This window comes from Homarus americanus, unplaced genomic scaffold (assembly GCF_018991925.1).
Source record: "Homarus americanus isolate GMGI-L3 unplaced genomic scaffold, GMGI_Hamer_2.0 scaffold25013, whole genome shotgun sequence".
NCBI lineage: Eukaryota > Metazoa > Arthropoda > Malacostraca > Decapoda > Nephropidae > Homarus > Homarus americanus.
Genome location: NW_024722158.1, coordinates 3450905 through 3560904, shown reverse-complemented (window position 1 = coordinate 3560904; position 110000 = coordinate 3450905). Strand labels below are relative to the sequence as shown.

Genomic DNA, 110000 nt, shown 5'->3' with positions numbered 1-110000 from the left:
GGTTTGTTGGGTCAAGATTCTCAGAGGTCCTCAACGTCAAATTCCCCTTAAACTGGTAATGTGAGAGCTAGTTCGGTGTGGCTCACTCAGAAATGCCTGGAATATTGGACAAAATTGCACTGAAGCTCCACAGTCGCTGTCATTACGGGGGGGGGGGGTTTATAGTAGTGTAGTGTATAGTGTATTGTAGTGTAGTGTATAGTGTAGTGTGTAGTGTATAGTGTATTGTAGTGTAGTGTATAGTATATTGTAGTGTAGTGTATAGTGTATTGTAGTGTAGTGTGTAGTGTATAGTGTAGTGAATAGTGTAGTGTAGGTTCATCCTGTGGTGGTGGTCACTCTTCCTCTCTCTCACCTGTCCTCACTAACTGATGATGAATGAATAATAATTGACTGGGTGATGGTGTATCCTTCCGCCTTAGAGAGAGAGAGAGAGAGTGTGTGTGTGTGTGTGTGTGTGTGTGTGTGTGTGTGTGTGTCTCTCATCAGCTCACTCACAATTAAAGAGAGGAGAGACGTCATCACCGGCCATCAAGGGAAGGCAGACGTTTCACTTAAGGTATAACCGGGACGATACTTGAGGCAGACGTAAACGAGTCGGACATCAGTTTTCATGGGTAACCGGCAGTTGTGTCGTGTCGTGGCTTAATGACAGGTACCAGACTTGACACAGCCATTTGCTCCGCCTCCTGCGGTCATGTTTACCACCAATGTTATTTTCTCATTGTTTGGTTGAGTGTGTGTTAGGTCTCTACCGTACTGGGTGGGGGATGGTTGACGCTGTTTCGGGTGTACTGAACGTAATTATGGGTGTAACCTAACCTAACCTAACCTAACCCTTGTGCAGGAGATGACGACTGCTTACTAACATCAGATTGACGCCCGTGCCATAAAAAGAACTCCACTGCAGGCGTAAAGGCGGGCGAACATTCGTCTGGAGTAATTTCCATGTGCTTGTTTTTGCCAGTGACAAGGGGACGACAAGCGATACTGATTGCTCGTGCTGGCGCTGCTGGTATGGTAGGAACCAGACTGTTTGTTGAAGTATACTGAAGAAAGGTGGAGATGAGAGCAGGTACAGGGGGTGACGGAGGGAGGTTATTTTACGTTAGTTTACCTGAGTTCTTTGTTTCTCACTCCAGCTGTTCTTTACACACACACACACACACACACACACACACACACACACACACACACACACACACACACACAGGTGGATTTGAATATATTAATGTAGTAATTGTGATTGACTGGTACAATAGTGAGGTTCATGGGTTTGTGTTTACTGTCAAAAAGTTTAGTGTAAATGTCGCATTTTTTCTTATTAAACAAATGTTTGTTTTCGCGAGACAGAGAATGCATTAGCGTGTGTGGGGGAGGGCGGCTTACAGTATTTACACCAGCCTCTTGATTTATAGTGTCTAAGAAAAGTGTTTAAAATCCATCACAGTTAACACAGTGAATTGCAGGTGTGACAGACTACAGCAACAACCTGTTTATTGGAAGTTTATAAAATGTTAAGATAAGTTTGTTTTTATTATAAGAGTAAGACAGTCGCCGCCGCCGCCGCCGCCGCCGCCGTAAAACATAAGTGAATGTGGTCCAGTATACTCGTGTTGTAAGAATTGGACTGAAGACAAATATAGCTCTCCTCGGTAAGATAACCACAGTCTAAAAGTTTCCCATAATATAAGTTTGGATGTTGAGAACAGATATAGCACGACGAGTAGACTTAAACAGTTTCCCAGAGAACAGGGTGAGATGTGGGGTAGGTGGAGGAGAGCCGGAGATAAGTGATGGACTCTTAGCTTGGTGTAGCCAGGCATCAGCGGTGGGCCACCTCGGGGCGCTAACCCTGGTTGATGAGTTGTAGTAGCAGAGCGCTACCGGTTTACCATGGCATTACTCAGATCTTTTTTATCTTGATATTACACTGTCGGGACACGTAAACCACCCTAAAAATACACGGACGTGGTGGTGCCCAGACAACCAGCCACACAAGGGCATGGCGTGTGGAAACTAGGAAAGTGCGGATAACTGAGGTGTGAGTGTGGGGGTACACGTAAACATTGTAGAGTACAGTAAGTCTCTGTTACTTACCCCACAACGCCTTAGGGAGTAAACACCTCACTACTACACTGGCTCAACTAATTGGAAATTACTGTACCTGTATCTGTTATCACCTGAGTGTGTAGCTGTACCGATACTACTGGCAGGATACTGTAGGACCCTGCTCCAGCATGAGAGGACTCAGACAGTGTCAACTCCCCCAGCTGATGGCTAAGCTCTTACACAGGAAAGCTCTTGATGCTGTCTCGTCCTTGGCGTCTGATCCACCGCAAGCAGGTAATGGCCCTCCAGTCCGTCGTGTGTAGTAATTGTCCTGCAAGGCGGCAGTGTACAGTACAGGAGGTGGGAGACAAGGATAGGGGCGAGATGCACCTTCTCATGTGTCCCTCACCTCACCTCACCTCACCGAGTTTATAGTGAACTTCATCCTGTAGAGAGAGAGAGAGCTTTTCTCTTTATATTTTACGTAGTTATTAGTGAACGGCAGATAACAAGAGGTGCTTATCATGACTCTTATATAGTTATTGATATCATCCAGTCATTATCATTGCAAGATGTTCAGTCATCGTAGTATCGTAGAGAATTTAGTATTAATATTTTTTGCCGGGTTTACCTTTAAGAAGAAGAAGATGACGTGCCTGTAAATGGAAGTGCTCTGGGACACACCAGACACGATTTACTCGCTGGAAGTTACTCATTATCTTGTTAACTTTCACTGTGGAATGTTGAGTGTGTTCCTGTACAAGAGAAGGTAATTTGTGAGTTAGTGGTGGTGGAGGAGGTGTTGGTCGGGCAGTGGCTGGCGGGCGAGGTTCCAGGAAAACGGTGGAGACGGCAGCGGTGTGGCATGTGTGGAATTACAGTGTGTAGAGCAAACTACCCCGCGGCCACGCCTGCAATTTGCATGGAGGATCACATGCCATTATGTTCCATTGTTTCCAGCCGCCTAGCGCGCCCCCGTTCATGGTGCAGCTCAGGCCCTACATGCCTCCACTGGTTCCTGGCCCATGTGCTGTGGTTCCTGGCCCATGTGCTGTGGTTCCTGGCCCGTGTGCTGTGGTTCCTGGCCCGTGTGCTGTGGTTCCTGGCCCGTGTGCTGGCCCCAGGTCCTTGTGGTGTGTAGAAGTCCACTTGCTAAAAACTACACCAAGAGTCAAACATACGGACTCTGAGTCTGCCATAATACTCACAAAATGTTTTCAGACTTTTTTCACCTTTGCCAGGAATTTACTTCCTGTGATTAAAGAAAACCCTGAGAAAACAATAGTATATGCGAGGTGTGAGGAGGTAGTTATATGAACCAGGTCGTGTGAAGGACTTGGAGAAAATTACTAAAATAATGGTTCTCGGTTTTGTTTATTAAAGGTAGCTTAAGATCCTTGGGTAGATGAGCACAATCGCTCCCGTGACTACTACACTAAGGATGCCGACACATTATGGTACAGTCGAAGGGAATTAACACTTTTGAGGTAGTTGGCATTAGTATCCATTATCACCTTGTACATTGAAAGACGCCATATACCCAGGAACAGTTTTTTCTCTCTCTTCACTAGATGGAAAAGATAACTTTAGTGTTGTTAAGGACATCAAAATCAAATAGGGAAGTGTTAAGACGACGCCCCATTGGACCCGTCACCGTTTAGTTGACTTTCATGTTGTGAGTATCGGGTTTTAGCAAGTTAATGAGAGAGTCACCCACCCAGCTTTAATTTTTATACTACTTGCCATCGTTTGCTGCTATTCTTTAGTCTAATTTTAATTAAGAGGCTTCGCAGGACGTGTGTGTGTGTGTGTGACATTTATATTTATTCTTTCTGTGCTTCTGAAAGCCCGGGGAGTCATGGCACAGGTTAAAAGTTGGCATGGTGTGTGTGTGTGTCAGTCAGTCAGTCAGTCATACATATCCTCACTTTTTAACATAAATGTATATCTCTTTAACTCGGGTTCAGTAAGTTGCAAGCGTAGCCAGCCGTGATATGGATCTGCCCAGCCCTGCAGTTTTTATTACCTACATAATTTGAGTTTCCTGTCACATAAGCTATTCACATACACACCAAGATAGACATTTTTCCCTCTTGTCTAATACGTATGTAGGGGAGCTTGTTGATGACCCTCTGTCCGTCTGGCTGTTTGTACTGACTACTGACTTCCGTGTGTTAAGCATCCTCGGGTTACCCGGTCAGATGTTAATGGTATAAGATTGACTTCTGGATTTGGGGGTGAAGTATGTGTTTTTTTTTTAAGGCAACAGTTGTTATATCAATAAATATCTCTGGTTTAAGATGTCTCCTTTTGTTGGAGTACTTCACCAAAGGGAACTTAAAAAAAATACTACTTAACTTGATTTCATTGGCAACTTAAACAAACTAGCAGCGCAAAATTCCAACCTGTCAATTAATTTTTTTCTTCTAATTAAAGTAGCATCGTGAGGAGAAGTTTACGTAAACTACCAATGAACCAGATACCAGTCGTGTGTTGGTAATTACCCCCCACCCTTGATGACGTGACATGGGGGAGGGGAGGAGGCAGTGATTGGATGAGGTAAGTGGACTTGACCCCCACCTTCGTCTCCTGTACACCCACGAGAATGTCACTGGAGGACTGGAGAGATAGTAGAGAGATACAGAAGGTGGGTGTCTAGTGAGAGAGAGAGAAGAGAGAGAGAGAGAGATACAGTTGAGAGTAAAGTCGAGAGTTGCCAGAGGAGGAACAAGTATGGAGTGGGATGAAGCTCAGACGACTAGACAGAGGGCATACCAGCCAGACACGGTGACCCCATGCGCGCATACCCACACACACACACACTCACACGCGCGCGTACACACACACACACATACACACGCACACACAGACGTAAAATAAACACGCACACCATGGCCGGGGCCAGTACATGCATTCAAACGAACTTGTGCGATTTGAGACCCGGAGATGTGTGTGACCTGTTGTAGTGCGACTCTTGTTTCCAGGTGGCTTCTAGATAACTTGCTGGAATTTATGTAAAGCTAGCAAGCAAACTTTAGCTACCGGCTGTGTTGGAAGAGTTCCAAGTATTATCTTGGAATGCAGTTATTTTATTGCAGTCGGCCGAGGGGGCTATGTTGGGTTTGTATTGCACTCATGTTTTGACTTTGAAATCATGGTGATCCTTCCTCCTTCATAATGATAACTTATAATTATGTAAGAGTTTTGAAGGGTTGTGATGGTGGTGAGGCGGGGAGTTTGTCGTGCCTGAACACTGGCAGGCCACCACCGCAGATTACAGGATTATACAACACCACAAGGAGCATTAACCTTCACTAGAAGCGGTGGTCGGTGGTTTACTCTAGCTGTCTCAAGAGCTGTGCACACTATTACTGATAGCCTCAACGTTGCGGCTTATGGGAGCTATCAGTCGACGCCTGGAGTGTGATGTTACCCCTCAAATCTTTTATCACTTTCTGCAAGTCTAGTTGATAGTTTCCCAGGTTTCAACTAGTGCTGCCAGTATACAGTACAGGACCTACCATCACTTTTCTCGGAAATCTGGACGTGTGTGTTGACGCAACCAGTCTCTGCCTTACTAGACCTGCAAGGAGACTGAAATTACCTGCTTCAGCAACCACTCTGGATATGACTGCTGATAAAGTAATCCTAACCGTCTAGACTCTTCCCCTCCTACTGCAGGTGTTGGTCATGGAGAATACTGCAGGTGTTGGTCATGGAGACTACTGCAGGTGTTGGTCATGGAGACTACTGCAGGTGTTGGTCATGGAGATTACTGCAGGTGTTGGTCATGGAGAATACTGCAGGTGTTAGTCATGGAGAATACTGCAGGTGTTAGTCATGGAGAATACTGCAGGTGTTAGTCATGGAGAATACTGCAGGTGTTGGTCATGGAGAATACTGCAGGTGTTAGTCATGGAGACTACTGCAGGTGTTAGTCATGGAGAATACTGCAGGTGTTGGTCATGGAGAATACTGCAGGTGTTGGTCATGGAGAATACTGCAGGTGTTGGTCATGGAGAATACTGCAGGTGTTGGTCATGGAGACTACTGCAGGTGTTGGTCCTGGAGAATACTGCAGGTGTTGGTCATGGAGAATACTGCAGGTGTTGGTCATGGAGAATACTGCAGGTGTTGGTCATGGAGAATACTGCAGGTGTTGGTCATGGAGAATACTGCAGGTGTTGGTCATGGAGAATACTGCAGGTGTTGGTCCTGGAGAATACTGCAGGTGTTGGTCATGGAGAATACTACAGGTGTTGGTCATGGAGAATACTGCAGGTGTTGGTCATGGAGAATACTGCAGGTGGTGTTGTTAAATACTGGTGGTGAAAGTGATGTTGGTTTGTTGACACCATCACCGCCCATGAACCATCACCGCCCATGAACCATCACCGCCGCTTGCAACACGACCCTTATAAACTATTGGAGGAATGACAGGAGGCAGCGAACATCTAAGCTGGAGCGGAGCGGAGCGGCGTGTCCTAACTAATTCCCAGATATTCATAAGGCTAAAAGAGTCAAGTTTTTGTGGCTTGAGATGTGTGCTATATATAACAGCCGTGTGGTTGTTGCTGGTATTGGCTGTTACCTGTCCCAGCCCCGTGAAGATACTCAATGATGATAAACTCCTGGCTCACCCATGGGGCCCCCGAGTCTCCAGGTCCACCCATCATGGCCCACACATCCTCCTCGTCTGTCTGTATGTCCGTCCGTCTGTCTCTATATATAAAACATACAACCATACTTTGTTTTTATGGTTATTTGTGTGAGACTCTAGAGGTGCGTCTTAGTAGTTGGGTCATCGTAATAAAATAAAATACAAGTACATTATCATCATTATCATCCTCCGCATCTCCGTCTATTTCGTTTCGTTCACTCGAGTGTGGATTTTCCTCCCAACATTTACTCTTCTTTCCTCTTTCTTTCTCTCTCTCAATAATTCCTCAGAGGGCTCTGCTGATAACTTAAAATTCAACATATTTCTCAGGTACCAGTTGAAAGCGTCTGGGTGTAACTTATGTTCTACTTAACTCTCTTCTCATTCTTTCTCTAGTGCGAGTTTGAGCTCATCTTAACTCACCGCCGCTTGTTGTGTTGGATAACCTAACCTAACCTAACCTAACCTAACCTAACCTAACCTAACCTAACCTAACCTTCCTATGGCTGCCATCATCACTTGTGCTCAACCCAACGTCTTTCTCGTATACCGTGTTGTTATTTATTTATTTATTTATTTTATGACTAATCAGTGTTGGTAATGTTTTTCCATTTATTTTTCTGAACTTTACAAGCATAATAATCTTCTTGTACCTGTGTGTGTGTGTGTGTGTGTGTGTGTGTGTGTGTGTGTGTGTGTGTGTGTGTGTGTGTGTGTGTGTGTGTGTGTGTGTTGAGAATTCCTACATGTGGTGACCAAGCAAAACCCGGGAAATTTTGTGTTGCCTGTGTGGTGGGTGTTTGTGTTGCTTGTGATCAGGTTTTTCCTGTATGTGTTCCACCATTCGCCATTGTTGTTAAATTCGATAACTTATTTACGTGGTTAATAGAATCTGGTAATAGTGATCATTCTGTCATGGTATTTCAGTAAAGTCAGATATTACTGTAAAGTTGTGTAAAAGTGATAAACTGAGAAACAACTGAGAAAGAAGTGTGGCTACAGGGTTATTTTTTTTTGGGGGGGGGGTGGGGTTACTGAGAAATGTATATGGTTTCATCTATCATGTTATCTGCAATGTCATAGAATGGTCAGGTCAGGTCAGGTCAGGTCAGGTCAGGTCAGGTCAGGTTAGGTTAGGTTAGGTTATGATGAATATAGATTAGTTCACATAATTACAGGATAATATTAACCTGTTGTTTTATTGTTACAGGTAAGCCAGCTGGCGGGAGGACCTGCAGGGTGAGTTTTCACGCTTTGATGTATCTAAGTTACTGTCGGTGTTACTCAGTATTTAATTAATGATAAAATGTTTAGAGTACCCGGTGTGTCCCAGTACCCGGTGTGTCCCAGTACCCGGTGTGTCCCAATACCTGTTGTGTCCCAGTACCCGGTGTGTCCCAGTACCCGGTGTGTCCCAATACCTGTTGTGTCCCAGTACCCGGTGTGTCCCAGTGCCCAGGTGTGTCCCAGTACCCGGTGTGTCCCACCTGTTGTGTCCCAGTACCCGGTGTGTCCCAGTGCCCGGTGTGTCCCAGTGGTGTGTCCCACCCCGGTGTGTCCCAGTACCCGGTGTGTCCCAATACCTGTTGTGTCCCAGTACCCGGTGTGTCCCAGGGCAAGAGACTGTGTTAAGAGTCAGTACACCTAAATACCGCGATCATGGGGGTTTTTATGGCCTCAAGATTGCAGAAAACACGAAGTTGAAAGTGAATGAATCCCTGGGATGATTCTTAACTCTGTGAAATAAAGATTTACATGGTGTTCAATGTAGTCATAAAGCTGTCAATTTTAAGACGTTGTTCCTGGAAGAGTCGGCACATTTTACGCCGCCTTTGAGAATACTGCCAATGTTCTCGTGAGGTTGTTTCCATCCGTCATAAACTTTAGGTTAGGTTAGTTGTCTGGAGCATAACTGAGGTAGGTTAGGTTAGTTGTCTGGAGCATAACTGAGGTAGGTTAAGTTAGGTTAGGTTAGTTGTCTGGAGCATAACTGAGATAGGTGTGGGTATTGTAGGTGATTTTATAATTAATTCGTATTATCACCATATAAAGGGGTAAGGAAAGAGAGAGGGATGGAGGGGGAGGAAAAAGAGAGAGAGAGAGGGATGGAGGGGGTAGGAAAAAGAGAGAGAGAGAGAGGGATGGAGGGGGTGGAGGAGAGAGAGAGAGGGATGGAGGGGGAGGAAAAGAGAGATGGAGGGGAGGAAAAGAGAGAGAGAGAGATGGAGGGGTAGGAAAAAGAGAGAGAGAGAGGGGATGGAGGGGGTAGGAAAAGAGAGAGAGAGAGGGATGGAGGGGTAGAAAAAGAGAGAGAGAGGATGGAGGGGGGAAAAAGAGAGAGAGAGAGGGGATGGAGGAGGAAAAGAGAGAGAGAGAGAGGATGGAGGGGGAGGAAAAGAGAGAGTAAGGAGGGAGGGGGTAGGGAAAAAGAGAGAGAGAGAGGGATGGAGGGTAGAAAAAAGAGAGAGAGAGGGGTGGAGGGGAGGAAAAAGAGAGAGAGAGAGGATGGAGGAGGAAGAAAAGAGAGAGAGAGGAGGATGGAGGAGGAAAAGAGAGAGAGAGAGGGATGGAGGGGAGGTAAAGATAGAGGTAAGGATGGAGGGGAGGAAAAGAGAGAGAGGGATGGAGGGGAAGAAAAGAGAGAGAGAGGGAGGGGAGGAAAAAGAGAGAGAGAGAGGGATGGAGGGGAGGAAAAGAGAGGGATGGAGGGGGAGGGAGCACAAGACCTCTATATCTTAGGTTGACGGTCGAGGCTGAGGGACACTTGTGTAGGTCGTGTGTTTGTTGTCAGGTGTCATAATTATCTGGTTGAGTTGAATGGTTATTGTGGTTGTTTTGTTGTTGTTGTGGTTGTTTTGTTATTGTTGTAGTTGTTGTCCTGGTCATTAGTGGAGTGTGTAGTGGTAATGGTTGTTGTTGTCTGGTATAGTTCAGGGTCTTGTCGACTGTCCGGGTCATGGAGTACAGCTGAGAAGGAGCTCCTGTGAGAGGGGTGTAGTATGGGGTGAGAGGGGGTGTCGTGGGGTGAGAGGGGTGTCGTGTGGGGTGAGAGGGGTGTCGTGGGCTGAGAGGGGTAGTGGGGTGAGAGGGGTGTAGTGTGGGGAGAGGGGGGTGAGTGGGTGGGGTGAGAGGGTGGGTGAGAGGGGTGTAGGTGAGAGGGGGTGTAGTGTGGGGTGAGAGGGGGGTGGGGTGAGAGGGGTGTAGTGTGGGGTGAGTGGGGGCGCAGTGTGGGGTGAGAGGGCAGGTTCTTACAGCAGCAGTAACAGCAGATATTGATGGGATTCGAAGTGGAGGGTGGCCCAGGCTCCTCCCTCAAGAATGGGGGACGTGGATGACTCCAGCAGGTGGGTAGCGGTAACAACCCCCCACACGGACCCTCGTAATTGGCTGACTCGGTAACAGTGGCTGGCTGTTATGTCACTAGTATATTGTTACCATTTATTGTGTGCGTGGGATGAAAACTTATCAGTAGTAGTAGTAGTAGTAATAGTTGCTGTTGTTGTTAGTACATACCCCAGTACCTGCAATGCACGTCAAGTACACTGGTAACTATTTTTCAACAAGAGGAGTGAGTATGGGTAGTGTACTGTACTTGACTTGTCATGATATATTTTGCTGTAAGTGTCTTAATAAATCACGCCAGACTTATCGTATCATGGGACAGAACCGCGGGGTATTATTGAATCACTCGCGCGCCGCCATATTTGTCCCTGACCTGACCTGATGTGACCTTTGAGAGGAAACGATAACTTGATCTGGAAGGAGTGGATGGATTGTGTTGAGTCTTGGCTGTGCCTGAGTCATCCCCAGAGCTCGGAGGAGGAGGATGATACCAGTGAATTAGAGGCGTTCGGGAATACATGGCGTGTTCGACTTCTTGGAACGAACACAAGGGGGAGCTTCGTTGTTTTTGTTTACGGATAAACTTGGCCATTGTAGAGACACGTGTGAAGCTGTAGGTAAATGAATGACGCTGTACCGTGCTGGTGGCCAGTAAGACCATGGCTCGTGTTAATAAAAATGTACATATTAAGGGGGAGTGGCACACCTGCCGCCTCAGTCTATTTACATATACACATATACATTTACAGTGGCCTCCACCCAGTAGACAAATACACATACATATACAGACTGTGCTTGTACGAGACTCACTGGCGACTATTCTCATCTTTTAAATGGCACTTAACATCGGCTGAGTGATCATTTTCACTGAATGTGTATGGCCACTCCTTTGAGTTTGGTGTAGGAATTATCATATTAGTGTGGGTCCTCAACCTGGGGATGTCCTGCCGTGCCCATATTAGCCATTGAAGAGGTAGCAAATCTTTCTCGCCCATACCGGCACCTGGCTTGGCTTCACCTGCGTATGACGCCGCCCACCACCGCTTATCTCACCAGTGTTAGGTCATACCTCATCCTACACTCTTCATCTCTCACCCAGCTGAGCGAGAGGAGAGAGAGAGTGTGTGTGTGTGTGTGTGTGTGTGTGTGTGTGTGTGTGTGTGTGTGTGTGCGCGCGCGCGCGTGCGGAACACATTCTAACACTCTTGTCATATGTTGCATAATTGCTTCTCCTGCACCAGCACTCTGTTATCTGCTTGTCCATAACGCAGTTTGTCTCAGCACATATAGATAACCACAGCCCCTGACTTGCATCTCGTAATAGATAAGACTGCACGCACATACATCGTGGCCGTGAGGTGACGCCGCCTCCCGCCCGTATTGTGTGTGTTTGCGTCAGCTCATGTGACATTACTGAAGAATTACTCCTTTAACTTGAGGTACAGGTAAATTAACATATGTCTTAACAACTAGTCTTATACAGTTCCTCCATTGTTCCGTTCGTGTGCTTTTCCGATAGCTTTACTAGCTATCATTACTAACTGGTGTATAAGGGGGAGGTGGGGAAACACTTGCCGCCTGCCTCGTATTTTTCACTCAAACAGAACGTGTGTGAGGAAGACCGTAGCCGCCGATGATTTTTATGCTGCGTTTACGAGAGATACGACTCGGTGATTGCAAATAACAGAGAGAGAGAGAAACTAACTCTCTCTCTCTCTCTCTCGTTGACGTCTTCATTAACATCATTGACTGTGTAGAGAAAGATAGATGAAGCACTTTATAATCCTTGTTTAAAGATAATAAAAAAAATCCTCTGGTTATGGGTGGTGAGGGATGCTTGAGGACGTGTAAACACCGGGTACGATGGAGTAGGAATAAAAGAACGTGCAGTTTAATGATGCTCAGATGCAGAAGCAACTGGCGGACAGCTCATGTTTCGACTTCCAGCGAAACATGTCGAGGCGTGTCTGTCAGTGTTCCGGGAGAGTGCTGAGGCAGAAACAGAACCCTGGGTCAACATGAGATTGTGAGTTGAACAAGGAATTCACCAGCCACCCACCCAACTCCCCTCCCCACCCCACCTTGGTTACCATTCAAACATCTTTTATTGGGTATTATATAAAATTTCCTCTTTACGTATAATATTAATTTTCTTCATACAACATTTGCCTCCTGTCTGGCTATAGATTAAGAGGTTACTGGTATAGGACACTTGAGGTACTGAGGGAGTGATGAACCTTGGCCCTCTCCCTCCCTCCACGCACACACACAGTACTGTACAGTATAATTGGGTACCGGTTCGTCGGGGAAGGTAAACCGCAGACCCTGAGACGCATTTTTACCGTTTGTTTGTGGTTTACAGATCTTCCTCCCGGGTAATGAAAAACACACACACACACACACACCTTCCCTCCCTAAAAACGCAGTGCAGTCTAGCCGCACTGCCTCCACCACAAAGAAAGTAGCAACTCGTGTAGCCCATATATTGTGATTGTAGCCCATATGTTGTGATTGTAGCCCATATGTTGTGATTGAAGGTCATTTCCCTCCCGCTCGAGAAAGTATAATTTTTTACCACCAGTTTAGCCGAGTGGGGCCGGGAGTCACGCGTAATGGCCGAGCGGGGTGATAATGAGGGATTCCTTCTTTGTAAGAATCTCCAGTGGACCGTTTTGTGATATTTTTTTACGAGGAGCCCCGAGGTCCCTGTGGTCATTACTGTGACGGCGGTTCATTATAAGTTAACCTGTTGAGCCGAGGAAACTGTTGCTGCCCCCCGCCTGCCCCTACACATCTGAACTCCTTCCTATTCAATCCTTCACCCACATGTACTGACCTCCTACTCCTCATCCTCATACCCCCACCTGTCCTTATACCCCTTCCTTACCCCAACACACCTGACCCTTTCTTACTAACCCTTCACACACACACACACACACACATATGTACTGCCCTGCCCCTTCGTACATCAACCCCTGACACACACACACTACCGTGATGGAGGGATGTGTACAGTACACCTTTGGATCACTAATGTACAAAGTTATATACTCAGTAGCCCGTTTGTGTCTTGTTTCTAGGAAGTAAATACCCCGAGACTTTCATGATTCAGAGAGGTAAACGCCTTGTAAATATATACCACTTTAGTTTAATTTACAATCGTCCACAGCTGGGGTTTATATCCTCTTTGTGACAATTAACAGATATACACCTGGAAAATATTGACATTTACTACCTGCGAAATAATTACTACGTTATTTAATTGATTTACAAAAGGTAACACTGATTTATGTACCGGTTAATGGAAGGTCGCTGTCGTAGTAGATATTGGGTAATGTATTTTGGCCGTGTTGGGTGTTGTCTTGGCCCTGAGTGTGTGTGTGTGTGTGTGTGTGTGTGTGTGTGTGTGTGTGTGTGTGTGTGTGTGTGTGTGTGTGTGTGTGTGTGTGTGTGTGTGTGTGTGTGTGTGCCCCATTTGGCGTTTCATTTTTCACCGATACTCTTGAGGTCCACTTCAGGGTTGATATATACACTGCACTGTATCATAGTGTACTGTGTGGCGGCCTAATGGATCTACCCTCCTCCTCCTCCCTTATGTCTGTAAGTTGGGGGATTGAAGTGTGTCAGGTTCAGTGCCGGCCAGAGAGAGACACTACACTGTACATACTCTGCACCACCTTGTATGTATAAACCTTGAAGCTGAACCTTTAAAATATCGGTGACATATGAGACGGTATTGGGTGCTGGTGACTGGTATTAGCGGTGACGTGAGGGGCTTGGTATAAGGGTTATCTCTTAATCGAGACAAGGGTACAGTGATAGCGGGGGGTGGGGGTGACAGTGCATTAGCTGACAGCCACCTTGTGATAACCTCTGTTACCATTATGATGTATTTAAGACGGGTGTTAATCCTTGTACAGTAACACCCAGTGTTTGTACAATAACCCTGTACTGTACGTTACTCTGGGTGTACAAGTCTGCGGTTATTGGCTACTCGGGAAGAATGGTCACGTTCCAGAAAGAATAATTGGTCCGATGTGAATTATCTGTGCAGGGACAGCCAGTGCTGGAGCGACATTCCTGTCATTGCTCCCTTACCTAGATGCTCATACGAGAAGGGTAGGAAGGGCCAGGCGTAGGGCCGTGGAGAAACTCACTAACACACGCTAGGTAGGAACAGGGAGAAGAAGAGTGTGACCCTGTGGTTGCCTGCTGCTCCTTTATAAACCTACAGTTGGGACCTGTACTATGGGGTATAATGTCTCCCATCGTTTATATGGGTACAGTCTATCTGTCTATGGAGGTTGTCCAGTAATGTAACACTTGTAACATAAATACTGGTCAAGGAAAGATATAAATAATTACATTAGGTTATCATTGATCTCTCTCTCTCTCTCTGTCCCTGTAAAAAAAGTTTAAGTGGTGGTGATGAGAACATCTCCCCGTGCTTATGATGATGACTGGTGGGTGGCTGCCCTAGGTTAGTCTACACCACACTGCACTACACCCAGCCCACCCAGACAGTGTGTATGAGAGAGCCGTGTGTGGCCGCGGGGGTCAGGTAACACACGCTGGCTCAGGCTGAGATGGGGAAGGTATATCGATGCCTCCGCCTTATCTGTATATTAATGTGAATTTATTGGGCTTTAACGACATTCCGGTGGTTGTGTATTTTTTAAAGTTACTATTACTAATCCCGAGGTTGTAATCCTATACAAATATCACGTGAGGTAAAGCGGAGTCTGGCGGTGTTAAGTGAGTCCTTGTTGTCTCGGGTCTGAAGGATATTATTGTTTCCTTCTATTATATGTGTTTATGTATCCAGAACTCATATATATACCTCTGTTATTATTATTAACACGCTATTAATGTGATGGAGGGTGGTGAAGGGGGGGGTTGGAGGGGTGGGTGAGGGGTTGGAGGGGTGGGTGGAGGGGGGGTGGGTGAAGGGGGTTGGAGGGGTGGTGAAGGGGGGGTTGGAGGTGGTGAGGGGGGTTGGAGGGGTGGGTTGGGGGGTGAGGGGGGGTTGGAGGGGTGGTGAGGGGGTGGTGAAGGGGGGTTGGAGGGTGGTGAGGGGGTTGGAGGGGGTGAAGGGGGGTTGGAGGGGTGGTGAGGGTGGAGGGGGAGGGGGGTTGGAGGGGTGGGTGAAGGGGTGGTGAGGGGGGGAGGATGGAGGGTGGTGAAGGAGGATAGGGGTTGGTGAGGGGCGGTGGAGGGTTGGTGAGGGGGAGGATAGAGGGTTGGTGGTGAGGGAGGGGATGGAAGGTTGGTGAGGGAGGGGATGGAGGGTTGGTGAGAGAGGGGGGTCATCACAGGAAGGTATGTGCTGACTACACGTGTACAACTCTCACTGTACACTACACTGTCTGCCTCGCCTCCTGTATAACGTCACCTCGCACCCTTACTGTTAACTATCTTCTTACACACGTGGACTCTGGTGTGTCATGTGTAAGAACAAATTGCGTACACGCGCGCACGTGCCCATGTGTGCTAAGAAACATAATAGCTTCTCATTCGCATATTGTTCACACACACACATATATATTTATTTTTACAAACACGTAATCTGGTACATAAACATATACACAGCAACATTCATAAACACACACACACACACACACACACACACACACACACAGACAGAGCCTGACACACTGACAGTGGGCACGGGTGGGCCATAAAGCTGAGGGCATGGCGTGGCTGGTGTTAGTCGGGCTGAGGCGGTCGCCTTGACCAGCACAACATCGCCACTAGCAGGACGAGCCGCAGCCGCAGCAAGAGCGGCGGCACTAAGACCCGCAGTTGTAGTGGTGGGGCGCCCTAACACCACGCCCACACCACCCGGGCTCACAGGCCAACGCCAACGGTAACCAACACCCGCTGGCACGTCCAGGTGTGGGCCCACCCATTCATTGGTCGCCGCCCGCATCCCCGCCCCTTACACTTGCCCCTCGCCGCCCACATCCACGCCCGCGACTCATTCACTGCGCCTCCTTCCAGTAGGTGGTGGGTGCCCAGTTCCTCGTGGCCCCTCACCTGTCCACCTGCCGGTAATCAGTGCTCACTCACCTGCATTGTGTTGGCAGGCGACATTCCTGTCGGGACAGCGTGCTGCTGCTGCCCTTCATAACCACCAGCAGGAGGCCATCAGGCATGTCCCTCCTCCTGACCATCACGTTACTGGGCCTAGACGTCTCTAGGTGTGGGCCAAGAGGGGGGAGGTGGTGAAGTGTGAGTAGTGATGTAATAATTAGCGTTACGCCACTCACGTTTATCGCCGTGGCCACGACAGTGTTGGTTCCTTGCTGGCCAGCCAGGCCCAGCAGTGCTCACAAGGGCAGCAGTGGTAATGCACCAGTGCCTGAGGTGCCAGGGCGTAAAGTGTCATCACATTACCTGGTAATGGTGGAAGAAGTTCTATACTGAACTGGACTGGAAGTCTGTGGCGGCGATTGTGGCCGAGGAGGAGGATGAAGCTGGCAATAAAGTGCACCCAACTATGTTGTTTTTACATGGACCAAAACCGCGGCAACACATATGAATGAGTTATGATGCCGGCCGCCTCCACGTGCCCGCCCGCCGCACCACTCACAAGTGATGAGCCTACGATTTGAACGTTTGTTTATACGGGACTGCAGGTGTTGTTACCGCGGGCTGTTGGTGCTTAACACTTACTGGCTGACTGTGTCAGAAACTTGCTCACAGTGTCATGCACGTGTACGACACACAGTAGCCGTTCATGTGTGTAAGAATTAATATCTTGAGTGAACTTGTACAATTAGTGTCACCATTTTTTTTAGAAAGACGTAAAGTAAGAGGGACACTAACAGAGAAAAGGGATAGTTGATTTTTTAGTTGCCTTTTTAAAAAGAACTGGTGTATGTGAAAAACACATTTCTGTCCACGTGAATGTATGTTATTTACATGAGTGGGGGAGCAGGTAGGGTGGCTGGGGGGAGGGGGGTGTGTGGAGAGGGAGGCGTGGGACAGGCGGCGCTCTTGCTGTTGATGCACCAGTCTGCCAGTTGATGAGGCTAACGCTGGAATGCTGCCGCTCCTGGTGCTGCCCTGCCTTCATGTCGCCGCCGCCACAATACACTCCTCTCCTCTCACCAACACCACTTCACCACTTCCATCATCTACACACAGTCTTGATCAATGTTAATTTACTGGTGACATAAACAAGCATCCACCCCTTCCACTACATCACCTTAGGTCGTTCATACATCCTTGATTAACACTTACCTGCCTTATTTATTAACACAATCACAACCATACAAGTCCTTCGGTGGTTCCCATAGTAGTTGTTGGGATCACATCACTTTACCCTTGAACATGTCTCTGGTCTGTGTATGTTCAGTATGAAATTAATTCCTTCAGTTTGGAATGAATGTCGTTTTGAGGTTCGTGTGTATGTGTGTCTTTTGGGTTATGGTTAGGTTAGGTTGTGTAATATAACCCATCAAGAAAACTCAAGATAATCGAATCACATTTCTTGTTTATATTTTTCAGGAAACTGTTATAGAGATACTATAAGTGATAAGTAGATACTGTAGATTTGAAGTCAGTCGATGTATTTTTCAAGAGCATATTAACCCTGTGTAAGTGACACACACACACCCTGGAAGGTTTATGTTCCATGACGTGAGAGTCAGAGGTCCCGTTGGAGACTTCACTAAGAGTAGAAAGTGAGAGTAGAGGTCCAGTGTGGGTTTCCGGAGGACCTGCCACTCAGTGTGTGTGTGTGGTACTGTAGTTTAGCGGCCTCTACTAGTGTTGGTTCTACTGGTGTGAGCTGAAGGTGTGTGGGTGTGTAGTTAGTGTGAGGAAAGTGTGTGTTGTGCCGTACTGAAGCCAGGAGTGTGTGGCGGCAGCGGTCATCAGATGTGTTGAGGCGTGGGTGTGGGACTGTGCCTCTCTAGGTGCATTCTCCTGTCTCTCCTCCCTCCTGGGTAGAGGTGACCTGACCTCCGAGACAAGCCGGGTGACCCGCCACCGGCCCCGACACACGCTGGGGGTCGAGGGGCAGAGGACCCCCGCCTAGCAACTAGTGTGCGGCCTCTGCTGGAGCTGGTACTGTTGTGGCGCTTACTGCTGCTCCGTCCAGGGACACTGGTAGTAGGCAACCTCCGCCACTCCGGCCACTACCTGCTGCTTCTGCCTGCACCTGCCCGGCCAGCCAGCCACACTACCCACCTACCTGCTTGTCCGCCTGCCTGCCTGCCTGCCTGGCAGCTAGGTAACGAGGTAGCGAGCGAGGCAGGGAGCCAGCTTGCCGCCGGGCGCAACACGTGGTGGATGGGGTAGGGAGGGTGTGCACGTGTTGTGGACACAGAGAGGCAGCCCGGGAAGTGGTGGCGGCGGTGGGCTGGGTATATAGCAGGTGGCCGCCTCCTCTCCCACCATCACACGCCCTCAACATGGACAGCGCTTCCTCACCCCCACCCAATTATTCAGGTAACACCTCTACACCTGTTTCTCACCTTCCAATACCATATTAATTACAGGTACCCGAGGTTACCATCTGCATACCTCTTTAAGTTTATTATACACATAATTTATGGCCAAGACCATAAGTATATGTTGAACCACATACTTTGCATTATTTTTTGAACATTTAACCTGTGAGAGACTGAGAGCTTACACAGTAGGTGGTTGTACACATTCCTGGTGTTGGTGTGGCTGCAGTAAGAAGCCATTAACGGGACACATGATGAGGTGTGGTCCTGTGGGTCTGTATAGCTTCCTCGCGTGCAGTACAGTACCATACCCTCAGCCCAGCCTCTTACCTCAAGTCTGCTGGAGATACTTAGTGGGAATGTCTCTCTCTCTCTGTCTTCGTGTCCTGACGTAATGCTGGTACTACTACGACTACTACTACGACTACTACTACTACTACTATCTTGTTACGCTGCCGCTACTCCTAACAATTCTTTCCTCCTACACGTTTTTCCCTCAACACCGGGTACTGTTACTTTACGCTACTACTGCTAGTGTAACGTGTGTCCTCCTCTTCCTGTTCAGCCTCCTACTTTTCCCCCTTTCTCCACCTCTTCCTCCTACTCCTCCAACCTCCTCCTACCCCTTCCTTCCCCTCCCCATTTTCCGTCTTCTTTTCCTTATCCTCCACCTCTTCTTATACGCCCTTCAACAAAAAGGGGACTGACTGCCTGACTCTCTCTGGCGTGCGCGGTGTTGGTATCTGAAGGATTTATTGCCCCTCAGTAGAGAAGGTAGCTATGTGACTCAACTAATGTGTACCTGTATTCTAATTAATGTTCTTGGATGTTTGGTCAAGTTTCTTCCCCCAACCCATCCCCATTCTACCCCATCCCCACCCTACCCCATCCCCACCCTACCCCATCCCCACCCTACCCCATCCCCACCCTACCCCATCCCCACGTCCGTCCGTCCTCCCAGAGTAACTGTTTAGGGCGATATAGCCGTGTCGCCTGTCGTCTTGTATGGATTTCAAGTGTGTGTGTGTGTGTGTGTGTGTGTGTGTGTGTGTGTGTGTGTTGAGTCTATAGTCTTGAGTGCTTCTCTGTCTGGTGATGGAAGTGTGTCCAGTGAGTGTGGGAGAGGCTAAGTACTAGTTGTACTTGGCTATTGTCTGGCTATTTATTTCCTCCATAAATACTAGTAATGATCGGTTGTCCTGCTATTAATTGAACCACGAGGAACATCACAAATTGTACAGCGTCATGTACCACACAGTGTATTACAAACTGTGTATAGTGAACTCTTCATATAACGAATTTCTCCGTATAATCCGTTAAATGGAGGTTTCATATTTAACGGATCCTCGATATAACACTTTCATTTTAGTATAGTTCTTTAAATAGAGGTTTCACTGTATTGTATTGTACCATACAGTGTGTCATACCTGTATAGCTCCTTACAGAACCATAAATTATACCACCATAGTACACCATAGATTGTCCCAGATAACGCCATCAATTGTACCACATATGCACCATAGATTATACCACATAATACACATAATTCCGGTTGGTTAATCTTGAGGTGAAATAAACTGGGGTGTAACTATTCCTTGTTCAGGTGTAAACAGCAGTCTCGTTTGTAGTGTTAACGGAGACATGTAAACAATAATGGATTGGGTTAGGTTAGGTTTTTATTCTCTCTCTCTCTCTCTCTCATTATCTCAATCTGTCTCATTATCTCTCTCGGGCCGCTGGCATGGACCTAATTCATGCCACCATCCAATACCACGACCAGAAATTTGCATAAAAAACTGCATAACCTTTGTGTGTGTGTGTGTGTGTGTGTGTGTGTGTGTGTGTGTGTGTGTGTTTAAAGGTAGGTGGGGGTTGGGTTTGGGATGTGTGGTTTTTAATAGGGCAAAGTTCTCATGGAATAATTTTCAGGGGAATGGGGTTTTGGCCTAATGTTCTCAGGGGTTTTAATGGGTGTAAGTTCTCGTCTAAGGGTTGTAATGGGTGTGGGGCTCTTATCTAATAGTGTAAGGGGTTATATAAGGGGTCTGAGGTTCGTGTCTAATGGTGTAAGGGGTTATATAAGGGGTCTGAGGTTCGTGTCTAATGGTGTAAGGGGTTATATAAGGGGTCTGAGGTTCGTGTCTAATGGTGTAAGGGGTTATATAAGGGGTCTGAGGTTCGTGTCTAATGGTGTAAGGGGTTATATAAGGGGTCTGAGGTTCGTGTCTAATGGTGTAAGGGGTTATATAAGGGGTCTGAGGTTCGTGTCTAATGGTGTAAGGGGTTATATAAGGGGTCTGAGGTTCGTTTCTAATGGTGTAAGGGGTTATATAAAGGGGTTGTGGGGTTCTGGTGGGGGGTTGTCGGGTGTGAGGTTGTTGACTCGCGTCCTGGGGTTTTCTACTACAAGTCCTGCAGTGATTTGCATGTTTGTGAAGGTCATCTTCCCCTTTGCTCTTCGGTCTGACCTCCCCGGCCTTACCAAAAACATCGACTGACCTTCCATGCTAACCAGGATTTCACTCCCTAACTCCCCCCTCACTACCTCCCTCAACCCCATCCCCCACACCTGACCTGAGCTACCAACTATTTAACCATGACCTGAGCCCCTAACTCTGATCATGACCTGAGCTCCAGACTTTAACCCCATGACCTGAGCTCCAGACTTTAACCCCATGACCTGAGACCACCTAACTTAACCATGACCTGACCCCCTAAGTTAACCATGACCTGAGCACCTAACTTTAACCCCGTGACCTGAGCCCTAAACTTTAACCCCATGACCTGAGTCCCTAACATTAACCCGAAGTTGAAGATCTTGACATTAACCAAGACTTGACCCCTTAACCCAAACCAGAACCTGAGCTCGACCTTAACCCAAGACCTCAGCCCTTGACCTTAACCAGGACCTGAACTCGACCTTAACCAGGACTTGGCCCCATGACCCTACACCAGGACCTGAGCCAAGACGGCGCGAGGGTCAAGGGTTGACTCTGGGAGTGACGTAGCACATCTCGCCGCCTCCACTACCTCCTCCACTACCTCCTCCATCACCACCACCTCCTTCACCACCACCACCACCATCTCCTTCACTATCTCCACTACCTCCTCCACCAACACCACCTCCATCACCACCACCTCCACCATCTCCTTCACTATCTCCACTACCTCCTCCATCACCACCACCTCCTTCACCACCACCACCACCATCTCCTCCACCAACACCACTACCTCCTCCACCAACACCACTACCTCTTCCATCACCACCACCTCCTCCATCTCCACCACCACCACCTCCTCTCCTCCATCACCACCACCTCCTCCATCACCACCACCTCCACCACCACCTCCATCACCTCCTCCACCATCACCTCCTCCACCATCTCCACCACCACCACCTCCTCCACTACCTCTTCCACCACATCCTCCACCACCATCACCACCACTACCTCCTCCACCTCTTCCACTACCTCCTCCATCACCACCACCACCTCCTCCTCCACCTCCTCCTCCACCACCTCCTCCTCCACCACTACCTCCTCCATCACCACCACACCATGACTACCACCATCACCACTACCACCATCACCACGACCATAACTACCACCATCACCACGACCATGACCACCCCTTCCTCCTCACCACCACCAGCTCTAGCTCTGCTCGGCCGGCGGCGGCTGGTGGTGGTGGGATATTGCTCAAGAATTCGTCATGAGAAGAAGGTGTTTGGTGGGGCTGTAGGGCGTCGCGTCGGTGCTGTTGGTGTGGGCTGAGGGAGGAGGAGCATCCCTCCTTCAGTCCTGAGAGTCCTAGAGTCCTACTTTAATGTGTTCTCCTCTTGACTGGGATTTAAGACTTTTAAGTTAGAGATGAGTTAATTACTTGAAGATCCTCCCCTCCCCCCCTCACCCCCCTCACCCCCCTCACTCCAAGGTATAGATGAATTAAAGTACTTGAATATCCTCCCCCACCTCACCCGTCACCCCCTTCCCCCACCTCACCCCGTCACCTCCTTCCCCCACCTCACCTGTCACCTCCTTCCCTCCCCCCCCACCTCACCCACCCCCTTCCCTCCCCCCACCTCACCGTCACCCCTTCCCCCACCTCACCCGGTCACCTCCTTCCCCCCCCACCTCACCCCTCACCTTCTTCCCCCCACCCCCTCTGTAGATAAAAGGTCGTATCTATTTACAATTAAGTAATGAAAGAACAACACTATTGAATACGACAGAATTTGAGAGCAATTTCGAAGGATTTTTCTCGCAACTTAAGACAGAAAAACGCGGCCAGATAAGGTAGCAGTTGGTGCGAATTCAGTGTCGTGTCTGCCTTGTACCGCAGCTTAAGCGATTCTGTTGGTGATAAACAACTTAACAAAATAAAAAAAAGCTATTCAAGGTTTTTTTATGGATTAAGAAACAAAAAGTAATCAAGGACATGTTTTTGTACTGAGAATCATAAGTCTAATCAGGGGATTAATTTGTGTACTAAACAAAAACAAATTGGTAAGCCAACCCAGGAAGTGTTTTTTAGTTTTACATGTACTGTAAACAGTGAACGCGTTGGAACATGTTACACAATACTGTGTGTTTGTTGTGGGTTTATACGTGATGCTCTTAGTCCCATCAGCACCTTATTACGTCTACCAGCTGTATATGTGAACGTCTTTCCTGATTGACCCACAGAGAATTCTCCCTCGCTCCTCCCGTCCCTCCACGCCCCCCCACAACCACCACAACCACACACCTTTCCTGGCCACCGCTTATGCTCGCTCGTGCGGCGCTGAGCCGCCGAGCGTATGGACATCTAGTCTAGCTCTGCACTCAAGTAATAACCAGTTTTACACACACACACACACACACACACACACACACACACACACACACACACACACACACACACACCCTAGCCGTATGTCGTATCGTTAATTCGTATGTACTATGAGCACTTTGTTAATGTGTTTTCTTTGGTGGTCTTATCTTCGTTAAATGTAAAGTGAAATTGTGTGTGTGTGTGCGTGTGTGTGTGTGTGTGTGTACTATTATGTAAGTGTTGCTGTAATGGCTGTTATTGTCTTGCTTTGTTGTTGTTATCCCCCCCCCATTATGGTAGTGCTGTGGTGCTGGGTCATAATGGTATTGTTGGTAGTGGACCATGTTAGTACTCTGGAGATGGACCCATACTGATGTTGTGGTTAAAGCATTAGACAGGAGGGCAACAGGACCAAGAGGGGCAGTGGTATCGGGGCAGGAGGGGCAGCAGAGGGTTGCCGCCACAGTCTACGGTCACCACACACCCACCACCAGCCTCAGGAATGCTGCTTAACCGGGAATTTTTTGAGTAATCAGCAGCAAGGTTTTCAATTTGCCTAAGCCATCGTTTTTACGCCTAGGTAGCAAGCGGAGGGCGAGGGGATAGGAGTGGGTAGTTTGTGTGTGGGTGGTGGGTGGGGAGTGTTGGAGACGGATAGGAGTGTTGGAGGAGGTAATGGTGGAGGGAGGAAGGGTGGAGAGACTGGACGGTGGTTGTAGAGTGAGGGGTGGGTGTAGCAGGTGGAGTTTGGCACCTTACGCCGCCTTTGCCTGTAGGGATGCTTGCTTGCTTGCTCTCTCTCTCTCTCGCCAGCCAGCTCCTTTACGCGCACCTCACCCAACTACTGTTTAAAGCCTGCTCCTCCCCGACTACTGCTTCTGTTGCTACTCTTCCTGCTCTTGCTACTACTTGTATTCCTCTCACTACTCCACCTCTGCTTGTGTTCCTCCCACTGCACATATAACAACGGTCAGTTAGGTTAGGCTCGTTAAGTTAGGTTAGGTTAGGAGCGCCATATTATTATCGTTTGCGTGCCTCCGTCCATTATAAGCTTGAGTACACAATACCTCCTGGCGGGCGGCTGAACCAACTTGTAGGCTACCTCATTTACTTCATGCAAAGTTCTACACCTGATTAATGTTCTGGAGGTCGGGGTCAGAGGTCAAGGCTGTAAGATCATCTTTACTGTAGTGGTTGATACTGGTGGTGGTTTGCACTGTACGCGATACTTGAAGGTTGGGCGAGTGGCTGTGAAGCAGAATGTACAGTTGGGGTCATAACCAAGCGAGGGGGGGGGGTTATGTTTTACACACACACACACACACATTTTATTTTCTGATTAAATATTGTTATCGCTAGAACATTTGTGTCCACCAGGATTCATTCCCCTTTACCGGTGCCTGTGTGCTCCAGCTTTGTGCACTGACAGAAGTTGATGCTCCACCCTCAGGAACACCAGTTTTATGCACCTCCTTCGTGTACAGTGGGAAAATTGTGGCTTAACCAAAATTTATGTCGACCACAATTCGTGCACACCAAGAGTGTTCTGTGCCACCTCGCGCACGACTAGTGTCGTTTTGAAATTGTGTACACGAGTTTCAGTACACCAGCCTCCTATGCTCAAGGATTTGGAGGAAGAAGTAGAGGTGTCGTGTATACGTTGACGTACAACATTCACTCACACAGATCAAGGGTGGTGTCTTTCAAGTGCTCAGGTGGGTGCTGACTGGGCCAGCCAGCCAGCCGGGCATGATGGAAGATATCGCAGAGGCAGAAATTGTTGGTTGGGAATGTGCCAGGTCAGGCAGTATGCAACCAGCGTGGAATGTGTCACGCTGTGAGCGATGGGTTATGATGCGCTCGAGACATCACACTATCACCACACCAGACTCACCCCGGGTTTGTTGTCATCAATACAGTACATCTGGTAACTACTATTAGTGGTGGCAGCTTCACCACGAACTGTACTACCAAAGAGCCAGCCATCTCAATAATACCCGTGTCTCTCCCCTATCGTGTGACACCGTCCTTGTCAACAATAGGTACCAGGAGGAGTGTACTAGTACCAGTAGGGCAGTGTAGTAGTACCAGGAGGTGTGTGTGGTGGCTGCAGCAAGAGGCACCTCGGCAGGAATGTTGTGAGTGGTCATGATAGAGACGATAACGTCCTGGTGAGGCGCGTGGCCACCTCCTCCGTCACTCCTCTGCTGCTGTTACTGCTGCTCTCCCCGTTACTGTTACTCTCACTGTTACTGTTACTCTCACTGTTACTCTTGTCTGTTACTGCTACTCTTGTCTATTATTGCTTTTCTTATCTCTTACTGCTCCTGTTGCCTCTGTTACTGCTGCTGCTGTGTCTGTTACTGTTGTCACATTTACTGTTGTCACTGTTACTGCTGCTGTTTGTGTTGCCACCTGCTCTCCTGCTGTTATTGTCCTCCCTGCTGCAGCTGCACATGTTTTCCTAGTCCTGGTTGCTGCCCCTCCCCCTACTTGCTGCTGTACTTGGCTGCCATTGCTGTCTCTTCCCTTCCATCCTCCCGTCTCTTCCGTCCATCCTTTCTTCTGTCTCATCCTTCCACCCTTCCTTCTCTACCGTCCATCCTTGCCACGAATGGTTCTGAATTTTGACCGTAATCATTTTGGTTGGGGTGAAACAGCCAGACAGACAGACATACTTGACCATGAATCAGTTTAGTAATATAGTTAACCTCGCAGACTTTAGACTTTATTCATACACTCGTTTAAAAAATTAATACAAATTATAGTTTTCAAGTTTTCGGTTCTTTCTGGGGGAATCCTTATGGTAATTACTCGTCTGTCTGTCTGTCTGTCTGTCTGTCTGTCTGTCTGTCTGTCTGTCCATCCACTCTTTCTTGCAACACTAATCTGACTAAATTCGGTGTTTATTGACGTTCTGGAGGTGATACCGTTTCGTTGTGTTTTTGTTGGCCACCGTGAAGTGAGATAAGAACTTGGCCTTGACTCACGTTCCTCTGTAAACAACGACAGTGTATTAAAGCTTTTAGTTGCGCTGGATGTTGGTGGAGTTGGGTTTTAATTTTATATGTATATATTTATATTTTAATCAGTAATAACGATTTAGGACGATTTTTTTCCCTTGATGTCCAATTACAGAGACTTAATGATATGATGTTCGGAAATCCGTCATTTTTAGAGCAAAGCCAACATATGCCTGACATAAGAGCTGTAATGCACCGAGGTCGGCCAGTGTCAGGGTGTCTGGCCTCAAGGTCACTGATGCCAAGTTCGAGGAGAAACAAGCGGGTGTAAAGCTAAAGCACAGGAGGGTGGGTGTTGTTGTGGGGTGAGTTAGGGTGAGACTATAGGCATCACGAACCCTTCATATAAACTAACAGTGGCTGAGGGAGATGGCTTGCTGGCCGCTGATGACTCCCTTTTAGGAAGCTATTTCATGTCAATGAGGAGGGCAGTGACAAACGTGATTTTTTTACCCAGAAATATTTATCTTGTTTTTGGTGTTCAATAATTTTTTTTCTTCTGAACCCATCTTTTATTTTGTTATTTAGAAAGATCAGTTATTAAGTTCAATAGCCGTGGGTCGGTTTAAAATAGAAACATCATTCCTACTATTAGTGTGACAGGTGGATTGGTGACTGGCCAAGGATGATACTATTGGGGGAGGGGGAAGACAAGGGGAGGGGAGAGAAGTAGGTCAGAGATTTAAGCTCATACCCAGCACCGAGTTAGGGGGAAGTGTGATATGATGATGACAATAATAATGATGATTATGGTGATGATGATGGTGATGATGATGATGATGACAATGAAAATGGCGATGATTGCCACGGGATTTTTTACTTAATGTTTTACCAACTTTTTGCAAACTTTATCTGAGTCTCTCTACCACATACCTAAATGTATTGATAAGCGATATTTACTTGTAACGCCAACCAAACCTGACCTAACCTAAACCAAACCTGACCTAACCTAAACCAAACCTGACCTAACCTAAACCAAACCTGACCTAACCTAATCTATCCATTGCTGACCTAAACTATCCAATGCTGACCTAACCTATCCATTGCTGACCTATCCTAAACCTATCCTGACCTAACCTAACCTATCCATTGCTGACCTAACCTATCCATTGCTGACCTGAGAGAGAGAGGGAGATAGGAAACAATATTATACACCCATTATTGTCATACATCAAGTACCATGAATTTGTATCGTGTAACATCCACTCCAGATCCGACATTGGGTGGTGTGGGTGTGTAGGTGTGGGTTGGGTGGTGTAGGTTGGTTGGTGTGGGTGTGTAGGTGTGGGTTGGGTGGTGTAGGTTGGTTGGTGTGGGTGGGTGGCCTCAGGGAACTGCTTGCATGCCTTTGTTTAAGTATGCAGAAACTCAGCCCACTACAGCTCATTCATACCCTCTCCCGAACATCTGTTTCCTCAACACACACACACACACACACACATCTCTCGGATATAGTTCCATCAGCATTGAACCTAAATGCTATTTTTAACACTCATACCCCACGCTCTTCTACTCTCCTTTCTACCCCACCCCACTCCCCACTCAACCTCTCCTCACCCCCACTCAACCTCCCCACACCCTCTCCCACCCCCACCTCCTCTCCCACCCCCCACCAACCTCAACCTCTCCCCACTCAACCTCACCCTCAAACCTCTTCCCACCTCCCCCACCACCAACCTCCCCACCCCCACTCAACCTCTCCCCACCCTCACTCAACCTCTCCCACCCCCACTCAACCTCTCCCCACCCTCAACCTCTCCCCCTCACTCAACCTTCTCTGTGTGTTGAGGTGGTGTATGATTAATGTACTGGTGTTTGGGGAGAATAATACCAGTTTACGGCAGTAGGGGAAGGAAGGGGTGGAGAGCTGGGCCGCACGTGGTGGTGCCTGGTTTATATCCTGCCTGTGTGTCTGTCTGTGTCTGTGTGTCTCAATGTCTGTCTGTCTGTGGATGTAGCTGTCTGTCTGCCGTTACGTGTACAATCAACGTATTTCTCTATTTACAAACTGGCATCCTCAAGACATCACCACCATCATCACCATCACCACCATCACCACCACCATCACCATCATCATCACCACCACCATCACCACCATCACCATCATCACCATCACCACCATCATCACCATCACCACCATCATCACCACCATCATCATCACACTATTAATACACCACCATGACTTTATCCACCTGGTCACTCTGTACTTAATTAAATGTAGTGGTGTGGTGTAAGCTGGTGATAATTATGGTGCGGTGAACGAGGTGAGTGATAACGGGAGGACACACACACACACACACACACACACACACACACACACACATTGAGACGATACAACCACTTGGAGCAGATGACATTTATTCAGTTTATAGTGAACATAATAGCAGGGAGAGGGTGAGAATCTGTGTGTGTGTGTGTGTGTGTGTGTGTGTGTGTGTGTGTGTGTGTGTGTGTGTGTGTCATAGAGAGGGATTGTCATATATGTTTGCCTTGTAGAGAGAGGGAGTGAGAGGGAGGATATTGTTTACATGTGTGAGTTGTTTGCTTTCATGCATTTGTGTGTGTATGTGTGTGTGTGTGTAAGAGATCCTTTGTGTACACGTTTTTATGTGGGGGAGAGAGCGTTTATGTGTGTACTTGTGTCTGTGTTTGCCTCGGGTGTATGTGTGCGCGTTTGTGTATGTGTGTTTGTTTGTGTATATGTGAGAGAGAGAGAAGGGAGAGTATGTGTCATTTTGCTTGTGTTTACCTCGTGTGTATGTGTGTGGAGAGAGAGAGAGAGAGAGAGAGAGAGAGAGAGAGAGAGAGAGAGAGAGAGAGAGAGAGACACCGACCCTGGTGACCACATGTGCTCGTCTCCACCACCAGCTGCGGGCACCCACTCACACTTACTCCCTTGACACTCCTCCATTCACGAGTAGTGCCACCATTCACGAGTAGTGCCACCATTCACGAGTAGTGCCACCATTCACGAGTAGTGCCGCTCCTACCACTCATGTCTGTCTTGTTTGGTTCTATGAATAGTTGCCATCATTCATACGTGGTCTGCCCGTGTCATGAGTCGCACACCCTTTCACTCTGGAGTAGCTACGTGGTGTACCCTGCGGTTGTTCCTCTACTGTAGGTGTTGTTCACAGGGGGCATGTATCTAACGGAGGTGTAATTTATCTACGGGCGCCTTATAGTGCTGACCCACCTGTTAATAATCATCAACAGGGGAGAGGATTCACCTACTGTGTGTTCAGTACAGTGATCGTGTCAGCTGCTGTAGGGCCCGATATACTAGTGTCCACCTAAGTGTTTATTGATCTTACACGGACTTATGGTATTAACTACACTGTGGTCGGGGGGGAGACAATTGCACCGAGTAGTTTGAAGTCTTTAACGTGCCCCTGATGGTTCACCCAGTGTGCGGGGCATGACTGAAATGATCCACCAGTTATTATTATTATTATTATTATTATTATTATTATTATTATTATTATTATTATTATTTTTATTTTTATTATTATTATTATTTTTATTATTATTATATGATTCCATTATCTTATGCTGTTTTGGTTTCAGTGTCATATACATATTAAGTAAAAATATATTGTTACCTTAAACAGCTGACCACACACACACACACACACACACACACAGACACATATCAGGTAAGAGGAATTAGCTGACCAGGTCCTTGAGGCGGGTAGGGCCAGCCAGTCAGCTCAGCGCACACATCACCACATTAACTGACCAGTGTTTAGGTCATCACTCACTCACTGTGAATCCGTACTTGATTCTCCAGTCTGGGTATTTGTGGGTAGGTGTGGATATTCATAATCGGGTACTCTGTGTGATGAAGAGGGTCCTAGGATTGGCACTGACCTCTGATGTTGTTCCACCGTAGAGAAGCCGCTCCAGGTTAACTCAGCCGCTCGTTCACCTTTAACTGTACACTCTGACGACTTGTACATCTCTCATCGCCAGTTCCTTCTCTGGTCTTGTTAAGAGAATAGATTTTAACCGTTGATTATATTATCAGTGTGATGGTATTAAGCTTTGACGTCAATAATAGAGTTATATTCTTTCCTCTTCCATATACTAGCTGGCTTTCCTTACTAGTGATGCTATTATTCCTAGTCGCGATATTCTCACCCATGGTAGGTTCCTTTCATGCCCTCCCCCCCATTCCCATCCCATAGCTGCCATTCACGCCTGCTGCTCCCATATACAACCTCCCCAACCCACCTTCCCCCTCCTCTGTTGACTTTATGGTTCACCTTCATTCATAAGTGGCTCTTCCCTGCACGAGCTGCCTCTCCATTCATGGTTTGGCAGCCATTCATGGGTCTTGTGTGGGTGGAGCTGGGTGGAGTCGTGTCTGGTGGTGGTGGTGGCGAGACACACACACACACACTCTCTCTCTCACAGAGGCGGCCAGACGTGTCACCCACGCTAACACTTGGCCTCAACTTTGTCCTTTTGTTGGTCAGCCGCCCGTCTAGGATGTGGCAGCCTCGTCCCCCTGGCTCATGTTGACACCCAGAGGAGAGCGTGTGTGTGGGGGGTGGGTGAAAGAGAGAGAGAGAGAGAGAGAGAGAGAGATAGATCACGTTACAGAGAGGCCTTCCACCCCGTGTAGTGTATAGTTGTATTGTCGTCAAGGCTGAGATAAAGTTGCTCACACGAGAGTTTGTTTACGTGTTGCTCGCCTTTGTTATTTCCGGCTCCGTTATCCCATACTAAAAGTGCCGGTTGGGTTAGGTTAGGTTAAGGTCAGGGTTAAGTTATTTAGGGCTAGGATTAGGTTAGTATTGGTTAGGTTAATGGTAAGTTTGGGTTAATTTGGGTTAGGGGTACGTTTGGTTAACTTTTAGTATGTTAAGTTCCCAATCTCTTTACTGGTGTGTCTAAACTATGAAAAATACAATAACTTTAAAGCACACACACACACACACACACACACACACACACACACACACACACACACACACACACACACAGAGTCATCATAAGTGGAGCATCTTCTGCTGGTCAACTTTATAAGGTGATAATCATTAGCATATGTGGTGGGGTGTGTGTCTGGTCACGTCTGGCACTAAGAGGCACCTCGTGTGTTGTCACTCTCACGTAGTTTGTTGAGGAGTAAAAGTGCTAGGGAGGACAGGTGTAGGTGTAAAGCACAGGTACAGGTGTGTTACTTTGGTAATAGTTGTAAAGAAGGTGTTACTTTGAATCTTGATTAATATCCTTCTGTTATCATTCCATAATTTTTGTTCCTCTTCACTACACACAATGCTTATCACCACTACAGATGGTGAAGGATAGTGACACAATACGTTATATCCACGTATACTAAACTGTATCTACAAACTGTACAGTATGTCTACAGTCTACACATCACGTCAACACTATGCTTATGGTTCAATGTTTTAAGTCCGCATAGGCCACCGTGGGCAGGTAACACCTCCCCCCTTCCCTTATCCTTGTGGACACGTTCCTTCCGTATATCGTGGGCACTGGGCAGATAACACCCCCCTCCGTACCACAACCCATCGTGGGCAGGTTGGTTCACTACATCATAGACAGGTTACCCCCGTATCTGATGGTCAAGTATTGGAGAGTAGACTGTCAGGGCTTCCTCCTCTGTACCCGGAAATCTTAACACATTATTCATTCTGTGTGAAATACTGATGTACCACTCCTCTGCCCCCCCCCCTCCCCCTCACGCAGTTCTTAATCAGGGGGGGAGGGGGAGGTCAGCGTGAAGCTTCATGGGTGTGGGTGGAGGGTGGCAGGGAGAGGCTTCATGGGTGCGGGTGGACGGGAGGTTTCAGGGCCTTGGGCGTAGGCGGAAGCAACGGGAGGGTTTTGTGGGTGGTCGGGGATTGGGTGACTGGGTGGACGCAAGTGTCAAGTTACGGGTGTCCTTCTGGGGTATGAATGCGTCTAGTGCCATATGGTGTGGGTGGCAGGGTGGCGTTATGTGATGTGGCAGGGTGGTGCAGTGTAGTGTGAGTGGCAGGGTGGCTCTATGTAGTGTGGGTGGCGCTATGTGGTGTGGGTGGCTGTGGTATTAGCAACAGGGTGGCTCTATGTGGTGTAAGTGGTGTATTGTGGTGTTAAAAAAAACCCTTCATTTTGTGGTGTTGAAACGTGACGTGGTGATACCTTGGACTTCCCCCTTAACTCCTCCCGTGAGCTATTAACAGTACTGGTGTGTCTCTCCTGCTGACTCAGTAACTCCAATACCAAAATAGGAAAGACTTGCCCAGTCACGATCAGAAGTGTGTTGACAACCTCCCCAGAGCTCATATACTTATTAGAACGAATCACACACACACACACACAGGATAATGGAGTGTTGCAAGCATTTGATTATGACGGAAGCGAATATTTTAAGGTATGATTATTGATATTTACGGGAATACCTGACTGCGTCTCTCTCTCAAGGTGGAGATTATGTCAACAAACACCTGGACCGATTTGTGCCATCCCACACAGCCCCTGCTACAACTGGGGGGACGGAGCATCGGACAAGCACTGGGCAGAGACTGGGAGGTGGAGATGACTAGACAAGCACTGGGCAGACTGGGAGGTGGGAGATGACTAGACAAGCACTGGGCAGACTGGGAGGGGATGACTGGACAAGTACTGGGCAGCAGACTTGGGAGGGGGAGATGACTGGACAAGCACCAAAGAATGGGAGGGAGATGACTGAAGGGCACGGGCAGACTGGGAGGTGGGGAGATGACTAGACAAGCACTGGGCAGACTGGGAGGTGGGAGAGATGACTAGACGGGGCACTGGGCAGACTGGGAGGGGAGATGACTGGACAAGTACTGGGCAGACTGAGGGGAGATGACTAGCTACAACGGGCAGACTGGGAGGTGGGGATGACTAGGACAAGCACTGCAAACTGGGAGGCAGGAGATGACTAGACAAGCACTGGGCAGACTGGGAGGTGGGAGATGATCAGACAAGTACTGGGCAGACTGGGAGGTGGGGAGATGACTAGACAAGTACTGGGCAGATCAGAGGTGGGAGATGACTAGACAAGCACCTGGCAGACTGGGAGGTGGGAGATGACTAGACAAGCACTGGGCAGACTGGGAGGTGGGGAGATGACTAGACAAGCACTGGGTGACTGGGAGGTGGGGGAGATGACTAGACAAGGCTGCAGACTGGGAGGTGGGGAGATGACTAGACAAGCACTGGGCAGACTGGGAGGTGGGAGATGACTAGACAAGTACTGGGCAGATTGGGAGGGGAGAGGACTTTACCAAGTACTGGGCAGACTGGGAGGTTAAACAATTTGGCTCATTAATTACGATGTTATTTACCTGTCCATTTTTTTTTGTATTATTTATTTTTATTTTAATATGTAGTTAACATTTTACTATTTATTTTCCGCTGTAGATTTTTCTCCTCTGTTAATTGTTTTGGCTGGACATTAGAAGCGAGTAAAGTAGACAGGTGTACAGGAGCGAGTAAAGTGGACAGGTGTACAGGGGCGAGTAAAGTGGACAGGTGTACAGGGGCGAGTAAAGTGGACAGGTGTACAGGGGCGAGTAAAGTGGACAGGTGTAACAGGGGCGAGTAAAGGACAGGTACAGGGGCGAGTAGGCGGACAGGGTGTACAGGGGCGAGAAGTGGACAGGTGTACAGGAGCGAGTAAAGTGGACAGGTGTACAGGGGCGAGAAGTGGACAAGTGTACAGGGGCGAGTAAAGTAGGACAGGTGTACAGGGCGAGTAAAGCGGACAGGTGTACAGGGGCGAGTAGCGGACAGGTGTACAGGGGCGAGTAAAGTGGACAGGTGTACAGGGGCGAGTAAAGTGGACAGGTGTACAGGGGCGAGAAGTGGACAGGTGTACAGGGCGAGAAGTGGACAGGTGCAGGGCGAGAAGGACAGGTGTACAGGGGCGAGTAAAGTGGATAGGTACAGGGGCGAGAAGTGGACAGGTGTACAGGAGCGAGTAAAGGGACAGGTGTACAGGGGGCGAGTAAAGTGGACAAGGTACAGGGGCGAGTAAAGACAGGTGTACAGGGAAGTGAGTAAAGTGGGACAGGTGTAAGAGGGGGCGAGTAAAGTGGACAGGTGTACAGGGCGAGTAAAGTGGACAGGTGTACAGGGGCGAGTAAAGTGTGGACAGGTGTACAGGGGCGAGTAAAGTGGGATGGTTTACAGGGCGAGTAAAATGGACAAGTGTACAGGGTGCGAGTAAAGTGGACAGGTGTACAGGGCGGAGAAGTGGGATTGTGTGTACAGGGCGAGTAAAGTGGACAGGTGTACAGGGCGAGTAAGTGGACAGGTGTACAGGGCGAGTAAATGGACAAGTGTACAGGTGCGAGTAGCGGACAGGTGCGAGAAGTGGACAGGTGTACAGGGCGAGTAAAGCGGACAGGTGTACAGGGGCGAGTAAAGTGGACAGGTGTACAGGTGCGAGTAAAGCGGACAGATGTACAGGGACGAGTAAAGTGGACATGTGCGAGTAAAATGGACAGGTGTACAGGTGATGTCCATTAAGTGATTTACTCATTCGTCACCTTAGCTGGCTGATACAGGAACTTGCTGCTGCTCGTAGTGTGTGGGGGGGGGGGAGTGATTCTCGTACGGTTGTATCTTTAATATCTGTGTTAATTAATTAGAGCCGAAAGAATGCACCTTAAGGGCACCCTGGAGCTGGGGTACGTGGAGGCAAATGTCACCGAGAGAACTGTACCTTGACCATTGTACCCCTTTTTATCTTAGTTACACCACACTACACCACACCGCGTCACACCATAGCACACCACACTACGTCGCATCTCACCACAACACACTGCAACACATCACACTTCACTGCAACACACCACACTTCACTGCAACACACCACACTTCACTGCAACACACCGCATCACCACACCATACCACACCACACACCACCATAATACAGATAATCCTCCCCCTAGCTATTCGTAATTTACAATAAACGATAATGATGGTGTACAATTCATTCCATAATTCGGGGGTGAGATATGCAAATGTGTAGCTGTAGGAATGATACATCGCGTCCTAATTATTCCGTACCCAGACACGGGGCTTCCATACATAAGTAGGTAGACGGCTGGCGGGCCCTTCTATAGGCGGTCACTGTAGCCCATAGAAGCGCCCCGGGCCCCACTACTCCTGCCGCCCCTCTCTACACCGTAAAAACTGACCCGCAACCCCCCCATACTACCCCACCTCCCCCCATCAACCCCCAACTTTCTACCCCACCCCGGCATGACTCCAGTCGGGTATAGTCGTATCCCACTCTCGGTATGATCATTTTTCCGCCCAGTATGTGGTATATCCCGGGGTATAATGGTCTCGTTTTAATTACGTAGTCATGGTTGTATTCTTGTCACGTGTGTGTGTCATATGGCAGTCGGTGTGGTGGTGTTTTATGCAGTTGAGAGTGGCTTATCCCGGTGGAAGGGTAAGTCGCATCCCGGTCGATTATGGTCTTGTACCGGTAGGCCAGTGGTCAGAGATGGACTGTGTGTGTGGGGTGGGGGGGAGGAGTACTCGACAGGTGTAGTGAGTAAGAGTTGAGTACATAATGTTTCAGTTCACCTCAGGTAACATGGTGTAAACACTGTCTTGCAGGTGCTTCCAGGTCATTTTTGTTTTCCTCAATTTCCTGAAGGAGGTTAATGATCTGACCTTAAGGGTCGTGTAGCGCTGACGAGGCCATATGCAATGCTGTAGTTAGTATCCGGTAATGCAGATGTCAAGTGCACCCACCCAGGCCGCCGCTGCTGTCTCTTGTGAACCTGTGATACGTTGCCGTACAGTCCAGCCATTGATGTTTACTCAGTGGCCTGTGACGTTTACCTTCACCCCTACTTCTTCTTCCCTCACCCTCCCTCCTCCTCCCTCCTCACACCAACTCACGCTGTAGTACGCATTCGGATCTTCTTTTGATTTTTTTTATATATAATGGTTAGGTTAGGTTAGCGAGGAGGTGTTGCAACCAGTGGAATTATTGTGATGATAGGGAATTGTACGTCTCTGGGTGGTGAGAATTGGCGGGGGGGGTGGTAGAGGTGGTGGTATTTGGGGGGGGGTAAGTGAGTATTTGGGGGTTGAGAGAATTGCTCGTTCCTGGGTGTTACATAACGTATGGAGTTGGAGTGGTAGGCGGGGGTCAGAACTCAACCCTGCCTTCTTCTTTCCTCCTGTTTGTCCCCCTCCTTCTCCCTTTTACTTCTCCACTCCTGCATAGTCTCAGAAGCATTTCCTATCCATTCCTCCTCGCCCTCCTCTCCACTCATCCTTCCTCTCCATTCCACATCCTCCTCCTATCCACTCCTCCTCCTTTCCACCTTCTCCTTCTTCCTCCTCTCCTCCTCCTTCACTCCTTATCTTCCTTCTGGTATTGCTGGTGTCTTGACAGTGGGTATAGGAAGCAGCCCTGAACGACGGAGAGGTCAACAGAGAACGCTTGACAACTACTCCACCTCCCCCATCTTGATCAACTCGGTAACAATGGTGTAATGAAGTGTGTGTGTGTGTGTGTGTGTGTGTGTGTGTGTGTGTGTGTGTGTGTGTGTGTGTGTGTGTGTGTGTGTGTGTGTGTGTGTGTGTGTGTGTTACTCAATTCACACGTTACTGGTTTGAGTGCAGCATTAAGACCCTATGATGTTGCTCCTCTCCTGTGCTGAGTGGGGGTACCTGTGACGTGGGCTAAGTGGCGAAATGCATGGAGTGTATTTAGATATGTCATCATCGTATCACTCTGGTATGAGGATCAGTACAGGAGTCTAATGAGGTGAACATACTGGCCACGCTGCGTTACTATAATGACTTATGACTTACGTTTGTTAACTCAGGTGGGAGAATCAGACACGGCTAAACATGTGGGACTCTTCTCTTGAGAGTTATAGATACACAAACGTTAGGTTAGGTTTGGTTTGGTTAGGTTAATCTCTGTGTGTCATAATAGTGTCCATGATAAGTGTTTGTTTACGTGAAGTTCTAAGCACCAGATTTTCCCCAATAAATTCTTGAGATATTTCGGTCGGGATCTGTTGGATGAGAGAACACATTTTCAAGTTATACTCACTGGAGGAATAACTCAAAGTTAGCGATCATTATGGCGTCGCTATTGCGTAGAGACTCGACTATCCATTTACACGTTTTGTTTTGTTATCCAATTACGGGGAGGCTCGTGACCCACACATAAACAAGTAGAGTGTGTCGACGTCTTTAGCTGGGGTGTAAGTGGTCGTAAGTCGGCATAGCGTCCACCCGTAGTGCCTCGCCGTCCTTTGGTGGAGGTATGATAATGGTGGAGCTGTAGAGGTCTTGGCATGACGTACTGATGTGTGTGTGTGTGTGTGTGTGTGTGTGTGTGTGTGTGTGTAAAAGATTTCACCAGAAGTAAATTATAGATACGAATTTTTTCCCAAAATATTTTCGAAAATAATTATTGTATGTTGTTTGCTGTTGGTAAGTTCAGCATTATTTTGTATGTGTTCTTCCATCTTAAATTACAAGGAAAATTTTGGATCACATGAAGATTAACCCTCCCTGACCTATTTTCCTATCTGAAGCTGTTAGGTTGGTTTGTGTGGTTAAGCTGAACGTGTAGTTGTGGTTAAGTTGGGGTAATAATCTTCATGTGATGCGAGAATTCACGAAACAAACCTTTGAAAATCATGGCGGAGAGGTGGAGGTGTGGAGCGTGGGCAGCCGGTGAGGGCGCCACTGGGGAGACTACATAACACTACCACCACCTCGCGGGGAGAGAAAGGTAATTGGGAGGTCTGCTGGCGTATAGCGTATGGCTGGTAACGCTGTGTGTATGTGTGTGTGTGTGTGTGTGTGTGTGTGTGTGTGTGTGTGTGTTCTACTTTTGAATAACTCCCACATATGAGTTACGTAAAACATGTTGAGGACTTTGGCTTTCTGTGCGTATATTGAAGAAGTATTGGTGTGCGTACTGTTGCCTGAAGAGACTCATTATCACACCTGGCTTTCATTCGTCAAGTGTTACCTGCCAGCTTCATGCAAAGTACGCATAGAGATACTTGGAGTACTGTTAAGAAAGGTGCATGTATTACCAGATGTGTCATATTGGAGAGAGGGAGAGAAGAGTGCTCGAGTTTGTTGATACCCGGCGGGTGACCTGACCTACTGGACCTTGCTGTTGTGTGAGCCTGGTGGTGATGGTGAGGGAGGCGGGGAGCGTAAGTCACCGCGAGACGTGCACCAGTGACACCAGGCGTAGCTCACACGCCTCGGGGCTCTCTACTCGGCTGATTAGCGAGTTTTTTTTTTTTAGTTTTACGTAATGTGTACACACTGGTGAGCCACGCCGTGCTTTGTTGCTTTTCATTGGGTGGACAAGAAGGTGGTGGTGCTGTTAGGTTCACTCACACCAGCCACCCTCACCTCTACTAGGTAGTACTGCGGTGCTCACCTGTGTGTGGGACGGTGGGCGTGGGGCAGGTAGTTGGTGGCCACCGACCGGTAGATAAAGCAGCGTGTGTGTGGTGTGCGGTAAGGAATGATCACTACATTGTGGGAGCATATAACTAGGATATAGGAGAGCGTCTTACGCCGCGCTCTCCCCCGACAAACACTTACCATATTTTACTGGGTCTCCCGCGTGTATACTCTGCCTCCTCTCTCCTGCCCATCTCACCACACACTCACCGTAATCTGTTCCACCATAACATGACAATCTCTCAAGCTTCGTTGATGAATGTAGGAAAATGTAGGGATGTATTGTGTTGGCAGTGGCCCATTACCACCCAGAAGGGCGTGTTCGTACCCATAGTTGGGGTAAGGGGGGTCCAGACAAGTGTAGGGGTTGGGCTGGGGGGGGGGGGTATGGGGCCACTCGTCTGTGTGCGAGCATTTTGATGTTGCTCAGTCGACTCCGTGTTAGTCCAGTGCTCCTGTTGTGAGGCTGCAACTGCTGCCCGCCTGCCTCCTGCCCCAACCAACCCTTACGCCCGTCTGCTTGGGACAAGTGCTGGACGCTTTTGGGTGTCGTCCCTTTGCACACACACACACACACCACACGAACCTCCTGCCCACCGAGAACATGATGCTCCTCTGCACCCACTAGACCACCGCGCTTACTCCCTCTCTTACTAAGTTTCTGTCATATCAACAAGTTGGCGAACCTCGGATATGCAGGGTAGGTCAAGACTGTGTGCTCTCTATACCCCTCCCTCACTTAACTCCACCTGTGATAACTTACTCAATTGTTTATCATTACCTGGTATATTTATTTTTTATCAATTCTCATTTTAATCTTCATCTTTTTATCTTTGGGTGTAACGAAATTATGTAAGTTTAGTGGAATTTATAAGTTCTTCTCTGATCATTGGTGAAGGTGGACGCTGTGAAGTGTGTTAGTGATTGGTGAAGTGTGTTAGTGAATGGTGAAGTGTGTTAGTGATTGGTGAAGTGTGTTAGTGAATGGTGAAGTGTGTTTGTGATTGGTGAAGTGTGTTAGTGATTGGTGAAGTGTGTTAGTGATTGGTGAAGTGTGTTTGTGATTGGTGAAGTGTGTTTGTGAATGGTGAAGTGTGTTAGTGAATGGAGGAAGTGTGTTAGTGAATGGTGAAGTGTGTTGTGAATGGTGAAGTGTGTTAGTGAATGGAGAGAAAGTGTGTTATTGATTGGTGAAGTGTGTTGTGAATGGTGAAGTGTGTTAGTGAATGGTGAAGTGTGTTGGTGAATGGAGAGTGTGTTAGTGAATGGAGGTGTGTTAGTGATTGGTAAGTGTGTTAGTGATTGGTGAAGTGTGTTAAGTGAATGGAGGAAGTGTGTTAGTGAATGGTGAAGTGTGTTGAAGTGAATGGAGAAGTGTGTTAGTGAATGGAGAGTGTGTTATGTGGTGAAGTGTGTTAAGTGAATGGTGAAGTGTGTTAGTGAATGGTGAAGTGTGTTAGTGAATGGGAGGTGTGTTAGTGAATGGAGGAAGTGTGTTAGTGATTGGTGAAGTGTGTTAGTGATTGGTGAAGTGTGTTAGTGAATGGAGGAAGTGTGTTAGTGAATGGAGGAAGTGTGTTAGTGATTGGTGAAGTGTGTTAGTGATTGGTGAAGTGTGTTAGTGAATGGAGGAAGCGTGTTAGTGAATGGAGGAAGTGTGTTAGTGATTGGTGAAGTGTGTTAGTGATTGGTGAAGTGTGTTAGTGAATGGAGGAAGCGTGTTAGTGAATGGAGGAAGTGTGTTAGTGATTGGTGAAGTGTGTTAGTGATTTGTTGATTTATCGTTGTGCTGAACTGAAGTGTTATATTACTAGTAGTGGGTGATATTACTAGCAAGGAGTGTGTAATAATAATAATAGTAGAAAATTGTTGTGTATTATTGCTAACAGTCAGGTTGTATTGGTTAGTGTGCAATATTGCTTGTAGTGCTGGTGCAGTGTGCAATATTGCTTGTAGTGTTGGTGCAGTGGCTATTGTGTAATATTGTATAACATCTCTATCATAACTATGTACTGTAATCCTTTATTAATCGTCTTTTATCTTCACCAAAATATAAATTTATTTCATGTAATAATTTTCATAGTTTTTTCTTGTTGTACGTTCTTGAAAGCCACAATCACTATGGTTAGGATTTGTGCTGTGCCTGTTGGGGGAGGGTGTTGGAGAGGGAGGATGGTGTTGGTGGAGGAGAGGTGTTGGGAGGAGGAAGGGAGGTGTTGGGAGGATAGGAAGGTGTTGGTGTGAATGAGGGAGGGAAGGAGGTGTTGGTGGGAGGGAGGAAGGGAGGTGTTGCTGGGAGGAAGGGAGATGTTGGAGGAGGGGTGTAGGTTACTAAGGTAGAGTGTCACTGGGGTGTATTCTTATCTGGGTGTCAATCACGGTGGAGGTGGCCACTTGGCTCCCCACCAGATCCTCTCTGTCATATTGCTACCCTTCTCCGTCCCTACTACTCCCCCGCCCCTCCTCTCCCCCTCTATCTCCCTCTCCCGCTAGGTAGGAGGAGGAGAGAGGGTTGGTGTGGGAGGAAGAGAAGGAAGGCAATGCATCAGGAGGTGTGTGTGTGTGTGGTATTGCAGTTTCTAGGGTTGGGCCAACTCGTGGGTGGGTGGTCAGGAGGAGGGTATGCAGGGAGGTGGATACATTGGTCGTTAGGGTGTGGGGTAAGTAGATGGATTGGTGTCAGGGTAGTTAGATGAAAGAATAGGCCGTGGTGGCGTCAGGGAGAACTATTGTAGGCGTGGAGTAGTCTGGGAGGGGGGGCTGGTGAGTCGTGATGAGGACTGTGATGCGTCGATGCGTCGAGACTGGTTGCGATCACTGAAAGAGGAGCGCAACGAGACATTTCCTTGCAGCGTCGGGGTGAATGTATTTCCCGGATGGGGGACGAGGTGAGGGCTGTCTCTCGTCACCAGGGTGGGTGTAGAGGGATGGAATAGCTTAACTGGGGGAGTATTTTACCAACACCAGGTCCTTTTATGGTGTTATAGCCGACAATTTGAGCTCGTAATCCAGCAGGTTAACAGGATAGGTATTCTGCAGCCAGGTCAGGCGTCTTGCACTACTGCACCCCAGGTCAAGAGGTACACACGAGCAAGTCTGCACGCTGCTGCCTGCAACACTGTTTGTTGGTGGTGCCCGCTCACTGGCAGAGAGTTGGTGTAAGTGGACAGAGGGGAGAGGGGAGGCAAGAGGGGGCGAAGAAGGGCTTGCAGGTGGGTGGGTGGGGGGTGAAGTCGTGCGTTTAGGACCACTTGGGAGAACAGTATAGTGGGGAGGTCGCCAGCGTGGTGTATTGTGGTGCCGTAATTGAAGAGGATCAAGTGGTGGCTGTTGAGGGAGGAGGGAAGGTGAGGGTGTAGGTAGATTACGTATTAAGGTTCTATATTATTCATCTAGTATATTTAAAAGTATATCCCAAGACTATTTTAAACCAAGCGAGTGAGGTATATGAGCTTTACACACACACACACACACACACACACACACACACACACACACACACACACACACACACACACACACACACACACACACACACACAACCTTCCTGAAAACATTATCAAGGTGTTCAGCGGTTAATTGACCTTTAGTGAAACAGATTATGACTTAATTTGGGTGTTTTAAGGACTCGGAACTACTTAGGAATCATGGACTGGGGCACTTAACCTTGCCCTCCTGCAAGCAGACGAAGGTGTTAGCTGGTACAGGAGGTGGTCAGGTTGAGGTACTGTAGGCTGTGTGATCCACTCTTAAACACACTGAGAGTCCTCCATTTGTAACTCACGATGACTAAGATAACACGTCGCCTTAGTTGATGTGAGTGAGAGAAGGTTTGAAGCGTGGCGTATGTTAGTGTGTGTGTGTGTAGCGTATATGGCGTATTGGAGAATGCGTAGACTAAATTGAGGTAGAGACAAGGTAAGACAGACACGCCATCACGATAATGTCTCCGTTCAAGACATTCACTCACTCGGGAGCGTTGAGAGACGAGCACCCACTTACCCCTTATCCCCCTGGAGATGTAAGGCATTCCTGGTGGTGCAGCCTCCTCCTCCTCCCTCATTCTACCACAAACATGCAGCTTCATTGGGAAGATAGTGAGATAAAGGGGGGGGAGGCGTGAATAGGAGAAGGAGGAGAGGAGCAGGGGAGGGAGGTGAGGAGGGAGAAAAGGGCGTGGATCACAGATGGGGTGGCTGCAGGCTGCCTCACTGAACATCGAGGTTAACTGTGCGCGCCCCACGGAGAATGGGCGGCTTTAGTGGAGTGAGACAGGCGGTAAAATGTGTGTATTAAGCCCAGGGAGAACGTGCTCTCAACATCCCAAATTGTAGGCGTTTCCAACCTCTTTCTGGCCAGTTTGAGAGGAGGCGACCTCTCTCTCTCTCTCTCTCTCACACACACACACACACACACACACAACACACAACAACACAACACACACCATAAATCGCTAACAATAATAATAGTTACCCCATTAGCATAATGTACAAGTGTCTCTGTCGTTTTTGTCGCCGCGGTAATGGTGTCTGAGGCGGCGGTGCAACAGGTGGAACACGATGGTGATTGTGCCCTGCTGACACACGTGGAGGCTGCCTGGCTACAGTGTTTGGTCTATGCAGGATGCCCTTCTCTACCCCACTGAAGAGCTGACAGTAATCATCTGTTTGTAGAATGAGGAGGAGGAGGAGGAAATGTTTGTGGTAGAATGAGGAGGAGAAGGAAATGTTTGTGGTAGAATGAGGAGGAGAAGGAAATGTTTGTGGTAGAATGAGGAGGAGGAGGAAATGTTTGTGGTAGAATGTGGAGGAGAAGAAAATGTTTGTGGTAGAATGAGGAGAAGGAAATGTTTGTGGTAGAATGAGGAGGAGGAGGAAATGTTTGTGGTAGAATGAGGAGGAGGAGGAGGAAATGGAAGACCGAAAGGGAGCAGAGATGGAGAAAGTTGTGCCTGGGAGATAAGACCACCACAGTACTTCATTAATGGGGGGGGGGGTGTTAGAGGAGATGAGTTTGATAATATTGAAGCAGGAAATAAGAGTAGAGATATACTGGTTAATTAATAGTGACTCAACACAACAACACACTGTAACAGCAACAATATCACAACAACACCCAACAACAACACAACAGCAACAATACCTACATACTAACACAACAACAACAATACCTACATAACAAGACAACAACAACAATATACATAGCAACACAACAGCAATACCTACATAGAAACACAACAACAACCCTCACAGACCAACACAACAGCAACAATACTTACATAACAACAATACCTACATAGCAACACAACAACAACCCTCACAGACCAGCACAACAGCAACAATACTTACATAACAACAATACCTACATAGCAACGCAACAACAGTACCTACATAGCAACACAACAACACTCACAGAGCAACACGACAACAACAGGTTATAATAACACAGCAACACCAGCACATAATTGGACACTAAGTAGCCAGGAGGGCGGTCGTATATGTGTGTATTACTGTGTTTATCGGTGTAGCTTGTGGCGTGGCGCTCTCTCTCACTGAAGGACAACACGGTAACTAAGTGATTCGTATGCAGTGTCTGCCTCTCCTGCTTTTTACTGTATTAAAATTTCCTCATATAAGTTGTCTCTCTCTCTCTCTCTCTCTCTCTCTCTCTCTCTCTCTCTCTCTCTCTCTCTCTCTCTCTCTCACCTTGGGATATTTATTACGTCTGTTTGGGTTAAATGTGATGATGAGAGAGAAAGAGAGATATAGAACGAGAGAGAAAGAGAGAGAGAGAGAGAGCGAGTGAGAGAGAGAGAGAGAGAGAGAGCGAGAGAGAGAGAGATTGGTGAAAGTAAAGTGAGTGTTTTATTCTTAGCTTGTGTTGATTATATTGAAACGCAAATATTAACTTCCATATACCGAGGTCCTCATAAGGTAGATGACCATATAAAGAGGTTTGTTTATCTGAGCATTATTTTACACTATCGTCATATTTTAGTAGATTTTAATTATTATTATTTATTTATTTTTTTATTTATTTATTTATTTAATTTAAGATCACTCTGAGACTAGACCAACTGCAGGAAGATCATCTACAGGTATCTCTTGCGTTCCACTAAATAAACTACAGTATGTCTTCGTTGATGGATATTTGGCTTCCCAGAGAGCTCACGTCTTGGGTGTTATCTCTGTTGTGGTTACAGACTGGTGGGGATTTTTTGTCCTGGAGAAATAGCTTTGATGAAACACGGTAGGTGGGTTGGATGCTGAAGAGGAAGGAACTGATTTAATTTTTTCGAGATAAAACGTCTTTAAGGTCAAGGTCACGGAGATGTGTTGGCTGGCTGGGTGTTGTGTTGTGTTGTGTTGTGCTGGGCTGTGTTGTGTTGTGTTGTGTTGTGTTGTGTTGTGTTGTGTTGTGTTGTGCTGGGCTGTGTTGTGGTGGGTGTCTCAAGTTAACACAGTGTGGATGTTTGTCTTGATAAGCTTTGGTACGTTTCTCTTTAGGCTTGTCTCTTATTAACACTCCACTACCTACATCCTTATCTACCGGGTGTGAAAAGCTGTTGAGATCTACATAAGAACTACATGTGGCTGAACTCATAGTCATTGTGGACCTCGAGTGTGTTGGGATCTGTTTCTCCAGTTTGTTGCGTCGATTTGTTAAGTTAATGTTTGTATCCATTAATTTATCATAAGGAGAATGCCTGTCCTCTCTGTTAACTGGCTAATAAGTATAGGGAAGTTTTGTGTGTGTTAGCAGCCAACCATGATGACTTCATTTATTAAAGGGAAGGGTAGTTTGTGGGCCCTCCCCCTCCCCGACCGACCGCACCTGCACCCACGTATAAATATGTAAATGTAATCATGTGCCTTGTCTGATTATAATTGTGAGTTTAATTGTGGTTGGTAGTTATACCCTAAGACGGCCCTGCACCACGATAATTACCCCGGCAGTGGTAACTAGATAAACGGTAAGAGGTGCTGGGCTCTGTTTGTTGGAGCGTCTCTTAACAATTTACTCCCCTTTGATGATAATTAGGAGCATACTGTTTCTGGGAGGGGGAAGGAGGAGCGTGATCCAGGAGTATATTAATACCTAAGGAGGGACGTGACGCTTTTGGAGGATGAGTAGGATGTGTACCTCTGGGGGAGCATTAATCCCCCTGGAGCATAACCTCTTGGGGGATTAGAATGATCTCTGGAGCATAACCTCTGAGGGGGGGGGGGGGTAGAATGACACCTGGGGAAGGGCGCGACCCCGGGTGGTAATTAAGGTGGGGTAGTAGTGATGGGGGTCAGTTAGACGCAGACAACTGTGAGGTGGCTACGTGCTCCGCCTTGTGTGTATAGTGACCTCTTCTTCCTCCTACCCTTCTCCCTTTCCTCTTGCCCTCTTGCTCTTCTGGCTATCCTCTTTCGCTCCTCCTTTTATTCGTTTCTTTATCTGCATCACTTTCTCCTGTTTGCCTTTTACACACTTTCTCTTTGTCCTCCTTCCTCTTTACTCTCTCCATCTTACTCTTTCCTTCCTCATCTTTATTTTTCCCTCCTTACCTCATACTCTTGTCTCTTTCTCCTTCTCCTCTTTACCTCCTACTCCATCTTTTCCTCCTTCTGTTATCCTCCTCCTTACCGTCATCTCAAGTTACTCCTTGGACCCTCCCTCACACCCACCTTATCTCCTGCACCACCACCTCGTCTCTCACTCGCTATTTCCACCTCTCCCCATCTTTATTACATCTCCCTCATGCACCATTCACCCCGTATTGAATCCAGTGTTTATCTCTACAAGGCAAAGCGGATACTAAAGCACTCTTCTGAAAGGTTCTTGACAATGAGAATCGCTGATGGCTGCAAATCATTGTCTTCACCGCCTCGTAATGATTGCAGAGTTGGCAAGTGTTGTACTATAGTAATTAATTATCGGTGAGTAATTGTATTGGCTTTTTGCGCGCGCCCTCTGATTGTTATTGTGTGTTTGTTTTTGTGTTTGGTTTGCGCTTCTGTTCTTGTGTTTGTTTTATTGGTAATAGTTGTTGTACCTTGGTCAGTGTTGTTGTTTTGGTTAATTAACTTGTGTGAGTTTTGTTGTAAGTTGTAGGTTGTGATGATGTAGTGAACTGATTGTATTGTGTTAGTTGTAGGTTGGTGTATTATATAACGAATTGTCTTTTCTTTTGTTGTAGGTTGGTGTAGAGAGTCGATTCCCTCAGGTAGGTCAACAGGTGTTGGGGAGTGGTGTTGTTCTCTCGTGTCTCCACCTGTTATATCACCTGTTGAGTGTTTCGTCTTGTACCTGTTGTGGTGTTTGATGAGGCCAACGGCTTATTATTATTATTATTATTATTGTTATTATTATTATTATTATTATTATTATTATTATTATTATTATTGCTTTTATCTTTTGGTCTGGAGACTGCGACAGGTGTGGGGGTGTGTGGTGTGTTTTGGGCAGGTGTTATCTCTCTCTCTCTCTCTCTCTCATCATTATCATCATCTCTTTTTTCTCCGCTATCCTGTTTCTCTCCATCTTCTTCCCTTCTTTCTAACCATCCTTCCCCTTTCCTCCCTCCCCTGTAGCCACCTCTGCACCTATTTGGCCTCACCTTGGCTTTTGGTGGCTCGGGTCTGCATAATGAATAACATTTTACAGCTGCTGGAGTGTGTGCTGTTGGCTGTGTCCGTCTGGCATAAAAAGTTATCGCTTTATGGATGTATACGGTCGTGTGTGTGGAGAGAGAGAGAGAGAGAGAGAGAGAGAGAGAGAGAGAGAGAGAGAGCAGAGTAGGCTGGTAGGCGGGAGACGAGAGGAAGATGAGGAGGATGTGTCGTGTGTTGTGGTGGGCGTGTCAGCGACTGTACACGGGGAGACACAAATGCCCACTATGAATAATTTCTGTTGAACACTACCACAGGATCTTGTTAGGGCCATTAGCATACAAAACACCGTATGACGTCATAGGGGGCCCTTAGCAGGTCAAGGGACCTTTTGGGAATGACGTCACACAAGCCACAATACTCAATCACAGTCGAGATGCCATTGTCTGAGGCTGCCTACACGCTGGCCACTATTTCTCTCTGTTAATACCTGTACCCGTACCTGATTGGCTCTTACACTCTCATGTCGTGCTTTATGATTGGTTGGTATGATACGCTGGGTGCCCCCACTGTGCTTTATCGCTGGTTGGGTGTACTCACTGCTGCCCCCCCCTTCCCCCCACACAGGTTATGGTCACGTCCACCACAACTGCCACCCGCTGTTGCCCCTCCCCCCTTCTCCTCCCCCCCCCTGGTGACCAGTCTACACTTCTGACACGCCCACTCACACACCGATGACCACGCCCCTTCGTACGCCTCTGACACGTCCACTCATACCACTAGCCACGCCCATTCATACCACTGACCACGCCCCTTTTCGTACCACTAACCACGTCACTACATACCACCACGCCCTTACACCCCACTAACCACACATACCAACCACGCCCCACTCGTCACCCCCCCCACATGCCCGTACATACAAATAGAGCCACACCCCTCTCATACCAGGGGCAACAACCACCCCACTACCGTCATGCCATACCTCTGCCCCCACCAGGAAGATGTGTTCCCCACCCACACCTTCCGTCGAAATCTTACGTACACATTAACGAAGGTAACTTGGTATGCCTTACCTTACCTTACCTTACCTTACCTTACCTCACCTCACCTCACCTTACCAATAAGTAAATTAGTGGTCCCAAACCTTCTTAGTGGTCACAGAACCTTATTATGGTCTTGGAAACTGTTATTGATTCAAGAACCTTTGTGATTTAGAACTTTTGTGATGGTTCTGGAATTTCGTGATGGTCTGGGGAACTTCTTAGTTGGTCGTTGAACTTTTTAACAATGATCGTGGTTGATCTTTGAAGTAAAGTTTAAAACAGACAGACAGTATGTGGGTTGATGGTGATAGTGAGCACCATTAAGACAGTGTTAGTATGAGGGTTACACTTCTTCCTTGACGTGTTAATGATGAGGCGGTGAGTGCGGGGTGAGCATTATGTATGCAGATAGTGGAGCCAGTGGTTATGGTGCCGACGTAGGTAAATTATGTAGCAGGGGAGAGAGTAGTTCACTCCATAGTGTACTCGAGTCACTCGCCTCTTGTTTACAACTTGCGAGAGAATAATTATTTCTAAGATTTAATGTGAGCTGTTAATAATTCCTTTTGGGCACGAGTGGGTTAAGCCATCGTCTTCAAAGGGTTAATCTGTCGTCTCTCAAAGGGTTAAATTATGTTCCTCAAGCAGTTAAGCCATCGTCCTCAAAGGGTTAAATCATGTTCCTTAAAGGGTTCAAACCTACTCCTCAAAAGGGTTACTTACTATACCTGGTGGCCTACAGTCCCACCTGTGTGTGTTTGTTTACCCATCAGGCGTCGAGTATTGTGACGTTAAGTATCTATCTTAGGAGACTGGGGCCACATACACAAGATAACGTGGAGTCTGTTGCCAAAAGGATCTCTGTCTGGCCTTGATTATAAGTCACCTTTTGACCTATACACACTTGTTATTATCTCGCCAGCCTCTTCTAGTTACTGCTTACTCCACTATTTTCTGCTTATCCCAAGTTAATGTTGGCTAATGGATTTATTTGAGGGGGATTTCTTTTATTTATTATTGTCTTTCTCCAGAGCCTTTGTCCATACCTCGGGGAAGACAGATTGGTCCATTGGTTTTAACGTGCACCTGCAGCTTGTGGATATATATCATCTATACTGTACAGTCATCTTGATTTGGTGTGTGTGTGTGTGTGTGTGTGTGTGTGTGTGTGTGTGTGTGTGTGTCTCCTGTGGTTCAGTGAAAGATCTCCCTGTTGTCACCCTTGACCCGGGGGTTGCTTCAAACCGCCACATTCTGTACACGTAGTTATGACCATGCATGAACTCACTCACGGGACAACATAAAGACATCGTAATATTGGTGACACAATTTTCAGTGTAGTCTTTATTTAAGGGACTATGTGAGAGAGGTTAGTCCGCTATATATTAAACTTCCTTTTAACGGACTACCTGTATATGAGAGGTAATCTGTTATATATGAAACCTCTATTTAACGGGCTATGAGAGGTTAGTCCGTTATATGGAGGTTTTACCGTACTGTTAATTATCTCTGTAGATCATCTCGCTCCACAGAGGACTAGTGAGAAGCGTTGCATGATGTCAGTTTTCAAGGAAGCTGAGAGAGACCTGATTGACATCTATAACCTTGGCGGCACCAGTTAGGGGGAGTAAAGGTTAACTAAGTTTGTTTTTGTTTGGCAGAATCAGCTGTTTTGATCAGAGATGTGAAATAAGACCAGTTGTGTTGGACCGAGCTTGCTAACGCTTCTTGATTGTTTAGCAGAAATCTTGCTTCATGACTGTCTTGATTTTTTTTTTTTTTAATGGAAACTTGTATAAAATGTTAACCAGCACGAGATGTCTTAAGTATGGTGATATGCTGGTGGGATTCTCAGCTCTGGACTGTATATATTGATTTTTATTTTCCCTTGTGTGTTAACCCTTTATTATCATATGAAAACAGAGAAATTTTGATGAGCGGCCCAAAGTGGACTAAATTTGGCAGTTATGCTCGTAAATTGTGGCTCGGTCTCGCATTTACATATTTTCATATAATCATCTTTTTGAAAACTGTTCCAGGATGTTTGTTTTATTTTTTTTTCTACATCCATGGCGACGACCAGTAAATTCTTGGTGGTATATTACTCGAGAATTATTATTAGTTTTTGTGTTAGAACCAGTGTTAAGGTTTGGTTTATATTTAGTATTTACTGGGAAAGATTGTGTGTTGCTTATACCTCCTGAGGGGCACACTGTCTTAGTTGTTTATACCCTGCTGGTGGCTATGTCGCTGCTACTGCTGGTGGCTATGTCGCTACTACTGCTGGTGGCTATGTCGCTACTACGCTGCTGGTGGCTATGTCGCTACTACTGCTGGTGGCTATGTCGCTACTACTGCTGGTGGCTATGTCGCTTACCACTGCTGGTGGCTATGTCAGCGCCATCACTGCTGGTGGCTATGTCGCTACTACTGCTGGTGGCGAAGTCGTTACTACTGCTGGTGGCTATGTTACCACTGTTGGTGGCGTCGTTACTACCGTTGGTGGCTATGTCGCCACCACTGCCGGTATTATGTCGCTACCACTGCTGGTATTATGTCGCTACCATCATGGGTATTATGTTTACTACTGTTGGTGTATTATGTCACACTTCACTGCTGGTATTATGTCACACACCGTTGGTGGCTATGTCACCACTTAGGTATTATGTCGCTACTACTGCTGGTGGCTATGTCGCTACTACTGCTGGTGGCTATGTCGCTGCTACTGCTGGTGGCTATGTCGCTGCTACTGCTGGTGGCTATGTCGCTACTACTGCTGGTGCTACACTGGTGACTGTGTGGGGCAGTGGTGATGGATTACTGGCTCCTGTTGCCGGTACAGTTATTCTTGTGTACTGTGCGGGTAGTGGTGGTGGATTAGGGTGTTCTTATGTACGTTAGTGAATATTGTGTGGATAATAATGGTGGATTAGTGGGTAGCAACGACCAGTCAGTCGGCCAGGGAGCCAAATATGACCTTTGGAGGGCGTATTGAAGGCCTTGGCACGGACGTTGTGTGTTGTTGAACTTAATGAAGGACACCTCGACAAAGGAGTCAAACCCTCCACTATGTTTTTTATGTACGTAAGATGTGTAGTTGTTGAACTTGTTTATCGCTTGAGAAAGAAGCGTTGGGTGGCTGATGGCTTGATGAGCGTGTGTACCAGGACACGGGCAGCACCTGGTGACATACCTGGCTGCGTGGAGGAGGTGTCTGCCTAGTGGTCATCGATCCTCACTTCGATTATATCTATTTAATGTTGTAGGATATCTTGTAGGGAGTAAACGCGGATGATTACAGTAGGAAACTTATAATACGGATGAATGAACGAAGGATACCCATGGATAAGTGTCATTACAGAAAGTACCTGTATCTTGTGGGTGGATGAGTGAGTGAATGGATGAAGGAGACCAGCCAAGCCTTATGGGTTTATGTCGACCTACTGTAGATGAGCGGATGTTCAAACTATCACCTCAACTCACAACGCGTCTCAACTATAAATAAATATTCCCGCCCTCTAGATTAAGCCGAGACACAATATCCCCCCCATTGACGATAATAAAGGCCAAATTAACGAAACATTAAGGGTAAGATCCATATGCCACCTCCCTCCCTGAACCGAAGGTGTGGGATATTGCATCACTCCCAACTTGAGAAGACCCGTCAGGTAGCAGCAGCAGCTCTTAAAGGACCGAACAGATAACCTGCCGGGCTATGGACATTTTAATGCCTTCGGTCGTCTCTCATAATAGGTACGAGGCTCTTATTTAACCCAGGGATTGAAGGCTGTCTGGGGGTGTATCCAGCGTTTGACTCTTTGTTTATTAGAGAGGATGGCGGGATATGTGTCGCTGAGATTACCGTCAGCTGTGTGTTGGTTAGGTCATTAATGTGTGCTCTCTCTCTCTCTCTCTCTCTCTCTCTCTCTCTCTCAGTGATGGAGTTGGTTATCCAGTTGTATTAGTTGTGTGTTTTTCTCCCCATCGTGACACAGTAATGAGGCAAGGTGAGTCTATCTTTAACTTTACCTTGAATATAGTGAAGTGAGTTTATCAAGGAAAAAAAGCGAGTTGTGGCGATAAGGATCAAGAGAAGCAAGGCAGGAGTTGGCTGTGTCGGCGCTGGGCTGGTCATAAACTTCCTGGGAAATATATTAACGTCGTCAAGGTCACCGTCTTGAGGTCTCCAAAATGATAATCGTTAAGACGTTGGGTGGGCGGTAGGGGGGGGGGGCTGGGTGTGTAGAGAACAGTACAATACAGTAGTGTCGTCCACATTATTCTGTTGCCTCCGTTAGTGGCATCGAGCGTGACCAATTGGACTAGCAACTTGTGCACCGAGTTTAAGGTTTTTTAGTTGTGTTCTTGTGAGGCTTAATATTAGTGTGGTTTATCTTGATGAGTAAAAACTGGACAGTTTGCATTAAACCATTGGTTAAAGTTGATATGTTTATGGAGTCTTCACTCACCTCACAGCAGCCTGTTTGAAGGACGACTGTACACAAGACAACATTGGTGTGTGTGTGTGTGTATGTGTGTGCACACACACACACACACACACTTGCCACTAATACTTTGATCACGAGAGTTGGATCCCCCCCCAGGAGTCTTGTGTTTAGGATACAGGTTCCGTTGTGTGTACTGCTGTCTGTCCGCTCCTCCCTGAACAAGTTTATTACTGACTCCCAGACGTGGTGTAATGGATCGCTTTATAACTTGGCCTCCACCACATCAGCTAAATCGTTCAGAAATTCGAAAATAAATCAAAAGGGCCAGAGGGGAGAGGGGGCGCCATTGTTGATTATGCCTTAAGGTGGCCAAGTGTTAAATAATTCAGAAATAGGTAATATAAACCTCAATTAAGTCTACCTGTTGTATTGTTACACCTGAGTGAATAATCCAGTATCCACATTTTGTATAGATAACTTGTGCTCTTACCTGTCAGTGAGGCTTAAGTCCTTGGCCTTTTGTTTACTTGTAGTATTTTGTTTTTACGATCCCTTCCACATGATTGACGCGGGGTGCACAATAAACTAGTCGTGTGGCTGTAAGAACTTGAAAACTACAAAGAAAAAAGTCAAGAGCAGTGTACACTTATTTTGTGACTGCTGGGATCTGTTAAGCACACACACACACACACACACACACACACACACACACACACACACACACACACACACACACACACACACACACACACACACACACACACACACACACACACACACACACACACACTAACGGTCTCATAATGTGAGGTTAATTTATAATAATGGACCAGTTCAGGTGTTCACAGTTGGCACGATGCTGTTTCTGGATCACCTGTCCTGTCTGTGAGTCCAAACATTAGTGCTCGTGGCAGGGGTTCCTACAGTTCAGTGATAAAGTTACCATCAAAATCAAAATGAACTTTTTTAAATCAAATTATTTTCCTGAAACAACAATAAAGACACAATCAATTATTATTTATGAACAAATCGATGATTGGTGACTTAACCGAAATAGGGATTTAAATTCCAGTGAAAAGTTGATTATTTCCATCTTGTAACCTAATCTATATAGAATGTAAACAAAAACAGAAGCAGTTTAAGAATTCGCTGTTTTATTACAAAACCGGAAAACATCTCAATCACTGTACCCAGTCATTCAGCCGTATGTTTGTTTGTACTCCAGTCCGCGCGGATGTGACCTTTGGTTCCTTCGTGTGTCAGGTGGCCAAACACGGTAAGGCAACTCAGTACAGTGTTTGGTACAGTGTCTCAGTGGTGTGAGAGAGAGACCCACACGTACAGGATACACTCCTCCATACGTGTATATCTCTCTTAAATTTGTAAATGTCAATAAGTGGTGTATTTACTGACCTAGACTATACACGTTTAGTACACTATTATCTCCACTAACGAGTTCATTCTTCTGGGAGGCGGCCCCGGACACAAGGGGCTAAAGACCTTAGTTGTTAGAGCGCGGCAATACAGAACTATGATACGAGCATCGAGGTGTTGGCAGAGAGGGTGTGTGTGCGTGCATGTGTGTGTGTGCGCGTGTCTCCAGAGTGTGTGTGTGCGTGTCTCCAGGGTGTGTGTGTGCGTGTCTCCAGGGTGTGTGTGGGCGTCTTAGGGTGACCACCAACACCACCCACATAATAGTTTGCTAAAGGAATGACCCGGGTTACGTAATAGACTCGTTTTGTGGTTTTGTTCCCGACTGACCCTGAGTAATTAGGTGCTTTTAATAGTAATCTCTTACGGTTTATGACTCTACTTGGCCATATAAATGTCGTCGTTAGGTGTGGTCGTCTGTACTACCCACCCACAGTTGGCATTCCTGGCATGAGTCAAAGACCAGTGTGGTACTACTTGTTGCTGCCACCCCTGCCCCCTCCTCTACCACACCCTCACTTCCCCCTACACCCTCACACCCTCACCCTTTACCACACCATCACCCCTCTACCACTACACCCTCACCCCTTACCACACCCTCACCTGGGCTGATAAAAATCTTAACGCTACCTTGTGGGGGTGGAATTAGGTTAGTTTAACGTTTGGGTGGTTAATCCTCAGGTGAAATAAGCTAGAGTGAGCTAATAACGTTCAGGTCACGCGCACACACACACACACACACACACTGTGGATCACTACTTGGTGGTTGAAATCTCTGACGGGGAGATGATTCGACTTTTCATTTTTCGACAAGTAACTTTCCTTCTAATTAAAAAGTACAAGAAGTCATTATTGATATTAAGTGGAGAGAAGGACCAAGGCGACAAGGTAAGGGATTTAACTGAATGGATGACTCGCATATGGTATACTGAATGGATGGCCCTGGAGTCCTATGGTACTCTAGATGGCCCTATATAGTGCTCTGGGTGGCCCTTCAGGGAGGAGCTCTTAATGGGCCGTCAATCTTAAAATGCTTCTGCAGGTTTTTGACGGTCGTTGACAGACTCACCACAGCTGACGTCTCGGATCCTGGCGCCCGGGAACGAGAAAAATATGGCAGGATCCTGTAGGAGGGGAAGAGGAGGGAGGAGGGGGAGAGGAGTTGGCGAGGGGAGAAAGAGGAGCTGGGGTGAAGAAGAGGTGGTGGTAGAGGGAACAGGAGAGAGAAAGAGTGGGTGGGGGGCTCGGGGAGGAAGACGTAGGTATGCGTCAGCCCCCAGAGTCTCAGGAGATGGACTACTCATCCCCATAAGAAGGGACAGGAAATAGCAAGTTACGGCCCAGTCTCATTGCAATTTACCCATGCAATCCTGGTCGCCGTGTTCGTGCCATAGCGTGTTGACTGTTGTGTGATTGTGTTCCCTGCTTTTACCAGGTCTAAATTTGACTTCAGGTTTATTGGAAACTTTTATAGCCAGAAATTTTACCAGATAGGGATTTGAAAACGGGGCGGAGGGGGAGGGGGGGTTGGTAGACCCTTACGGGCGTCAAGGCGGGCGGGCGGTGCGTAGGGATGTATCAGATTGTTACCAAGTAGCTGGTCAGTCGTTAAGGTTTTTTTGTGGGTTGCGTCCTGAGCCCGCCCACAGATAATGACATGCAAGGTCGACTGGGGGCCCTGCCGCCGTACCCAACAATGGTGGGCCACCCCGCTACCCATGGCGGGGGCCTTTCTCTCCTTCATTCGGGGGCATCCATCCTCCCTCCCTCCCTCCCTCCTCCTCCCACCCACCCACCCTCCACCCACCCATCCCCCTTACCTGCCACGCTTCTGTCGACGACGGAGATACGAACGTGGATTTGCATTAGCCTGGCGCTCCCACCTCTCTGTCTAGTTGACGGGAGAATACACGTGGTTTTACAGTGTACGTGGGATCCGGAACTATACGTAGAGGTAGAGATCCACTAGTAATCCGATCACTCAAGGTACCTAGTAGAGCAGAGACACCCAGTACTGTTCAGAGTCTACCTAAGGTGTGGTGAATTTTGTGTCTTACTCTGTGATAATAGTGGGTGTGTGTTGAAGAGTGAGTGTAGACCAAGCCAATAGCCCCAGCGTGTGTACCTTCTCTATGGGTCAGCCGTGTGTTGGTTCAGGGGGGCGGCGACACACTGCCTCAAAAACGTCTCATTGATCTTTCCCTCTACTAAACGTTTTTGTTTACTTGTGTCGTCGAGGGACGTTTGTTTATGTCGTTTGTGTTTCTCTTCAACCCATTTGTGTGTGTGTGTGTGTGTGTGTGTGTGTGTGTGTGTGTGTGTGTGTGTGTGTGTGTGTGTGTGCCGCCATAGCCTATACTTAACCCCCGACTACATGGCTACAATGTAGACCAAAATTTTTGCAAATTAATAATGACCAAACTTGGTAGAATGATTTAGTGTTGAGAAGACCACTAATGGCCATGGCCGCCACTGTGTGATCACCTCTCTGGACACACACACATCCTTATATTGTCTGTACATACATCTGTCTTCACACGTCTGCCTCGGGGTCCTGTGTTTCATGAGGTGATCCCCGGCACTTACTGTGGGAGACAAAGTTGCCTATGTTTTGTTTATATGAAGTCTTCGGCACCCGGACCGCCCTTATACGCTGGTGGTTAGGATCGTGTAAGGGGGAATCCCGGGTCCGAAGGTGGAGTTTGAAGCTCCATCTTTTATTTATTCTTGTACGCCTGTTAGATGAAGTCCTGTTGCCTTGAGGTCCCGGGTGTTCAGGCGGAGGCGAGGTGCAGTATGTGGCGGGAAAAGACTCGTGATGGCTCGTTAAATAATCCTGATGGATGATGCTGATGAATCCAGTGATAAGTGAAGCCCAGTGTCACGGGGGAGAGAGGGGGCGGGCGGCCACAACACTCCCGCCCATCACCACACCTTCACCCCCACCCACCACCACCGCTACCCCCACCACCGCTACCCCCACCACCACACCTCCTCCCACCACCAACTCTCCCCACTACCACCACCTTCTGCACCACAATACCACTACGGCATTTATACTTTTTTTCGTTCGCAGGTTCCTTTCTGAAGTTACTGTATACTTAGAGAATACTTTTAGAGTACCAGCCTGAAGGTGATTTAACCCGGGTCGGGATTCTGAGACATTTAAACCCCTAACTTAGACATTCTCACCCGACTACATGTTAAAGTGGTTCAGTCAACGGCGTCACAAAGATGGTGGTCAAAATGGCATCCATGTTGTGGTTAGACTACTGTACACTACCGCAACTAGGTGTGTGTGTGTGTGTGTCGGGGTTGAGTCACTGGTTAGGAATGTTGCGTCTGTGATGACCACGATCAGTAAAGGGGAAATATTAAGTAATCAATATGATTGACTGATGAGCCATTGAGTACTGTCTGAAACATAGGACACACTCTCACTCTATCTTACCACAGGTGCAGTAGCCAATCAGAGCTCTCACAGGTCGCTAATGAGGTTAGGTTAGGTATTCCCCGCGTACATTATAGTCTACTGCTGCTGGTGGAGATTGGTAGACGACTTTGGGTCCCCCGCGTTCGAACCCCTATAATTGGTCATCGTGTAATACTAACTAAATTATTTATCTTGATTTTTTTTGTCCCCTAAAAGGCCATGAGACAATGCTACACGTGCAGCAATTTTGAGCTGGGTCTCGGCCAAGTGGGCAAAGGGAGGGGGAGGTAGGGAGGGGGCATTGGGTACAGCTGCACACACACACAGTACTGCGTGTCATTACCATTGTTGTATATTTGGTCAAATGACTTGGTTATTAATATCTCCCTCTCTCTGTTCGTGTCGTAAATAACTCCTTGGCTAGTGTGGGTGTGTTTACGGCTGTGTTGTGCCTGTGATGAAGGGAGTTAGTATAACACAGCGGGCGGGGTCTTGTATCGCTGAAAATTACTATCATTCAGATGAGGTGTTGAGACCCGAGTGCTCTACCCTTGTTGAGGAGAGGTCAAGAAGCTTAGTGTCTGGCTGGCTGTTGGAGGAGAGGTCAAGAAGCTTAGTGTCTGTCTGGCTGTTGGAGGAGAGGTCAAGAAGCTTAGTGTCTGGCTGGCTGTTGGAGGAGAGGTCAAGAAGCTTAGTGTCTGTCTGGATGTTGGAGGAGAGGTCAAGAAGCTTAGTGTCTGGCTGGCTGTTGGAGGAGAGGTCAAGAAGCTTAGTGTCTGGCTGGCTGTTGGAGGAGAGGTCAAGAAGCTTAGTGTCTGGCTGGCTGTTGGAGGAGAGGTCAAGAAGCTTAGTGTCTGGCTGGCTGTTGGAGGAGGGTCAAAAAGCTTAGTGTCTGGCTGGCTGTTGGAGGAGAGGTCAAGAAGCTTAGTGTCTGGCTGGCTGTTAGAGGAGAGGTCAAGAAGCTTAGTGTCTGGCTGGCTGTTGGAGGAGAGGTCAAGAAGCTTAGTGTCTGGCTGGCTGTTGGAGGAGAGGCCAAGAAGCTTAGTGTCTGGGCTGTTGGAGGAGAGGTCAAGCTTAGTGTCTGGCTGGCTGTTGGAGGAGAGGTCAAGAAGCTTAGTGTCTGGCTGGATGTTGAGGAGGTCAAGAAGCTTAGTGTCTGGCTGGATGTTGGAGGAGAGGTCAAGAAGCTTAGTGTCTGGCTGGCTGTTGGAGGAGAGGTCAAGAAGCTTAGTGTCTGGCTGGCTGTTGGAGGAGAGGTCAAGAAGTTTAGTGTCTGGCTGTGTTGGAGGAGAGGTCAAGAAGCTTAGTGTCTGGCTGGCTGTTGGAGGAGAGGTCAAGAAGCTTAGTGTCTGGCTGGCTGTTGGAGGAGAGGTCAAGAAGCTTAGTGTCTGGCTGGATGTTGGAGGAGTGGTCAAGAAGCTTAGTGTCTGGATGGCTGTTGGAGGAGAGGTCAAGAAGCTTAGTGTCTGGCTGGCTGTTGGAGGAGAGGTCAAGAAGCTTTGTGTCTGTCTGGTCCAATTTCTACATCATATTTAACGCCATAATAAACATCAAACAGGTATAACACACACACACACACACACACACACACACACACACACACACACACACACGGGGGACACCTTATTGAATATGTACATACTGTGTTGCGTCCTATTAGAGTTATTTGAGCACCTGAGGCAGTAAGACGTGGCTCAGGTGAGGTTGTTGGCTTGGATCACCTACTAATTTTAACCCTGCCCGTCTTCCAGTCGCCTTTATTATTGTTGTTATTATCATCATCATTGTTGTTGTTGTTATTTTCATTATTATTTGCTGGTAGTGAAGCTCTCCACCAATAGGTCGCTTATTCATTCCTATTTACTTTCGGTGTTTTTTTTTGTTTTTTTTATTGAGATTCTATATTTACTTTTTTGCTCGTTTCTGGTAGTCATAAAACTCCCTGAGACGATGGTGGGAGAGTTAGGTCAGGTCTGGTTAGGGATTTGTCACTGTTTGGGGCCGTCACCTGTGTGTTGCGTCTTAAAATGAGTCAAGTAGTTACAGCCTCACGTCACATACTCGAGGGAAAAAAAATAACTTATGATGTCTGGAGAGTGTGGGGGGAGGAAGGTGGGTGAGGGAAGGCGGGGGTAGGAGGGAGGGGAGGGGGGGGGGGGCAAGCCAGGCACCAATTCACACACTGCCCCTGTCACAAAATATAGATGGCTTCTTGTAACTGATATTCTGTTGTTATAATTTTGGGGGGTATTTTTATTCCTGGAGACTGGCGGCCCCGGCAACAAGGGCAGCACCGTCTGGACCAGTGACCTGAGGTTTGTCCTGGCTGGTCTAACCAAATTTATTAAGTTTGAAGAATTCGCCAGGTTATCATTTAATTAAGGGAGTAATGCACCGTCAGGTTTCGTGCGGCCTGTGAACATGAGGTATGATGTATAAGGAAGTGTTGAATTAGCCTCTTTTGAGTAGTTTTACCCGCTGACCCCGGCAGTGTTCAGGGGTGGGATGGGGTAGGGCGGGACGGGGCGGGATGAGGGACTTTGCATGTGTAGCAGCAGCAGCAGCACCTTGGCCCTCTCAGCCTCTCCCTTCTTCCACGCTGGGCCGCCCGTCACTGAGGTATCATCTGCCAATCACAGTAGCCTATCTTGGCTCAAGACTTAAAATAGCTCGCTGGCTACTCCCCCGTCACACACACTTGGGTCCTATGAGTGTAGACCTCTGTAAGTCTAACATACATACACAGAGCCGCGTCCAGGATTGTGTAGGTTATAGACGAGTCCTGGGCCATCACTGAGTCAGACACGCAGCCGGGTTATGAAGAGAGAGAGAGAGAGAGAGAGAGAGTCAATACACTAATTACTGTCCTCTCAAGTAAGAAATCCTGGCTGTGATGCTAAGTGACTCATATACTGAACATTTTCCCCTGAACGTGTGGTGTGAGTGTGTTTCTTGGCGGCTCCCTAAGGCTACGATATTAAGCTGGTGCCCCAAAAGACTTTCAGAATGCCATTGAGACTCTTGGTGTTGATGTGACCAGTGTGTTGACTCTTTGACGACCAGGAAGGTATACTCTGACGTACGAATGTTTATGAATCCGGATCCTGGATATTAAGGGTGAGGTGCAACCGAGGGGTAGGGGGTGAGGTGCAACCGAGGGGGAGAGGTGCAGGCGGAGGAGAGGGGGTGAGGAGCAGCTGGTGGGGGTGAATGAAGTGCAACCCAATGGAGGGTGGGGGTGAGGAAGGGAGATGATGAGGAACTAAGAAGTCTAGTCTAGAGGGCAAACACTGAGCAACACGACAGGTTAATGAGCTGAAAATAATTGTACAGAAGCACAGGGACGATAAAAAGTGCGTAAGATTATATACTGTATATTATAGATTTGAGCGCCCGGACTAATGTACAGAGGGAACCCCAAACCTTCACGCCGACCGGGGATCGAACCGAGGACCATTCGTTTGTAGGGTTTATGTTCTACCGATGAGCCAGGGACACACACACACACAGCCGAACAATTCCAGGACGTAGGTGAATGAAAGAATGCACTAATACCTCACTAATGGTGGCAGAGGACCAACCAACCCAGGCAGGGCAGGAGGCAGAAGGCGCGCGTACAAGAAGTGGTTGTTAGGCAAAGGAGGAGCAAAGAGGGAACACAAAAACACAAATTCCTCCCTCGAGTGATCCCTAACTGATGATAAAGAGGGAGGAGGGCCCCCTAAAAAATCGACAGAATAATGAACGATGGAAAGTGAAAAGATACAAAAAATAATAATATGCAGGGAAAACAGAGGAAGAAGTTGATGAAGTAAAACATAATTAGGACGAGGGAAGGTGAAGTACTCGGCGGGGAGGAGTAAAACAAAGAAACATGTACTCAAGCACTGAAGAGAGAGAGAGAGAGAGCCGACTGCACTTTCTGAATGACCAAGCTTTGTATATCTTGCCAGGAAACATATTACACCTCGATCACTCTCTCTTTATAGTCGAGAGCTTCACTACGCCTGGTATTAGCGTTGGTTCACCACGGAGTGTTACAAGACCCTGTCCCAAGACCTCCACTACCCAGGGCACTTTCTCTTCTTCCCACTTATATTACTGCCCTCAAGAGTCACCCATTCTTGAGTGTGTGTGTGTGTGTGTGTGTGTGGACCCTCCTGCACATAATCTTTTTACTTTACATTCAGACTAACTCTTTACTCTGGAGAAACTTTAACACCAGGACTCACTGTGTGTTTGTCTTCCTCCCTCACTCTGTACAGGCCAACCATCACCCTAGGTTCTCGTGTGGCTTACAGGCTCGCTCTTACCTGCACTTATAGGTTGAGTAGACCATCCTGTTCCATGCAGCTTTATCCTCTTGGCTCGGGAGTCATTCAGGGCCTCCGTTATCATGCTGTATCTCGGAGACCTTCCACGACCCTAAGCTTCACCTGGGGTCCGGGTTATCTGTCTGTACGCGTTTAAGAGACCGTAAACACCCCGTGCGTGCGTCCAGGACCCCGTGGAAGTAACCGACCACAGCCTCATGGTATCGGAAAAGGTTGGCTGGTAATTACTGAGAGGGATATTGTAGGTCATTATGAGCAAGTGGGGGAGTCTTTACCTGTAGCCCCGACTGTCCTGCCCCCAGCCCCACCCACCTGGCCCCACCCACCTGGCTCTTCAGTGTGTGGGAGATGGTCACTTTATTGTTTACTGTTTTAAGCCCCCCAACACCACCCACCCCAAGAACCGTCCCGCCCATTTTCAGTACTCTCCCTCCGCCCATTATCCCTTCGTCCTATCCTTTCTCCTCTTCCTCTGCTTTATCTCTCTTTTCCTTACATTATTCCACCTCCTCCCTCCCTATTTACCCCTCCTCAATTTTCGCTTTTATCTCCTCCTCTCTATTTCTCCTCCCATCAAGATCTCTCTCCCCTGTCTCTCTTTCTTCTCCCCACTCTCACATTTCTTCTCCCTCCCCCCTCTTCCCGTCTTTATCTTCTCTCTCCGTTTTCCCTCTTCTCCATTGTTTATCTCTTCGTCTTCATTATCTCTCTCTTTCTCCTCAGCTTACCTTCCTCCCTTTTCACTATCTCCTCACTTCTCTCTCACTCCTCCTTCTTCACTTATCTCTCTCCTTCTCTTTCTCTCGCCCTCGCCATATTCTTCGTCTCTTTATCCCCCACCTCTTGTCTTCTCCCTTCATTAACTATCACTACTCCTCCTCCCCAACCCCCTCCAATACCACCATCCTGTCTGGTAGAGCTAGTCCACACGCACATACACACACACACACACACACACACACACACTCATGCACGCACTCACGCACGCACTTTGACAAAGAGTGATAGTGCTTGCGGTAGGTCAGTGCTGGCTAAGGCTGGTGTGTGTGGGGCAGTTGAGAGCTGCTTTAGTCTTGGGAAGTGGTGGATTGTGGGTAGATGCTGGTCTGTCTGTCTGCCTGTGTGTGAGAGACATGTTATCGTGGAGGAGAGATTGAATGTGGTCTGAGAGATGTTGAGTGTTTGTGAAGAACAACGGTAAAACAGGCGTTGGTGTGGGGGGGGGGTGAACGGTGTAGCAGCAGAAGCCTCAGCCGTGCATGATATAGGTGGAGGTTTTAATCCCAGCGCTGTAAACAAAGTGGCCGGCTTCTCTTAGTCCCTCCCAGGAGCAAGCCGCAAGCCTCTGTCATCATCCCTCACAACACGAAAATTACTTGCATTAGTCGGGAATAAATAAGACGGGAATCAAGCGCTTGCGGAGAGCGTCGTACCCCGGAGGGCGGTGGAGGCGGGGGTAGAGGGAGGGAGGTGACCCGCAAAGTAATAATAATTCCCACAACGCTAATTTTAGTTACCCGCTCAACAGCCAATCTCATTGGAGGAAGGGGTGGGGAGGGGGGGAGGTGAGGTGAGGGGTAGAGGGAGGGGGAGGAAAGTTAGAGATAAGAAAATAAGTTTAATGGCAGTGTCAGGGAGCTTCAACGCCGATATTTTTTTTCTACTTGGGTTTATCCTAAAAATCTGCAGCAGTTTGTCGTGGGGCGAACATAGAGATTATAGGATGGGTCGGCGGCAACAAGTTAGCCCAGCGATCCCCGCCGTGTACACCTAACACTTACACCTGCTGTTATATACTAAACACCTGGCAGAAGCTGCTCCAGCTAGCAACACCTGCCAGACGCTACTCCAGCTAGCAACACCTGCCAGACGCTACTCCAGCTAGCAACACCTGCCAGACGTTACTCCAGCTAGCAACACCTGCCAGACGTTACTCCAGCTAGCAACACCTGCCAGAGCGTACTCCAGCTAGCAACACCTGCAGACGCTACTCAGCTAGCAACACCTGGCAACGTTACTCCAGCTAACAACACTGGCAGCTAGCAACACCAGACGCACTCCAGCTAGCAACACATGGCAGACGCTAACACCTGGCAGACGCTACTCCAGCTAGCAACACCTGGCAGACGCTACTCCAGCTAGCAACACCTGGCAGACGCTACTCCAGCTAGCAACACCTGGCAGACGCTACTCCAGCTAGCAACACCTGGCAGACGCTACTCCAGCTAGCAACACCTGGCAGACGCTACTCCAGCTAGCAACACCTGGCAGACGCTGCTCCAGCTAGCAACACCTGCCAGACGTTGGTGCCCAGCTAATGTAAACTATTCTGTCTGAGAGTCATTGGGGCCTGTATCTGTTTCAGGCCGGATCTACTGTAGTAGGGAACCTGGATCTCTTGGCTTCTGGATGTATATTGGTGCCATGATCTATTGTGCTACAGATCTATTGTGCTACAGATTTATTGTGCTACGGATCTATTGGGAGCAAGAATCAGAATCCTGGGACTACTGTAAAATGTTATCAGCGTAATCTATGTTTTATGTTTTTGATGAGCCATTAAAAACTTTTCTGGCAATAGTTATCTTGTGGTGACGAGGTGTAGTGGTGTGGGAACAACTGTAGCTATGGTGTGTTGTGGTGACGAGGTGTAGTGGTGTGGGAACAACTGTGCAGTGGTCACCTATAGAACATTACCTGTGTTTATCTCACCTTCTCGTCTCAGGCCACGTGATGCCTCAAACACCGCTCTTAGTATTTATTATTATTATTATTTTTTTTTTTTTTTGGTTCTGTCTAAAATATAACGGCATTTTGTCGAATTCGTCTCGATATAACGTCAATGAGTGTTGAATACACCTTGATATAATGCCCTTAGTGAGTCTAATACCCAGGCGTCTTGTATTTGTGAGTCGTGGTGTGGTTAACTATAAAGCAAGTTGTGTTAGTGTGGTTCTAGGATGGAGTCGGGTAATGTAACGTAGGAAAGGAAGGTTGTCAGCACGTCTCTGTGGTCGACGGTAGCACATTGTTGATCCAAGGTGTGTGTGTTTTATCCATTCTTGAGTTATATATCCCATTACATATTTAAAGAGACAGGAACACACCTCCTCTCCCCATCGTTGTGAATAATGACACAAAAAATAAGCATTTGTTCATCAAAAAAATTCTTATGATGATGTATTACTTCAATACATCAAACTTAATAACAATCAGAGTCTTTTAAAATCTTCAATAGAAGTAAACTACACAACAAGAAGTCCAGTAGACACATTCAGTATTTGCGTCGTGTTGAGAATTTGACACTGTGTTCATTAACTAAGGTGAGTGACTATTAACCAAGGTGATGAACTCCACCTCCCACCTGTCCGCCTCGTCTGTAGTGAAATTGTAACGTCGTTCTAACATTACTTATCAAATTATTCCCTACCCGATCACGTATTTCTGTACCAACCATCAAAATGCTGTTTCTCGTGATGGCCTGTTGATATGCTCACACACACACACACACACACACACACACACACACACACACACACACACACACACATGAACCCAATTTACTGTGTAGAAGAAAACCTGTGAGGTGGTGAAGGCGGTGCTCAAGCTTCCAGAAGGTACAATATATGTCAACCTCGAAGCTGAAGATAATGAACAGTTAACGCCACGTGTGCCTCTAGGACACATTAGGGCCTCTAGTACAGGTGTTGCCCTCCACAGACCCACGTGTGATAGATCTGGAGGTGGTGGCGTGACTACCGTATTATGACAGTTAATTCACCTGAACTTTCTTCCTTGCTTGACTTACGATAATTTTTGCTTGACTCTTACGATAATTTACACTGATATTCTGGGAAGTTTTTGTCATTTCAACAGTATAGAATAATAATAACAATAATAACAACAACACCGCCACTTCACCCACATATGGTTCACATTAACACACTGCCCAGAGACGTACTGTTACTGTCATTATGTTTCAGTAAGTGACAGGCAGACACTATTTTAAACATGTTAATTAATGTACCGAGACCCTCCTATTACCTGACGGAGGAGGAACATAGTGTTTAGGAAGGTAACTCTTATGTTACTGAGGCTAATGACTAAATATTTGTATTCAGTACCTGTACATATGACATTGTTAATTAAAGGTGTTATAATGTGTGGGACACTTCAGGTGAGAGTAATGGTAGTCAGATGTGTTGTGCACTAATGGTGTGTATGTGAGTGTATGCAGTGCACGTGTGTGGTGTGTTTGTTTGTTTGTGTGAATGTAAGTGATGTTGTTGTGTACGTGTGTGTGGTGCACGTGTCTGTTTGTTTGGTGCATGTGTATGGTGTGTGTTTGTGTCTTTGTCAGTGGTGCACGTTCAGCGTCTCGTGTTGGTGCCGGACTTGGGGTAGATCCTCCACCCCAAGGACGCCTGCTCCCACCACCAGCCCTGTTCTGTCCCACATTAACAAATGATTTGATTCATAAACTTAGGTGAGGCTGGGCTAGGCTAGGGTAGGTTAGGTTTAGGATAGGTTAGGTTAGGTAAAGTAAGGCTAGGTTAGGTTTGGTTTGGTTTGGTTTGGTTAGGTTAGGTTAGGCTGGACTAGGTTTGGTTTGATTTGATTAGACAATGGTTGGTTTGGTTAGGTTAGGTTGGGCTAGGTTTGATCTGATTTGGTTAGGCAAGGGTTGGTTTGGATGGGTTAGGAAAGTCTAGGGTAGGTTAGGTTAGGTTAGGTTTCCTCGTCTTTTGTTTTCTAAAGTCATTGATCATCCTGGGAATAGAATACAGGGCGGTAGCGATATGAGAAAGAAGCGAGAGGTGTGTTGGGGGGGGGGGGGCCTCACCACGGCATTATACAAACTACTTTCTTCATTAATTTCTTCACATTATATTCTCACCTGTGTTATGATAACCCTCCGCTATCAAGGTGGTGCTGTGGAGGTTTAGACAGATGTTGTGGGTTTTGGACAGGTGTGAGAGTTAGACAGGTGTTGTGGGGTTTTGGACAGGTGTTGTGAGGTTTTCAATAGGTGGTGTTTAACAATGCTTCATAACCTAATTTAATCTTATCTAAGCTAAGCTGAGCCAACCACCTGCTAGGGTGTTTACTCATCGGGTGAAATAAGCTGGAGTTTCTAATCTTCAGGTGACGTCATTATTCTTAAGAGAAATCATTATGGGGTGACGGATGAATTGAACACCAGAGGGGGCCATAGGATTGTGTCTGTCTGTTTGTATTTCCTTGGCTCACAGTTACCGTTCTCTATATACATACATACCTCCTTAACCCACTAATTTTAATCCAGGTTAAATTGTTTTGAACAAGGTGTCCGAGACACTGATATTTGGGCCCATAAACCCCCTAGAAACGCCATCTGTACACACGTGTGCTCACTCGGGCTCAAAAACATTGTCTTAATAAATTTTAACCCCAGGTGTAACGTTTTAAAAACATATATATATATATATATTATATATATATATATATATATATATATATATATATATATAGAGAGAGAGAGAGAGAGAGAGAGAGAGAGAGAGAGAGAGAGAGAGAGAGAGAGAGAGAGAGAGAGAGAGAGAGAGAGACCAAATACTGACTGTCTGTAAGTAACGTTTCTCATGACCTTTGGCCTCACCTTCAGTGTGAGAGATGAGTGATTTAGGCAACTTGGTGGAGGATATATTGTGAGGGTGTTTATGGTACACGGCGCGGGGCGAATTCCCCAACGAGACGCACTTTTTGTTACTGTCAGTCAAGTCTGGGTGGAGGAAATTGTGGTGATAGGTAATTATATACCAAGTAAGTATGTATATATATATATATATATATATATATATATATATATATATATATATATATATATATATATATATATATATATATATATATATATATATATAGTTATAGTTATATATACCTGTATATATAAATAAGCTGGTGTGGGCGGGTAAGAATGTGAAGGGGTCACAAAGGTGCCTGGAGCCTACAGGAGACGACCCGACTCCTCCTACACGTGTGGGGGGAGTGTACGTCTGTCTGGTGACCTCTTGTTGTGTCTCGACAGGTGCACAAGCTGTTCCACGTGTCAGGTTGGTCCTTTTTTGTTCAGTACACCCATGTCCTGTATGTAAGTTCATGTCTGCTTACGACCCAGTGTTCAGATCTGCATCTGTACACCTTCAGCACTTGTAATGAGACTTATCACTGGCCAGTCCAAAGGTGTGTTGTAATATCACACCACCACTGGTCAGGTATAGTGGAGGTGGTGTGAGTGGGAGGTATGGCACACGCAGGTAACACACTACATTAGGATCAAGTGTGAGTAATGTAACGGGCGTGAGAGGAGTGTGCGGCAGGTCCTAGAAAACCCTTTAAAGTTACTCTTCACTACGTACCCAGCTAAAATCCATCATACTTGCTACTGGTTGATCCACTCATAAGTGAACATAACCGCCCTCCATTATCCCAGCCATCAGCATTTGTAGTGAACCTCCTGTATGAATAACAGCCAGGCAGAATGGATTGGTTCGGTCTCATTTATGTTGAATTTGAAATGCGAATGTGGTAGTGCGGCACTGCACACTGGCGGCCGACCACTCGCCTCCCAAGCTGAAAGGTTAAACAGGATAAAAAGTGCTTGGACCACCTCTTTTTTCTGAGCTTCTACTGTGGGATTATCCATTATTGGCAGATAATGTTATGTTGGGGAGCGGGTAGTTTAAGTAGCATGAGCCCTCATGGACTTCCCCCCTTGATTCTGCACAGTGATTGCCGCCTAATGGTACACACGCTCCCATCCCCTCAGCCTCGTACCTTCATATTTTCACCTAACTGCAGATGTGAGAAGGTATCTAACGGACTCACTTAAGACACCACACGAGGGTACAGTCCTAAGTGACGTGCCTTAAAATCTTCACCAAATTGGTCATGTTAAAACGCCTCTAACTGCTACACTTATGGTTCAACACGAAGGCGGGAGTACACAGTGGCGTTGGAACTATTCGAGAGACTTTACCATAACTAGATGTAATCACCTACCCCATAGTTACGAGGGGAATAAACTGTGTGCCAATCTTTTTAAGGCACCACACCCAGAGCTCCCTGGGTTACTGTGAATTATCGTAACAGTGAGTGTGTGTGTTGGCAGGTACACCACAGTCACCATAAACTGCGTTAGTGCAGGATTCTTGATGGTTTTATCCCGGTCAGTGAGTCAGGGATTGTATATTTTAACCCTACACTGTATCCTGGTGATTACACTATATCCTGGTGATGGCTACACTATATCCTGGTGATGATTCTACACCTACATTATCCTGGTGATGACTACTACACCTGCACTATACTGGTGATGGATGGTGTGAAGTGTGGCACCATGATCCAGCGGTCACCACCACTACACTGTAGTACACGTTTGAGCTGCGTCAGGATCCATCAGTCCAGTTAACAAATTTTCTCTCGTCTGTGATACTGTTAGGCCTCTGGCGATGTTGTGTTGTGGTCATGTCCGTCTTGTGTCAGTCCGTGGTTTTTTGTATTTTAATGATAGAGAGTGGTAGTAACTCTCGACAGGAGCTGCCATGCACAGGCCAACCGGCCTATTGCAGACTCCTTATTTTCTTTTGTGTGTTGATAAAGGTCGACTGTTTTGTGCTTGGCTGAGATACTCTTTAAATCTGTCCTTATTTTAACACAATGGTAAAATATTCTTCGTCTCTATCTTGTCTCGTTCAGGTTTAGAAACATTAGAGAAGGAAGGAAAGGGGGCGGAGAGAAGGAGGGAAGGAATGAGGGGGAGAAGGAAGGGTAGGCGGGAGGGAAGGAGGGAGAGAGGGGGGATAAGTCATATCCAGGTTTGTGGGAGGCGAGACAGACAGGTGTAGGAAGCGATAGGAAAGGATTAAGAGGAATATACTGTAGCACGATTAATAACAAATAGATAGAATTAAAGAAGAAAAAAGAAGCAGAAATAATGCATTAAATTAAGAACATGTAGGACCCCGTGTTGGACTAGTGTCACACGGGGTATAATTGAGGCGTGATAACTGTTGTACACGGATTTTTGGCGGGTGTGTGTTTTGGGTGGGCAGGTGTGATCAGGTAGTGCTTGGCTTGGCTGGTTGGCTGGCTGGTTGGTTGGTCCACGTGTACCTCCTGTCTGTCTGCTAGCTGTAGACGACCCCCACACACACACACACACCAGAAAAAAAAACCTCCCGGATGTTGCTTTTACAAGTTAACCTTCCGCTTTATAAAGGAGAATGTCGCCACCACCTCCTCCTCCTCCTCCTGGCAACACATATGAGGCTCTGCTCTGGTCATAACTCTTCCACGCGCGGTTTTATTATTAGTATTGGATTCTGTTTTGACCTTTTTGTGTTTATTTTCAAATGCTGATCTGACTTTATTTTCGGTTGCTCATTTGACTGAGGCATTGTTTATATAACTTAGTCATGATGTAGAATTTGTTGTTCATTGAGAGAATTAATGTGTGTGTGTGGCTAGTATTTTTTTCTTGTGGCAGTATGGTAGATAGTGGTAGTTGTGGTAAGGATGTAATAGGATGATGGTGGTGGAGGATGTGGTAGGTGGTGATGGTGGTGTTTGTGGTAGGTGATAGTGATGGTAGGTGGTTGTGATGGTAGGTGGTTGTGATGGTAGTTGATAATAGTGAAAGGTGTGATGGGGATGGTAGATTAGTAGGTGATAGTGGGGAAAGGCATGATAGGTGGTGATGGTAGGTGGTTGGGGAGGTGAGGGTGTGTCTTCCCCTGTCTCATCCCTCCCTGCTGGTGGTGGTGGGGGGTGTACACGTGTGGCTCTTACCCCTTGTTACCTTCACCTCTCTCGCCCTCTAGCTCGCCTGCTGCCCTCCCTCCTTCGCTACCTCCTATACACACACAACCATTATTAATATTTTATTATTTTTATTATTATTATTATTATTATTATTACTGATGTTATTGCTATTATTATTATTACTATTGTTGCTACTCTTATTACTTCTATTGGCATTACTATTGTTATTTTTATTATTTTTTTTTACTATTACTCTTGTTGATGTTATTATTTTATAATTATTATTAGTGCATGTGTGTATGTTGTATGAATGTTTGTTTCATACGTATAGCTAACACACAAAATACTCTCCGTTCGTGGTGGTAAATAATGAGAACAAAACTCGTAATAAATATCAGCGGATGTTCACCAAACTCGCCAAGCGGATATATTACAATAAGAACACCAGACGAGTTCAGTAATCAGCCATTTGTGTTATCAATGGGAAGAGTTACGGTGTGTTTGGTCATGGGTGTAGTGTGTGTGGTGGTGGTGTTCTTATTCTTCCCCCTAACATACTTTCTTATTCAGTTTGTGGTTTTTAATGAATACCGTGAGTCCCTTTTGTATAAGAAGACAATCTGTTGGTGGTGATGTTAATTTATGTGGTATATTGTAGGTGTGGATGTTTGTCTGTGTATTCTTCCAGTGCATTATAGGAAAGGTTATGTCTCACTACACACACACACACATATATTGTAAGTTACACTATCTATGGAGGGCGAATATGTGTATGTGCGGGTGTGTCTACGAGAGAGAGAGAGAGAATATTATGCTCTAACATTACATTTGTGTGATAATCTTATTCTTAGGTAACAACACATAGCAGTATACCAGAATGAGCTAATATCCCAAATGATACACTAATTATCTCTAATGATGGTTGTTACTGCGAGTCCATTATCGTGAGCTTAAAGGCTGCCACGACTTTCATTCAGCACACCTCCCTCACTACTCTGGCTGGCCCCCAAGTATTCTGGTTTTGTGTGGGGGGGGGGGGGTTGTGAGGCGCGTGTAACTTGTGTGTGTGTGTGCTGCTTTTATAAATTCTATTGTTTTTGTTATCTTTACCTGTATTCTCTGTCAGTTTCTAATAAAAAACACACACAGACACACCTAGACACACACACACACACAATGTAATCATGAACCTGAAGATTAGCCCCTAGCTTATTTTACCTGATGATTAAATAAATAACCTAACGCTACCTGGAGGAGGGGGGTCAGGTTAATGTTAGGTTAGCATTAGGGTGGTTAATGTTCAGGTGAAATATGCTGGGGTGGTTAATCTTCAGGTGAAATAAGCCAGGTGTTTTTTTTTCTTTATTTTTATGTTAGTTTTAAGTTGGTTATTTAGTTTTATAAATCCCTTAAAATTTATGTCCTATGAAGTTATTGAAACAAAATTATGAGCTGAAGACCCTAGATGGCTTGCCTTGTTCAGTAATACTTGCCTCTGGGTATTAGTTTTTGAATACGGTTTTACTCATCTTATCGAAATTACAGTGACACAAAGAACAGGAGGATGACTTTGTTACTTTTCAACACTTTTTGGTAGTTTGGGGCTGCAGACATTTCCACAAAAGGGGGTAAAATAGTTTGGAAAAAGTCACTTAATACAGTATTTGGTTTGTAAGGAAGGACTACAGTATCTCCATTGATGGGCCTCGGTAATTTTAGTCAACACTTATCGGAGATTTTGTTCTGTTGAGGAGGAGAACGCTTATGGAGTTTGGTCCCTGGTAGAGTCTCCAGTTGGCGGTGATACAGTATTGTTAATGTATTCAATCCTTTATTTCCATTACAGCTTTATCTATTTTAGTTGTCCCTTTTTATAGCTGTATAACCTTGTATATATTCTTACTATAGTTACATGTGGTGTACAGTTCCTTCTTTTAAGTTATATACCTAGAGAGAGAAACTTCAGTATAGTAGATGTTTAATGGTGATTTTCCTCCACAGGTATGATCCCCACATCTCCAAGTCCACCCTTGGATGCACAGCCGGTAACATATTGTGAACCTGCCTTCTGGTGTTCAATCTCTTACTACGAGCTCAACACACGCGTTGGTGAGACCTTCCATGCATCACAGCCGTCTCTCACTGTCGATGGTTTCACTGGTCAGTCTCACTCACATTGTTGTTATTGATATGTTAAGGTACATATTACTTCTATGCTGTATTTTTTCTCCATGGTGTTGATGTGTGTACTGTACTGCTCCCATAGTCCTTCTTTAGATCTTGTGTGTGTGTGTCATTCTGATATCTCACATACTCCACTTCCTCCATTCATGTAAACATTTATTTCTCTTTGTTTTCCTTCTATATTTTACCATTACTTTACACTTGATCACCTTCACTATCAACTTTCTTACACACACACACACACACACACACACACACACACACACACACACACACTTCCAAATTCTTTCACGATTGCCCACACAACTGATGCTTCCACTCTATATCTCACCTGATATATTGGTTTATGTAATTATTCAAGGCTTCACTTATAACCAACAGAAGCTCCCTCTGTATGTTTCCTGTAGTAACTCATTTTCTTCACACTGTCTTATTACTCGGCTTGTTGGTGTTCACAATTTTTGAAAACCAAACTCCAGTGTAAAATTTTCTGACGTCTTATTCTTACTCTTTATTTTCATTCTTCTCTCATTTCCTTTTTTTTTTCTTCGTACTCCTTTTTTGGGGGTTCCTCACATTTTTTCCCTGTTCCAATTTTTATGACTGGTAACGTACAGTACAGCACTAGGGTTCCAGATACGTGTACTGTAATGGATATTTTCTTGCTCTCTTGCCAATTGATGTGCATACTGATGTATAACTATTTGTCCACAGATCCCAGCAACAGTGAGCGTTTCTGTCTAGGTCTCCTGTCCAACGTTAATCGAAACCCAGTAGTAGAGCAGACAAGACGTCACATTGGCAAGGGCGTCCGGCTATATTACATTGGTGGAGAGGTGTTTGCCGAATGTCTCTCGGACTCTTCCATCTTTGTTCAGAGTCCTAACTGCAATCAGCGCTATGGGTGGCATCCAGCAACTGTGGTAAAAATACCTCCAGGTAAAAATTAATCTGTCTTTTGTTTTTCATGTGGTGTATGCTATTCCATATATGAAACTTTCCCAAAATATAGGTCACTATATGTACAGTACAGTACAGTGTTTGTACTTCAAGCACTGTATAATGTAGAAATGATATGTTGTAAGACAGTGTACCTAATCTACCATGCTGTGTTGGTGATAAAAAACATAGAAGAACTGAAAGAAAAACATTCATCACAAATACTATTAATGCTCTGTATGTCATCATTATACTGTAAATACACTGCAGTCACTCTGTAAAGTGTCGATAGTTTCAGTGCATAAGCAAAGGAAATAAAGTACTGTACTTACAAGAATATGAAGACAGTTTTTCTATTAGACAGCCATATACTGTACTGGACTGAACATATCTTCCTAGCATCAGAGAAAGATTGATTGTGAGTCACTCAGTATATTAGGGTCATGGTTTACATATACCATTTGATTACTTAACAACGTGTTTCTACTTGGATTGTTTGCTTGTTTCTGTTACTACACATTCCATGCACCATTATTTTTTTTACTCTGAGGTTCCTGTACTGTTTGATTCACTCTAAAGTAGAAAAAGTAAGGATAAATGATGAAAAAATTGCCAGTACTGTAGTATAATGTAGATTAATTTTTATCCTTCTAATCCTAGTCTTCTTTCTTTGCAGGATGTAACTTAAAAATCTTCAATAATCAAGAGTTTGCACACCAGCTGGCTCAGAGTGTTAGCCAAGGCTTTGAGGCCGTGTACCAACTAACTCGGATGTGCACCATACGCATCTCATTTGTTAAAGGCTGGGGAGCGCAATACAGGTAAGCGACTCTCATTGTTATGTCTTATGATTTTAATGCACCAGGAAACACGATTTTTTCTATGAGACACGCACGAACAGAGTGGACAAAGCGCCACTATGGTCAAAATCAATATTTATTCACAAAAGGATAGGGAAACCATCTCTGTATTCCGAGAGAGACACTGTTACTCGGAATGGAAGTGGCAACATGATCGATATTGCCATTAAGTAAAACTACCCAAGCGTTACTGTGTGTGAGGCTGGCGGTGGTAGTGGTGGCAGATCACAAAGAGGAAAGCTCACCCTCCTTCGTTGCATTGCCGGCAATGTCCACACCTCCAAATTTTGGTTCACTTCCAAATTCCACACCTTTATTGTACACTCACACAAAAAAGTATTGGCCTGATTTATTTGGAAATGAACGCAATAACACGTACACAGCAGTCTCGGTTCGGTTGGTATTTCTGATGGCGAGTTGCACCTTTCGTTCTTGCTTCTTGCACCTGATAATCACCATGATATCTGCAGTATACCAACTATTGTCTACATAGTGAAATGAAATAGGATGAATTATGATATCAAATGCAAAACCAATAACCTTAGATACTATATCAGCCCCAGCAGATGGGTTGCCAAATAGGAATATAACCTTACTATGTTTTCATGAACCGAGGTTACAATGGAATTGCTTTGAACAAAATATGAAACACTGTGATCCGATATTATATTCATTTGCAAATATAGTAATTACAGGTGTATTATGAAGCCATATCCAATTACAATGACATTATGATTTACTGCATTTTGATATTATTTCTACCTCAGTTGATGAGGTAAATATTATGAATATAACGTATCATCTCATGATTCGTGCTGGCAACGGATCATTATCTGATACAAACTACGAGATGATATCGTCAAGTCCTCCTGTGGGATTGACAGTCACTATGGAGACATCACAGGCAACACGAGGCAGTATCATCGCCCTCCATAACATAGGCCTATGCAACAAGGAGATAGCACGGCGGCCTGGCATTGCCCATCACACAGTAACCCGGTGCAAGCTGTGTTTTCCAATGAGTCTCGGGAACTAGTCTTTGTCATGGATATTCAACAGAAAACACCCACCCTTTAACTGCCATGGATATGTTTTCGCTACATTGATATCATTATATTATTCTTCTAAAGATGGAGCACGGTGATTCACCATAATTACAACAAATACCAGAAATAATAATTGGCAACAACCTCACAGATACTAGGAAGGCAGGCCTACCAACCTTATGCAGGAATCACAATGAGTGATTGGAAATATTCATCCAATGTGACACATTGTATCGATGAGAAAAGAGGCCAGTACTTTTTTGGGAGAGTGTACATAATTAGCATATGAAATTTGTGAATACCTTTTGAGAAAAAAAAGTTATTTGATTTAATTTTCCACTTTCTGTATGACATGAGAGTAAATGAGGAGAAATTAGACAATCAGGCAACTAACTAAATAACTGTATGTTTGAGGAGTAAGTTACATGGTGATTTTAGGAGAGTGATGATGTAATGGAAGCTTATTTGTAGACTTGGTAACATTGCGAGTGTTAGAGAAAAGTGAAACAAGTAAGCATACTGGTAGTGAGGTGTAGTAAAAACTGCATTATTTGACCATATTTTCATTATTACTTAAAAGAAGTTTATGGAAAATAAGATATTAAAAAATTGTAACTTAAGAGATTTTCTTCATAACTCAGAGCTTGAGACAAAACAAAACTATGTAACTATGACATTTCACAACCCTATATTTATATCTGTACCTGTAGTGTATATACAGTATATATATTTTTTGGTAAAGGATTTGTGAATTCTGATTGTTAAATACTGTACTTTGCTTGCTCAAACAACTCCTGTAGTGTAAAGTTTGGATAACCATGATAATGTAAATTTATTGGCATACTGATCACTCATACTTCTGCAACTTGTCAAATTTGCTCTGCCCTCATGAGAAAATATAGGTGGCATTAATAGCATGTAACATTCCAATATCATCATTTGGTCATTGACTCTTGGAAATTAATGTGAGTTTTCCTCAAAATTAATGTTTTTTATAGATATAACAGCTTGTCATGGACCATCATAAATGACTGGCAAGACACCTGCTAAAATCTCACCAAGCAGAGTCTGTCTCAGCCAAGTAGTTCTAGACATTCTGAGGGAGGGAAAACTGTTGTATACTTAACAGTTAATAACTGCCACACAAGAGAACTATTCATCATGTAAATAATTGGTTAGGAAGAGGGATAACCTCAATTGTGATCTATCTTTTGCCTTGAAAATGCAAGTTATGCATTTACAAAGACAAATCCCTGTGGCAGTTTAGCTCTTGCACCAAAACAGCTGCTGGATTTAGATTAAAGTATCACTTACTAACCCATGCTTTACCTAGAAAGCTGTGATTATGTAAGGCAGCAATTAACTGATCCATGTAGCGCAGTTTTTCTGTCATCCATAATACTATACATATAAACCTTTTATCAGGCCTCACTTTAATTTTCTAATGTTATTTATCTTATTCATTTATTTTTTTGCATGTAAATACAATATACAGTAATCATTATGTACTATGTAAGCAGTAGCCAACTGCCTGAGGTCTGTGATGTGTAGACCAATATTCAGATTACTCCAAGTAATGTTCTGAAATATATAATTTAATTTCCAACTGTAAAGCATGTAAACATTTATGATTCACATTATTTGTCAAAAACTGCATCTACTGTACAGTACTACATTGCCTAAGAAGTACAATACAATTGGCATTCTAGGAAGTGAGAAAGTATCTGGCAAGTCCTTGAGTTAGTAGGTAGTATTTTTTCATGAATGAATCACTGATTCTTCAGGCCAGAGTTATTAATTTGTGAAAAAATACTAACTACTACTTCGAGAAGATACCAGATATATCTCTATCGACCACAAATTTTCTCACTCCCTATGATGCAAATTGTACATATGAACTCTTAGTGCATACAGTATGTAAATATGTATGCTGTACTTTTGTTAACAAGATGATGATTTCCAGACGGCAAACAGTCACATCAACGCCATGTTGGATAGAACTGCACTTGAATGGGCCTTTACAATGGTTGGACCGTGTTCTGACTCAGATGGGCTCCCCCTGTCTCCCCTGCTCCTCCATGTCCTAGACACCTGCAGTGCATCATGGATCTGCTGCTGATAAATTTGCTCTTCCAAGAAGCCTGCAGATTCTCCAAACCCAAAGCAACACTGGCTAATGTTCAGCTATACTTTGAGAACTCTAATAATTAGACTGCACACGTTGCAAACTTTTGGATATTATGATGTCACTGGTGAAAAATACTAATCTGGAAGTTTGGGGTTTAAAAGTGGCACTTACATTCTGGTTGGCATCATTAGTCTTGTCCATATGAAGGGAGATGCAAGTCAGGAAATCTTTTAGTGTGTGAGTGAGTCATTAACAATGCTGTGGCTAGCCATTATCTATTAAGGGTACTGTCAATTGTAACCAGAAGATTCACCCTTAATTAAATTTAACCTTTAATGGAAGTGCAAAAAAAATATCTATATATACTTTTAAGCATGGTACATTACATGTTAATATCCCGCAGGATCAGAAAATAGGAATTTTGATAAGTGCATTTTGTTGTGTTGTATTAGAGGAAAAAAGTTAGTGGATAATACATTAAGGTCAAAATTAATGAGTGTGTCACATATGCAGCCATGGAGCTCAGGAACAGAGTGAAGGGTATATTCATATGTCAGTGGTGTAAGTTTAAGTTCAGAAGAAAAGATGAAATGGAAAATTAACGGTAAAAGTGACGCGAGGATGACGGTCTCCAAGCAACCCGGGTAAATTTTTTTGACTTAAATTATGCGACTCATTATACTATTCTTATTTGTAATTGTATGATACATTTATATGCCTCATAGCCTTCTTATTGGCAACGGTGGTGTTGACGAACAAACCAGTATCTTTTATCAGTTATGTCTTGACGAACAAACCAGTATCTTTTATCCGTTATGACAAGAAGTATTTAGCCACACAAAGTGATTGGCTGTAGAATGTTCATCACTTTGCCTTTAATGTGCATCTGCATATGGTATTGATTACCTCTGGTGTTATTACATCACTAAGACTTGTGTTTACTTAATGTGGGCATGACAGTTGTATTTTACGTGATAAAGTTTTAAGAAATAATTTGTATCTTGATATGGATTTTCACTATGGTATATTGTACGTCTGTCCTTCAGAGTACTGTAGTGGGAAGATTTGCAACAATATATTGTTAATGATTATCAATGCAATTGGAGGTACACTTATAATTTCCTCAATTAAATATTTATTTATAGATTTCAAGCCTTAAATTATTTTTGGATTTTAAGGGCTACATCCTCAAGTAGCATGTGCATATGAGGAGCTTGATTTGTAACAAGTATGCTGGACAGCCATGTTACTACAGATGTCTTGCATTTGTTACAGTGACAGGACTACTTAGTCATTTTTTTAGTATTTACAAAGCTGCAACTTAAGTGATGAAAGTATGCATGCAACCTTCATGGCTGAGTCATTCACTTCTCTCCTTCATCAGTGATGACTTCATTATGAAGCTGTTATGCTACACTTACATTCACAACAGCTTTGAGTGTTTTATGTGGGAATTAATTACAAGTTGAGTTGTGTTTGTATATTTATAAAATTTCTGATTATTTTCTGTATTGGATCATTACAGTAAAGTACAGTATATTAAAACATTAAGAAGACCAGCATCCTCAAGATGATGAACAACAAAAGGAATAACGTGAATTAACATTAAATCCATTGAAAACAAAGTCACAAATACCGCACACAGTGTGTGTATATATATATATATATATATACAGTATATATATATATATATATATATACAATATATATATATATATATATATATATATATATATATATATATATATATATATATATATATATATATATATATATATATATATATATATATATATATATATATATATAAACGTGGATAAGATAAATCTTGATAAAATCACACGGGAAAATGGAAACACCGGAGTACCTTAGCTTTCGTCTTTATTCAAGACATCTTCAGAGGCAACTGAAGATGTCTTGAATAAAGACGAAAGCTAAGGTACTCCGTTGTTTCCATTTTCCCGTGTGATTTTATCAAGATATATATCAGGACAAGACAAAAACTCATAACAATCTTTGTAAATTTTATTAAACAATATATATATCTAGATAAAACCTGGAATAACAGTACAGTACTGTTTACAGATACATAAAATAACTTAAATCAGAGCAGCATAATTTTTACAGTACATAATATACAATATCTGTGCTTTCAATTTTTCTTGAAGGATGGGAGGGAAATTGAACACTGTGTGAGAAATGCTTCATAAATTATCTTTGTCATGGTTTGAGAATTTGTATTATCTTGTCATTTAAACTGCTCATGTAATGTCCAGCACTTGACAGTACAGAACAGATACAGTATTACTAATGAAACATAATTTTGTGTGATCATTTCTGTAGTACAGTACTGTATATCAGTATAGAATTAAAAGTCTGCAGTTTACTCTTCCCATATATTACTTAAGCCATTATAAAATGGTAAAAGTAGTGTTGAGTTTAATATTGATTATTAACTTGAAGTTAACGATAAACTGTACTGTATACTGTATCTGTTGTACAGCTGAACTTGGTTTCATTATTTTAACATGGGTGGTAACCAGTCAGGTGTGGTATTTGGTATGTTCATGGATTACCAAGTGGCAAATGCTGTAATTGAGGTGGCATATTATTTTTCTTCAGCATACTACTCAAGTGTGAAGCAAATGTGAAATTACATAGCAGTTTTGTTATTTGTGTATTGGTACATAGTAGATATTGTTATTAATTTTTCAACAGTTTTGTTCCTTGATTGTAAAAACTGATGATTATTTTATCCTAATTTAATACTGATGAGGAATTATGACTGTTCTCATGCCTTGTTGATATTTTATTATTCCTGATTCACTGGTTAGAAAAAATATGAATCAAAATCTGAATTATTTACAAGAATTGCAGTCATAGCTGTACACATACATAGTTATTTATAAATAGTATTATACTGCAATTAAGCGTACAACTCTAATTATACGTACAACTAAGTCAGCGAGTGTGTAGCCAAGGTTTAACATAATGTTTTTGAAGTGTTGTATTCTGAACACTGTTCTCAGAGCTCATGGCATTTTTTTTTTTTTTTTTGCATCAGTCATTGTGGATGATTAGTTTCTGTTATTATTAATATGTATGTATGATATGCATACTGAAGGTCATAAAGATTGATACTATATGTATGGTTTCAGGTTATTGTTATCACTTATTTTTGCTATCACTGATTATTTTAACTATTATTATTTGCTCCAGAGTTGTTATTTGAATAATTTGAATGTGGTACAAATTTTGTTTTGATGAGTCTTCCCTGAGTATAGTAGTTGAACCTCAACCCTGTCACTAATTGCAAATTATTTTAGGTATCGGTAATGAAGAGTTAGCATTTTCAGTCATGATCTTATTTATATGTATATTGTACAGTTGACTTCAAACTGGATTTATGAGGCTGATACCCTTTTTGTGCCACAGATACAACCACATGATGGATAATGTTAGGAATATATTCCATGACTTTTACAGCTTGGGTCTAACCTAACCTGGGATAGTTTTGTTTAGGTCATGATTGGTTTGGTCAGTTTGTGAAACCCAAAAAGTAAATGGGTTTGCAGTTCTTTTCATGGTATGTGTTTCTTAACGTCATTCATTTTGTAATCCAGCCAGTGTTCATGGTGATGTGCTCATGACTTAAGAGGAGGATCCACAGCTGAAGCCATAACCATACTCATTTATTATCATTCTTCATCAGTACAGTGTTCAGTCACCCATGTCTGTGTCTCAGTCATTGGTGTGGAAGTCACATGTGGGGGAATATAGCAGATTACATTGCTCTACACGATATTTGCATTTTTGTACCTCGGAAATCACCCATTTTATATAGCAGTTCGAATTATAGAATGTTGTAATTTTTAAAGTTCTTGTCGGTTTTGCTAGAAAAATTACAATGCAAGCCTGTTTTCCTGTTTTCTTTATTATATTTAAGTGCCACTGGGCTTTGTAAACTGGCTTACCCCATTCCAATGCCATAGTCATAATCAAACCCTATTTTTAGCTGTTTTGTACATTAACCCTTCAGTCTTCAATGGATTTAACTTCTTTTGCTCTTGCGTTAAAATACGCTCCAGAAAACTGCAGGGGATTAATGCCGACTCTTGATGCTCTCTTTATGTTAATGCTGTTTCTGTTGTACTCCCACAGGCATATAAGCTGTATGTAGCATAGGTCTGAATCTAGAAAAACTTTAAATTTTAACTAAAATACATAATAACCTCCTATACTGTGGATTGTGTTTGGCAATGATATATAATAGTTTTGCATTTTTTTGCAAACTATTTTTGTTGTTCTTGATAGTTTCAGACTAAAACAAATAAAAGATAAAGCTTACATGGGTGTGACAGTACACATTATCTTATTTAAATCAGATCACACAGAAGAATATCAGGTTGACATTGTTTTTCTTTTGTCACATTTGGCACTGCTTGCCTCTAAAACTTTATGTGAAGGAAACTGTGGTCTGCAAATTGAAATGAACTATTTACAACAATTACCTAAGTCTGACCGTTATTATCTCAGGGTTCTGCCTAGAGTAATCTGAATAGTTAGTTTGTGATGTGAGGGGCCAGTGGGATGAAGTTGAGAGAGAGTCGTAGTGGGATTCAGAGGTATTTTCAGAAGGAAACTCTCAGTAGTTTGTAAGTGATTTTAGAGTAATTCATCAATCAGAAGCATGGTGAGATTTTAAATAAATTCAAATTTGAGTGAATTTTCAACTTCTCAAGTATACTGTACATGTAGCTTTAATAGAGTTTGAAATACTATATCTCATAAAATTCTATTATGTTCCAGTTCATTGCTTCCTAGTATCTTTTCTTATCAAACTGAAAAGTTCAACCCATTCAAATTGCAAAAGTCATGACAGATGCCCAAATACCCAGTGGAGCTCAGTAAAGATTTTGAATTCTGGTTATATCCTTCCTTCACCACCTGACATGGGCAGAACCCTGTTACCAGGCATGTGGTGGGTGTAAGGAAAATGAGTTTCAGGTTCCTAGGGTGCAGTTTCTTGGTATCTGCAGCTGGTTCCTGTGATGTGCCTACTTTTTAGGCACTAAAGGTGTTGTTGACTTTTCATGGCATCTGGATGCTAGTACTCATAGCTTTGCTTGAGATCTGGTATCTAAGACTGACTTTGTGTAACATATGACCCCAATACTTTGCATCCCATCCTCAATGGCAGTTAGATTTTATCACTTTTTTTTATTTGGATAAAAAATACATAACTTAGGCGGGCAACAGTCTTTGTACACGAATCTTAATTTTTCAAATAAAACTATTAGATATTTTTATACTGTAAAATACTCCCATTGTTCTAGGATAAATTTCAAAGAAAAATATATCTGCATTACTGTCAATTTGGTGTAAAAAAAGGCAGTTGTTAAAGTACACTTATTTAGTCATTTTATCAGATTCTATTCATTAAAAAATCTATTGTATTGTTGTGCAGTGTCTGGAACTGGAGACAGAGGAACATGTATGCAATAGTCATTTTGTTACCTTAAATAGAGGAATAAGTTTTTCTTATTTATAGTTAGGAAAAGATTCTTTCTAAGGTGTAAATTGGGTTGAAATAAAGTTTTCTAGGGTTATGAACTCAATATTATATATCAGACCTGCAATGCCATAATGTTCACACCTTTTGTTTGGAGAAATGTCATACTATATAGGAAATTCTTTGGTCTTATGGCAAAAAACTTGATATATTGGTTGTTAACTCATGGAAAAAAATGTAACAAATATGTGATAATTAGATAACTGTCCAAAGGCTAATTTCCTGAGTTTACATCTTATGCCAAGTTCCTATAGTGCTAGTTGAAGGTAACTAATGATGAATTGTTTGACGTTATTTAAGTCGGGAAATAATAATGTGTGGCAGTCTCCAGCCACTACCCTGAGATATTGCTGTAACTGTGGTCTGTTTTTAACCCAAATGATCATTCATCTTTTGAATGACCTAATCTTGGTTTTATTGGCTATAATAAATAAATGTGTACATAATGCTGCCAACATTTACTTATCCTTCCTGTTCCCTTGTTGAGTACTGGTAATTTAATTAGCTGTAGGTTGTGCAACTACTGGACTGTTGAAACTTTAATATTTCAAGAAATTTATTGTATTTTATAAGTTCAGTATTACCCCTACAGTTAAGGCTTTTTTCATTTACCCCAGGTCAACACTGGACAGGAATGCACATTGCTATACTGTACTGTACATTATTTACAAGGAAATAAATCTATTTACCTTGTGTCTCACTTGATCATATCAACACTCGCTCACTGGTTCAGGAATTAATGATACAGAACAGTACTGTGTACAGAGTGCGGCAGTCAGTTGGATACAACACTCCCTCCTGTTCCATGGGTCAGTGGTTCAATTCTTGGGTGCTTCCAGTTCACCTAGCTGTAAATGGGTACCTGAGTTTACAACTTGGGGAGATGAATGCAGTCTGGTGCAGTACCGTCCATGCAAGGAACGAAGAAACCCAAAGGAAATTATAACACTATCCCTCACCTGACAGTGATACAAGGCAGCCAGAAATGGTAAATGTTGACAAAATTACCACAAACAGGATCGCTAAATCATTTTGTTTTTGCCTGACGGTCGACGACATAAACCATCCAGACTAAATCTACTCTAAAAGTTATTTTAGGATTCATACCAAGGAAACACACATGGCACCACATGCCAACCACTGTTATGTTGTGTGTAAGAAAACAGAGGAAGATTTAAAGAGATAAGTTTTCATTGGAGATTTTAACCCGTTTTGAGAAAGGTGAAAGTGTAGTGGACATTGCTGCTTCCCTAGGTTTAACCCCCACAACATTGCGTACTATCCTGACCAGCACGGACAACATTAAGACTAATGTTGGAAGTGGTACTTCTCTGAGTGCAACAAAGACAAGCCGTGCTCAAAGTTCCGTGATTGAAAACATGCTGGCAATGTGGATGGAGGACCAGAATCAACGCAATGCCCCTGTGAGCCTTATGGTTTTCCAGCAGAAAGCAAAATCCTTGTTTGATGACTTAAAGGCAGCAGAGGGTGAAGGATCGAAGGACGAGACCTTTACGGCCAGCCGAGGATGGTTTCAACGTTTTAAGCATCGTTATAACTTCCATAATATTAAGATGACTGCTGAAGCCGCTAGTTCAGATACGGATGCTGCCGAGATATACCTGCCAGAGTTCAAAAGCATTATTGAGGAAGGAGGCTACTCAGCGAAACACGTCTTCAATGTGGATGAGACTGGTCTCTTTTGGAAGAAGATGCCCAAAAGAACCTATATCTCCAAGGAAGAAAAAAGAAAGCCAGGTTTTAAAGCGGCAAAGGACAGCAGGACGTTGCTGTTTGGCGCGAACGCTGTTGACGACTTCAAGCTGCAGCTTATGCTAATTTCTCACGCTGCCAACCCATGTGCCATGAAAGGTTACTCTAAGGATCACCTTCCTGGTATCTACAAGGCAAATACGAAGGCATGGATAATTAGCGGCATATGTAGCCAGTGGTTAACTGCATACGCCGTCCCTGCAATGAAGGATTATTGTGCCAAGGAGAACCTGGACTTCAAAATTCTTTTTGTCATTGACAATGCTCCAGCGCATCCTCCCAGTCTCGACGACTTACACGACAATGTTCGAGTTGCATTCCTGCCTCCAAACACGACAGCACTGATGCAGCCTATGGACCAAGGCGTTATCGCCGCATTCAAGGCGTATTATTTATGCCATACCATGGACCAACTGCTCAAGGCTACTGACGAACAAAATAAACCAACGATCCAAGAATATTGGCGAGGCTACAACATTCTTCATGCAATCGACAACATTGGCAAGGCATGGGAAGAAGTTTCAGAAAGTTGCCTGAATGGTGTGTGGCGTAAGTTATGGCCCGAGTGCGTCAACAGTTTTACGGGATTCACGGACTTAGTCCCATTTTTGATTAGGGATATCCTCATGGGGCAATGGGAGGCTGGGGAACGTAACTCCTCTATTTTATCGATTTCTTAAGGGGAAAATTGATTCCGTTAACGTTATTTCCATTAACGTCGTGGTTTTCAGGAACGGAACCACGACGTTAAGCGAGGACTTTACCACTTAATAATAATCTGTCACATGATGGAAACCAAAACCAGAGGGTTGAACAATAACATTGTGAAAAATTATACTGTATAAAACTTGTTGGGTTTGAGAAATTCAATTCCCTTCTTATGCATGTGTAACTACAGCTTGAAAGTAATCAGGTAATCCAATGATTTGTACAGGGTGGGGTGTGAGGATCTGATGGTTTTCTTAATATTGTGTGTGAGTGGTTAGTTTGGTACGACTGGCTTACGTGCGCTGAAGCATGTTTGTGCATGCAGTTTAGTTGCATGGACAGCTGGGCGGTGAGGCATCGCGTGTTTACTGTGAGAACTTACAGTACTTTGGGATCACCTGAAGAATCATCGCCCCAGCTTAATTCACCTAACGATTAAACCACCCTAAAACTATTTTGGGAGGATGAGGTTAGGTTTGGATATGTTAGGTTAGATTTAGGTGAGGATAGAATAGATTTAGGTTAGGTTAAGTTAGGGAGGTTTAATCATTAGGTGAAATAAGCTGGGGCGATGATCAGGGCCGTCCCTAGGAGGGTGCGGGGCCCTGGGCAACTCAGCCACTGTGGGGCCCCAGAAAAAAAAAAAAATAATAATATACAATATACAGGTATATATATATATATATATATATATATATATATATATATATATATATATATATATATATATATATATATATATATATATATATATATATATATATATATATATCATGTAAATCCACAATGAAAACGTGGATAAGATAAATCTTGATAAAATCACACGGGAAAATGGAAACAACGGAGCACCTTAGCTTTCCATTTTCCCGTGTGATTTTATCAAGATATATATATATATATATATATATATATATATATATATATATATATATATATATATATATATATATATATATACAAGTAAATCACTGTAGGTGCGCGTGATCTAGGTATATGATAATAACCACAAGGAAAGAAGAAAACACGAAGTTCCCAAGCGCTTTCGTGTAATTCACATCTTCAGGGGTGAGTACAGACTAGAGAGAGAAATACAAATCAAGGTGTATATATACAGAGGAGGATGAGACCAGGTCCACAATGGTCAGGTATTAGGTAATGACCCTACTAATCTTCAAATAGCACACAACGGTTGGTGGTCAGGTCAGATGGTCAGGTGACCCGGCCTTCTCACCTGGTCACAAATCTTCTTAATTACAAAATTGTCCAGCTTGTACATGCCGTTACTCAAATTCATGTTGAATGCTTCGGTATGTTTAATAAGATTAGATTCTATGATGTTCCTACTATCAATTGAATTACATGGTAATATTGAGGAGGCATTATCCCAGTCAATGCAATGCTTGTTATCCCTCAAATGAACAACCAGAGCATTGGATTCCTGGCCTGTCCTAACACTGTTTTTATGTTGTTTAATTCTAGTTGCAAGATCTTTACCTGTCTGGCCTAAGTAAAACATATTACATTCCTTGCAAGGAACTTTATAAATGCAACCAATTGTGTTGTTGGGGGGAGTTCTTGATTAACATTTGTTTAACAGTGCATGAGTTTTTAAATGCCACATTGACGTTCCAGGTTTTTAGTTGTGAAGGAATGTGTGAGAAATTTTTGTGAAATGGTAATATTAAGATATTCTTATGGTCATGGGTGGGCTTGGGATCAGTTCTATAAAAAGTTTTCTTAGAAATGTTTAGGCATTTGTCTATGAAAGATCTAGGGTATTTAAGGTTTGAGCCAATATTATATATATATTTGTATTCCTCATCCATGAATTCCGGACTGCAAATTCTCAAGGCACGTAAAAACATTGTTGAAAATACTGACTGTTTGACTTTATTATGGTGGGCATCCTCGCCAAACAGCTTTCTCTACATCACGCTTGTAACCATGCTGCCTTCCCAGCACCAAGCTGCATTGTACATCCAATACAACATGTATACAGAGAGCACATTGTGAGTTTCCTTGCTCCATTCCATCCTGAGTGTGAACCAAATATCCTGAAGCCCACAACATTATTGCCTGATCAATGATAACAAGAAAGTAATTTCTTTCAAATGCTTTCTCAGCAGAGTTCTCTGAATTATTCTCACCTATTTCTTGTTGTCCTTACGTGTGACGTTAGAGTTGGTCAACTACCGTCAGGGTCGTTTGTCAACACCCAACAAGTAGTTTCGTAACTGTTTTATATCTTCTTCAAGTTTGAACTCAATCCTAACTTTATTTGGAAGCCAATATAAGTCGATCATGAATGGGGTAGCGGGAGAGCTTCATATAGGACTTAAAACATGAGGATCGACAACAAAGTTAATGGGAGATACAATATTGTAAATACTTTTGGGTTCCGGCCCCAGGTTCCTTGTATGTACCCTTGTACCGATAATGTTTTAAATACTGTACAGAAATCCTACAGAACTATATTTCAGGTAAAGACTTTAAAGATGTTAAAAAATAGCTGCTTGTTTGTGAACTAATTTAGTCTCGTTGACGAAGCTTCCAATGTCATGATTACCTTTATTGTAAACTAATGACGCAGAAGTAATTTCAGAAAATCACGGCCAATCGTGTATGATGTTCTTTCTGCCATCCAGTTAGTAAAATTTAGACACGTAAGTGATTTTCATGCGAATCAGTAAAATAAAACGATTAATTAAACAATCGAAGCAGAGCTCAAGCGACTCGCGAGACAAAGTTGAAAATGGCGGCGTCGGGGTGTCAACGTTGTGTGTCGTGATATTGTTTTTTTCTATTTCCTGATTTTGCGTTGGCTGTTTGTGGCTTACTTCGTGTTTATGGCGCCATAAGGATTTCCATGACTCTACGTTGTGATTATTAGCAGTTGAGTGAAGGTATGTTGAGAAAAAAAAGTTTTGTTGTGTTGTGGGATCCAGGGAAGGGGGGGAGGGTCTCCTTTTTTTAATACCATGGATGGAACAGATAATACTGCTATAAAGATGACTTACCCAAAGTTAGGGAATGTATGAGGAACCCATAACATCAAAAGGAGTTGTTAGATTTCGTTAATTTTTCCACATGTTTTCTTATTGTAATCGTAGTATTTTAAAAGTGCCGACTTTAAAACCCGACCTAACTAACCAAGGAAATCTCCCTAACTTTACCAAATTTCTTAGCCAAAGGCTCCGGACCTCCGGCCATATTAAACAGAGTAATCATTTTGATATCTCGTACTAATGAAAGCAACTACATTGTTGAAGTGTCATGGTGTAATTTTATATTTGTTGTGGGCGGGTCAGTACAGTACTCTACTTTCGGGCTGAGTAATAAACAGACAACACGCGATGACTCAGCAGTTAGGGGAGGAGTATTTAGGGTAAATAATATTTTTTTTCCTGTGCAGAGCATGTAGAGACATCATTTTAGTATCATATGATCAGTTTTCCACCGTGTTTTACCACTCGATTTCCCTCATACCCTGCCCACTACAGGATATTTATGATCATAGGTTTAGGGAAACGAAAAAAGTACAGTAAAATTATCGGTAAAAATTGGCCACAGCGCTGCTTTCAAATGAAACCTAACCTAACCTAGTAAATTTCACTGGATGATCAAAATTATTATACCGAAAAAATTACTATAAGGGAAAATATAAAGTGTCGGTTCTAAATTACTACTTACGATCACCAAAAATAAGAAGTAAAAAACAAATCCACAAACGTTTTCTGATGGTAGCGGTGTCCTCGTAAATTACATGTTAACATGTGGATATACAAATAAAATCCTAGAATTAGTCATGGTTCATTGTTGTTTCCTGATCATTGTTGTTGCAACCTTTATTTTATATGAATTTATTGAGTAAAAGTCAAACGGTACATGCATATATACATACGTACATACTGTACATGTATGGGTATTATTTCAGTTTTGTACAACCATGAAATCTGGTATTTTAAACACATTCAATAGATATCTCATCACTTCCCCCGACCTCTTATTACTATATGAACCTTAACTGACCAAAGCAGGTTCACCCAACCACAACCTTTATACCTCCTTCCGATCTAAGGGAGGTGTATGTGCCTACTGTAACACACTTTACACCGTTTTAAATATTCTAAAGATTTCTATATTGCAAGGGTCATTAATTAACGTTAATTACTCAAAGTTTTAAATTATGAGCCCAGATCCTTCATCAGTACTTTTGTATGAAATTTTAACAATCTACATCATGACTCCATCTGCCGAAATGCAAGGTACTACTGTATAATATAATCTGTGATACCCCTTTATACTTGTGAATATGAAAATTTCCTCAATTACTTTTATTCTCTGTGCCATTGATTGCCTTGTGGGCCGCTTGGGTGGTTGGTCACGTCTCTGTTATGCACTGTTGGTAAGTACTGGGCATGTACTGGCTCCAAAATGTATCTCTACCTGCCCCAGTTTTGGTCAAGTCTGGTTTTGAATGAGCTTACTCTCGGTGCTGTCACAACACTGGCAGATTATTCTAAGAGACAAATTTCACAACTCTCACAACTCAGGCAATTTTTCAAACTTAAGCTTTGACCACTAGTGGGGTAGGCATCCGCCAGCTCCATTTTTGAACACTTAGTCTGCTATTAGTATAAATTAGGCAATTGCAGGCGTGCATGATAATCTGCTTCATCATGGTTGCAGGGAGTAAGCTTACTTTTATTGTGTAGAAAGTTGCACAAAACATGGGGTCTACATGTTACTAGCTGCTTGTGCCACATTCTCTCCAACATGCCTTGTCAGAAAGGCAAAGGGTTCTGACTTGTTTTTGTTGACCCCAAAGAAACTGCTGCCAGTTTGTTGGCAGGCTGTTTGACCCTTTCACTCTTATTCTAATACCCTTTCCTTGTTTATTCCTGATATGTAATTTCAAGCTGTTATTTGTATAATTGTCCCGCACAATGTCCACACAACTAGCCCTATGGAGTTGTCTGTTGACTACAGCTAAATGCATCAATAATGATAACATCTGTCTCAGGGCTGTCACTGTGTGTGTGTGTGTGACAAAAATTTTTGAGGCAGCAAAGAAGATCAGACTTTGTCCCAAAATGTATACTGCTATTAGACGATATTGATGGTGAACAGTGGCATCCCATCACTGTCTAGCAATAAAAAGCCATGAAAATAAAGCACAATCACTGTCACTTTTTAATGGTTTAACTTTCAGTTTTGTTTTGGACAGTTCTCTTGCAGGTGGCTGATTGAATAATTGGAACTTATTTTTCTTGATGGGGTCAGAAATGGGTCTCTTGCCCAGCACTCGTTTGGTTACATAGGCATTGTATTGGTTCTGTCCTGTCTTCTCCGTCTTTCCAAGTAAACTTACAACAGCGGCGTCATAATTCTTTGGTGTCAAATTTAAACAGGTCATTTACACAGCACTGTGAATGGGTAACCTGTCTTCCATCGCAGCAACCATTGCTTTAACCTGTTTAGTTGGCCTGCATTGTATACTTTTGGTCTGCTCATGGTGATGGGTCTCTTCTCTTGGCCATAAATATGCCAAGGGTTCATACCGAGTTCAAACTCGGATATAACCTGAGCAAGTTCTGGCCCACCAATTGTTCAATGCCTGAGAAATTCTGGGTGTTGGGTTAGACCAACAGCTTTACATTTGCATTATTTTATTCTTGGGCCTTATCAATAGCCACTAAGGGGAAATGAATAAATAAACAAACAAAATATAAAAGAAAAGCTTTTTCGGCTAGATGATGCCTCAACCGACTATGCTGTAATGGAATGATGTGTTCCATATGCCAAGTTGGCGGGATGACGAATATCATTAATGCAAGTTTGTTTACGTCGCAAATAGGGGAGCGTTCTTAATATATCAGCATCGTTAACTCGAATTATTATAGAGTGGGATATTAAAAGTAGAAGTTTACCTGTTACCACAATAGTACTTTAAACAATGGAAAAACTTCAAGCGAGTACTGTATACAGTATTTTCAATAGAAATTGGTTTGTGCTGAAATATTTATAAACTAATTTTTTGTGACATGGCTTTATAAGTTAAAAATAATACAATGATGAGTCATATGTAACAGGTTTATTAGTATATAGTACATAACATACCTAGTTGTTCTGGGTAGAGCATGACATACTGGGAACTGCTTTATTTGGCTCATATTATAGAAAAATACTCTCTGCACAGAACACTTTACAGTATATACATAGGACAGATTCTTGGGAAGTAATGTGACAAAATGTATATCAATCCAGTATGTTGTCAGTAAGATAAACCTTAATGAGGTTCAATCTGAGACCTATATGTATTTTATCAAGTTCAGTATGAAATCTGTATTTAAACTTTTTTGGCATTTTTTGTATTTTTTTCTTCCGATTATCACAAAACGTTAAAGAAACTTTTTTTGGTTACCCTAGTCTTATAAATACCTTGGAATAATGACTCTAAAATTTGTAAGGTAAATTTTGATGTTATCATTGCCTACCACTGCATAGATTTACAACCTCCCTGGAATTTAGCTTAACAGAGTGACAGGCTCTGTGTATACCACGAGTAAAACAATATGGTGATAGAATTGTGAATGCAGCATGTTACGCCTCACACCCCCAGTCCCAGTCAAAGCTTTGTATACTAATATGAAACAATAGCAGTCAGTCTTCTCAGTTACTGTAATGAAATATTCAGCTACTGTATGTGTGAATGTCAATACTAAGCTGCATCAAACACTACATTACATTCAATAAGAGTTTCCTACTCAATTGAGAGGGGTTTATGTAATTTAATACGCATAACTTATAACACAGTTTCTAAAATTTAATGTATGTGGAAGTTATTTAATATTCCATTATGTTAAATTGATGAAGCTTGCTTGTGATAATACTAGTAATATCTGAGAAATTCTAAGCTGGTGCAAATTAGCGTATCCATAATTAACTGTTCACAAAATACATACGGACAGATAAGAGTAGCAATGTGGATTATAAAACACAGTAACACTTGATCAGTCCCAAACAAAGTCATCACCACAAGTGTATTAAGGTGAAAACAAGTTCCTAGCTATCACAGGTAAACCTTTCATAAGTCCAAGATTCACAAAGCATGTCCGTTTCAGTTTAGATTCTTTATTTTTGAAAGGTTGCAAATTTTCATTGGTTATTTTGATGCCTTTCTCCCCTCCAGGAAGTATTAAATCCCAAGGGTTATGTCACTGTAATAAGGCACATCTTTACTCAATTTTTTAAATTGTCCAAATTTAAACAACTTTAAATGTTTTTATTTTCATCAACAAATGGTCAGGCTTCTTGTTTGAAATTAATAATGTACTGAGAGTAAAGATCACAGGAACTATATAAGTAACTTTCAGTAATGACCAGAGCCTATTTATACTTGTTGGTTTGAAAATCTGTAAATACTGAGGCAATTACACATTTATTTTCCTATCAGTTACAAACAAACTGCTAAAAATGACCAAGTATAATATAGCCGATGTTGCTATCACAGTACTGGGATATAGTTTTGCTCATGGCAATATGTGTTGAGTAACTGAGCTTGGTAGAACACCAATTATTCAACTTGTGTAAAGGTATCCCTCGTTTAACGACTAGGATCTGTTCTTGAAAACAGATTAAGCAGAATGATCAGTACACAAGGGGTAACGAGAAATATCATAATCGAGGGATAATGAGAAAAAATATCCTTTGAGGTGGCATGTAATTGTGTCCTGTAGTTGAGTTGCTGACTTGACTCCCAGTAGCACTCAGAGCAGGTTAGGCTGAGCTGTGAGCTGTATTATTGTTCAGCTCATAATTTCAGGTAGATGTACAGTACACAATTTTCTTCATTTTCTTATGCATGCACACAATCGTTCATACAGAATGTACACACAAAAGTTATAAGGTCAAAAACATAATAGTAATAACATTTCTTATGTGCTTGGCAGGAAGCCCACAGAGGGAGTGGTGTGGGGTATCTCTCAGCTGTTGTATCTCGTGAAATGATTGCCAAATGGCAGTGCAGTATTTTTCTTTTATTCATTATTATTACTACTTATTCCTCATATTGACTCGTACAGTATACACATGACACAGTTCATCTGGGCAGTCACCAAGTTGACACAAGAAACATGTGTGGCTACTGCCTGAATGCCATGACTTCACATGGGGGGTAGCTGGCCACAATTACAACTCACTGCCCCAATACATACTTTCACTTCCTACACATACACATCCATGCTCTTCATTGTTCTTATTTTATAGTTTTATATTTAAAATATACTGTACAGTACAGTATTTTCTTTATTTCTAAGCCACTTTACAGTATTGTAATGATGTGCATTTGGAGCACACAATCCCCAGTTTTTCTGACATCCTTTCCAAATTTTTCCCAGCAAGTCGAAGATCGCCAAACCGAAAATTGGCCATCGTTGAATTATAAAGGGTGTGTGTTATAAATTTTAAATCGCTAAGTAAACGATCTTTAAATGAGGGATACCTGTACATACGTATATATACTTCACATCGTTGATTGGTGAAAATAAATGGATAACATGAATACATTTCCTAAAATATGTTTACAAAAACAAACTAAAACTTAAAATTAAAATGATGAGCATGAATAACCTACAGTATATCCTTTCACATACAAAATTATATCCCGTACATAACAGTCCCTTTCAAGCCTTTTCTCAAAGGACGAGAGCATATAAATTAAAACACTAGCCAGATGTAACTGACCAGCAGTACAAAAGTGAATAAATGAAGGAAATAATATTTACAAAATAAAAGTAATTACAGATATACAAGACTAAAATAATTGGACAAATTACCAATATGGTTTTTGCACCTTCAGGTTAGAGGATTAATGGTAGAACTTCATCACTCAGTAACAGAGGTGGCCCTAATAGACAACACAACAGAGTGGCAGTCTTGGAGCATGTTAATGATCACTAGTTCTTGGGGGGAGTCATTCAACTGTCAGTCAACTAAAAGTAAAAAATAATAATTATAACTAAGGAAAAAAATAATTATAGTAAACAAGTGAAGTTCAAAGTAATAAAGAGACAACTGGGAATCAGATATTGTAAACCGTGATCTATATTTAAGTAATCACAACTACCGTGCTCCAAAACCATCAATTTGTAAAAAGGCTCACAACCTGTAACTCAAAATAATGGAATGGCAAGGACGGGAATGTTGATGCAGTGTAGTGATACAGCACCACTCAAGGAAGACCCGCATGCCAGAACTACTCGGTAAATTAAAATAAAATAAAGCTCAATAGCCAACTGGAGCTAATTTCAACAGTAGCTGCCCTTAATGTGCTTTATACACAATTATCAAAATTATTGTTAACCATTTGCTTCTTGTATTTCCAAAGAATATTATATTTGCTGTAATTTCAATAATAAGACACTTGACTTGCATACTTGACTTTATGCAAGTCTGTGACAAAAATGTACTGTATGTCGCTCATTGCGATTAAAAATAATATGGGTGGGTATGTGTTGCAATAAAGTAAACTTTATTTGGGTAAAATTAAATTTTTTTGTTGCAAAGTACAGTACAGTACAGATTAAGAATAACTGACCATATCTAGTACAGTACATGGTACAGTCACTCAAAATGAGATACAGTGGTCCCTCAGTTAACAAACGGTTCGATTAACAAAATTTCGGTTAAAGAATTAGTTCCCATAAGGATCTTCAAAATTGGTTAACGAACAAACACGCTCTCTTGAATACAGAGTATTTTTACATTAAAATTATTGATCATTCTGAAATTAAGTTAACATATTGATAATATATAGTGCAGTGTTGATTTAAATAAAATAATCTTTAATTACAGCTAGTGAACTTAAAATTGTATTGGTGTAATTACTGCATCGAGCATGGGTCCAAAGAAAGGCGATTTCTCCTCCATCCCCACTTCCTTCTCTTCTCCCTTCTCCTCCTCCACTCCCCCCCCCCACTTCTAATTCCCATCAGCATCATCAACCAGCAACATTCTACATACACACCTCAAAATAAGTGTACTTTACTGCATTTTGTTTATACTTTGTATGTACTTTTCTGTGAGCTGGAACCAATTACCCAATATCCCATTGAAATAATGGATTCGGTTAACGAACGACTCTGTGGAACAAAGAGTGTTCGTTATCCGAGGGACCACTGTATCACTATAAAACTAAATATCACTGTCGATAATTTGCTAAAGGTAATGCCTAGTGATTAATAAATTTCATTCACCGCAATAATTAAATAAAAAGTCTCGGATTTTGTGTCTAGTCCTCTTTAAATCTTGTAATCCGTATATCTCAACAAAAGCTTCCGATCTATTACTATTTGAAGTCTTTATCCCATGAAAGAAAGAATACACCTGATAATAAGGAAAACTATAGTACCTGTACAGTACACACATCAATGATTAGGCTCGGAACTTACAACTCTACAGTATAAGCCAACTACCTGCATGATCACTCAGCCAGATATATACGGTACTGTACTGTACTGTGTATTTCTGAAACACACACTGAAAATGTACCTCCTAACCATAGTAAATATACGGTATGTTTATTTCTCAAAAAGTAACTCGCTACAGTAATGAATCACAGAAGTAAGCTTTCCTTTAATTAGCACATTGATTTAAAAAAAAAAACATGACAATGATACAAAAGATTATTATGTTAATAAATGGTTTGTTACACATATTTGGGTTCTGCTGTATTGTCAAATATTGAATACAGAACAGAATTGGCCAAAGCCTGTTCCGCTAATAATTTTTTGTTTTCGTTTTTTTATGAAGTAAAAGACTAGTAAAATAACAAAAGGCATTTCCATAAAGCTGCAAATAGTTGGGTACAGCTGTTTTATGGTCAAAATTTGCTTTCACTTGGCTGTTACCCTAAAAACGTCCGCATGTATACCGGTAATTTTTGTTCACGTATTCGAGAAACCTCATATAATTGCCTAATATATTAAGTAAAAAATAAATAGTCCCTCCAAAATGTCAAAAATAAAATCCTATATAAAACTCCCTTCATTGCTGGGACACTACATCAAGTCATGAGGCATCTGACAACTCGGGAGAAACATCATAACTTGTCCTCATTCTCCACATGCCAATTGTGCAGTCACTGGAAAAAAGAACCAAAAATTAATACATGTCACTGAAGTATATGAAGCCAGTTTATCATAAACATTAATTTAAAGCTGTGAAGTACTCCATTGCAGCATTATTACAAACATTTCTTAAGTTTTAATAAGATTTTATAATAGTTTTGTAATACTGTACTGCATAGAAGCATAGTTTCTAAACATAATAACTAAACTCATTCGCAGAACTTTGTTAAATGAGCGGGCACTCGCCAAGATCATTTGTAACTTTTCATGTACACTACTGTAGTTCACATTGTAAAAAATGTACAGAATGATACTGTACATATAAAAACATAAAATATAGGATAGTCGGTCTGCCCGAGTACTGTACGTGGCACAAAGGTAATGTACAGTAGTAGGAAAATAAAGTGACCAAACACATAAGTAAAGGATTCTATTTCTAAAAGGCCTGAATGAGTATACAGACAATGACTCATAATTTTTAAATACAAATAATAAAGAAACATGTATTTTGATACCAATAGATAAATTTTCCTCACTAGGAATGTGTACAGTAACATACGTAATTGATTATTTCACGCAGGAGTAACTATCAGGCACCACATATAAGTTGGTGGAGGAAGAATTTATTGAATAATATTTGCACAGTACAGCACCCTCATTTGTAGACAGGAATAGTTGTTATAATTTATTTTACACTGAAAGCTTATAAGACAAACAGTTGAACGTGCTTGAATAACCTTAAATACTGCAGCTAATGTAGCTGTAATACACAGGGTGGATGGATTGGTATGAAGTTGCTACCTACTTTCAGTTTGGTGGCAGAACAACTGATTTATTTATCATTATTATTTTGTATAAAACAATGTAACTTCATGCTTCTGTGCCTATAAACTAAATTTCTGAAGCTTAGCTACAAATTACTGTTCTACTGATTATTATTAATTGCACAAAACTGTACCCTTGTTAATTTGGATCGTTATAATTCAGATTTCGGCTTTATTCGTGTTTTATTTTTTTTAATTAAACAATTTGAATTCGGAATGAATCTTAAATAACCGAGCATTTCCAAAAAGCCCATTATTATAATAGGAATATATTACAAAATAGATTAAGTTGAATGAATTATAGGAATTCAATATGAATTATATTAAGATACTGTACAATACTACGTGTGGGTGCATAGCACGGGAGAGAGGAAGTGGGAGGGAGGACCACTAACCACTCTGCAGTGTGTGTTCCCTTTATGACAACAGCATTCAATTTCACCATAATTCCCATATTTAGGTTCATTTGGTGTCGGGTTAATAAATCATTACCGAAAAACAAATAATTTTCCCAAAAAAACCTCGCATTTGATCCCAGATGAGCTCTTGCACCACAGCAAGCGGTAACAGCCGATTCTTCCCACTCTCCCTAACAATGTTGCCAGCACTCTCAAGCATTGTTGTTGCCACTGCTCAATAGGGTTGGTGCTTACCACAGGATTTGTCTTGAGCACTTAGTAAATAATATTGTAGCGTATTTATGAGAACTTAATCAATATTATTGTAGTGTACAGGTATAATGCATCTGCTTATGCCCTGGTTTATTCACTGATCAGTTGTTTAAGTCCAAAAAGTAGCCAAGTTGAGCCATCACGTATCAATTAATTTTAAAATGGAAAAGAAATAATAAATAAGACGATGGTTTAGTAGTGCTGTTAATGTTTGTGATGTGTAAGTACCTTGTCACATCACCTCACCTCCTGCCTCGCCACCTCACCTTGCAGTGTTACATTTATTTATTACTATATATTATTATTCTATGTACATCTAAAAAAAAAAATTTGCACAGTAATTATAAATAGATTAGTTTATGTGGCAACCAAGGCGTGGCCAGGTGCAAAAACTGAACAGAAAACAAATGAATAATTGAACAAAAAAATTGGGTTTTTTGGTAATTCGAGTGACCCGAGGTTCCTTTTTTGTTGAATTAACAAGGGTATTATAGTGTACAGTTCATATATAAAAAAGGCGGAATAATCTTTGATACTGTTTTATTTATTTTTTATTAAGGGCAGGAAGCAAGCGACTACTGTACTGTATTTTAGAATGCTAACACTAAACACCCTTCTGTACTCCAAGTTTTGTCACAGATAGCACGTACTAAGCAGACAAGGGTTGTAAATAAAAACAACATAAGTACTCCTTATCACCCATTTGATTATGACGCTTTTGGTTGACCCGAAGGCCATTGAATACTCGGATATATCATGTCGAATCATAAGGAGTGACCGGTTCATTAGCTCTCACGTTGAAACTCTCTTACTCTTACCACTACTACCCTGCCTATTTACAATACCAGTAAGTGGAATGAGAGGGTTTCCTAGTTATTCCTGCAACTTGTAGAACTCCTTAAAGTTCATGCAAAAACTGATGTAAGAGAGCCTTGTTTTTAATCACAGTCCACTACTTTATATGTTATATGAAAAGGTAGGAGTGTGAATTTTCTTTTATGGCTGAAAGTTTCAAAGTGAGAGAGGACTGAATCCCTATTAGTTTTCTGCCTTATTTAGGTTCATGGAGTTTCAAAAATACAGAACCAAATGGGTGAAAAGTGTTTAATTTTTCATTACAGTATATACTGTACAGTCTTGGCTGTCTGGTTAGTTTAACCTGTCATAAAGCTGTCTCTCCTCCCTGAAGGACAGAACAAAGGTGTTTAGTGGAAACATTCTCACAGATCACTCAAAATAACCTGAAGAGCATAAGAAAAAAAAACATGAAAATAATTAGTGTGCATGACTGTTCTAAAACAAGATATTAGGAGTGTACAAGAACTATGTTTAATTAATCTGTTAATAATAAATAGCATCTAATCCACTCTGATGATGTAGAAACTGAAAGGGTCAATCAATTTGTTACAGTGCATATTATTCTAAACCCTCACTGGCTTCTTACCATGCATCTTGCCCGTGATGATTTTTTTTTTGCTCTTAAATGCGTGACTGCTTGATACTCGCACTGTGATTATTGGTAGCTACTACTTAAAAACAAGGTATGAAAACCCACAATTTGATTGAATTTCTTGGAGAATTATATCAATGAATGTGTTTAGCCCCATCATGTACTTTAAGTCCCATCTTCATTGTGATAACAGAAAAATACTAAATTTTTGGTGTAAGGTCTGTTTTAGATTATAATGTCATTGTATTGTCTATTGGTAAGATTAGGATAGCAGTGTTGGGTCTATTGTTGATGCTCACATTATTAATTAGAATATTAGTGGGGAAGTCTTTGTTGTAGGTGCATATCATTATGGAAGGTAGGCATGCCTCATACAGGATAGATCTAACAATGAAGATAGAAAAAAAAAGCTGGAAGATTTTAACTACCTATTACCTGGGCATAATATTCTACAGTGGTTTTCCCATTACTTTAAGGCCTTGAAGTACAATACATTGTACTGTATCTACAAAAAAAAATGATGCTCTTGACCCCACTTTAGTTGTCAGACTAAGAACTTTATGTTTGCTATACTGTATATTATTCTATTTGGGTAATGTGTGAGAAATGGTTTTTATTTAAATATTGACTGAAGATGCAAGCACTGTTGTACACCCTCCCCCCCCCCCTCCCGTAGGTCCCTAGGTGGCATAAATTACTTTAATTAGGGCTCTTGGATGCATTGGTTTGCCTTTACTGTATACCTAAATGGGATAATGCATGCAAAATGGCTGCTTTTACTTCCAAAATGTTGCTAAAAACACAAAAATATTTCAGCAGTCACATCACAGCTCCTTTAAATGTACCCTGGTAGCTTTAATGATTTGTTCAGCCTCTGTTAAATGGCACATTTGAAGTGTGCCATCTGATAATGCACATACAAGTACTACTTCACTGTCACAAGTATCATTATTGTGGGGAGTTAAAGTGTAATGAGCATGCTTCTGATATAGACACAAATATTATAATTATAACTTGTTCATATGAATGGCTGAAATCATAAAATTACACTAATTAAACATAGATTACACAAAATATGTACACAAGTTTGAGATGCTGAGTACAAAACTAAATTACAGTCACGACAGACTTCCCACTGAACACGAGGACAAGTGAGCAACTAGTGAAGTTAAAATTAGAGGATACAGTAGTACACTAAACACCTAAGTTCACACATGGATAGATTAAGAATGGTTATTAAATTATCTAAACATGATTGAAAAACTGGGTACAGTACTACTACATGTCCTTCCATGACTTGCATCACCTGACATATACAATATATATGTTTTGAGAGTTAATGTAGGAACTTTGCATCAAACAAATATCTTTAATTAAAAAAAATAATGCACTGAAGCAAATACATAAAAAAGAATTAACGCATAAAAAAATCTTCATACAAAGCTACTGTTTGTTTTTCACTTCATGCACACTGAGTAATTACTTCACTTGTCCACGCTGGAGGTGTGGGTGGGTTTAGAGTGAAAGTTCAAAAGTTTGTCCAGCAGCTACGCCCACTAGGGGCCTCCACACCCGAATGTCTCCCTCACTGATGGGGCGGCAAGACAGAACATAATTAGGAGAAGTATTCAGAAATATTAAATGGTGACTAAGAGAGAGGAGTAAATTTGCTATGTATGATCTTAAGAATAAATGTGAACAGTAATGGCACTTCCTCCTGCATCATAACTGATATAAGCTGCCACAGTAGACCCGTTCTCATAAATAAATTACCCAAGATGCAGTGTTTAATCTCGAGTGTGGAAATTAAACATATTAAATTGAGAATCACCTTTAGTAGGGTTAATATATACTTAACCCATGAACTGCGGTGCTTCTCAATAGGTGACACTTTTCATGCTGCTGAAGAATGAGCGTCAATATGGCGACTATTTCAAACAGCCTGCCTGAATGCGTTACTAGGAGGCATGATTTTTATTAAGTCAATGCCTAAGTAACCAATACATGAGCAGATAGGACAAAAAGATGCCAAATTCAGCTACAGTATATTTTTTTGGGTACAATTCGAATCATGCATGCATGGGGGGTGAGTATAACGCTATGTATGTACAGTACTGTAGTCTGACGTGCATTCATTCAGCACATCATTGTCCCACAATTTATCAATTTGTTAAAGGATTGATTTATCCCTTAACAAACTGAGAAAATACAATTTTAAAGCAAACCAATTTAGCTGCCTTAACAACTTAGGCAGCACAACTTGCCATTGAATTATATTTCCTCTTTGAGGGTCACTGAGAGGACATAAGTGGTTTAGATCCATCTTCTCTTATTGTTATGAATGAGATTTGATGCCTCATTTCTTATTCATTTTCTATTACAATAATTAAGTAGATGAGGGAACTGTAAGTCAGACGGAAAGATGACAAAGAAAGTACAGTACATGTCTTTTACTAAATTCAAGAGAATATTATATTACAAAACAGTACTGTACAGTATTACAATTATACCTGATCAAAAGGTATTCCTGTGGAATAGACTTGGCATAGTGGTTTTATGATCAGATAGTGGTTATAGTTTTCTTAAAAATACCAGAATTACAGTAAATTATTGTAAAAAGCAACATTCACAAACCTGAACTCCCACACCTTACAGTATAAGTAGTTAACTTTATAACATAATTTATGACATTCTTGCATCTTTATATTTGTAAGGTACAACTGCTCATCCATAAATCATTAAAAGTTCTGGTATACTGTATATATATTTATGTGTAAGAGGTGATAAAACACTGATACTGTTACGTAAAAGAAAAGAAGTGTGTTTAGAACCATTTAGCAGGGGCAGATCGGGGGGGGGGGGGATATTGTACTCAGGCATTTATATACAGTAAAAGGTAGTTATTATTGACTTCAGAATATCAACTATATCAATTGCGCATGGCCTCAAAATGCTCACTGTGCTCACCATGTTCCCCCACCCACAACTTGTTTTGATATTCCTGGATTTTATGTTTAGAAGTCTTGATGGTAGTTTGAGGGTATTTATAAAACAAAAAGTACCGGGTATTTTAATGGTTTGTGTGAGATTTATCGCTGTGCTACTAGTGATGCAAAATGGGAAAAACACTCCTCTACCCTGATACAAGTACTGTAGTGTTACCTGTGTTACTATTGGTGGTAGGAACTGTTTAAAGCCTGAGTACATAAACTAACAGAAATGGCAAGCACCAAGATTGTAAAGGCTGCAAATTGACTTCTATTTTATAAATGAATCAAAATTTAAAAAATAAACTTGACAAATAAAGGAAAAGGTATGTTAAGTACAGTACAGTGGTCCCTCGGTTAACGAAATTTCAGTTAACGAATTACCTTCCATGAGAATATTCAATTCGCTTAACGAATTCCTCTCAACATGTTTTCGCTTACTCACCAGTTGGAATATTAGTCTGCCAATACAGTAATCGGTTCTAAGGCTTAAATTCGTTCCCATTTGAGTAACTATCAAGAAGGTTGTACTATTCAATAATTTTTCAAGTTTTATATTAAATTTTTTAGTCATTTTAACAATTATTTAACATAACTGAAGTACAGGAAACTAGTTTTTAGTGCACCAAACAGCCACTCAACTCGCCAAACAAGCATCAGTTTGTATCTCTGGTCAGTAGAGGTAACATCTTGCTTGAGACTCTCTTGAACATAAACTATTTTTATGTTTTTACAGTACAATTATTGGTCATTCTGAAATTTATTTTACATACGGGTATTGACAATATATATAGTGCAGTGCAGTGTTGATTTAAAGAAAATAATCTTGAATTACACCAAGTGAACTCAAAAATTTTTGGGTGAAATGACAGCATGAAGCATGGGGTGATTTCTCTTCCACCCCCACTTCTAATTCCCACCATCATCAACCAGGAGCCTTCTACATACACACCTCAAAGTAGGTGTACTTTACTGCATTTATTTTTACTTTGTATGTAATTTTCCATGAGCTGGAACCAATTACAGTACTCAAAATCCCATTGAAACAATGGTTTCGGTTAACGAACGACCTTCTGGAACGAATTGTGTTCGTTAACCGAGGGACCACTGTACTAGTAATTGTGTGGAGTAATAAAAGAAAAAACTTATACAACTTGATTATTTGTGAATTATGTAGATACAACCTTAGGAAATAAGGCCCATGTCTGAAAATAATATGGCTGCAACTTTGACAGTTTTACGTCTCCAACGCATATGCAGCTTATCAGTGCGTGAAAAATCCATCCACTACATTTCTCACTTCTCTCCTACCAAATGAAGGTTATCAAACTTACTTTGAGGCTGTAAAGATGCAAGTAGAATTGGTAGTGATGGCATTAATGGGAGATGCATGTGCTCGTAATTCACCAATAAGTTGACAGCTTTCAACAGACCACATCTTTATCACACCACCTCGGCAGCCTAAAATAAAAATATTTTAAACATTTAAATGACACAAACGTTCTGTTTGAGATACGGTACTGCAATTAATGTCTAGAGATCACTACTTGTTGTCAACTTTAATACACGTACACATGACTTCTTATACAAGTAAGCAGGTTTTTTACACACACACTAGTGCTAATTTATTTTACTGTACAGTATCTCAAAAAAGTATATGTCCACACACTGTGTGAAACATTATAAGACCACAGATGGTAGATATTGGGACAAGCATTTGCTTTAATTTGACATAAAAAATACTATGTTATTTATTTTGGGGCAATTAATATGATGTTCGGTTACCACATGTAATAGGATCAGTATACCACAGAGCCACCAACCCACCTGGGACATCACAAGTTACATGTAGTATTTTGTAAGATCAATCCAGCTTCAGTCTGTTCTCACCAAAGACAATTGAGGGGGGGGGGGGTGACACAATGTATGAGCATTATTAGGTGTGTGGCAATTTTTACCAATTTCTGAACACTTGGGCTCCTGGTTCCTTGTCTCAAATTAATTATGCAAAGAGTTGTTGGGAGATAACCATTAATCACTGGGCCCAGAACAGTCTTTATTTGGTACACAAAGATTATGGGAATGAAAGATGTGTGCAACTAATGAGGGATGTTTTAAGTGTAGAAAGTGTCTGGGCCATAACTTCATAACCTTATAGGTTGATATCAGCCAACTCCTGATAAGAAGTTTAACCCCTACGCTCCGGGTGACATTCCAGAACGCTGCCTTTTCCCGCCGCTGTTTGAATGTCCAACCTGGGTTAACATGTACCAGCATGACTATTTTTATCTCCCGGAACACGGAGGGGAGTGCGAGTAGGCCCAGTGCGGTCAGTAACCATTCGCCCGTGGTCATGAAGTATAACCCCTCAACTTCTCGCGCTCGTGGGACCCCCTTCCAGCCCCAGCTGGGCGGTCCCGTTTCGCAACTATGCTCATATGAGCATCAACCTATGTTTGAAGTAATTTAGCGTATTCGAGTTAATGATGATATTTGGTAACTTGTTCCATTCATCCACTACTCTGTTTCCAAACCAGTGTTTACTTATTTCACGCCTTAATCTAAATTTGTCTAATTTAAAACCATTGTTACGAGTTCACTCCTGGTTGGATAGTTTGAGTACCTTTGTAATGTCCCCTTTGTTTAGCCCTGCCTTCCACTTATACACCTCTATCAGGTCGCCCCTCGCTCTACGTCTCTCAAGGGAGTGCAAATTAAGATGCTTTAACCTGTCTCTATACTCAAGGTTCCTAATGCCCGGGATTAGTCTTGTCATTCTCCTCTGAATTTTTTCCAAGGATTCTATATCCATTCTGTAATACGGTGACCAGAACTGAACTGCGTAATCCAGGTGTGGTCTCACAAGAGCAAGATACAGTTTTAGGATGACCTCGCTAGTCTTGTAACTAACACTCCTTTGTATGAACCCAAGTACTTTATTAGCCTTGTTACGAGCATAATCACATTGTTTACTTGGCTTAAGGTTCCTACTTATCATTACTCCTAAATCTCTCTTGCAGTCGGATTTCTCTATGGCATCGTTGTTCATCTGGTATCTGGTTTCCCTGTTTACATTTCCTATACTGAGTACTTTACATTTGTCGATGTTGAATTTCATCTGCCATTTTTCAGACCATTCGAAAAATTTGTTTAGATCCTCCTGTAGTTTTGCCGAGTCCTCGTCAGATTTGATAACACGTCCTATTTTAGTATCATCAGCAAATTTACTTATGTTGCTGTCTATGCCGATATCTATGTCGTTTATGTATATAATAAACAATAATGGTCCAAGTACTGAGCCTTGGGGAACTCCACTTGTGACGTTGCTCCAATGGGACTTAGTGCCGTTAATGCTCACTCGCTGTTTCCTGTCCTGTAACCACGCCCTAATCCATTTAAGGATGTCACCTTTGATGCCATGAGCTTCTACCTTTCTAATTAGTCTTTCGTGGGGGACTCTGTCGAAGGCTTTGCTAAAGTCGAGATATACCACATCATAATTGTGCCCCTCGTCCACCGATTCGAAAACTGATGAAAAGAATGTTAATAGATTAGTTAGGCAAGAACGTCCGCTTGTGAAGCCATGCTGGGAATCATTGATCAATCGGTGCTTCTCCAGGTGATTTCGAATAGAGTTTGAAATGATTGCTTCCAGTAATTTGCCTACTATTGATGTTAGACTGATTGGGCGGTAGTTAGAAGATAGTGATCTATCCCCCTTCTTGAAAATCGGTATTACATTCGCTATCCTCCAGGATTCTGGTACTACACCTGTTTTTAAGGACATGTTAAACAACTTTGCTAAGGGCATACTAAGCTCTTCCTTACATTCCTTTAATACTCTGGCAAATATCTCATCGGGACCAGGTGACTTATTAGGCTTTAGTTTGTCTATTTGCTTACTAACAGCGTTACTAGTCACTACTATCTCACTTAATTTGCTTTCTTCACTATCTCTGAATAGAGTCGGTGCCTCGGGTATCATTTTTAAATTTTCGGTGGTGAAAACTGTTGAAAAATATTTATTCAAATTATTGCTCATTTCTCCGTCGTTATCAGTGAGCTCGCCGGAGTCTGACCGTATTGGTCCAATCTCTCGTGGAGAACTTGATAACACTAGTTGACGTAAGCAAAAACGTCTAATTCGTCATCGTCCCCTGGTTCTTCCTTCTCATACATGTTTGCAGAGTTGAATAGCTCCATCATGTGTGGTGTTACTTTGAAATCTCTGCAACATTTTCCTTGGAACTGGAGCATTTTCACTTCCATCATTGGCTATACTAACCCAGACGTATTTTTCTTCCCATGATTTGTTATATTTTCTACCACTGTCGTAGGACCCTTTCCATTTACTAGTGGGCATTTTGAAAACTAGCACTCAGAAGTTCAGAAAGTAACTCAGATGGCTTAGAATCTGAGACTTAACCCATATGCTGGACACGTTCAGCCCGAACAACTCAAATATGAGAACTAACAACTAAGGTAACTAGTAAGGTCAGTCAGCTCAGTAGGTCACGCAATCATGTGAAGAGGTGAGGTCACGGAGCCAGCGTTTTCATTGAGAAATTTGAAAATCTGCTATACTTGTCATAAAAATCCACTAGATGAAGAATTAATACGTGTTTTACAAAATTCGGCCAAATAGTTTGGCCAGGCGAAATTTTTGCGGTCAAAGTAGAAATTTGACCGTGGAAACGGCCATCTGGCAACCCTGCCCTAGACCAGAATACACCACCCACCCACCTCACGTGCGGTTGGAGGGAAGATTCTTGGTAATTACCTTCTTTTGTTTGTTTATTGACCAGTGTTTGTCCCTTTTATGATGTTGTATCAAAGTAATATTATTAAAAGTAGTTTAGTTGTATTGTAGTGTAGTATTACGAGATGATAATGATATAATGTTATGAATGTATTTATTTGTGAAATTATTATTCCGATAATTATTTATGACTTGCTCTTAAAGACAACCAGACAGGCTGGGTGTGTGTCGCCGAACAATCTTTATGAAAAGTAATGCAAATAAAATAAATTCTAAATTAATTATTTATAGTAAATAAGTATTATGGTCAGTAAAAATATTCATTTTTGGCCATCTCGGACACAAAGGAGACGGGAAAAGGACCCCTAATGCATAGTGACCGCGAGCTGCTCCCTGCAAGAAAACCCACAATTGTTAGTAACGTGGACCTAAGATGATCTTTGCTCTGTTTTGGAAATGTTTCTTAGGGAGGCTTCTTGACTCTTGGAACCCCCAAATTTTGTTTGACTCTTCCAGAATCCGGATTAACTGGGTATGAATCTTTGAGGGTTCACTGTATTTAGAGTTTCTTCTCGTATGTCCTTTCTGTTGGTTGCAAGGTGGCCCCAAGGATTTTTTGTAATATTTTCTGCAGTCATTTTTAATTTCATTGAGAGAAAGAGTTTCTATATTTTGTCGCTACTTTATGACTGGTTGGTTTGGGTGACTCCAGGGAATGTCAGGTGTGATACTGACAGTGTTGTAAGTGGGATTTTTACTTATAATCATGTTTGTTTTTTTCTTTTTCCCTTTTCTTTCCCAGGTTAGCATCAGGTGGTTTGAGAAGATTTGTTAACTTCTTGAGCAGGTGGTTGGTTCATGCTCTTCTAACATTCACTCAAATTCAATTATAAATTTATTCAAGCCCAAGAAAAATGGGTGCTAAACTTGCATTATGCACTACTACAGCTTGTGGCCACAGAAATAGAGGAAAAGTATTACATTTGAAGTTAAATTAGATGTGGTAAGGGTTTGAAGGACAGTGAGCTGTGGACATAGCAAGAGCTCTCTGTCTTGCAGCCTACAACTGTAGGTAAGAATAATTTGTGGAAATGCAGAAAATATCAAATCGTGTGGTAAAAGTATTTCTCTATTATCTGCTACAAAGTTAACTCATAACAGAAGTGGCATTATGGAAAATATGGAAAGAATGCTTAACATGTGGATCGAGGATGAACATCAACAAAACTTTCCATGTTCGTTGCTCTCGTGAAAACTCTCACGTTTATTTGAAACTTTGAAACAAGAAGGTGATAGTGCTGAAAGTGAAACATTTGTCAAGTTGAGAAAATTGTGACCAGAAATGTACCCAAGGAACATAACCCTTATTTATATCATTGTGTCTATGGCAAAATCGTTTTCACTTAAGGTTGTGGTTTTCAGGAACCCAACAAGGACGTTAATGGGGGAGTTGGTGTACAGTAGCTAAAACGACTATCTGTGCATACTTTGTGGGAAACAATATGAGACCATGGACGATAAATTTTTAAGTATACGAGGGCTGTCACTAGTCACGTAAAATTTCATAGCATATCGACTCCCACCTGTACAGATAGTTGTTTTTAGCTACTGAACATCATTATGGTACCTTCCATGAATATTGTCTGTGTCTTCCCATGTAACAGCATTTATATTTATCCTAAAGTTGCATTTCATTATACATTAGATGGTTTATCTGTATCCCCTCATCCATCTAATTACATGGCCGATAGTATCTTTATTTATTTCATATTCTCGGTGCATCCCATTAATCTAAATACGTACAGGACAGTACTTCATTTATTCTTCATTTAATCAGTATAAAGCATTCATGTTTCTGACCCCATATGTAGTTTTGTAACTATAATCTGTTCTCCCAAAGCATGCAACTGAGGCTTAAGGTCAGTTTGTTTATCTCTGATAAGTTTAGCTCTCCAAGTGTGGAAATTATCAAAGCTAAAAATGAAGTTATTTCTTAATACACAGGTATAATATAAATACCAAAGAGCTGTATGTAGTAACTTTCGGCATCTATCTACCATCCAATC

At 43.2% G+C, this 110000-nt stretch overlaps 2 protein-coding genes across 2 annotated transcripts in view; one reads left to right on the top strand and one right to left on the bottom strand.

The window, feature by feature from the left end:
- The first annotated feature begins 15800 nt into the window (after positions 1–15800).
- On the top strand, positions 15801–78132 carry LOC121862102 (mothers against decapentaplegic homolog 3-like). The gene is made up of 6 exons (XM_042360087.1): positions 15801–15920; positions 17567–18511; positions 72906–73064; positions 73803–74027; positions 74704–74848; positions 77897–78132. The coding sequence occupies exons 2-6, from the start codon at positions 18475–18477 to the stop codon at positions 78018–78020; spliced, it is 690 nt and encodes a 229-aa protein (XP_042216021.1). The 5' UTR covers positions 15801–15920; positions 17567–18474; the 3' UTR covers positions 78021–78132.
- Positions 78133–96179: 18047 nt separating this feature from the next.
- LOC121862100 (kinesin-like protein KIF21A) overlaps positions 96180–110000 on the bottom strand; it is a 169154-nt gene continuing 155333 nt past the window's right edge. Inside the window, 2 exon segments of the mRNA XM_042360084.1 lie at positions 96180–97257; positions 104510–104636. Coding sequence (XP_042216018.1) covers positions 97185–97257; positions 104510–104636 — 200 coding nt within the window. The 3' untranslated portion in view covers positions 96180–97184.

What these genes read in the sequence shown, in the direction of transcription:
- LOC121862102 (XM_042360087.1), top strand. Translation starts at nt 18,475, where the DNA reads ATGGACAGCGCTTCCTCACCCCCACCCAATTATTCAG. An exon ending in ACCCCCACCCAATTATTCAG is followed by an intron (nt 18,512 to 72,905) that starts GTAACACCTCTA and finishes TTTCCTCCACAG; the next exon opens with GTATGATCCCCACATCTCCA. An exon ending in CACTGTCGATGGTTTCACTG is followed by an intron (nt 73,065 to 73,802) that starts GTCAGTCTCACT and finishes ATTTGTCCACAG; the next exon opens with ATCCCAGCAACAGTGAGCGT.